The 110,255-nt window shown below is 48.8% G+C and overlaps 1 protein-coding gene, 4 long non-coding RNA genes, 2 other non-coding genes and 1 pseudogene across 9 annotated transcripts; 5 read left to right on the plus strand and 3 right to left on the minus strand.

The window, feature by feature from the left end:
• Positions 1-6,047: 6,047 nt before the first annotated feature.
• LOC140418554 (uncharacterized) lies at positions 6,048-12,290 on the minus strand. Its single transcript, XR_011945138.1, has 2 exons — positions 11,960-12,290; positions 6,048-7,159 (listed from the first exon to the last, which is right to left on the minus strand). It is a non-coding gene; the product is annotated as an uncharacterized lncRNA (long non-coding RNA).
• Positions 12,291-15,681: 3,391 nt separating this feature from the next.
• Positions 15,682-15,754, plus strand: trnav-cac (transfer RNA valine (anticodon CAC)). The gene has a single exon. It is a non-coding gene; the product is annotated as a tRNA-Val (tRNA).
• A 4,024-nt stretch (positions 15,755-19,778) lies between these two features.
• trnap-cgg (transfer RNA proline (anticodon CGG)) lies at positions 19,779-19,868 on the plus strand. The gene is given in 2 exon segments: positions 19,779-19,814; positions 19,833-19,868. It is a non-coding gene; the product is annotated as a tRNA-Pro (tRNA).
• Positions 19,869-20,661: 793 nt separating this feature from the next.
• LOC140422687 (uncharacterized) lies at positions 20,662-61,440 on the plus strand (annotated as a pseudogene).
• On the minus strand, positions 40,272-48,817 carry LOC140418582 (uncharacterized). 2 transcript variants are annotated; one of them, XR_011945150.1, is made up of 3 exons: positions 48,740-48,817; positions 46,294-46,400; positions 40,272-41,990 (listed from the first exon to the last, which is right to left on the minus strand). It is a non-coding gene; the product is annotated as an uncharacterized lncRNA (long non-coding RNA). The 2 variants fall into 2 exon arrangements; XR_011945151.1 differs by having other exon boundaries at positions 48,668-48,787.
• Positions 50,852-55,310, plus strand: LOC140418586 (uncharacterized). The gene is made up of 2 exons (XR_011945156.1): positions 50,852-50,930; positions 54,711-55,310. It is a non-coding gene; the product is annotated as an uncharacterized lncRNA (long non-coding RNA).
• Positions 61,441-64,863: 3,423 nt separating the features above from the next.
• LOC140418585 (uncharacterized) lies at positions 64,864-68,455 on the minus strand. Its single transcript, XR_011945155.1, has 3 exons — positions 68,404-68,455; positions 66,133-66,331; positions 64,864-64,968 (listed from the first exon to the last, which is right to left on the minus strand). It is a non-coding gene; the product is annotated as an uncharacterized lncRNA (long non-coding RNA).
• A 353-nt stretch (positions 68,456-68,808) lies between these two features.
• Positions 68,809-87,318, plus strand: LOC140418570 (uncharacterized). 2 transcript variants are annotated; one of them, XM_072502093.1, is made up of 2 exons: positions 68,809-68,999; positions 85,916-87,318. In XM_072502093.1, the coding sequence occupies exon 2, from the start codon at positions 86,009-86,011 to the stop codon at positions 86,960-86,962; it is 954 nt and encodes a 317-aa protein (XP_072358194.1). In that variant the 5' UTR covers positions 68,809-68,999; positions 85,916-86,008; the 3' UTR covers positions 86,963-87,318. The 2 variants fall into 2 exon arrangements, with proteins under 2 accessions (XP_072358194.1, XP_072358195.1); XM_072502094.1 differs by lacking the exon at positions 68,809-68,999 and adding an exon at positions 84,004-84,144.
• The last annotated feature ends 22,937 nt before the right edge of the window (positions 87,319-110,255 follow it).

A 110,255-nucleotide genomic window follows, 5' to 3' on the forward strand; every position in this document is an offset into this window, starting at 1 on the left:
AAAATGTCCCAGAGAAACTAGAATTGTCTGTTCAGAATTTCTATCCTGGACTGACAGTGATGGGTTTTATTAACGTCTTTTACAGGATATTGGAAGCAAAGGATTGGCCGACAGAAAATTCCAACCAAACATAAAGATCTGAAAGAGTCACTCAATTCTTTAGAACCTGAATATCTTTGAATGTGGAAGAAGTAATGTTTGTCTGTTCAGTTTGTGGGAAAAGATTTTAAACATCAGTGTGACTGGAAAAGCACAGAGACCCACACAGACAGTGAGTGTTCCAGTAAACTGAGTGTGGAAAGAGATTTAACCAGTTGCACAGACAGAAAAACCATCACACCATTCACAGTGGGGCGAAACCTTACATGTCATGTGTGTGGACGAGAGGTCAACTTGCCATTCATCCCGGAGAGACACAAGGACACCGGCACCATGGAGAAACCGTGGAAATGTGGGGACTGTGGGAAGGGATTCAGTTACACTTCTGAACTGGAAATGCATCGGCGCAGTCACACTGGGGAGAGGCCATTCACCTGCTCCACCGGTGGGAAGGGATTCACTCAGTCGTCCAGCCTGCTGACACACCAGTATGTTCACACTGATCAGACACCTTTCAAATGTTCTGACTGTGAGAAGAAATTTAAAAGCAAAAAGTATCTGTTGAGACACCAACACAATCACAGTGAGGAGAAGCTATTCACCTGCTCCTTGTGTGGAAAGGGATTCACTGCTACATCTAACCTGCAGAAACACCAGCGAGTTCACACTGATAAAAGACCTTTTAAATGTCCAGACTGTGGGAAGTGCTTTAAAACTTCCGGGGAAGTGACATATCATCAACGTGTTCACACTGACGAGAGACCATTCAGGTGCTCTCACTGCGGGACTGGCTTCAGGCGATCATCTGAGCTTACTGTACATCAGCGAATTCACACTGGGGAGAGACCGTTCACCTGCTCTGTGTGTGGGAAGGGATTCATTCAGTCTTATCACCTACTGAAACACCAACAAATTCACTCTGATATAAAACCTTTTAAATGTTTTGCCTGTGAGCAGAGCTTTAGAAGCAGCGATGGGCTGATGATTCACCAGCGAGTTCACACTGGAGAGAGATCGTTCACCTGCCCCGAGTGCGGGAATGGATTCACTGACTTACAACTTATGCTGAAACACCAGCGACTTCATGAGTGTCTCCAGGGATTGGATTCTGCTGTTTTCGCTGCTGTCAATCAGATCCAGAACTGAATGTGTGGGTTAACCCTGAGGTGTGTAAGAAATGTGCCTCAGTCGCTCCCTTCCATGGTTCAGAGCTCCGAGATACAGACAAGGCTCCTTTACAACTGTGTTTAGAGGCAACAAGATTAATGATGAATGCTGGAAACTGGAAGATTTTATTCCAGGAGTCAGTTTACCCAAAAAGGGGATCCAAGTCATTGGTGATTTTAAACCAGTTTATGAAAAAGCAACAGTTTAGATTTGGTACACCAGCTAAATCGGCAGAAAATACATGCGACCAACAACATGTGAGAATGGATCACTGGTCCTGGATCAGGGAGATGCTGATCTCCGAGGCTAGAGGTGACAGTCTCCTTGGAATGGTTTACTGATCCCGGATCAGACACTCGGACAGATGGAGCTGGAGGTGACAGTCTCCTCGGAATGGTTTACTGATCCCGGATCAGACACTCGGACAGATGGAGCTGATCTCCGGGGCTGGAGGTGACAGTCTCCTCGGAATAGTTTACTGATCCGGGTCAGACACTCGGACAGATGAAGCTGATCTCCGGGGCTGGAGGTGACAGTCTCCTCGGAATAGTTTACTGATCCCGGATCAGACACTCGGACAGATGGAGCTGATCTCCGGGGCTGGAGGTGACAGTCTCCTCGGAATAGTTTACTGATCCTGGGTCAGACACTCGGACAGATGGAGCTGATCTCCGGGGCTGGAGGTGACAGTCTCCTCGGAATAGTTTACTGATCCCGGGTCAGACACTCGGACAGATGGAGCTGATCTCCGGGGCTGGAGTCTCTTGTGTTCTCCTTCCTCTGGATCCAGTCAGTGTGTTTGGTGTTAGTCTGAATCCAGCATCGATCACTTTGAAAATCTTTCCTGTCCAAAGTGATTTTCCTGTCGAACCGTTTTAACCTTTACTCAGACAGTTGGTTTATATTTGGGTCGTCAGATCCAACCTTCTCCAATTTAGAAATCTGGTTTCAGGGTTTGTGACAGAGAGAACAGGCCCGAGCTGAGTGTGTCACCCAGCAAGCTGCTGTGGAAGCTTTGTTACTGAGAGCCAGAGAGAGCTCATTCTAGTCACAGTCAATTAATTTCTGACATTTAAGAACATTATTAGATGGTGATTTGTTTTACAAAATGTGCTGTCCAATCAGAGATGATGCAAAGCTGTGATCTGTTCCTGACTGAAGGTGAAGTTTCCAGCTGAGAATCTTCGGTCTGAAGTTTCCGAGTGTTTTTGTGACATTCCTGAGTTTTCCAATGTGAGGCAGCGACAACAACAACTGGCATTTACCCATCAACAGGTTAAAATGTCGGAGACCCTTCACAGAGGGACAGAAGCTGGGTGGAAAAGGTAAGGAGACCGGTTTAGTGAGGGGTTTCCAGCCCTTAGGACCTCGGTAGGAGAAGGTGCCTCTGCCAATGGTGGAGTGAAGCAAGTCGAGGAGCTGAAGGGGGTGACAATTTATATTCTGATTGTTTTATGGGATGTGGACATCACTAGAAAGGCCGGGATTTGTTACCCATCCCTAATTGCCCATCAACTGAGTGGCCAGCCCGGCACTAGAGTCAACCACATTGCTGTGGGTCTGGAGTCACATGTAGGCCAGACCAGGTAAGGAGGGCAGATTTCCTTCACTGAAGGACATTAGTGAACCAGATGGGTTTTTCCAACAATCCTTGATAGTTGTTACGGCCGCTGAGACTAACTTTAGAATTCCAGGTTTATTCATTGGATTTGGGATTTGAATCCGTGTCTCCAGAGCATTAGCCTGGGCCTCTGGATCACTAATCCAGTGACATTACCACGATGCCACCTTCTCCCCTAATAGGAGGAGTGAGGGAGCGTGGAGAGTTGTAGGGCTAGAGGAGGTTCCAGAGACTGTGTCATGGAGAGAGTGGCTACCTCCATGGAGCTTCAAGCACGGCTCTGAAATGGGTCGGTGTAGGTCATGACCTCGGCCGTGCAGGAGATGTCTGCTGCCTTGAACAGGATGACAGATACTGTCAACACGTCACTGATCTCCAGCAAAGGGCTCCCACCTTAGACCCATTGTCCCCAAACCCACAGGCAGTATCCAACACGCTGCCCCGTCTCCAGCTGAATCTGCCCGGCACAGGTACAGACGGGTCAGTCTGTCCCAGGACCCTCAGGGGCTCTGAAACCCAGAGGGTGGAGACCACAAGCCTCTGGGCAGTGAGAGCAGGGATGTGAGCAGCCTGTCTCTACCTCTGCTGAAACCACACAGGATGCACCAAGTAGAAGCAACAGGAAGGGTCTGGGCTCCAAATTGTAATTCACCAAGTGTCTGAAATGGGGATTTGACAAGATATGAAGTTTCTTTATTTAATAATGATGCACAAACTGTATTGACTGGAACCACTTCCAGCCCTTGTCCGTTCTTACATCCCGGGGCCAACTCAGCCTCTCACTGAGTTCATGCTGAATGTGAATCCAGGCTGGGGGCCATTGGGTGGATGTGCAATGGGAGGATGAGTGGGTGAAGGAATGTTCAGTGAACAGGGAGGGGGAGGGGGGTTGGTGCTGCTGGTGGGAAGTGTTCATTCTGAAGGAGTCCCCCTGAAACAGAGACCATTCATTTCTCACTTTGAAATGATTGAGCTGCTGTCTGTCCCCATTTCTGTTCAGTTTTTCAATATTTATATATTTAAATCTCGACTGAAATATATTCTTGATGTGACCCTGAGATTGAGAGGATTTTAAATCTGTTAAAGTCAGTCCCCATCGAGTGCACAGGACTCAACTGGTCCGAACTTTTTATGTTACAGATAAACCAAGATGTTACAAGATTTTTATCAGGGAATTATTTTTATCTGAGACCAGGAATGGTCAAACTGTCCCAAAAGTCTGGGCTTTGAGGCCCACATACATTTGGGGCAGCATGGTAGCATAGTGGTTAGCACAATTGCTTCACAGCTCCAGGGTCCCAGGTTCGATTCCCGGCTGGGTCACTGTCTGTGCGGAGTCTGCACGTTCTTCCCGTGTGTGTGGGTTTCCTCCGGGTGCTCCGGTTTCCTCCCACTGTCAAAAGATATGCAGGTTCGGTGGATTGGCCATTGCTAAATTGCCGTGAGTGTCCAAAATTGCCCTTAGTGTTGGTTGAGTGGGGTTACTGGGTTATGGGCATAGGGTGGTGTGGGCTTGGATCGGGTGCTCTTTCCAAGAGCCGGTGCAGACTCGATGGGCCGAATAGCCTCCTTCTGCACTGTGAATTCTAGGATAATCTATGACATGGAGCACCATTCCTGGATGTCCTTCATCCCTGATTTTAATCACATCCCAATTGGGGGCCGTGCTGTCAACTGCCTGGACCCCAGTCTCCGGAATTTCGTTGGTAAACTCCTCCACTTCATTTTCCACCTTTAAAACTCTCCTTATAACCAAACTCTTTGACCAACTCTTTGGTCATCTGACCCAATTTATCATAGAATTTGCAGTGCAGAAGGAGGCCATCCGGCCCATCGAGTCTGCACCGGCTCTTGGAAAGAGCACCCGACCCAAGGACAACACTTACACCCTATCCCCATAACCCAGTAACCCCACCCAACACTAAGGGCAATTTTGGACACTAAGGGCAATTTATCATGGCCAATCCACCTAACCTGCACATCTTTGGACTGTGGGAGGAAACCGGAGCACCCGGAGGAAACCCACGCACACACGGGGAGGATGTGCAGACTCCGCACAGACAGTGACCCAAGCCGGAATTGAATCTGGGATCCTGGAGCTGTGAAGCAATTGTGCTATCCACAATGCTACCGTGCTGCCCCAGTGCTGCTACCAATGTGTCCTCATATTCCAGTGAAACTGCTTGGCACATTTTAACATGTTTAAAACTCATTATAAATAGAGCTGTTGTTGTAGCTCATTGAGATCTGATCAGTAACTGAGTGAGTGAGTCTGTATAAATGTAACTCAGATACACACAGTTTGTGTCATAGTTCAGTGAGATCTGATCACTGAGTGAGTGAGTCTGCATAAATGTAACTCAGATACACACAGCTTGTTAAAACAGTCCTGGGGAGGAGGAAGTTCTGAGCTGCCCGCTGGATTTCTGTTCTCCACAATTGGGAAAAGGTGATTCTTCCCAAACATGAAAATTACCAATAATAACTCGGGGCTTTTCACAGTAACTTCATTAAAGCCTACTTGTGACAATAAGCAATTATTATTATTAATATAAAGTTGTTAAAGATGATTAGTTGTGAGCTGGGTTATTTGTTAGAATGAGAGTGAAGGAGTGGGATTGAGCCACAGTCTGAGTCACCAGTTTAAGGACAGGGGGAGAGAGAATCTGGAGAGGGGAAAAGAATCAGGAGGAAACTGGAGACTGAATCTGGAACAATGAGCAGAGAGGGAGGAGTGTGTGGGACTGAGATTCATAGATTTGGGGGAATGTACCAGAGAAACTGGAATGGTCTGTTCTGAATTTCTATCCTGCATTTCCACTGAAAACCTCTAAACTCCTCTTACTGCGAGTTAGAGAGAGGGGATTTGAAGACAGAAAATTCAGCGTCACAATCTTGACAAGATCTTTCAGAATGACTGGAGAAAGATGTGAATTCAGGGCTTGGGCAGTAGGAAGCTTTAGGGACAGTTTGGCCGGTGGGCTAGTTGGAGGGAGGGAAGCAGCAGAGGCAGCTGATCAGATTGTCTTAATCTCAGTGACAAAGAAGCTCCATCAGCTCCTCGCTTGTTGGAGGTGAGGATGGAGGAGACAGGAGAGGGAGAGCTCATCAAAAGGAACCAATTTGCATCAGAGATATTTAAAAGATTCAACACACTATATTTAACACAAAGCTGATTTATTTGGCTTTTAGCCAGAATACGAGTCCCTGTAAGTGGGCTGGGGTTTATTAACATCAGCCCAATGAACCTGGGTCAGTCCTGGTTGTGATTAACGGAAAATTCCAATCACTGTAGTTATTTATGAACTCGTTGATGTCTCAGCAGGCTGGATGAGGTTGTGAATCCCTTGCCACACCTGGAGCAGGTGAAAGGTCTTGTGCCAGTGTGAATTCGGCAGTGGTCGTGAGTTGTGATGATCGTCTGAACCCAGTCCCGCAGCGAGAGCATCTGAATGGCTTCTCGTCAGTGTGAACACGTTGATGGTACATCAGTTCCCAGGAACTTTTCCAGCCCTTCCCACAGTCTGAACATTTAAAAGGTCTCTTGGCTGTGTGAACTCGGTGGTGTCTCAGCAGGGTGGATGAGGTAGTGAATCCCTTCCCACACACGGAGCAGGTGAAGGGCTTCTCCCCAGTGTGAATTCTCTTGTGCGTCAGCAGGTCAGATGACTGAGTGAATCTCCTTCCGCACTTGGAGCAGATAGGTGGCCTCTCCCCGGTGTGAATCCTCTGGTGTACAGTGAGTTGGGACGATCGCCTGAACCCAGTCCCGCAGTGAGAGCACCTGAACGGTCTCTCGTCAGTGTGAACACGTTGATGCAGCATCGGTTCCTGGAAACTTTTACAGCATTTCCCACAGTCTGAGCATTGAAATGGTCTCTCCACAGTGTGAACTCGCTGGTGTCTCAGCAGGTTGGCCGAGATAGTAAAACTCTTCCCACACTTGGAGCAGGAGAACGGTTTCTCCCCAGTGTGACTGCGTCGATGTGTTTCCAGCTCTGATGGGGAAATGAAACCCCTCCCACAGTCCCCACATTTCCACGGATTCTCCCCAGAGTGACTCCGCTTGTGTCTCGACAGGCCTGATGTTTGGCTGAAGCCTCGTCCACACACACAACACGTGTACGGTTTCTCCCCACTGTGAATGGTGCTGTTTCCTTCCATGTTCAAAATCCGCTGATATTCAGGTTACGGTAAATGAGCAACTGGAGCTGATCCTGATCTGATGAAGTTTCCCGACTGCAAATCGTCTCCTTGGAACGCCCTGTGAAACTGATTTAAAACAGAAAATAGGGAGTGAGAGAGAACCCACAAAAACACAAAGGCAGGTTGTGAAATTGAGCTGAATTAATCTGGTCATTTGTGGGGCCGGCACTGGGAAAAAGTGACCATGAAACCTGCTGGATTGTTGTAAATACACAACTGGTTCATAGAATTTTATCATAGAATTTACAGTGTGGAAGGAGGCCATTCCGCCCATCGAGTCTCCACCGGCTCTTGGAAAGAGCACCCTACCCAAGGTCAACACCTCCACCCTATCCCCATAACTCAGTAACCCCACCCTACACTAAGGGCAATTTTGGACACTAAGGGCAATTTATCATGGCCAATCCACCTAACCTGCACATCTTTGGACTGTGGGAGGAAACCGGAGCACCCGGAGGAAACCCACGCACACACGGGGAGGATGTGCAGACTCCGCACAGACAGTGACCCAAGCCGGAATCGAACCTGGGACCCTGGAGCTGTGAAGCAATTGTGCTATCCACAATGCTACCGTGCTGCCCTAATGTCCTTCAGGGAAGGGAACCTGCCAACTGGTCTGGATCTAGAACCAAGAACAAAGAAAAGTACAGCACAGGAACAGGCCCTTCGACCCTCCAAGCCCGTGCCGACCATGCTGCCCGACTAAACTACAATCTTCTACACTTCCTGGGTCCGTATCCCTCTATTCCCATCCTATTCATGTATTTGTCAAGATGCCCCTTAAATGTCACTATCGTCCCTGCTTCCACCACCTCCTGCGGTAGCGAGTTCCAGGCACCCACTACCCTCTGCGTAAAAACTTTGCCTCGTACGTCTACTCTAAACCTTGCCCCTCTCACCTTAAACCTATGCCCCCTAGTAATTGACCCCTCTACCCTGGGGAAAAGCCTCTGACTATCCACTCTGTGTATGCCTCTCATAATTTTGTAGACCTCTATCAGGTCGCCCCTCAACCTCCGTTGTTCCAGTGAGAACAAACCGAGTTTATTCAACCGCTCCTCATAGCTAATGCCCTCCATACCAGGCAACATTCTGGTAAGTCTCTTCTGCACCCTCTCTGAAGCCTCCACATCCTTCTGGTAGTGTGGCGACCAGACTACACGAGACTCTGACACACTGCGAGAAGGAGAGAGAAAGGGAGTAGTAAAGGCTGAATAATTGAAAGAAGTATTTAAATATCTTCAGAACAAGCAGAACATTGACAGAATCTCCCAAACCATCGACCTCTACCACCTCGAAGGAGCAGGGTAGCAGGAATATGTGAACATCATTTCCAAGTTCCCCTCCAACTCGCACACCATCCTGACTTATCTGACATACACTACTGGATGGACAAAGCCATTGTCTTCATTCCCCATTACAAACTCCACTCCCTCACCGCCGACTCCATTTCTCTCCCTGGGAACTGTCTGAGACTGAATCACACTCTTCACAATCTCTGGTATATGAAAAATGAAATGAAATGAAAATCGCTTATTGTCACGAGTAGGCTTCAATGAAGTTCCTGTGAAAAGCCCCGAGTCGCCACACTCCGGCGCCTGTTCGAGGAGGCTGGTACGGGAATATTTCACCCCAAGCTGTGTTTCTGTCCACATATCACTGTCACTGCCTATTTCCACTCAGTAACATTGTCCAGTTATGTCCCTGTCTAAGTTCATGTGCTGCTGAAACTCATCCATTCCTTTGTTCCCTCTAAACTGGACTATTCTAATGTGGGTCTTGTCGATCTCCCAGATTCAACTTCACAGGAACTGGAGGTCATCCAAAGCTCATCTGCTCCTGCCCTCACTCACACCAGGTCTTGTTCACCATCACCTCTGTGCTCCCTCACCTACATCGTGGTAATCGCCAGTCCGATAATCGTCTGGGCTCATCTAATTGTGGTCCTCCCCCGGCTCCAGTTCCTCCCCTGTGCTCACAATCTCCTCCCTGAACTGCCTGATCCCCTTCAGTCTGTCTCCACCAGCCACACTGAGCATGCGCAGAACACAGTACAGCCCTGCGTCCTCACCCTGGGTTCCTTTAGTCACCGATACGGGACTTTCTGACCGATTGGGCATTCTGGGTAATCTCACCACCATCGAGATCAATCAGGCAAACCTTTTCCCCAATTGGTAAAACGGAAGATCCATGGATGAGGGGGGATAGTGGACAGGAAGCAGAATCAGAGGTTCAGACATTGTATTGAATACTCCCAGCATGAGCACATTAATCTGATAGGAGATCACTTCCACACGAGAAGACAGCAGTGTGAAGCCTCCTGAGATTCTGGTCCCTTCCCAATCCGTGATTACTGGAGCTGGGATACAGAAAAGAGTCGGAATAAATTCAGGGATTTATTTGTTCAGTTTTACAAATGGGTCTGGAGTCACATTCGAAGTTTGTGCAGACTGTGAGTACCTGGCTTTATTAACCCTCCCTTTCCAGAACTTGGGGGAAGGTGTCTGGTATTCAGGACAAATATTACAGGAACTATTTTAAAACTTGTGTCATCATTGATGCTTTATGAGTACGGGTCATGACCAAAGCATTCGTGGGATCTATTTCTTATAACAGGAGTTAGTTAATAAATCAGGGGTCTGAGCTGCATAAATAGAGGTGTTGAGCACTAAAACAAGAAATTATAAAGTCCTGGTTAGATCACAACATTATATCCAGCTCTGGTCACCAGTCCTTATGAAGGATATGAGGATCCTTACAAAGTGCTGAGGAGATTCAGGGTGGTTCCAGGAGGGAAGTTAGCGGCAAGGTTAGGTTGGAGAAACTGGGCTTGTTCTACACAGAGCAAATGAGATTGAGGGGAGATTGATGGAGGTGTACAAAATTAATACAGACATAGATCAGGTCGATAAAGAAAAGCTGTTCACATGAGAGAACCTGAGATGCAGCGGGGAATATGAAGATCTTTTTTTACACAGAGTGATAACCTGGATCTCACAGCCCTGGAGGGTGGTGGAAGTGGAAATGATTCATCACTTCACAAGAAGAAGGATGATATACTGTGCGACTTTTATCAAGGATTTGGCTGCACGCTGGACGATTGCTTCATATTTTAATTATCTGTCCCACTCCCACTCTGACCGCTCTGCCCTTGGCCTCCTGAACTGTTCCAATGAAGCTCAAAGGGAGCTCCGGGAACAGCAGCTCATCTTTCCATTCAACACTTTACAACCTTCAGAACTCAGCAGTGAGTTCAGCAGTTTCTGCAGCAACAGAGGTTTCAGGATCTGGAACTCTCTCCCTGAAAAGGTGCCAGAACCGGATTCTATGTTTAGAATGTGTCTGCTCGTCCGAGATTCCCCAACCAGTGGAATTAGTTCCTTTCTATCTACCTCGTCAGTTCCAATTAACATCCTGAAAACTTTGATCAATTCCCTTTTAATCTTCTAAATTCCAAAGATTACAACCCTCATAATCAGGTGGCAAAGGGGTTAGGGAGGGGAAAGATATAATTAATGGAATAGTGCTAAAGATTGTGCAGGGACACAGGGGACTGGGGTTTCTAAGTGCTTTTCTCTCTGAAGTGACATGATATATTCAGCGAGTAGTTAGCAAAGCAGTTCTGTAGAAAGATCATTTAGATCCGAAAATTAACTCTAATTCTCTCTTCACAGATGCTGCCAGATCTGCTGAGTTTATCCAGAATTTTCTGTTTTTATCTCAGATTTCAAGAACCCGCAGTATTTTGCTTTTATTAAATTGCCTCTTGAGCTGATAAACGGTGTTAATGAGCACAAAATAGAAGTTTTACTGCTTTATAAAGCTCTGATTAGGCCACAATTCGAGAATTGTCTATTTCTGGTCACCACTCTTCAGGAAGAATGCGAAGGTCCTTGAGAAGGTGCAGAAGAGATTTTGCAGAATGGTTCCGGCAGAGGGGGTTGAGGAGATTTAATTCAGGTGTAGAAAATTCTGATGGGTTTAGGTAAAATATACAAAGAAAATCTGTTCCCATTCACTGATCGTACGAGGACTCGGGGACACATACAGGTTTGGGGTAAAAGATATGGGAGATGTGAAGGGGACCGATTTTACAGTCAGTGGTAATGTCCCTAAAGTTACGGCTGAGGGGAGGGCAGAAATGGACACGATGAATATTTTCAAAAGGAAATTGGATAAATATTAAATGGAAACCTGCAAGGATAGAGGGATGGAACAGGGGAATTGGACTGACTGGATTGCTCTAGAGCTAGCATAGACTCACTGGGCCGAATAGCCTCCGCTGTGCCACAATGACTCTCTGACTATTTTTTATAATCACACCGTATAATTTAACTTTGGGATTCAGCAGTGGCACAGTGGTTAGCACTGCTGCCTCACAGCATCAGGGACCCGGGTTCAATTCCGGTCTCTGTGTGGGGTTTGTACATTCTCCCGTGTCTGCGTGGGTTTCCTCCGGGTGCTCCGGTTTCCTCCCACCATTCAAAGATGTGCAGGTTAGTGGATTGGCTATGCTAAATTGCTCCTTAATGTCCAAGGATGTGCAGGTTAAGTTCTAGGTTATGGGTATAAGGTGGGGTGGATGGAGGAAGCATAAATGGGTAGAGTGCTCATTTGAAGGGTTGGTGCAGACTTAATGGGCTGGATGGCCCCCCCTCTGAATTGGAGGGATTTGATGATCTTATGATCACTCAGGGAAATCTGTGCTCTACACTCCCTCTGAGGCCATTCTATTCTCCTAAGGTTTGTTGCCCGGAGCTGAGCTTTCAAGGTGTGGTCGAACCACGGTTTGTGAATCTTGGGGCTTTTCCAGTCACACTGAGACCTGGAATCTTCTCGCACAGACAGAACAGACAAACATTTTACCTTGCACACCCAGATGCTGCTGATATTCAGGTTCGGATGTATCGCTGACTCTGTCAGATCACAATGTGATGCTTGGTTTAAATTTCCCATCAATCAGTCCTCCACTTCGAACTTCCTGAAAAAGAAAATTACAAAGACCTTCAACTGCTAGTGTGAGATATAAATTGAGGAGACATAAAAATTGTCTTGGTTTGAGTTTGCTGTGTGTAAATCCTCCCCTTCTAACCCCGTAAAAGGAGTTTCCAGAATCCATCACTGTCAGTCACAACATTCTCTCCTCCTGCTGACAGGACAGGGAGCACTGCGCATGCGCCCTGCTGCAATATGGCTGCCGTTATTCTGGCTCTGTGATGCAGAGCAGCCCAACAACGTCCTTTGCAAACACAGGATCAGGAGCTTCTTATTCGGGCTTTGAGGCATTCATGCTGTGTTTACTGTGTTTATGAGGCCCCCCCCCCCCCTCCCAGGCACTCCGCTGTCTCTTCCCCCACACCTCGCGGCCCCGTGACTCAGTTCACCCGATCATTGGTCCCCTCACCGCCCAAGTCCAGACACGTACCACACTGCGCATGCCCCAGTCAGAGACCGCACTGCGCATGCTCTATTCAGAGACCGCGCTGCGCATTCTCCACTTACAGCTTGGTGGTGCGCCTGCGCAAGAAGCTCCTGTGGGCTGAATAGGACACAGTCGTTCACGTGGAGGATGCCGGGTATATATCCAACCATGAAGACATAATATTGCTCAATTGAAATTGTGGCTTTGTGGTCCGATTTCGATTGGGGCCATATGTCAAGATGTCATATGATTAAATTAATTGGTACAGCAACCAAAGTGCATGTGAAGTACATAGAACTATACAGCGCAGTACAGGGCCTTCGGCCCACGATGTTGCACCGAAACAAAAGCCATCTAACCTACACTATGCCATTATCATACATATGCTTATCCAATAAACTTTTAAATGCCCTCAATGTTGGCGAGCTGCGGCATAGTGGCTAGCACTGCTGCTTCACAGCGCCAGAAACCCGGGTTCAATTCCGGCCTCGGATAACTGGGAAGATTGCAGTTTCTCCCTGTGTCTGTGTGGGTTTCCTCCGGGTGCTCCGGTTTCCTCCCACAGTCCAAAGATGTAGAGGTTAGGTGGATTGGCTGTGATAAATTGCTGTACAAAAGATTAGGTGGGTCACCGGGATAGGGTGAAAGCGTGGGATTAACTGGGGTGCTCTTTCCAAGGGCTGGTGCAGACTCGAATGGCCTCCTGCTGCACTGTAGGTTCTATGATTCTTCCTCCAGTGTGGCTGAGCTGTTATGTCAGCAAATATGATAACCGAGTGAATTCATTTCCACATTCGCCTGAAGGCACATTCATTTTGGACCCAAGATGGCGCCGGAGCGTGGCGACTCTCTGTGAGCTCTACCAAACAGATCTTTTTACAACTTTATAATCATACTAATATTTTAAAACTAATTGAACACGAACATTATCACTAATCTTTACTCCTGTATGCTTCACCCGATGCCGGTGTCTATGTATTTACATTGTGGACCTTGTGGTTGCCCTTTCATGTATTTTCTTTTTATTTTATTTTCTTTAATGTACTAAATGATCTGTTTGAGCTGCTCTTAGAAAAATACTTTTCACTGTACCTCAGTACAGGTGACAATAAACAAATCCAAATCCAAGGAATTTTGTGGTGGGATTTTACACCTGAGATTGAAGCTCAGTCAGTGATTTTAAACCCTTCTGCTAATGAGTTCCACATTCTTAGCACTGTTCAGTTAAAGAAAAGCAAAAAAACTACAGATGATGGAAATCAAAATTAACAACAAAAATAATAATCTAATAATAATCTTTATTAGTGTCACAAGTAGGCTTACATTAACACTGCAATGAAGTTAATGTGAAAATCCCCTCGTCGCCACACTACGGTGCCTGTTTGGATACACCTAACAAGCACATCTTTCGGGACTTGTGGGAGGAAACCGGAGCACTCGGAGGACACCCACGCAGACACGGGGAGAACGTGCAGACTCTGCACAGACAGTGACCCAAGCCAGAATCGAAATACTCAGCAGATCTGGTAGTGTCTGTGGAGAGGGAGACATGGTTTACATTTCATGTCCAAGATCTTTCATCAGAACTACACTGCATCAGCACAGATCTGAAAGGTCAACTGTTTCTCAATCCCCAGATGTTGCCAGATATGCTGGGTATTTCCAGTATTTTCTATTTTAATGTCTAGTTAAAGAGAATTGCTCATTAGATGTATTACTAAGTTATATTTATTTTCATCCTGATACAAGTGACAACATCTTCCAATTGTCTACCCTGTAAAACACTTCTATATGTTTATATTCCTCAATCATTCACTTTTCCAATGGAAACGTCCATAGCCTGCTCAATCTATCATGATGGGTATAACCTATCACTATAGAATTGCTCCAATAAAACTTTGCATTTTGACAAAGTCCACATATTAGCCGTTCATTCAGTCCACAACAGAATTTAATAGGTTGACAGATGCAGGTTTAATCACCGTCTGAAACATGCACATAAAGACAGACACAAGCGATTCTGTGACTGAATTGGAGTAAATGGCAGAGATTTTAATAGAATAAAATTTTTAAAAATCTGTCTTCATGATAGCGAAATAGGAAAACCCACTCGGGGAGATGAGAAAAACGAGGCTCGGTACAGATCCCGTGACGTCCCTCTTTCTTCAACACGAACGGGATGAAGGCGTCAGAACGTTTCACACACAGAACAAAAAGGAATCAAATATAATGAAAATATCATTCTCAAATCTCTACCTGTAAAACTCTCCCATTTCATTTCAATGCTGACTGTGCTCAATTTCACATGAGCACAATGGGGTTTGTATTACCCAGTGACTCGAACTATTTTCTTTGTCAGTCATGTTTGCAAATCAATGTTGTATATTTCAGAGTCTCACTTTCAAATGAGAACATAAATGTCAGATAAGATTAAGTTTTGAGTAACGGAACAGATGCTGAGTAAATTGATTGACATTTTTTGAAGCAACATGAGAATGATGTTATTACTGAATGAGCAGAAATCATTCCACCCTGAGAACGCTTCTCCATTTGAAAATTCATTTGAAACCAAATAAAGTGGACTACTTAAGCAAAGTGTCTCAACAGGGCTTTGTGAAGTTCTAAAAATCATTTCCCTCTCTAATAGACAGACTGTGTGAACAGGCTGTAGATCAAATAAAATTAAATTCTGTATATCAACTCAGAAATAATGAAGAGATGCTTGATCAGGAAAAAACACCTTCATAAATTTGGTATGAAATCAATTGCATGATTACATGTTGTTTATATCGTAAACTGCATAATTTCCGTGTCCACATCGTCTGGTCCAGTGAAACTTGATCATTAAGTCAAACTGGGCATGGATTCGACAGAAATTCCTTTTTCAAAAGCGAATTGGACGATCAGCTGTAATGGAGAAAACTCAAGGCCGTTGAAAAACATTGAGACTAAACAAAAGATTGTTCTTTTGAAAAGCTGGTCGAGGTGATCGAGGTGCCACTTATTTCGTTTTGTTATTTTATGGTTACATTGATTTATTAGTCTCTCTGCAGCATTCCTAATGAGAACAGCCGAATTCTAAAAAACAAAGGCTCCAAAGTGTAACTGAGTGACAGAACAGTGGCAGCTTTCTACACAGGCCCATTGGAGCGAATATTAGCCAGCTGTTTCTGTAGTGTAGTGGTTATCACGTTTGCCTCACACGCGAAAGGTCCCCGGTTCGAAACCGGGCAGAAACATTATGGACGTTCCTCATTTGGCGATGAGTTGTATTCTTGCTGTTTTCTGTTTACTCATTAAGTGAATCCGTTACATTACACCCGTTTCAAATGATATCCTGCAAAATCCACCATTATGGGGACTGGGAGGAATTGGTCAGAGAGTTCACACGTGTTAAGTGTGAATGGTTTTCTAATGTGCTGCGACATTTTCTGATTCTATTAATAATCTTAAATCAATTTCTCTGCCGCTTGTCTAAGTTTACAGCCGAATTGGACTCCCTCAAAAGAAGGTTCTTCAGTGCAACAAGAATGCAGGTTTCCTGTTCTCGGTCGGAGGGTCAAACTCGGTGCCTGTTTCTGTGGTGTGGTGATTGTCTTGTTTACTTTACACTCAAAAAATCCTGGATTGGAAACCGCGTAAAAACATTGTCGAGGCCCATTCGTTTAAGTGTGTAGGAAAAGTTGCATAATTGACATTTTCATTGTTACTCATCCCGAATAACCCTTGAACTGAGTAAATCTGCCGCGTGGAACCCCGGTCCCCAGAGCTTCAGCCTGATTCTCTGCATTGCCAATTTAGTGACAATAACACAGCTCAACACCAACCACTCCCCCAGTGAATCCGCAATAACACAACTCAACACCAACCACTCCCCCAGTGAATCCGCAATAACACAACTCAACACCAACCACTCCCCCAGTGAATCCGCAATAACACAACTCAACACCAACCTCTCCCCCAGTGAATCCGCAATAACACAACTCAACACCAACCACTCCCCCAGTGAATCCGCAATAACACAACTCAACACCAACCACTCCCCCAGTGAATCCGCAATAACACAACTCAACACCAACCACTCCCCCAGTGAATCCGCAATAACACAACTCAACACCAACCAGTCCCCCAGTGAATCCGCAATAACACAACTCAACACCAACCACTCCCCCAATGAATCCGCAATAACACAACTCAACACCAACCACTCCCCCAGTGAATCCGCAATAACACAGCTCAACACCAACCACTCCCCCAGTGAATCCGCAATAACACAACTCAACACCAACCACTCCCCCAGTGAATCCGCAATAACACAACTCAACACCAACCAGTCCCCCAGTGAATCCGCAATAACACAACTCAACACCAACCACTCCCCCAGTGAATCCGCAATAACACAACTCAACACCAACCACTCCCCCAGTGAATCCGCAATAACACAACTCAACACCAACCACTCCCCCAGTGAATCCGCAATAACACAACTCAACACCAACCACTCCCCCAGTGAATCCGCAATAACACAGCTCAACACCAACCACTCCCCCAGTGAATCCGCAATAACTCAACACCAACCACTTCCCCAGTGAATCCGCTATCGATTATTACCTGAATATAATATCTTACAAAACAAATGTCATTTGCTCTCATATATGCCGGAAATGTATTCAGGAGAAGCAGACGTGCTGAAAATTGCCGGCACACTGAGCAGGAACAGAGATGCTCCTATTTTGACTTGGCACAAATATTAACAGTTCGTTCAATGGCGACAAATGCAGGTCAGAGGCTGGGAATGTCGCTGTTATTCTATTAAATTGATGAACACTAAAAGACCGGCTGGGAATCCTGCGGAGAGTAATTAACCCCCTTGCCCCCCCCCACCTCCCCACCTCCTCCCCCCCCCCCCCCCCCCCACCGCCTCTTCACCATCAACAGTCACAAGTCAGGAATTAAATGGCTTCAAAGGGCAAAGCTGGCTCGGTGGATTGGCCATGCGAAATGGCTGGGTTACGGGGGGTGGGCCTAGTTAGGGTGCTCTTTCCAAGGGTCGGTGGAGACTCGAAGGGCCGAATGGTGTCCTCCTGCACTCCAGGGATTGTATGATCCTACCAGTATTGATCTCCTTCAGTTCCTCCCTCTCACTAAGCCCTGCACCCCCAACAGTTCTGGCACCTGATTTGTGTCAGTTTCTGTCCCTTTAGAATACACTGGAATTTGTCAAAAAGACTACCAAAAGTAAATCTAATAAAATAAACGATCAACTGAATTGGGTTAAAGTTCCTGAAAATGCACTTTTTCATAGGCTTTGCAAACTGATATCGACAAGTTGACCACGAGCCAGGAGTCGAACCTGAAATCTTCTAATCTGTAGGCAGGCGCGTTATCCATTGCGCCTCTGGCCCACAGGGGAATGACGTCGTTGCATCTGGTCCAACACGTCACATAGACTATTTATCCCAAAGTGCTTCACAACTCTGGGGGGAATTCTCTCAGGATCCCCTCTGGCGGATTGGATCAGAGTCAGGGTTGGAATTGGCGGCAATGTAAAATACACTAATGCTGTTCCCAGCGTGGGAAGTCATTCCCGAAAAATATAAAGAATGAGCTGGGATTTCTGGGATCGTGTCCAGCATCTGTTTGTGGGGAAATGTAGTTGGTGAATGCCCAGGCTTGGACAATACTTACCAGGACTAAACCAATAAGTGATTGAATTTAAATTTGGAAATTCCCAGCTCCTTTCTGTCTGCAGGTATTTCCCGCCCTGAGCTGCACAATGAACAACAAACCACACCGATAAAACTAACTTTTATTTCCTGTCCGTTCAACTGGTGTCGGTGTCGGCGATATTTATGGTCAAACTGCAGCTTCTGTGTATGTTTCCCCCGCTGCATCTATTCCCCTGGAACTGACACTCTCATTTTCTGTGTCCATCAAATGTCCGAACGGTGTAAAGTTCCGATCATGTCCACCAGAGGGCGAAATGGTCACATGTTTCCTCCTTATCAAATACCCGCCACAATATTCTGACTCAATGGTTCCTCTCTGTTTTCAAACAAACGAACAGATGAAATAAAAGCAGAAGTTGGCCATTCGGCCCCTTCAGGCTGCTAAGCCATTCAATAAGATGTGGAGATGCCGGCGTTGGACAGTAAGAAGTCTGACAACACCAGGTTAAAGTCCAACAGGTTTATTTCGAATCACTAGCTTTCGGAGCACTGCTCCTTCCTCAGGTGAGTGAAGAGGTGGATTACACAACCATATATATAGACACAGTCAATGATACAAAGACTCGCATTCAAAATATCATCTTGCATTCTATTCAACAAGCTGGCTGACCTGTTTGTCTTTCGAATTCCACATTCCCATCATGCAAAGATACGAAATGTGATTCACTGATAGTAAATGGTCTGTTTTATAGAATGATACACACACGGGAGCACATACGAACAGATGAGATAGAAGCAGAAGTCGGCCATTCGGTCCCTTCAGCCTGTTCTGCTATTCGCTGAGACCACGGCTCATCTGTTTGTGTTTCGAATTCCACATTCCCATCGTGCAAACATATAAAATAAGCTTCTGTGATACTGAATATTCTGTTTTCTAGAATGATACAGCACATGTGCAGAGTTTGAAAGAAGCTCAGCGCACAGCGGGAAACAGCAGCGCCTCTTTCCACTGGGCTCAATACAGCTTTCACACTCAGAGTGTGTGCAACCGTCTCACACTGTAAATGCTGCCCCCATTCTGTGTGCCCTGACATCGCAGATTTGGGTTTGAATCTTGTTTCCACTTGTTCTTTGTGTCCGGGCGGCAGTTGTTGATCAATCTGCCATTGACAGCTCCTCCAGACACATCTTTTGTTTCTTTGTTTCTTCCATTGTTCTGACAGAGAGCTGGCACAGACACGGCAGCCCGAATGGCCTCATTCTGTGGTGTAATTATTCTCTGATTCGATGTTAACTTCACTCTGAGGCCGAGAACCGCAAAGTCTTTGTCAGTTAATCTCTCCTGACTTGCCCCCAATCAGAGCCCTTTCCTGTTGTTCTGTTTGCTCCCTCCGGGATTTCACTTGCTTCTAATTTTCTCCATTTCTAACCTGTCCCGGTTTCTATGAAAGGTCCTGGGGGTGAATGTGAATTTTGTTTCCGTGTCCACAAATGCTGCCTGACTTCCTGAGCTTTCCCAGCATTTTCCGCAGATACCTGATTGGCTGTGGATGGCAATGAAAGTATCTTTTGGTTCAATCAACTTACTCTTATTGGCTCGTTGGTCTAGGGGTAAGATTCTCGCTTCGGGGTTTGTGTTGTACGAAAATGTGAGAGGTCCCGGGTTCAAATCCCGGACGAGCCCTTTGATGTTGTTTCTTATTGTCCAAGCAACACGTTTTGTTCATTTCTTTCAGACCAGACGGCGGGATTGGTTCACATTGGGTTTGCTTTGAGAAGCTGAGCTCACACTGCAGGGAATCAATACGTTCCCGAGAAAATCGATACATTTCGAAAAGCTTGACTATGTGAGTGGACATTCACTTATCTCCATTCACTAATCCAGGTGACTCCATGGTGGTGGATTCAGGCAGCTCTCTGTCTGTTTCATTTTATCCATTCGGGGATGTGAACCTCGCTGGCTGCTCCAGCATTTCGCCCACAACTATTCGCTATTGAGAAGGTGGTGGTGAGCTGCTTCTTGAACCGCTGCAGTCCATTGGTGTAGGTACACCCACAGTGCTGTTAGGGAGGGAGTTCCAGGATTATGTCCCAATGACAGTGAAGGAACAGCCGATATATTTCCCAGTCAGGATGGGGAGTGGCTGGGAAGGGAACTTTCAGGGTGTCGGGGTCTTGGGCTTGGAAGGCGCTGTCTAAGATGCCGTTGGTGCGTTCCTGCACCCATCCAGACAAGTGGAGAGTATCCCATCACACTCCTGACTTGTGCCTTGTAGATGGTCGGCAGGTTTTGTGGAGTTAGGAGGTGAGTTACTCGCTGCAGGGTCCCAGCCTCTGAGTTGCATTTGACGCCATTGAACGAACTGTTAATATTTGTGCCGAGTCAAAATAGGAGCATCTGTGTTCCTGCTCAGTGTGCCGGCAATTTTCTGCTTCTCCTGAATGCATTTTGAGGTACCTGTCAGAGCAAATGACACATGCTTGAAAGTTGTTATATTCAGGTAATATTGGACAGTGGATTCACTGGGGGAGTGGCTGGTGGTTGAATAGTGTAATTGTCTCTGGACCAGTGAAGCAGAGAACCAGGCTGGAGCTCTGGGGACCGGGGTTCCACGCGGCAGATTAACTCAGCATCAATTCAAGGGCAATTCGGGATGGGTGTAAATGAATAATGAAAATGTCAATCATGTAACTTTTCCACACACGGAAATGAATGGGGTTTGACAATGTTTTTGTGCGGGTTTAAACCGAGGGCCTTTATGTGTGTAAAGCAAACATGATAATCACCGCACTGCAGAAACAGGGAACAGCGCTCAGCGCACTGACCGAGAATAGTAAACTGTGCGTCCTTATTGCACTGAAGAACCTTCTATTGTGGGAGTACAATTCGACTGAAAATTAGGCAATTGGTGGAGAAATTGATCTGACATGAGAATCATAAAATGCCACAGCACATTAGAAAACCATTCACAACTAACACGGGTGAACTCTGACTGCGATTCACAGAGTATTTTGCAGGGTACCATTTGGAACTTTGCGGGTGTAAGGTAATGCATTTGTTTAACTATTGAACAACAAATAACAATGATACAACTTATCTGCAAATTTAGATGAGTAACGTCAATAATGTTTTGAATAATAATAATATGGGACATTTGGTGTGTGAGGGGAACGTGATAACCAGTACACTGAAAAAACAGCTGATTGGCAATGAGCCCATTGGACTGGTGTTTGGAAAATATGTTGTGTTATCTGTAAAAATTATAAAAGTCGAATAAAAATATAGATTGAAAAAGAGCAAATCGATTCGTCTCAATGTCCTTCTCTTTTCTGTGATCTTGAAGTTTCTCTATTCCAATTATTCTTCCAATTTGCTTTTGAAAAAGGAGTTTCTGTAGAATCCTTGCTCAGTTTGATTTAATGAGAACGTTCCCCTGGTCCAATGACCAGAAGATTTGGACATGAAGATGGTGCAGCTTACGATATAAACATTATGTATTCATGCAATTGGTTTCATATTGAATTTACAAAAGTGTATCTTGTCATTATTTCTGAGTTGATAACAGAATCCAATTAATTTGATCTACATCCTATTTACAGAGTCTGTCTATTAGAGAGGGATTTGTGAAGCTTAACAAAGCCCTCTAGAGATCACTTTGCTGAAGTAGTTTACTTTATTAGTTTACAAATGAATTATGAAATGTAGAAATGTCCACCCAGCAAATATTTCCTCTCATTCAGTGATAACATCATTCTTATTTTCCTTCGAAAAACATCAAACAATTTTACTCAGTATTTGTTGCATTATTCAAAACTTGATATTATTTGATATTTATGTCCTCATCTGAAATTGAGACTCTCTGAAATATACAACATTGAATTGCAAACATGACTGACAAAGAAAATAAATCGAGTCACTGGGTAATATAAGTTCTGTTGAGTTCATTTGAGATTGGCCACGTCAGTTTTTAAACACAATCAAATATCTTCACAGGTAGGAGATTAAAGAAAGATAAGTTTATTACATTTGACCCTCTTTGTTCTGGGTGTGAAACATTCTGCAGCCTAAATCCCGTTCATGTTAATGAAAGGAGAGTTGACAGCAAATCCGCACTGAGCCTGGATTTCCTCATCTCCCTGAGTGGCTTTTCCTGTTTCTCTACCACAAAGCCCGATTTTCAAAAAGGTGTTTTAGTTAAATCTCTGCTATTTCCTCTAATTCAGTTAGAGTATCATTTGTCTCTGTCTGTGTGAGCACACATTACTATTAGATCTGTTTCAGATGGTGATTAAAAATGTTAATCTACATCCATAAATCCACTAAATTCTGTAATGGACTGAACAAACTGAGAATATCCGAACTGTGTCAAAATGCGATCATCTTTTTCTGATCTTTGCTTCTTCAATATTCACTACCTCCGCCTTCTCTGAATGAAGTTTGAGGCCGAGATGAGACCAAATATATATCTAATACATGGGATTCAGGTGACATGCAGAAACAAACGCATGTTATCCAAACTTCCCTCAAACTAAGCGAGAAGTATTCAATGTTCCTGCCCAGTTTTGAATGGAGGACCTTTTACGGCGTTAGATGAACATAACCACTACACTACAGAAACAGGCAGCAGCGGAGCAGCCAATGGACCTGTGCTATGTTCAACTGCAGTGTCTTGCTGCAGCTTCTGATGGTTAGGCTGAGAGGCCATGTCATTTATTACTCTCCTCTACCTTCCCCACGTGTTTATTTCTCGCAACTTATTTTCATTTCTTCCATCGATCTGTCCCCCCCCCCCCCCCCCCGCCCAACTTGGACAATCTACTCCCTGTTCCTAGTCTTCCTTTCACTCACTGCTCACTTTTATTCTGCCGTTCAGATTCTAATCTCTGAACGTGCCTCTCTCAGCACTGTTCTTAGCCTTTATTACCCATTTACATTCCCTTTTTCTTTCTGTCCAAGTCATTTTAGTCATTCTCCACCTATTGCTGGCCATCTATCCAGCCCCACTTCTCCACGAATCCCCTGCCCCCCTCCCGCCCCGCCCCAGCCACTGTCCGCCCACAATAGTCTGAATCTGACCCTATTTCCTGTTCTCCAGCTTTGACAAAGAGTCACCCAGACCCGGAACGACAGCTGCCTTGCGGATTTAACATTCAGTTCAACAACTTCAGACTGAACTCCCTCTTCCCCTTTCACCACATTTTAAGTTCTTCCATTGATCCGTTTTCCCTTAACAAGCCCCCCCCCCCCCACCCCACCCAACAGCTCCTGAGCAACCTGCTCCCTGTTCCTACTGTCCTTTGAAACACTGCTTACCTTTGTTCTGCCTTTAACACATTCTAATCTCTTCCCGCGCCACTATTAGCACCTTTTTAGCCTTGATCATCATTTAGATTCCCTTTGTCTTTCCTTCCAAGACATGTTAGTCATCCTCCACCTATCGCTGGCCCTCTATCCAGCCCCAATGTTCCCTGCCACCCTTTCCCACCCCAACTGTCTAAATCTGACCCTATTTCCTGTTCTCCAGCTTCAGAGAATCCCTTTCAGAGAATCGGTGCAGACTCGATGGGCCGAACAGCCTCCATCTGCACTGTAGGAATTCTGGGGGGGATCCTCCAATATGGAGGTCAAGTGTTCGCGCCTTCGTGAATGCCGTCGCGTTTCACGACGGCGCGAACAGGCCGGGCATGAATTACTCTGGCCCCCACAAGGGGCCAGCATGGATCTGGAGTGGTTCACGCCGCTCCAGCCTCGTTACGCAGCGCCAAATGGGCGCCACACCATCCCACGCATGCGCAGTTGGGCCGCGCCATCCTGCGCATGCGCGAGGAACTTCTTACGCGCGCCAGCCCCGACCCAACATGGGATCGGTGTTCAGGGGCCGGCTGTGCCGGAAAGTAGTCCCGGGGGGGGAGAGGCCGGCCCGCCGACCGCGGGCCAGACCAAATCGGAGCGTTCCCACAGAGTTCCCGCCGGCAGTGACCAGGGGTGAACGGCGCCGGCGGGTCTCTGTCGTATCGGGGCGGCCGCTCGGCCCATCCGGGTGGCCCCGCCGATTCCAGCGGCCCGCGGCTAGCGCAAATGGTGCCAATTCTCCGCACCTCGGAGAATCGCGCGCCGGCATCAGGGCGTCATGGCGCGGTTGCGGCGATTCTCCGGCCCAGCACGGGCTCGGGAAATCGCCCGCTCTATGGTTCTAATTTTATTCTATGAATCTTTCTAAAGCTCTGGTCACCACTCTTCAGGAAGGATGTGAAGGTTCTTGGAGAAGGTGCAGAGGAGATTTCCCAGAATGGTTCCAGCAAAGGAGGTTGAGGGGAGATTTGATTCAGGTCCACAAGATTATGCCAAGTTTCGATCAGGTGGACAAAGAAACTCTGTTTCCATTCACTGATCGTACAAGCAGTCGGGACACAGATTTAAAGTTTTGGGTAAAGCCTCGGCCCACACTCCTACCCAGACCCTGTAACCCCATAGCCCCACCCAACCTGCACATCCCTGGACACTAAGGGTAATTTATCAAGGCCAATCCACCTAACTTTCCCTTCTTTGGACTGTTGGAGGAAAACTGAGCACTGGGTGGAAACCCACGCAGACACGGGGAGAAAGTGCAAACTCCACACAGACAGTCACCAAGACCGGAATTAAACCTGGTCCCTGGGGCTGTGAGGCAGTAGTGCTAATCACTGTGCCACTGGAAGCATAGTTTCTGTATCAATATTACTGTTCATGAAGCTCAAGATTGAATTTGCTTTGCCAACTCCTCTCTTAATATGTCTTGTAGATATACAAAATCCCTCTTCACCTCCTTCTCTCTCCTCCCAAAGAGGCCAGTTAGGTTTTTTGTTTTTAAAATATCAATTTTAACAGATTTTCAACAAACCCCCCGCTCCTTTCAGAAAGAGAAAAGAAAAACAAACAAGAAAAACACCGTACGCCCAAATTGTGCAAAGGATTTCCCCAAAATACAACCCCCCCCCCATGAAACAATAATAAACACACAAAAAACCTACTCAACCTCGCCCCTGTCATATGCGCTCTGTGAAGAACTTTGAAACTTTGAACTGTATCAGGCTGAGCCTGGCGCACAAGGAGGAAGAGTTAACCCTGCTCAGGGCATCAACCCACAGACCCTCATCTATCCTCCCTGATCTCCTCCTCCCACTTGCCTTTTAGTTCCTCCACCGAGGCCTCCTCCTCTTCCTGCATCTCCTGATAGATCGCCGAGACCTTGCCTTCTCCAACCCATACACCCGAAATCACCCTGTCTTGAATCCTTCATGCTGGAAGCAGCCGGAATTCCCTCACCTGCCGTCTCTCAAATGCCCTCACCTGCACATACCTGAAGGCATTTCCGGGGGGCAGCCTAAATTTCTCCTCCAGCGCCCCAAGGCTCGCGAACATCCCATCTATAAACATGTCCCCCATTCTTTTAATTCCTGCCCGGTGCCAACCGGTACAGCCGAAAGTACTCCGACCTCCGCCGGTTCGTAGCCACACTCGCCACCGAGGCTTTATAAAGTAGCCTAAACCCAACTGATGAACCCCTCCCCGAACCCAAACCTCCGCAGCACTTCCCAAAGATACTCCCACTCCACCCTGTCGAAGGCCTTCTCCGCGTCCATAGCTGCCACTACCTCCGCTTCCCCCTCCACCGAAGGCATCATAATTACATTAAGCAGCCTCTGCACATTGATGTTCAGCTGCCTACCCTTCACAAATCCCGTCTGGACCTCGTGAATCACCCCCGGGACACAGTCCTCAATTCTCGTGGCCAGCACCTTCGCCAAAAACCTCGCGTCGACATTGAGGAGCGAGATCGGCCTATATGACCCACACTGCAATGGGTCCTTGTCCCGCTTCAAGATCAACGAGATCAGCGCCCTGGACATTGTCGGGGGCGGGGTCCCCTCCTCCCTCGTCTCATTGAAAGTCCTCACTAGCAGCGGGCCCAACAGGTCCATGCACTTCCGATGGAATTCAACCGGGAACCCATCCGGCCCCGGGGCCTTTCCCGCCTGCATGCTCCCCGATCCTTTAACCAGCTCCTCCAGCCCAATCGGTTCCCCCAGCACAACCGCCTGCTCCTCCTCCACCCTCGGGAACCACAGCCGATCTAAAAATCAGCGCATCCCTCCCTCCCCGTCGGGGGCTCAGACCTATACAGCTCCTCATAGAAGTCCCTGAACGTCCCGTTTATTCCCACCGCCCTCCGCACCGTGTTCCCCCTTTATCCCTAAGTCCACCAATCTCCCTCGCTGCCTCCCGCTTACGGAGCTGATGTGCCAGCATCCAACTCGCCTTCTCCCGATACTCATACACCGCCCCTTGCGCTTTCCTCCACTGCACCTCTGCTTTCTCGGTAGTCATCAAGTCGAATTCCGTCTGGAGGCTCCATCGCTCCCTAAGTAGCACCTCCGCGGGGGCCTCTGCATAGCTCCTGTCCACCCTTAATATCTCCCCCATCAGTCTCTCTCTCTCTCTCCTCTCTCTCTTCTCCCTATGGGACCTAATGGAGATTAGCTCTCCCTTGACCACCGCCTTCAATGCCTCCCAGACTACCCCCACCTGCACCATTGTCATTGGCCTCTAAATATCTTTCAATACACCCCCGGATCCGCCCGCACACCTCCTCATCCGCCAACAGCCCCATATCCAGACGCCACAGCAGGCACTGGTCCCTCTCCTCCCCCAACTCCAGCTTCACACAATGTGGGGCATGGTCAGAAATAGCTATGGCCGAACATTCCGTGCCCTCCACTCTCGGGATTAGCGCCCTACTCATGATGAAAAATATCCGGGAGTAGGCTTTATGGACATGGGAAAAGAAGGAAAATTCCCTGGCCCCCGGCCTGGCAAACCTCCATGGGTCCACTCCCCCCATCTGGTCCATAAACCCCCTGAGCACCTTGGCCGCAGCCGGCCTCTTACCCGTCCTGGACCTAGAACAGTCCAGTGCTGGGTCCAGCACAGTGTTGAAGTCCCCCCCCCCCATTATTAGGCTCCCTGCCGCCAGATCCGGAATCCGACCCAACATGCGCTTCATAAATCCGGCATCATCCCAATTCGGGGCATATACATTCACTAGTACCACCCGTACCCCCTGCAACCTACCATTCACCATCACGTACCGACCTCCATTTCTGCCACAATGTTCAGCGTATCAAACGACACCCGCTTCCCCACCAAAATCGCCACCCCTCTATTCTTCGCGTCTAACCCCGAGTGAAAGGCCTGCCCTACCCACCCCTTTCTCGGCCTAACCTGATCTGTCACCTTCAAATGCGTCTCCTGGAGCACAACCACATCTGCCTTGAGTCCCTTTAGGTGCGCGAACACCCGGGCCCTCTTGACCAGCCCGTTCAGGCCTCTCACAATCCAAGTTATCAGCCGGATCAGGGGGCTTCTCACCCCCGCCAACTAGCCATCTCCCTTTTTAGGCCAGCCACGCGCCCGCCCTTCCCGCACCCTCCATTCCCCCAGGAGGCGCCCCCCCCCCCCCCCCCCCCCCACCCCCCCACCCCCCGACTCTCTCTCTTAACTCCAGGTCCGCTTTGGCCAATGCAGCAGCAACCCAGTTCCCCCCTTCCCCCCCCTCCCCCAGCTAGATCATCCTCTAGCTGTATTGCTCCCCCCATGGCACACCCGTAAGTCAGCTGACTCCTGCTGACCCCGGCCTCTCCCGCCATTCCATCGACCTCCCAGTGTGAGAATCCCTCCACCTCCCCCTGGTAATCAGCGGGCGCTCCTCTCCAGCACTGCCCTTCCCCCGGCCCCGCCCCCTTCCTTCCCTAGCGTGGGAAAAAGCCTGCGCTTTCTATCCAAACTGGCCCCGCCCTCTCTGGCACAGCTCCCTTTCTGCGGCCTTGTCTCAACTCCCCATCCCCGAGCCTCCAACCCCCCCCCCCCACCCCCCCCCCCACCCCCCCGCGGGGCCGTGTCCTTCCAACACCAACGCCCACATCACACAGCCCTCACATTGAACCATTTCGCCCAACCCCACCCAGCCCCCAAGAAAACAGAACAGAACATCCCCTAAAACACAGTAACCCCCCTAGGCACCCCCTCCCAACAAACCCTCAGCTCGAGTCCAACTTTTCAGTTTGGATGAAGGTCCACACCTCCTCTGACGTCTCGAAGAAGTGGTGCCGATCCTGTAATGTGACCCACAATCGCGCTGGCTGCAGCATCCCGAATTTCACCCCCTTCCGATGCAGAACCGCCTTAGCCCGATTGAAGCCGGCCCTCTTCTTGGCCACATCCGCGCTCCAGTTGTGGTATATTCGGATCTCTGTGTTCTCCCACCTGCTGCTCCGCTCTTTTATGGCCCATCTCAGGACACAGTCCCTGTCCACAAAGCGGTGGAACCGCACCATCACTGCCCTTGGCGGCTCATTGGCCTTGGGCCTCCTCGCCAGGACTCGATGAGCCCAATCCAGCTCCAGGGGCCTTGGGAAAGCTCCCGTGCCCATCAGCGTATTAAGCATCGTGACCACATATGCCCCGGCATCGGACCCCGCCACTCCTTTAGGGAGACCCAGAAACCGGAGATTCTTCCTCCTCGACCTATTCTCCATGTCCTCAAATTTCTCTTGCCATTTCTTGTGCAGCGCATTGTGCGCCTCCACCTTCACCGCCAGGCCCAAGATCTCACCCTCGTTCTCCGAGGCTTTTTGCCACCCCTCCCGGATCGCCGCCCCTTGAGCCTTCTGGGTCTCCACCAGCTTGTCGATCGACGCCTTCATCGGCTCTAGCAGTTCTGCCTTCAGCTCCACAAAGCAGCGTTTGAGGAACTCCTGCTGCTCCTGCGACAAAAATGCCGATGCTGCTTGGTCTCCACCCACCTCCATCTTGCTTCTCCTCCCTCCCACATTTCGCTGCACCAAAATCACTTTTTTGACTGCTCCACTCCTGGTCCAATCCATACAGTGCCGGGGGAACCGTACTGTCACCTTCCCACACTGGGAACTGTCGAACAATTGCCATTGGGGCCCCTCAAAAGAGCCCAAAAGTCCGTTTCTGACGGGAGCTGCCGAACGTGCGACTTAGCTCAGTGTAGCTGCAACCGGAAGTCTTTATGGGACAGATTAGATATATTTGATTTATTAATGTCACATGTATTAGTATACATGTTGTTTATTACATGCTATACAGATAACACATACAGTACACAGGGAAGGAAGGAGAGACTAAAGAATGTAATGTTTCAGTCATAACTGGGATGCAGGGAAAAGATCAACTTAATACAACATAGGTCCATTCAAAAATATGATGGCAGTAGGGAAGAAGCTGTTCTTGAGTCGGTTGGCACTTGACCTCAAAGTTTTATATCTTTTTCCTGACGGAAGAAGGTGGAGGAGAGTATGTCCGGGGTGCGTGGGGTCCTTAATTATGCTGATTGCCTTTCCGAGGCAGCGAGAGTCAATGGATGGGAGGCTGGTTTGCGTAAAGGACTGGGCTACATTCACGACCTTTTGTAGTTTCCTGCGGTCTTGGGCAGAGCAGGCTCCATACCAAGCTGTGATACAACCAGAAAGAATGCATTCTATGGTGCATCTGTATTATTTACAGTTCTGTAATAAAGTAAATATATTATTATTTCTCGTGTTGTGATATAAGACTGTAGCTACGTTATAAATTTCCAGTCATCTCTTCCCTCAGAGCGTTGTTAGTCTTTGGATTTCTCTTCTACAGGGACCAGTTGTATCTGGGGGTCATTGAATATATTGAAGCACAAGTTTGTCAGATATTCTATTGACAATGGAGTTGAGGGTTATGGGGAACAGGTAGAAAAATAGAGAGAAAGCTGAGATGAGGAGGGATTTCTTCACTCGAGGATGTGGTGAAGTTTTGGAATTCTCTACCCCAGAGGAATGTGGAGCCTCAGTCATCAGGTATGTTCAAGACAAATGTTGACAGGTTTCTAGATATTGAAGATATCGAGGGATATGGGGACCGTGTGGGGAAAATGGTGCTGAGGTAGATTGGCCCTTGTGCTCCCCATAATCTATGAAAATTTGTGGGTCAGGTGAACTCCATGATATACTTTGGTGTTCTCTAAACCCTGGCCCATAACATTAAATATTGAAGATATTGGGAGCTAATGAGGATGGTGTGAGAAAATGGTGCTGAGGTAGATCGGCCAAGGATCGCATTGAATGGTTGAGCAGACTTGGTGGGCCGAATGGCCTACTCTTGCTCCTATTCTAATCTCTGTGTCCTGGTCAGGAAGCAGTGAGCTCAGCTCGGATCTGTCAATCAACATGAATCAGCACCTTCAGGAGAATTGGGAGGGTGAATATTAGATACAGCAGAGTGAGAATGGAGGGAGTGTGTGGGATGGTGATTTACAGCTTTTTGGAGAATGAGAGAGGAAATAATGTTCCATAGGAATTAGAATTGTCTGTTCTGAATTTCTATCCTGTACCAACAATGATGACTTTTGTAAATTGTATTTAAAGGATATCAGAAGAGGAGGAATTATAGACAGAAATCTCAAACGTCACGTCTCGATGTGACAAACTCACTCGATTCCTTCTGATCTGAATATCATCGGGCTCTGAATATCATCGGCGAGAAGGAGAAATGTTTGTCCGATCTGTCGGCTTCAAAAGATTTTAAACGTGAGTGTGACTGGAAAAGCACCAAGACCCACACAACACACACCCGAGTGAGGGTGTTCCAGTGAACTGACTGTGGAAACATCAGTGTGACTGGAAAAGCACCGAGACCCACACAGCACACACCCAAGTGAGAGTGTTCCAGTGAACTGACTGTGAAAAGGGCTTCAACAGGTTACACAAATTGAAAAAACATCACGCCATTCACAGTCAGGAGAGACAGTGCACATGTTCTGTGTGTAGACAAGACTCCCCTGATTGTCCAATCTGGAGAAACACGAGGAGACCCAAAACATGGAGAAACGATGGAAATGTGGGGCCTGTGGGAAGGGATACAGATTCCCATCTCAGCTGGAGGTTCATCGACGCACTCACACTGGGGAGAGGCCATTCACCTGCTCTCAGTGTGGGAAGGGATTCCGTGATTTATCCAACCTACGGATCTATCAGCGAGTTCACACTGGTGAGCGCCCGTTCACATGCTCTCAGTGTGGGGACGGATTCACTCAGTCATCCAGTCTGCAGACACATCAGCGAGTTCACACTGGGGAGAGGACATTCACCTGCTTTCAGCGTGGGAACAGATTCAGTGATTTATCCAGCCTGCAGCGACATCAGCGAATTCACACTGGGGAGAGGCCGTTCACCTGCTCTCAGTGTGGGGAGGGATTCATTGATTCATCCATCCTGCAGAGACATCAGCGAGTTCACACTGGGGAGAGGCCATTCACCTGCTCCAAGTGTGGGAAGGGATTCACACAGTTATCCAGTCTGCAGACACACCAGCGAGTCCACACTGGGGAGAGGCCGTTCACCTGCTCTCAGTGTGGGGAGGGATTCATTGATTCATCCATCCTGCAGAGACATCAGCGAGTTCACACTGGGGAGAGGCCATTCACCTGCTCCAAGTGTGGGAAGGGATTCACACAGTTATCCAGTCTGCAGACACACCAGCGAGTCCACACTGGGGAGAGGCCAGTCACCTGCTTTCAGTGTGGGAACGGATTCAGTGATTTATCCAGCCTGCAGACACACCAACAAATTCACACTGAGGAGAGGCCATTCTCCTGCTCTCTGTGTGGGAAGGGGTTACATAGAAACATAGAAAGTAGGAGCAGGAAGAAACCATTTGCCCCCTTTAAAAAAATGTTTTTATTCTCCATTTTCACATTTTCCCTCAAAATTTACACCCCACCCACAGACAGTAAATGGTAACAAATACAAAGTCAATCCCCTTAACAATAACAATGATCCCATCCTCCCACCACCCCAAACAATGGCCCACCTGTCAATGTAAGCATCCAATAAAACAAATCCTCCCACGGTGGAAACAAAAGACAAAGGAGAAAAAGAAAAAGGAGTCTGGGACCGCCCATGGTCACCATTAACCTATAGAGTCCATTCAACACCATCCAACCTCTGAAAGAGTACCGTACATGATACCCAAGTGTTGTAAATAACCCCCCCTCTCCAACTCCTCCCGTCCACTGCCTCTTGTAAAACTCCTCCCCCAACCTTGGTTCCTTCCCCCCAACTTTCCACCACGGCTAGACCACTCGGACCCTGTTCTGCCAGGCTCCGATGGCCGCAGTCCCTCCCCCACCTCACTCCCGTTCACTGACCGGCTTAAACCGGCCAGCGTGGAGGCCCCCGCCCGGGTCCCTTTCCCCCTTGCCCGGCCCCAGGAAAGCCCAGAAATCCCCTTTCAGCACACAAACCCCGCATATCCACCTACACCCCAAAGAGCCCTCATTTCGAGTGAAAGTCCCATCACTTCCCTTGTCCAAATATATACATCATTGGTTCCTTTAGCCCCTACACCCGCATGCAGTGAAACAAAAAAGAAGAAAATACAGTCATGAGGTTACATCGGCACATGGCCATTTCTCAATTTCTCAGTTCTGCCACAGTCCTCCTGCCTTCGCAAACTCCTCCGCTGCTTCCGCCGTTCCAAAATAAAAGTCCCTGAGCTTGTAAGTAACCCTCAGCTTCGCTGGATATACAATGCCGCACTGCACCTTGCTAATGTACAGTGCTCACTTCACCCGGTTGAAGGCAGCCCGCCTCCTCGCCAGATCCACCGTAAAGTCCTGGTATACACGTATATCAGCTCCAGCCCACTGCACCACCCGCTTCTGCTTGGCCCAGCTCAGGACCTTCTCCTTCACACTGTACCTACGGAAGCACAGAGTCACTACCCTTGACGGCTCATTCGCCTTGGTCCAGGCCTCCACGACCGATGAGCCCGATCCAGTTCATATCGGGAGGGATCCTCCCCCTCCTCCAATAGTTTCGCCAGCATCGCTGGCCATTTCTCAATTTCTCAGCAAAATACTCAGTCGGTCTCGGTCCTTCAACTCCTCCGGGCAGACCCCAATCCTCAAATTCTGTCGCCTGGATCTGTTTTCCAGTTCTTCCATTTTTCCTCGCAGATCCTTGTTAATCTCCATCACCTTCCGCATCTCCTTCCCCATCGAGGTAAATTAATCAGCGTGCTACAATAATGTCTCCTCCACTTCCTTCAGCGCCTCCCCTTGCTCCCGCACCTCCGCCACTGCACTCGCCACCGCCAGCGTCACCGGGGAAATCGCCTCCTCCACCAGCACACTCAAAACCTCCCTCATCTCCTTCCTCATTGTCTCCATGTATTTTGTAAACTGCCTTTCGAATTCCGCAGCCATCACCTTAGTTATTTCTTCAGCTGTAAGCAATGCGGCCTCCCCTGGTGCTCCAGCCTCCATTTTCCTTGGTGACCCCGTGGTGACCTTTCCACTTCCCGACGGACCTTCAGCTGTTATTTTACGGCTGTTTTTTTGCTCACCCTCGATATTTTCCTTTACTGTGCCTTCACTGTGCCTCCTCTGTGCCTTCTCCCTGCTTTTGCCGCCTCAATGGACCCTGGGACCGGGCTTAAAGCCCCGAAAATGCCGTTCCCAGACGGGAGACCTCCATTGTGCGGCTGCCTCCTGCCCGCCGTTATCGGAAGTCCCCATCATTTGCCCCTTTGCCCCTGGTCCGCCATTCATTATGATCATGGCTTATCATTCAACTCAACAGCCTAATCCCACTTTCCCCTCTATATCCTTTGATCCCCTTCACCCTAAGTTCTATATATAACTGCTTCTTAAAAATATATAATGTGGGCAGCATGGTAGCACAGGTGGATAGCACTGTGGCTTCACAGCGCCAGGGTCCCAGGTTCGATTCCCCGCTGGGTCACTGTCTGTGCGGAGTCTGCACGTTCTCCCCGTGTCTGCGTGGGTTTCCTCCGGGTGCTCCGGTTTCCTCCCACAGTCCAAAGATGTGCAGGTTAGGTGGATTGGCCACGCTAAATTGTCCTTAGTGACCAAAAAAAGGTTAGGAGGGGTCATTGGGTTACGGGGATAGGGTGGAAGTGAGGGCTTAAGTGGGTCGGTGCAGAGTCGATGGGCCGAATGGCCTCCTTCTGCACTGTATGTTCTATGTTCTAATGTATTGGCCTCAACTATTTCCTGTGGTAATAAATTCCAAAGGCTCACTACTCTCTGGTTGAAGAAATTTCTCCTCATCTCCGTCCTAAATGGTCTAGCCCGTATCCTCAGACTGCGACCTCTGGTTCTGTACACTCCCACCATCGGGAAAATCTTTCCTGCATCTACCCTGTCAAGCCCTGTTAGAATATTATAGGTTTCTATGAGATCCCCCATTCTTCTGAACTCCAGTGAATACAATCCTAACTGATTCAATATCTCATACGTCAGTCCCACCATCCCAGGAATCAGTCTGGTAAACCTGCTCTGCACTTCCTCTGGAGCAAGAACATCCTTCCTCAGATAAGGAGACCAAAACTGTACACAATATTCCAGATACGGCCTTGCCAGGGCCCAGTATAGAACAAAGAACAGGCCCTTCCGCCCTCCAAACCTGCACCGATCACGTGTCCTATCTAGACCAACCGCCTGTATCCTATACCCCGTCTGTTCATGTGCCTAGCCAGATAAGTCTTAAAGGTCGCTAACGTATCTGCCTCAACCACCTCACTTGGCAGAGCATTCCAGGCCACTACCACCCAATGTGTAACAAAACTTCCCCTGAACCTTTCCCACCTCACCTTGAACTTGTGCCCCCCTTGTAATTGTCATTTCCGCCCTGGGAAAAAGCCTCCAACTGTTCACCCTGTCTATACCCCTAATAATTTTATAAACTTCTATCAGGTCGCCCCTCAGTCTCTCTATGGGGAACAATCCCAGTTTATTAAATCTCTCCTCACAGCTAATACCCTCCATACCAGGCAACATCCTGGTGAACCTTTTCTATACTCTCTCCAAAGCCTCCTCATCCTCCTGGTAGTGCAGTGACCAAAATTGGAACACAGTATTCCAAATGTGGCCTAACCAACATTCTATGTAATTGGAACATAATTTTTGAGCTTTTATACTCAATACCCCGTCCTATGAAGGCAAGCATGCCATGTGCTTTCTTCACCACCATTTCCACCTGTGCTGCCACTTTTAAGTATCTGTGGACCTGCACGCCCAGATCTCTCTGTGTCTCTATGCTCCTGATGGTCGGCATCTCCACATCATGAGTGTTAAATGCTCTCAGTTCTGTCTATTATGAATCTTTGTTCCACCTTATCCAGTGCCGCTATTTCCTTTTTCTAAATGGAGATCACCAATGTTGTCAGTGCTCCCAGTGTAGTCTAACCCTGGTTCTAAACAAGTTGGACATTTCCTCCGTGCTTTTTAATTCTATCCCTCTGGAATGGAACCCTATATATGGGCCTCACACTTTAAGAAACATGTGAAGTTCTTAGAGAGGGTGCAGAGGACATTTACAATAATAACAATCTTTATTATTGTCACAAGTGGGCTTACATTAACACTGCAATGAAGTTACTGTGATAATCCCCTAGTCGCCACACTTCTGCGCCTGTTCGGGTGCACTGAGGGAGAATTCAGAATCTCCAATTCACCTGACAAGCACATCTTTCGGGACTTGTGGTAGGAAACTGGAGCACCCAGAGGAACCCACACAGACACGGGGAGAACATGCAGACTCCGCACAGACAGTGACCCAAACCGGGAATCGAATCTGGGACCCTGGTGCTGTGAAGAAACAGTGCTAACCATTGTGCTAGAATCGCATCAGGGATAAGGGACTCCAGTTAGTTGGAGTGACTGGAGTAGTTGAATTTCTCTCCTGAGATTACAGCTTCTGGAGGGTGGAGAATAGGGCCATTCAGCCCTCTGAGACTGTGTCGGCTCTCTGTGGAGCAAGCCAGTCTGTCCATTGCCTTTTTCTTTCCCCAAATTTGTGCAGGTTTATTTCTCTCAGTGCCTGTCCACTTTCCCATTGAAATCCTTCTGTCATCTCTGCATCTCCTACCCTCATAGGCAGTAGGTTCCAGGTCGTTACCACTCGCTTTACAGAGACACAAGGCTCCTAGAGCACGGATTAGTCTATTTAGCCCATTTTCCCTGTGCCAGACCCATTTAATCCCAGACTTTGACTATTTTGTTTTCTTTTTTGGAATATATCAAATGACAGTCCAATGAGGCTCGACCACCGTTTACAGACAGTGTATTACAAATCACAACAACTCGCTGTGTTTTACAACAAATAATTGTGCTTATGGTGTGTCTGGAGGTTCACAGAGTATTCAAACTGTGTCAATGCCGTGGTTATTACACAAAATTAAGACTCAGTCTTCATCAATGATTCTGGTGAGGACACCGAGTATAATATGTCTTAGTTTGCGGACAATTAGAATAAATATTTCTATAAAATCTCTCACTACCACTAGACCTCCTAAAGTGTTTTAAAGCCAATGGAGTACTTTTGAACCATATTCACTGTTGTAATGCAGGAAACTGTAAGTACGCGTGTATAATCACATTTAGTTTGAAAATTGTTATTTTCATAGTATATTCACTGTCATTAGTAACAAGGTCAAGGAAGCCCTTTTACACCTCTTAAAATGTGGCTTCCTGCAGCCATTACACCTTCTGTACCTTTTCTATATTAACTATGTATTGATTTCACATCAAAAAACAATAATTAAATTAATGATTATTCAGTTGGGAACATTTATTATCATTAGTGAATTGGTGTATTGGGTAATTATATTGTAAAGACTAGATCTTTATTTTAAAAAATAACATGATCAACCAAAATGTTTCCAGAAACTGCAGAGCTATCAGAATTTGTTTGAAAAAATAAATTACTCGATAATTTTGAGAAGTTACGAGATGTGGTGATAAGCCTGTAGATAATATTGCATGTACTCAGCAGTGTGACCTCCCACCAGTAGGTGGTGTCAGGCATCAATCAGGTGTCATCCGGCTACCAGCAGAAGGTTGTAAGGTATACATGAGGCCAGTCACACATAAGGATAGTTCCAAGGGAGTCTAATGCAACTCTGTGATAATTTGGTCTGTAAAGCATTCTGATCATGACCTTACCACGTGTACATTAATAAATCATCGTTCTGCCTAAGTCACACAGAACACAGCATTAGACATCATATTCTGTAAAGAATATGTAGGCTAGGCATTGGGTGTAATGGTATTGTTATTGGGCTGGTAATCCAGAGACCCAGGTTAATGTACCAGCCTCCCCGAACAGGCGCCGTAATGTGGTGACTAGGGGCTTTTCACAGTAACTTCATTTGAAGCCTACTTGTGACAATAAGCGATTTTCATTTTCATTTTATGCTCTGCGGATCTGGGATCGAATCTGCCTTTGACAGATGGTGAAATTGAATAAAGGTCTCGAATTAAAAGTCTGATAACACTGTTGATTGTTGTAAAAACCCATTCACTAATGTCTTTCAGGAAATCTGCACTTTTTACGTGGCCTGGCCTCCACATGCCTCCAGATCCACGGCAATGTTGTGGTTGATTTGGAAGTGCCCTCTGAAATAGCCTCACAAGGCACGCAGTTCAAGAGCAATTGGAATGAGCAGTAAGTGCTGGCCCAGCCAGTGACGCCCTTCTCCCATGAATGAATACATTTTAAGGCGGCTCATTGTTCAATCTGAAGACGAGTAAGAAACGGTCTCTTTGATCAGATTTGATTTATTATCGAGGTACAGTGAAAAGTATTGTTCTGCGTACAGTCCAGATAGTCTCCACCTTTTACCTGTTCATTTGGTTTGCAGATGAAGCAAAAATGATATAAACGAAGAACGAGAATTACACTCCAGAGAAGAATGTTTTAGACTGTATGGGGGGGGGGGGGGGGGGGGGGGGGGAGGAAACTAATGATACAACTGGCTACATATTTGAGGGAATTAAATGACAGAATTCGGAGGAAAAACCTCACGGGTTAGAAACAAATCAAAATATCAAATTATTACTGAATACTGAAACCTCCGGTCAGACATCTCTAACTGGACATCAGCTGATGGATGATCTGTCGTCTCCACGGGGTATGTACTACGCGGTGGAGTTATTAAGGGTCTCGGCAGACAGCAGCAACTGACGAGGAACTCCTGCATTTTAAATGACAATAGTTTAGGAATTTTGGCAGCTTGATGCCACGGCGGGAAATTTGTAACCAATGCAGCAAACAATATTGCAATGGAGAGTGTAATAGATATCACGGACAAAATGTCCTGTAAATTGTTAGGGACTGTTATGTATGGATTCAATTGGATTGTAACCCCAAAAGTTGACTGTATTAAATGTGCAAGTGGTGTTATTGCAAAGTAGAAAAACAAACAAACAAATAATGGCAAGTGTATGCTTCATGCTGTAAGGGAAATGATAACGGACAAAAGGGATTTGAAGAAAACGGAGTTATTGTCTCATGTAAGCCAGGGCTGGCAGACTACACGGTTCAGTCCAATGTTAGACGTTAGTGTGAGGAAGTCAGGAATAGAAACAGGATCGATTGAAGCTTCTGAAATTAATAAAGCAAGATAATCAGTGGATAGTTCATGATATCATAATTTACCATTCCAATGAGAAATGGAAAGCACTTTCTAAACAGCCAGTGATGGACAAACGACCCTTTTTGTTGCTGATGGACTGAGATGTGTGCTGTTTCTAGGGTACATGAAGCTTCTACGGTGCTGCTACCCCAAGGCAGGCAGATGCCTTGGAGGTAGTGGAACACACGGATATAGCTATTGCGTTGCCTCCCTGAGCAGCGACAGCTGTGGTTCACGGTGATTGGACTTGAGGATCTATCGACACTGGTCTGCGAGATGGATGAATTTACAATTGATTTCCGAGCACAAATGACAAGGATCAGGGATATCTGCTAGTCAGTACAACTAGAAGGGGGATATAAACCCTAAAACAGGATTCAGCTCAGAGTCAGCTCTCATAGCTCGGTCATTGGGTTTTACCTTATGCATGGATTGATAATACTTATTATAATTGTATACTGTATAATCATTGGATGCCTTAATATGTGTTGTAAGGTGACTATGGCTCGGATGATGCCAATAGACTCGGCCCATCACCAATCACCAAGATGACATCCCCTTACTGGCGACCATCAAACCAGAAGGAACCCGGACGGAGAGCCAGTGGCTGTAAAAATGTGATGAGGTGTTTTATGTACGGAATGTAATGAATTGTGGGACGGTCTTTCAGACAGACATTGATACAGGTTATTAACCCGGGGATGTTTATAACGGACACTGGAAGTTGTATGCCGAACCAAAATCCAAATTTGGACCGAGACAGCAACAGGACTATTGTTGGTCTGGCGAATTGTTAGCACACTTTTTGACCATCAGGGGGAATACCTACCCAAACATTTCTCTACCAATAGAGACCCCCGTGGCAGAGGTGAAAGAAAATATAACATGTCTGTTCTCCACCTGCACTGAACAGAGGTGTAGCGTAACCAGACATTACCCCAATGCATCGGCCACAACGCCACCGGTGTCCCGTTATCGGCAGGTAGCGAAAGGGAATGTTGGTTAGGAGGCGGAATAGTAGTTATCATAGAATGATAAAAGGAGGGAATGAGGAAATGGGTAGTTAGGAATAAAATTTTACTACAGTAGAATAAGGAGTTAGGTTAGCGGACTTTGTAAAGATCTCTAGTTTATGCTGGGGAAAATGTGCAGCCTGCAAGTGGGATTCAAGGCAGGAAGAGGGGGGCGGGATGGGCAGCCACTGGGACTATTTCTTTGTTGTAGGAGATACTGGTGAAAGGGGCCTCAGGGTTAAGGGATGTGGGGAAAGCCTATGGGAGCTTTGCATTTGCCACCGTTGCCTTATTTGGTTGTGTGTAATTTGGTCATGTGTATGTGAAACTTGATGCTACATGAATGTATATGAAAACGAGGTGCTTTGCCCCTTTGTCTCTCACTTGCTCTGGGAATCTCAGGGACTGTGTTGGTGTCCTGTGTTATCAGAGCGAGTCTAGCTTGCAAGCTGCTTGGAATAAAATAGATTTTTAACCTATAAATCTGACTTGGTAATTTTACTGATACCAGACTGAGAGCAAAAAGAACTCGAAATCGTCATTTTCAAGAATAATAATCTTTATTGTCACAAGGAGGCTTACATTGCATTGAAGTTACGGTTAAAATCTCCTTGCCGCCACGTTCCAGCACCTGTTCGGGTGCACGGAGGCAGAATTCAAAATATCCAAATTACCGAACAGCACATCTTTCGGGACGAGTCGGAGGAAACCCACGCAGACACGGGGAGAACATGCAGACTCCACAGTGACCCAGCCAGAAATTGAACCTGGGACCCAGGCACTGTGAAGCCACAGTGCTAATCACTGTGCTGCCATATGGCAGAAGCAGTTAGATATAGCACTTAGGGCGAAGGAGATCAAAGTTTATGGAAGGGAAAGCAGGATTAGGCTATTGAGTTGGATAATAAGCCATGATCACGATGAATGGTGGAGCAGGCTCGAAGGGCCAAATGGCCACTTCCTGCTTCTATATTCTATTTTTCCATGTAATCCCTTCCGCAGATTGGGTAACTGTATGAATCCATTCTGAAAGGGAGCAGATGAATGGCCTCTCCCCGGTGTGAATCCACTGATGTCTCTCCAGGATGGGAAAAAAAAATCACTGAATCGCAGGGTGGATGTATCAATAAATCTCTTCCCTCACTGAGAGCAGGTGAATGGCCTCTCCTCCGTGTGAACACACTGGTGTCTCTGCAGGGTGGAAAAATCACTGAATCCCTTCCCACACTGAGAGCAGATGAATGACGTCTCCCCAGTGTGAACTTGCTGATGTCTCCGCAGGGTGGATGAATCACCAAATCCCTTCCCACACTGAGAGCAGGTGAATGGCCTCTCCCCAGTGTGAACTCGTTGATGTCTCTGCAGGGTGGATGAATGACTGAATGCCTTCCCACACTGAGAGCAGGTGAATGGCTTCTCCCCAGTATGAATTCGCTGATGTCTCCGCAGAGGGAATGAAGCACGGAATCTCTGCCCACACTGAGAGCAGGTGAATGGCTTCTCCCCAGTGTGAATTCGTTGGTGTACCTGCAGGCTAGATAACTGTGTGAATCCATTCCCACACTGAGAGCAGGTAAATGGCTTCTCCCCAGTGTGAACTCGCTGGTGTCTCTGCAGAGTGGATGAATCAATGAATCCCTTCCCACACTGAGTGCAGGTGAATGGCCTCTCCCCAGTATGAACTCGCCGATGTGTCTGCAAGGTGGCTGACTGACTGAATCCCTTCCCACACTGAGAGCAGATGAATGGCCTCTCCCCAGTGTGGACTCGCTGATGTGTCTGCAGGCTGGATAACCGAGTGAATCCCTTCCTACACTGAGAGCAGGTGAACAGCCTCTCCCCAGTGTGACTGCGTCGATGAACCTCCAGCTCAGAGTCCACACCTTTCCATGGTTTCTCCATGTTTTGGGTCTCCTCATGTCTCTCCAGATTGGACAATCAGTGGAAGCCTTGTCAACACACAGAACATGTGCACTGTCTCTCCTCACTGTGAATGGCGTGATGTTTCTTTAGGCTGCGGAACTGGTCAAAGCTCTTTCCACAGTCAGTTCACTGGAACACTCTCACTCGGGTGTGTGTTGCGTGGGTCTCGGTGCTTTTCATGTCACACTCCCGTTTAAAACCTTTTGGAAGCCAACAGGTCGCACAAAAATTTCTCCTTTGCCCCGACGATATTCAGATCAGAAGGAATCGAGTGAGTTTGTCACATCGAGACGTGATGTTTGAGATTTCTGTCTGTAATTCCTCCTCTTCCAATATCCTTCAAAAACAATTGACAAAATTCATCATTGTTGGTATGAGTTAGGAATTCAGAGCAGACAATACTACTTCCTAAGGAACATTATTTCCTCTAGTTCTCCAAAAGCTGCGAATCTCCATCCCACACAATCTCCCTCCATTCTCACTCCGCTGTATCTAATATTTACCCTCCCAATTCTCCCGAAGGTGCGGATTCATGTTGATTGACAGATCGAAGCACAGCTCACTGCTTCCTGACCAGGGCACAGAGATTAGAATAGGAGCAAGAGTAGGCCAATTGGCCCACTTGAGTCTGCTCAACCATTCAATGCGATCCTTGGCTGATCTACCTCAGGACCATTTTCCCACAAGATCCCCATATCCCTCGATATCTTCAATATCGAGAAACCTATCATTATTTGTCTTGAACACATCTGATGACTGAGGATCCACATTCCTCTGGGGTACAGAATTCCAAAGCTTCACCACATCCTCGAGTGAAGAAATCCCTCCTCATCTCAGTTTTCTCTCTATTTTCCTGCCTGTTCCCCATAACCCTGAACTCCATCGACAATAAAATATCTGTCAAACGTGTGCTTCAATATATTCAATGACCCCCAGATACAACTGGTCCCTGTGGAAGAGAAATCCAAAGACTAACAACCCTCTGAGGGAAGAGATGACTGGAAATCTATAACGTAGCTACAGTCTTGTATTAGGAGAGAAATAATACTTTACTACAAACTGTAAATAATATATCTAGCAAATGCCATACAAGAACACGGGACATATCTCTGTCCATTATTAATTTACCGTCCACTGAAATGTCAGCCACCTCCTGGGGAACCCACCCCTTTAATTGTGAACATTAGGAAAGAGACCATTTAGAATAACTGATTATTTTTTTCCAATTAAAGGGCAATTTGCCATGGCCAATCCAGCTCCCCGGCACATCTCAAGGTTGTGGAGGTGAGACCCACGTAGACGTGGTGAGAATGTGAAACTCCTCATGGATAGTGACCCGGGGTTGGGATCGAACCCGGTGCTGTGAGGCAGCAGTGCTAACCGCTGCACCACTGTGCCACCAGTGACCATCCTTTTAGTCAGACAAATAAATGCGTCAACCTGTTCAGGAGAAGGGTGGGAGGAGTTGGAAACACTTTGTGGAGCCGCAAATCTGCATGAAATTGTCCCCCCCCCCTTGAATTATAATAATCTTTATTGTCACAAGGAGGCTTACATTAACACTGCAATGAAGTTACTGTGAAAAGCCCCTCGTCGCCACATTCCGGTGGTGCCTGTTCGGGTACACAGTGGGAGATTTCAGAATGTCCAATTCACCTAACAAGCATGACTTTTGGGGCTTGAGAGAGGAAATCGGAGCACCTGGAGGAAAACCCACGCATGAGGAGGATGTGCAGACCCCACACAGACAATGACCCAAGCCGTGAATAGAACCTGGGACCCTGGCGCTGTGATGAAATAGTGCTAACCGCTGTGCAATTTAGCTTGGTTCCAATTTGGGCTCAAGTCATCAATGAGGACTCTGATCTCTGGCAAGGAAGGAAACCCTGGCAGGTGGGCGGGGAGGATTCACAAACACCCGCTGGAGGCCCCAAGCCCCCAATAAGACCCATTGGTTTTATTGTCAGTCTGCAGACAGGAGCTGGAGAACTGAACCCAGGCAGAGGAGAATGAGGGAAAAAACTGGGAGTGGAGGAAAGAAATGGTGCAGATGGCGAGATGGATTTGGATTTCAGCCCAGGGAGGAGGGAGAGTGTGTGGGACGGGAAAAATGTTACAGCGAAACTAGAATGGTCTGTTCAAAATTTCTATCCTGGGCTGTCGGTGATGGCTTTTGTTTTTTCTTTAATTAAAAAATATGTATATTTGGAGTACCCAATTCATTTTTTCCCCAATTGAGGGGTTTACAGAATTTCCAGTGCAGAAGGAGTCATTCAACCCACCAAGTCAGCACTGGCCCTTGGAAAGAGAACCCTACCCAAGCCACACACCTCCACCCGTTCTCCCGTAACCCAGTAATTTTAGCGAGGCCAATTCACCTACCCTGCACATCTTTTTGGATTGTGGGGGTGAGTCCCACACAGACACGGGGAGATTGTGCAAACTCCATACGGACATTGATCCGGGGCCGGGATCTAACCCGGGTCCTCAGCTAACCACTGAGCCACCTTGCAGACTTTTGTAAACTCCTTTTACTGGAGGATTTAATAACAAGGGGAGGATTTACAGAAGGAAACTCAAATCAAACTTCACATCAAGATTTAACAGTCACTCCATTCATCAGGATCTGAATATCATTGGTTTGTGAATGTGGAAGCAAAAATGTTTGTCTGTTCTGTCTGTAGAAAAAGATTTTAAAGATCAGCGTGACTGAAAACCCCCCGAAACACACACTCGACTCGAGTGAGAGTGTTCCAGTCTGAAAAAAAACATCACACTGTTCAGAGCAGGGAGAGACCGTACACATGCTCTCTGTTGGGACACGACATTAACTGAGCGTCAAACATGGAGAGGGACAAGGACACCAGCAGCATGCTGAAACAGCGGAAATGTGGGGACTGTGGGAAGGGATTCAGATCCCCATGTGAGCTGGAGATTCATCACCGTAGTCACACCAGCGACAGACCATTCACCTGTTCTGAGTGTGGGAAGGGATTTACTCAGTTATCCCAGTGAGGATGTACCAAGATGTAGGAGCCGGGCTTGCAGGACATGGACTGGGGTCCAGTTATCTGTATTGGACAAGATCTACGTTTCCTGGGGGTGGGATGGGTGTTGTGATTTCCTGTATTTAGTCTTTGATATTGTCTGATAGAAACACGTGTTTCTGTGTGGGGATGAAGGGAGATTTTCTTTAGGTAGCACAAAGTAGATTTAAGGGGGGGGGGGGGACAGAGGGAGACACCTTTGGAAATGAAGGCTAATAAAGGGACTGCATTCTGAAATATGTTTATCCTCCAGGTGGGCAATATTGTTTTCATTTTATTTTTGTCCTGAGAGGAGCTGCCCCACCAGCAATAAGCTGGTGAATGGGAGTAAGATGGGGGGGGGGGGATCTGCAGCCAGTGTACCAGTTTTGACCAGAGACTGTGGGTGGGTTTTCATCCAATCTGGGTCTATGTGGAGCATTGGCGGGAAATGGGGAGGGAGGGGGGGGTTTAGCTCGCTGATGACGACTATAGAACTATTTTTGTTTTAATCTGAGGGTGTGTGTGGCGGCCATCTTGGGTGGAGCCTAGGCCTGTACTTTTTGAAGATTTAATGGATAGTCCCTCACGGTGGAAATTTCATACAGTGCAGAAGGAGGCCATTCGGCCCAACGAGTCTCCACCAGCCTCCAAAAGAGCACCCCATCCCGCACCTCACCCTATCCCCCTAAACCAGCAACCCCACCTAACCTTTCATCACTAAGGGGCAATTTAGCGTAACCAATCCACCTAGGCTGCACGTCTTTGAACTGTGGGAGGAAACCGGAGCACCCGGAGGAAACCCACGCAGACACATGCAGACTCCGCACAGTGACCCAAAACGAGAATCAAACCTGGGGGTCTTGAGCTGTGAAGCAACAGAGCTAACCACTGTGCTACGTGCTGCCCCAAATGGCTGATTCCCATGATGGGGAAGGGAGGTGGAAGACCCCTGATTTGGCTGGTCACCTGGAACTTAAAGGAATTGGGTGGACCAGTGAAGGTCAAGAGTTTTCGCTCGCTAATGAATCTGAATGCTGGTATGGTGTTCTTGCAGGAGACTCACTTGCAGGTTAGAGATCAGACCAGACTGCGGTGGGTGAGCCAAGTGTTTCACTCGGGCTTTGATGAAGGGCTCGAGATGCTGCAATTCTAATCAATAAAGGGGTCCCTCTTCCGGTCACTGCGGCCACGAATGGGAGATACGTGGTGGTCAGTGGGTCATTGGTGGTGCTGGTGAATGGCTATGCCCCTAACTGGGATAATGCGTCATTTGTAAAAAAATTGTTGGGATCCATCCCAGACCTCGATACACATCAATTGATTCTTGGAGGTGATTTCAATTGCGCTTTGGATCCAAAAATGGACTGGTCCAAGCCTATTCAACCGCTACAAATACTCAAAAAGGGAATGAAACCGGACGGACCACCCGGTACGACCCAAGCACCAGAAACGACAACAGCAAACCCGGCAAAAGATAAAGAAATCTGTTCCCATCAGCAGATTGTAAAAGGATTATGGGACACAGATTTAAGATTGTGAGCAAGATCTACAGGGAGATATGAGGAAGAAATTTTACACAGTGAGTGATAATGATCTGAACTCAATGCTTACACACAAAGGTCGATAACATCCAGATCCTGATAACCCGAATGGTGCTGTCAGAATTTGATGTGAGGATCGGTTGTGAGTTTCCTGTCTGCAAATCCTTTTCTAAGTCCCTGTGAAAGAAGTTTACAAAGGCATCACTGTCAGTCCAGAAATGAAATTCAGGAAAGATAAACATTCCTCCTGGTTTGAATTTGCTGTGTGCAAATCCTGCGCTTATAATCTGAACGAACACAGGACATCCTGAAGGGGGACGGTGAACAGCCAGAGGTCATAGTTAAATCAATAGCAAGGAGCGATATAGGATCAGAAGGCATAGAATCTCTGTGGGTAGAGTTCAAGAATTGCAAAGGTAAAAAGACCCTGATGGGAGTTATGTACAGGCCCCTTAGCAGGAGTCAGGATGTGGGGCAGAAAATAAATCAGGGGGTCCGTCAGTTTCAACCTTTTTTGTAGCGGTTGAATAGGCTTGGACCAGTTCATTTTAAAATACAGTACAGAATTGAGGTCTCCTCCAAACGGTGAGTGCAGTGGCATCACTAAGGAGAAGGTTCTGTGGAAACTGAAAGGTCTGAAGGTGGATAAACCACCTGGACCGGATGGACTACACCCCAGGGTTCTAAAACAGATAGCTGGAGGAGATTGTGGAGGCATTGGTGGTGATCTTTCAGAAATCACTGGAAGCAGGAAGGGTCCCAGAGGACTGGAAAGTGGCTAATGTAACACTGCTGTTTAAGAAGGGAGGGAGGCAGAAGATGGGAAATTTTAGGCCGGTTAGCCTGACTTCGGTCATTGATAAGATTTTAGAGTCCATTAAGGAGCAATTTAGCATGGCCAATCCACCCAACCTGCACATCTTTTGGGTTGTGGGGGTGAAACCCACACAGACAAGGGGAGAATGTGTAAACTCCACACGGACAGTGACCCAGGGCCAGGATTCGAACCCGGGACCTCAGCTCCGCAGTCCCAGTGCTAGCCACTGTGCTGCTCTCTAGAGTCCATTATTAAAGAGGCGATCGTGGAGTAGCTGGAAGTGCATGGTAAAATAGGACTGAGTTAGCACTGCTTTGTCAAAGGGAGGTTATGTCTGACAAATCTGTTAAGAGTTCTTTGAGAAGGTAACAAGGAAGTTAGACAAAGGAGAACCAGTGGACGTGATTTATTTAGATTTCCAGAAGGCTTTTGACAAGATGCTGCAGAAGAGACTGTTAAATAAGTTAAGAGCCCATGGTGTTAAGGGTAAGATCCTGGCATGGACAGAGGATTGGCTGACTGGCAGAAGGTAGAGAGGATAAAGGGGTCTTTATCAGAATGGCAGCCGGTGATTAATGGTGTGCCCCAGGGGTCTGTGCTGGGACCACAACTTTTCACAACATACATTAATGATTTGGAAGAAGGAACTGAAGGCACTGTTGCAAGTTTCAGATGATAGAAAGCTCTGTAGAGGAACAGGTAGTATTGAATAAGCAGAGGGGCTGCAGAAGGATTTGGACAGGCTAGGAGAGTGGGAAATGAAGTGGCAGATGGAATACAATGTGGAAAAGTATGAGGTAATGCACTTTGGAAGGAGGAATTTAGGCATAGACTATTTTCTAAATGGGGAAATGCTTAGGAAATCAGAAGCACAAAGGGACTGGAGAGTTCTCAATCACGATTCTCTTAAGGTTAACGTACAGGTTCAGTCGGCAGTTCAGAAGACAAATGCAATGTTAGCATGCCTGTCAAGAGGGCTAGAATACAAGACCAGGGATGTACTTCTGAAGCTGTAGAAGGCTCTGGTCAGACCCCGTTTGGAGTATTGTGAGCAGTTTTGGGCCCCATATCTAAGGAAGGGTTTGCTGGCCCTGGAAAGCGTCCAGAGGACAATCACAAGAAAGATCCCAAGTGGCCTAATTCTGCTCCTATGTCTTATGCTCTAATCCCCTGTGAAAGGAGTTTCCAAAATCCATCGCAGTCAGTCCTGCTGCTCCCTGGTCCAGGATGACCGCTCATGCTCCCTGCTGCACACTGAACTTTGTTGTCATCAGTTTCTGCCCTGGGTCTTCATGTGACTGAACCGAGCCGCAGAGCTTTGGACACGTGGGGCAGGATGTCCAATAAGACAGTTAAATCTGGAGACCAGCATTGGCTTCCTTTTCTTTCCACCTCTGCATCATCAATAACACATTGGGACTGAAAGACTAATGCAGTTTGATGGACAAGTTGTCTCCATTCTGAACAATGGGGAACAAGCTCCTCCCACTCATTGAACATCGCTGGACAAAGGAGATGCACATCCAATAAAGATGGCGGCCGTTAACCCGAGCTGAACAGGAGGAGCTGCAGTCCCGCTCGGTACAAACTATGACCCAGAAACTCATTTCCGAGGTTTACTACTTACAACAACTTCACACAATGTTTCCGCCCACCCGCGCGATCTGCCGCTTCCTTCATATTGTTAAACGCCTCTTACCGATTTCGCATCTGAAGACATAGACCTTCCCCTTCGCCATTACCCACAGTGCGCATGCTTGAATCAGAGCGGGTCCCGCCTTTTATTCACTCCGATTGGTTGGAGGACCAGCCGTTATCTGTCGGTCCTCCAGCCCCATCCCTCTCATTCTATTGGTCAGGACTGCCGTCAATCACATGCCATTGTGACGGTTACAGATGGTGAGTGGCCATAGGCTCAGGCTGACTCGCGATTGTCCAATAATCATTGAATCATGGAATTCGCAGTGCAAAAGGAGGCCATACGGCCCATCAAGTCTGCACCAGCCCTTGGAAAGAGCACCCTACCTGAGGCTATGCCCCCATCCCATCCCTAGACCTCCACCCTATCCTCGTAACCCCACCTAACCTTTTTTTGGACACTTGAGGGCAATTTGTCATGGCCAATCCACCTAACCTGCACATCTTTGGACTGTGGGAGGAAACCGGAGCATCCGGATCAAACCCACGCAGACACGGATAGAACGTGCAGACTCCGTACAGCCAGTGACCCAAGCCGGGAATCAAATCTGGGACAATGGCGCTGTGAAGGAATAGTGCTAACCACTGTGCTACCGTGCCACCCAAAGTGAACAATTGCTATTTAATCTAAAGAGTCTGTGCTGAGAAAAGTGACATCATAATTACTGAGTGAAAGTAAATCTTTAAGTATGAATTGCAATTTATTTGTACAATTGTAACAGGCAGTGAAAAGTCAGATTCTCTGAAGTTAAACTTGAGCCTTAACGTTCTGCATTGGATTTCACGAGCTTTTGGAAGCTCCATCCTCTTTAACCCTTTTTGGTCTAGGAAGGTTGAAGCTTTGGGTTACTTGTGAAAGCTCATCGTTTTACTTTTATTTTTCTTTTGTTTTATTTGAGTCAGTTAGAAAAGGGCCTGAAGAAAGAGGGGGGCAAAACAAATTTGGGCAAAGCTGAAAAAGTTGCCAAAAGAATTGAGAATACAAAGTTTAAAATGGTGTTTCATAGAATTTATAGAATTTACAGTGCAGAAGGAGTACACCTGGCCCATCGAGTCCACACTGGCCCCTGGAAAGAGCACCGCACCCAAACCCACACCTCCGCCCCATCCCCACACTTCCGCCCTATCCCCACACCTCCATCCTCACTTAATCTTTTTTGTACTCCAAGGGCAATTTAGCATAGCCAATCTACCTAACCATGCAGATCTTTGGACTGTGGGAGGAAACTGGAGCACCCGGAGAAAAACCACGCAGTCACAGGGAAAACATGCAAACTCCGCACAGCCAGTGACCCAAGCCGGGAATCGAACCTGGGACCCTGGCGCTGTGAAGCCATTGTGCTAACTCATTTCATATCTGAAAATAAAGTTACGTAAAGTCAACACAGTTGTGAACATTTGACAATGTTTGTTCCAACACCCTTCAGAGCAGAGAAGTTAATCATTTCCACTGAACAGCACAGTGATGATTTAAACAAAAGACATTGCCTTTTCAAGATTTGGCTTCTTTTAAGGCAAAGTGTTTTGGAATGAAAAAATCAGCATTATCTCCAAACTGATTGCAAATTGAATGACGTGCTGTTAGGTGGTTTGGACATTCTGAATTCTCTCTGTGTACCCGAACAGGCGCCGGAATGTGGTGACTAGGGGCTTTTCACAGTAACATCACTGAAGTGTTAATGTAAGCCTGCTTGTAACAATAAAGATTATTAATATTAAATTGGTCAGAAAGATTCCTCAGTTGTTCCTTCATAGTCTCTGTTGTTCTAACCCTTCTGCCTGTCCACCAACTGAATCCAGAGACTCCTTATTCTCATGGTGACATTCCCTGTCTGCCTAGTAAATCAGCCCTTCAATTTTTTGCGGATTATTTCAACTTGTTGCCACATTACAGTAACAAATGTTGAAATGTTTGCTCCACACCCACAGGGTTTCGGCTGCTTAAAGCCACAAACAGAAAGGTCCAGTTTTCTCCTGGGGTTTGAGAGAAACCAGCTTTCAAAATGATGCAGAGTTTCAGCCAATGAGGGAGATCCGGGCTCAGCCCCGCCCCTCATTCACTCCGATTGGTTGGAGGACCAGCCGCTCCCGCTCGGTTATCCAGTCCCGTCCCCTCTTACCATAGCAGCTGTCAATCACTCCCTGGTATGGTGATCGAGAGCATGCGCAGTGCCGATACTGGAGAGATGTTGGTGAGAAATTCTTCGCCGTTCAGAATTAGAAACTGCAGGCGAGCGGGGAGCGATAGTACTGGCGGCTGGTTGAGAGGCTTCATAAACACCCGGTGTAGGCCCAGAACCCCGAAAGCTAATGATCCGCGCTTGCAAACAACGGGCTGCAGTTGCGGTTCTCTGACAACAGGCCCAAGTTAGGGGCCGCCGTCTTGCTGAGGGCGATATGCTGCAGTGCGCGATCATTGGGTCAGGAAGTAATCTCCCAAGCCTGCACATCTTTGGGTGGTGGGGCTGAAACCCACGCAGACATGGGAAGAATGTGCAAACTTCACATGGACAGTGACCAGGGCCGGGATACAAACCCAGGTCGTCAGAGCCGCAGTCCTAGTGCTAACCACTGTGCCACATGCCACCCTACACCTCTATTTGTAGTCCTTTGCAGATTCCTTAAATCCACTTCACAAATTACGTCTCTACCTGAATGAGTCATACATTCAATCCCGTCAGGTGACATTCCGCTTGTCACATTTTACCAACCCAGAAATTACCCATTTATACCTGCTGGCTGCTTCCTGTTAGCTAACCAATTCTCTATCCATGCTGATATTTTGCCCCCACACCATGAGCTCTTATTTTGTGTAATAACCATGGCAAATATCTTCAGGAAATCCAGATAAAGCACATCTACAGGTTTTCCTTTATTGACATCCCTTGTTACTTCCTAAAGAACCTTGAAAAATAGTTCATCATGTTTGATTCCCTGAGCCTCATTTTCATTTTCAAACACTGTCAAAAGAAAAATCAAATCTCCTCGACCCCTCTGGCTCCTTTGCCATTTACCTTAGATGGACTCACTTTCTGTTAAAGAGCTTGTCAACCCGTCTCACCCACTTTCCCGAAAGTGAACATATTTAATCAGGAAAAGTCCTGCAAATTAAAATACTTTCTGGTTAAACATTTATTGACGAAACAGAACATGGTTAAAAAACTAACAGAAAATTACTTGAGGATCACAGACAACCAGAGTAACAGGATGTTCACAATGTTCTGGTTCCAAATGTTTTCCCTGCGGCTCTGCTGTACCCTGTTCCTGTGACTCCCCGCTTTGGACCCAGGGGCACTGAACCCTGGGGGTCGCAGCACCATCAACCCCGGTAACCCTCCACCCCTGCTTAGTTGGAGATCCATTTCCCAGTCAGGTCTCCAGCACCTTCCTGTCTCTATTAGTGAGCAGGCCTCTTTATTCTCAGCTAAATTCAGCCCCCAGCTCCATCACCGGGCTGTCATTGACAGAAGCAATAGAAACAGAAAGGTGCCCGAGGCTCAAATGGGAAGTCAGAATTTGTGGATTGGAACCTCCATAAAGGTCAGAAACTTTGAGAAAAAAAATCGAGTTCCCAGTCAACAAATTAAAGAATAACACAACTTTTCCCATTTATAATACTATTGATAATGTTTATTACTGTCACAAGTAGGCTGACATTAACACTGCAATGAAGTTACTGTGAAAATCTCCTAGTCGCCATACTCCAGCACCTGTTTGGGTACCCAGAGGGTCAATTCAGGATGTCCAATTCACCTAACAAGCACATTGTGGGCAGCACGGTAGCACAGTGGTTAGCACTGTTGCTTCACTGCTCCAGGGTCACGGGTTCGATTTCCAGTTTGGGTCATTGTCTGGAGTCTGCACGTTCTCTCCGTGTCTGCATGAGTTTCCTCCCACAAGTCCCAAAAGTTATGCTGTTAGGTGATTTGGACATTCTGAATTCTCCGTCTGTGTACCGGAACAGGCGCTGGAATGTGGTGACTAGGGGCTTTTCACAGTACCTTCATTGCAATGTTAATGAAAGCCTACTTGTGACAATAAAGATTATTATGAAGGAGACAGAACATAGGGTGGGAGAGAAAAAGAAATCGAGGGAGAATAGAATATGAATGTGAAGGAGCAAAATACACACAAATGGACTGCAGAAGTGTCTATAGGTACGTAAAAAGGAAACGTTTGTCATTCCAGATAGAGTCAGGAGAGTTTAGAATGAGGAATAGAGATCTCTACAGCCACCTCGTTCAACACTCTGGGATGTAGATCATCAGCTTTTGGGGATTTATTCACTTTCAACCCCATTAATTTCTCCAGTACCACTTCTCACGAATTCTCATCTCTCACTGTTCCTCATGCTCACGAATCCCTTGGTTCGCTTGTGTTTTGGGGAAATTGTTGCTTCTTCTGTGAAGACAGACACGCATTGCTTAGTTTGGCCTCTCCCCAGTGTGAACTCGCTGGTGTCGCTGCAGGGTGGACAATTGAATAAATCCCTTCCCACACTGAGAGCAGGTGAACGGCCTCTCCCCAGTGTGAACTCGCTGGTGTGTCTGCAGGATGGATAACCGAGTGAAGCCCTTCCCACACTGAGAGCAGGTGAATGGCCTCTCCCCACTGTGAACTCGCTGGTGTGTCCGCAGGATGGATAACCGAGTGAAGCCCTTCCCACAGTGAGAGCAGGTGAATGGCCTCTCCCCACTGTGAACTCGCTGGTGTGTCCGCAGGGTGGAGGTGAATGGCCTCTCCCCAATGTGAACTCGCTGGTGTCTCAGCAAGGTGGATGAATCACTGAATGCCTTCCCACACTGAGAGCAGGTGAATGGCCTCTCCCCAGTGTGAACTCGCTGATGTCTCCGCAGGGTGGATGAATCACTGAATCCCTTCCCACACTGAGAGCAGGTGAACGGCCTCTCCCCAGTGTGAACTCGCTGATGTGTCCACAGGGTGTATGAATGACTGAATCCCTTCCCACACTGAGAGCAGGTGAACGGCCTCTCCCCAGTGTGAACTCGCTGATGTCTCCGCAGGGTGGATAACTGTGTGAATCCTTTCCCACACAGAAAGCAGGTGAACGGCTTCTCCCCAGTGTGACTGCGTCGATGAATCTCCAGGTGCGATGGGGCTCCGAATCCCTTCCCACAGTCCCCACATTTCCACGGTTTTTCCATGTTTTGGGTCCCCTCCTGCCTGTCCAGGTTCCACAATCAGTTCAGAATAATAGCGTCTCTTCCACTGTGAATGGTGTGATGTTTTTTCAGGCTGTGTAATTGGTTAAAGCTCTTTCCACAGTCAGTTCACTGGAACTCTCACACTCGGGTGTGTGTTGTGTGGGTCTCGGTGCTTTTCCAGTCACACTGATGGTTGAAATCTTTAGCTGACAGTTCAGGCAAGCATTTCTCCTAGTTTCAAAGGCCGATGATATTCAGGTTCCAAGGAATCGCGTGACTCTGTCAGATCGAGACGTAACTTTTGAGATTTCATCTGAAATTCTTCCTCGTCTGTAAAAACAATTTACAAAATTCATCACCGTCAGTACAGGATAGAAACTCAGAACAGACAATTCCTAGGGGATGGGGTGGAGGTATGGGCTTAGGTAGGGTGCTATTTCCAAGAGCCGGTGCAGACTTGATGGGCCGAATGGACTCCTTCTGCACTTTAACTTCTATGATCTACAGGAGGGACATAGAGCACCTAGTGGAGTGATGGTACAACAGCAATCTCTCCCTCAATGTCAGCAAAACTAAAGAGCTGGTCATTGACCTCAGGAAGTAAAGTATCGTATACACCCCTGTCAGCATCAATGCTGCTGAGGTGGAGATGGTTAGCAGCTTCAAATTCCTCGAGGTACACATCACCAAAAATCTGTCCTGGTCCACCCACGTTGGCCCTACCACCAGGAAAGCACAACACCTATACTTCCTCAGGAATCTAAGGAAATTCAGCATGTCCACATTAACTCTCTCCAACTTTTACAGATGCACCATAGAAAGCATCCTATCTGGCTGCATCACAGCCTGGTATGGCAACTGCTCGGCCCAAGACCACAAGAAACATCAGAGTTGTGAACACAGCCCAGTCCATCACACAAACCTGCCTCCCATCCATCAACTCCATCTGCACCTCCCGCTGCCTGGGGAAAGCGGGCAGCATAATCAGAGATCCCTCCCACCCGGCTTACTCACTCTTCCAACTTCTTCCATCGGGCACAAGATACAAAAGTCAGAGAACATGCACGAACAGACTCAAAAACAGCTTCTTCCCCGTTACTTCTAGACTCCTAAACAAGCTTCTTATGGACTGACCTGATTAACACCATACCCCTGTAAGCTTCACCCGATGCCGGTGTCCATGTAGTTACATTGTGTACCCTGTGTTGCCGTATTATGTATTTTCTTTTAGTTTATTTTATTTTTATGTACTTAATGATCTGTTGAGATGCTCTCAGAAAAATACTTTTAACTGTACCTCGGTACACGTGACAATAAACAAACCCAATCCAATGTATGGAACTGTACACCGAACAATTCTTTTCATTGTACCTCAGTACATGTGTCAATAAATTTAATATAATATAATCCCCACTCTCTGCTGTCTGTTGGTTAGCCAATCCTCTATCCAAGCTAATATATTACCTCTCAACCCACTGGGATCTTACCTTCATCAAATGTATTCTGGAAATCCAAATATACCTACAGGACCCCCATTATCCATTTGGCTTGGTACATCTTCCAAGAACTTCAACAATTGAGTCAAACACGATTTACCCATCGCAAAACCACACCGACTCTGATGGATTGCGGTTTGACTTTCCACAATGTCCAGTTACTACTTCCTCAATAATGGATTGCAACAGTTTCCCAACAACAGGCTTTAAATTAACTAGTTTCCTACTTTCTTCCTTTTTGACCTAATCCAGTGACATTGGAGATTTTCTCAGTGGAGCCTCAGTCACCATCACTGACACTAACTTTACATTCCAGATTTTATTAATTTAATGGATTGGAGCCCATGTCCCCAGAACATTTTCCTGTCTCTCCGGATGATTGATGCAGTGACATTGTCACTGGGTCAGTGTCTCCCCCCTAGTCTCTGTGAGGTTGTTTGTGGAGAGAAGCCGGAAGCGGCGGATAGTGAGAGTGGAGAATGGTAATTGTTTCAAATTCGGCTCTCAAGAAGTTGTCAACCCCGCCCCCCGATACTGACCTCTCACCTGACACCTCACAATGCCCGAGCAATGATTGACGGCAGCACCGGACCAATAGGAGAACAGCGGGCGGGTCCGGAGGACCGGTCCTGAGTGACTGGTCCTCCAAGCAACCAGCAATAACGATGAGGCGGGGCTCGGCTGTGAAGCATGCGCAGTGTGATTAATTGTGAAGCAGAGAAGGTTCTTTCCCTGATGCAAAATCCGTATAGGTGGAAATACAACCGTAAAGGTGGGAACAGCGGGACGGAGGGAGAGATGGATCAGGCGGGTCCTTGGACATGCTTCGTGACCATGTTATATAAACCGAAAATCCGGAAAAACTAACCTACCGGTAGCCGAGGACCTGAGCTGGGACTGCAGCTTTCTCACACACAGGACCATGCGGCCGCCATCTTTATTTGGCACTGGCAGTGGTGCGTCTGCGCACCCACCATCTTTATTGGGTGACTCGCAGAAATGCGCATGCGAAATCGTCATCCCGTTTTGGATCACTAGCGGCAGTGCGCATTGCCACGTGCCATCTTTATTGGGGCAGGAGCAGCAGAGGGCAGGCTCCGTCGCCATCATTGTTGGGGGCAATTTATTTGAAGTGTTTAGAATGTCCATCAAACTGTTTCACTCTGAGTTACTAATTCTTATTTATGAGCCAGAGCGATGATATATGTCTCGGGCAGTGACAATAATTGGTACAAATATTGTGCTTTGAACAGAATAACACTTTTAAAACTTTCAGACAAACGTTACAAAGCAACAATTGACACTGAGCCACATGAGGATATATGAGATTATAAGGAGAATCTTAACAGAGGAAAGTGAGTTAGAGAGTCAGAGTTTTAAGGAGTAGATAGCAGAGATTAAGGCCTTGGCAACTCAGATGGAGAGATTAAAATCAGGAATGCTGAAGAGGCTGGAATTAAATGAGTGCAGAGATCTCAAAGGGGTGCGTGTGGAGGAGATTACAGTGATCAGGATGACCACTACCATGGAGTAAAAGAAGAATGAGAAATTTAAACTTTTTGTGCCTTTTAATAGAAAACATTTGTAGATCAGCGGACAGGGGCTGGGTAAAGAAGACTTGGTGTGAGTAAGCAGATGGGTAGTAGAGTTTTGGATGGGATGGAGGGGATTATTTAATGTTGGAGTCTGGCTGGGAGTGTATTGTAATAATTTGTTTGAGAGGTAACAGAAGAATGGATGATGGTTTCTGCAGCAGATGAACAGAGACTAACTAAGGTGGAGTCGAGCTGTGTTCCTGAGGTGGAAGTCGGCAATCTTGGTGATGATGTAGATCTGTGGTCAAGAGCTCATCTAGGGATTGTGAACAGTTTCCATCAGCCTCACCATTTGACAGCGATGGAATTGGTGACAAGGGAGTGGAGTTTGTAGAGGGGACAGTCTTCTGAATATTTTAATGGAGGAAAGTTCTGTTCATCCAGCACTGGATGTCAGACAAGATCGGACAGTGTGTGTCTTGGAAGGGAACTTGCAGGTGGTGATGTTCACACACATCTGCTGTCCTGTTTCATCCAGGTGGTGGAGGTTAAGGGTTTAGGAGATTCTGTCAAATTGTGGTGCAGTTGTCGGTCGAGAAAATGCCTCTCCATTGCCACCTGTTCCCGTCCCCCTCTGTTCTCGCTCTCTCTCCCTTTCCCTCATTATTTTTGGCTTTCTCTCTCTGTTTCTCGCATAAAATTCTCCTGACTAGAGGGTTGTGGATGATTCATGAATGAATATTTTGAAGGCTGAGATGGTGAGATTTTTGGTCTCTCAGGAAGTCAAAGGACATAGAGAGCTAACGGGAAAGTGGAATTGAAGACTGAGATCAGCCACAATCGTGTTCAATGGCAGAACAGGTTTGACGGGCCGAATGGTCTACTTCTGCTCCTATTTCTTGTGTTCTTGCAAAGGCCTGAGTCTTGTGTGGGCCCAGACCAGGTGACAGGTTCCCTTCCCTGAAGGACATTAACAAACTATTCACTTTTCACAAAAGATTCAACAGTTTTCATGGTCACTTTTTCCCAGTGTCGGCCCCACAAGTTACCAGATTCATTCAGCTCAGCTTCACAAGCTGCCTTTGTGTTTCTGTAGGATCTCTCTCAGTATCCTTTTTTCTGTTTTAAATCAATTTCAGAGTTAGAAGGGGAGGATTTGCAGTCAGGAAACTCAGATCAAACATCACATCAGGATCAGACAACGGCATTGAATTGATCGTAACCTGAATATTGGTGAATTTTGACCATGGAAGGAAAAAGCTCCGTACACAGTGAGGAGAAACCCTGGGAATGTGAGGAGGGATTCAGATCCACATCTCAACTGGAAATTCATCATCCCAGACACTCTGGGGAGAGGCCATTCACTTGCTCTGATTGTGGGAAGGGATTCTCTCGATCATCCAGCCACCTGCAACACCAGTGAGTGCACACCGGGGAGAAACCATTCAACTGCTCCGTGTGTGGGAAGGGATTCACTCAGTCATGCAACCTGCTGAGACACCAGCGAGTTCACACTGGGACGAGACCATTCAACTGCTCACAGTGTGGGAAAGGATTCGCTCAGTCAACTGACATGATGTCGCACCAGCGAGTTCACACGGCCGAGATACCATTTAAATGTCCAGACTGTGGGAATTGCTATTAAGGTTCCCGGGACCTGATACTCCATCAACGTGTTCACACCAACAAGCGACCATTCAGGTGCTCTCACTGTGGAACTGGGTTCAAGCAGTCATCTGAACTCAGTGAACATCAGCGCACTCACGCTGGGGAGAGGCCGTTCACCAGCTCCGTGTGTGGCAGTGGGTTCAGTCGGTTATCAAACATGCGGACACACCAACGGTTTCACACTGGGGAGAGACGTTTCACCTGCTCTGAGTGTGGGAAGGGTTTCACTCAGTTATCCACTCTGCTGAATCACCAGAGTATTCACAATGAGAAGAGACTATTTAAATGCCAAGACTGCAGGAAGTGCCATAAAAATCCTGGGAACTGGTCCACCATCAATGTGTTCACACTGATGAGAAACCTTTTAAATGCCCAGACTGTGAGAAGAGATTTAAAAGTTCCGGGGAACTTATCCGCCATCAACGTATTCACACTGACGACAAACCGTTCAGGTGCTCTCGCTGTGGGACTGGGTTCAAGACATCATCTGACCTCCATGTACACCAGTGCACTCGCACTGGGGAAAGGCCGTTCACCTGCTCCCAGTGTGGGAAGACATTCACTCAGTCATCCAGCCAGCTGACACATCAGCGAGTTCACAATTACAGTGAGTGGACAATCTGATCAGCTGCCTCTGCTGCTTACCTCCCTTCCACAAGCCCACCGGACCAAACTGTCACTAAAAATCCCCCTCGTCTGAGTGTGAACTCTTATCTATCTTCATTTTTCCAATGAATTTTCATTCATTTCTGTCCGATCTCATCTTGTTTATGAGACGTGACCTCTGCTCCCTTGACCCTATTCTCACGAAACCGCTGACCATCCAACTTCACCACATTAATTGATATCGTTAACAGTTCTCTCTTTCTTCTGGTTTTGCCCCTCTCACTTTTAAATACACTATCTTCACCCTTCCTGAGAAAACAACCTTTGACGCCCAACCTCCTTGCAAAGGGCCATCCGAACTCCAACCTCCCTTTCCTCTCCAACATGGTGTCCCACAAGGATCTATCCTTGTTCCTGGCGGAGTGTTAGGAGATGGTCAGCAGCAGCAGCAACCCGGGGGTGGGGGGGGGGGGGATGTTTGTGTTCGGTACGGGATTTATTATTGTTTATTTATGCACTTTTGTTCTTGTTGTTTTATTGTTTGTGTAAAGGGGGGGGGTGTTCTTTTATTTTTCTGTTGTTGATAACATGTTTTCTGTTGTTGATAAATTTTGAATAAAAATTATTTTTTTTAAAAAGGATTTATCCTTGGCCCCTCCTATTTCTCATCGACATGATGGAACTAGAATCCATAGAATCCTACACTTTCCGTTGGTGATTTGGCCAACGTGCAGGCGCTTTGCCGGCCTGTTTGACTTGAACTGACTGAGCACGCGTGGCTCTGACGTGTGCTCGGCATATTTAAAGGGTCACTGTCCCTTTGCTGTTGCAATTTAAAGGGTCAGATGTTGCAAGATACCTCATTTGAACACAGATATGGGAGAACAGGTTCTGGGGCTTTCAAAATAATGTTAAGTTAGAAAACTATCCGCCCTCAATTTCTGCATTTTTTTCTTTGCAGGAATTACTGATATAAATTATTAAACAAGGAGGGGATTCGCAGACAGGAAGCTCTGACTCCCAGACACCACATCAATCTAACCAAGTCACTTATTAATCAGGACTCAGTAATATTGGCCAAATGGAAGGGGAGAGCAGCATTCACAGTGCAATATGTACACGTCTTCAGCATGTGGACCTGGATTTAACCATTCGACCAATATGGAAAGGCACAAGTGTGGCCGAAAAAGGGAAGGTCTGTCTGGACAAAGTGGGGGTGTCGGGAAGGGATTCAGTTGTTATCCGTCTGATCAGGATATTTATCGATACAGTCATACCGGGACAAGGCCATTCACCTGCCCACAGTGTGACAAGGGATTCACTCGATATTCAAATATGTTGCGACACCAGCAGGTTCACACTGGGGAGAAACCCTTCAATTGCTCCCAGTGCGGAAAGCGATTCACTCAGTCATCCCACTTGCTGACACATCAATGAGTCCACACTGGAGAGAGACCATTCACCTGCTCAGTGTGTGAAAAGAGATTCACAGAGTCATCGGCCCTGCTGAGACACCAGCGAGTTCACACTGGGGAGAGGCCATTCCCCTGCTCTGTGTGTGGGAAGCAATTTGCTGAGTCATCAATCTTGCTGAGACACCAGAGGTTCATACTGGGGAGAGGCCATTCACCTGCTCTGTGTGTGGGAGGGGGTTCACTCAATCATCCAACCTTGTGAGACACCAGCGAGTTCACAAGTGACTGCAATGTTCCAATTCTGCAGTTATTGCTGCTGTTAATCAGATTCAGGAGTAAAACTTGTTCATTATGAAACAGGGGAGTGTTTCTGCTGTTGCTGATAGCCACAGTAACCGGGTTGCAGTTGGAAGAATTTGCATTGATAATAATAATCTTTATTGTCACACGTAGGCTTACATTAACACTGCAATGATGTTACTATGAAAATCCCCTAGTCGCCACATTCCAGCACCTGTTTGGGTACACGGAGGGAGAATTCAGAATGTCCAAATTACCTGACAGCATGTCTTTCGGGATTTGTGGGAGAAAACTTGAACTCCCAGAGGAAAAGAATGCAGAGACAGGGAGAACTCTGCACTGACAGTGCCCTGAGCAGGGAATCGAACCTGGGACTCTGGCGCTGTGAAGCAACAGTGCTAACCACTGTGCTACCGTGCTGCACATGGTATTATAGTGCCTTTGTAGTATATCGTGCCTTTTGCAACTTTGGATGTCTCTGTGTACAGTAAGCCTCCAAAAACAGCAATGCGATAATGACCAGATATGTTTTAGTGAGGGGGGGGGTGGGGGGTGGGAGGGGGGAGGGGGGTGGGAGGGGGGAGGGGGGGGGGGAGGGGGGAGGGGGGGGTGGGGGGGGGTGGGAGGGTGAGGGGTGGGTGGGTGGGGGAGGGGGGGTGGGTGGGGTGGGGGAGGGGGGGTGGGTGGGGTGGGGGAGGGGGGTGGGTGGGGTGGGGGAGGGGGTGGGGGAGGGGGGTGGGTGGGGTGGGGGAGGGGGGTGGGTGGGGTGGGAGGGGGGGTGGTGGTGGTGGGGGGGTGGTGGTGGGGGGGTGGGGGGTGGTGGTGGGGGGGTGGGGGGTGGGGTGGGGTGGGGTGGGGGGGGTGGGGGGTGGGGGGGGGTGGGGGGTGGGGTGGGGGGTGGGGGGGGTGGGGTTGGTGGGGGTGGGGTGGGGGGGTGGGGCATGGAAGCTGCTTGCTGGCTTTCTGGCAAGTGGCTTAGCACGGTTGTTACAAGTTTTGACTGAGAACCCTTTGGGTAACAGGGGGTGATTACACACCTTTCTGGGTGGTTTCTTGTGTTTAGTGGGTGTTTTCGACATGATACTGGTTATTGTTGTATGACTGTACTGTTGTTGTTGAATTGTTTTAGTGTCGTAAGACTCGGTTGGTTTACTATTGTTTGCTCTGATTGTGTAGTTGGACCGCCCAGCCTAACAACGGCCCCTTGCCGGTTGAGTGGGTTTCCACGGTCCCATGATTGAGAGCGCCTCTCTCCTCTACCACGCCCGGATGTGACTCTTCCTGTGGTCTGTGCTCCTTGCGGAGGGAGCCTTTCATCCGATGTGTAGTCTGCCGGGCGGGGTGGGGGCAGCAGAGGTAGGGGTTGAACGAAGCAGCCACTTGCTGGACCTTTCTGGCGGGCGGGTTGGGGCCGTTGTTTGCGTTGAACTGGAGAATCCTTCCTTGGGGGGTGACTAACGGGGGGTGGTTGAGTAAGGACATGGGCGGTAAATGTTTCTTTTCTGTTGATTTTGTTTGTACTGTCTGTGCGTGGATGGACTTCTGGCGGTGTTTTCGTATCTTGTAATGGTTTTCCTTGTTCTATCATGGTTGAAATGTGTCACATTTTGTGTTCGGTGATCGGTTTTACCCTGTTAATATTTTAAAGGTGAATTAAGGCCTGGTGATTGGTTTTGATATGTCACTGTTAAGATGTATTGAAGCCTTGTGCCCTGTGGGTCATATTTGTTCTAAAACGGCCGTATTGCATCGGGGCCTTGCGCCCCACGACTGCTTGTGTTCTGTGTTTAGAGGTTGTTACCTCGAAATGTACTTGTGTCTTGTGGTTTTTTCTTTGATTTGAAATGGTTTGGAACGGTCGTATTGTATCGAGGCCTCGTGCCTCGTGACTGTTCGTGTTTTGACTGTTAAATCGTTACCTTGAAATGTAATTAGGCCCTGTGCCTTGCAGCTGGTTGTGTTAAGCGACTGTTTGATTGTCAATTTGAAGTGTAATGAGGCCTGGAGCCTTGTAAATTGTCTTTGTCATAACTGTGACCACAATAAAATATTCACAGGCTCAGGCTGACTCGCTGATTGTCCAATAATAACAGTGAGAGTCTCAGTGGGACAGTCAGACAATAATAGTGAAAATGGGGCCCAGAGGATAAACAGCAAAAGGATTCACTCACTTTGAGAGGAACAAACAGTGTCTCTCCCCATAATAAGTCAGACTGCAGTGTGTGAGTGAACATATCGTTGGATTCAATGTAGAATCATAGAATCCCTACAGTGCTGAAGGAGGCCATTCGGCCCATCGAATCTGCACCGACCCTGTGAAATATCATCTGGGCCAATCTCGGGCGGCATGGGAGCACAGTGGGTAGCACTGTTGCTTCCAAGATCCAGGGTCGCAGATAATAACTCTGTCACTTATTATTAGACAACCTGCCTGTTATTCCAATTCTGGTGTGTGTTACTCTGTTGCTGTTATCATTAGACAATAGTAGGAGGGCAAGATGCAAGGTAGCAATGATAATATGATGTTCCTGTGTTATAGTCAACGTCACTGGGAGACGTGTGATAAAATAGGAATGGAAACATCATGACAGAGGCACGTGTGACTGACTCCACCTGATTCAGAGCTGTTCTACCCAAGGTGAGAGCAATGATGACATGGGGAACTCCAGAGATTTCTGGTATCTGAGGGGGATCTGTAGAGGAACCGAAATCATTCTAGTGGTTCTCGATTTGCACAATCACACAGGAAATATATATGACAGCTAAAACCAAAGTTTCAGTCTTCTCTTTGAAACATAGTGATTGAAAAGATCAAATGTTAAAACATCATGAGAGGAAATTTGAGACTGTCGCAAAGGGCATCATTGCTACCTCTTGGCACCATGGACCCTGGTTCAATTCCACCCTTGGGTGACTATCTGTGTGGGGTTTGCACTTTCTCCCAGTGTCTGCATGGGTTTCCTACCAGCATTCAAAGATTTGCAGCTTAAGTGGATTGGCCATGATCAACTTCCCCTCAGTGTCCAAAAATGTGTGGGTTAGGTGGGGTTACAGGGATAGGATGGGGGATTGCGCCTTGGTATAGTGCAAACTCAATGGGCCGAATGGCCTCCTTTTGCACTGTAGAGATTCTGAGTGAACTGTTGAATTCATCTGATTCACCATAACACTGCCAATTTAGCCTCTACAAGTGTAACTCCCTTTGAAAGTTACTGTAAATCTGCTTCCAGTAGCCTGTCAGTGTCAATTCCACATTACATCACGGTAAAAAAAACATTCTCCACATCAACCCCTTGGGTTCTGTTGTCAAATATCTTAAATCTGTGTCCTCTGGTTACAAACCTTCCTGCTCTTGGGAAACCGTTTTGCCCCATCGACACCATCACAAAATCTTCCTCATTTTAAACACCTCTATTAAATCTCCTCTTCACCTTCCCTGATCTCAGAGGGACAATCCCTGTTTCTCCTGCTCTGAGTCACAGGGACACGAAATGTGTACTCTTTTTCTCTCAATACCGATGCTGCCAGAACTGCTGAGTTTTTCCACCACTTACTGTTTTTCTCCTGTCTTTCTTTAATCTATTACAACACCTTCATGAAATTCTACACCTCTATTAAATAGGAACATACAGACACCGAGAGAGAGAGATACAGAGGAAAGGAGAGACAAAACTGAGATTTTAAACGGCAGAAAGATGAGGTGGCGAGAAATAAAAGCTGAGAAATGGAGGAAACAAGTAACACAGAAAGAATGATATAAAATATAAGGGAGCAGGTTATCAGTTCCCAGCTACACAGAGTAGAGGGAACTCAGTGACTGAGCCACAGACCCAGCCGGTTCTGTCCGGAAATGGAGACTCTGAACGGAAATAACCGGCTCATTTGTAAATGTCACCACAATGTGATCTGTGTGACTCTGCCCTGACTCTGGACAGATAGAGGCCGCACTGACGGATGTTCTCACCAGATTGTGGTCCCTGGATTTATTTTCTGCTCAGAAGTGAGATGTGCGGTTTGGAACCGGCAGCACAGGAAGTTGTGTTACCTGAGAATGAAACAGCAGGCGTCAGTTTCATGTTATCACCGTGAACAGTCTTCCTGCCTGTGAGGGTGAACTCACTCTGGCAGCATCAAGAACACCCACACACATTGCTGCCGGTCTCAGCATTACATTCACCTCCATTCCCATTTTAAACATTAAAATGTGAGGTTATTAGATTTTTAACATATTAACTGAACAGGAAGATGGACTGAGGATATCACTGGGAGAAATGAGGGGACATTATACAAAATTAAATTTTCCTCAATGAGGGTTATTAGAAAATTGGAGAGTTAAAGTTAGTCTGAGCCAATCAGAGAGAGAGAAAGTGAAAGGTAGAGAGAGAAAAGATTCAGTCTCCATAAATGAGATGTTGGAGAGGTTCAGTGTGTTCTGTGCTTCTTCAGAGCGAGAAATTAAGTGAGTTTAGGCGCTCTTGTGAAATAGAAAGGTTAAAGGAGTGTGTCTGAGAGAAAGATAGAGAGGTAGGCGGTCTGTGGAATGAGTGAGTGTGAGAGTGGAGAGAGGTTAAGTGAGAATCTGAGAGAGAACAGAGATATTCAGTGAATGAGAGACAGGAGAGCAGGTTCACACCCGAGGATCACTGAGAATGCTCAGAAAAAGGAGACCACCCAGAACACGGCCAATAGGGATCTTCAGCTGAACACATCACTTATTCTTAAAGGGGCAGTCAGGGCTCTGACACTGCTCAGCTCCCAGTTAAAGGGGCAGGCACAGCTTCGCCCTTTGCTCTGTTATATTTATGATTGTTAAAGGCCCGTAGGGCTGAGGTTTATTTAAAAGGACAGAATGTGGGAAGCACACCTAAATAAAACTGGGAATTCTTGGACACACACTGGAGCTCCTTCTTTATCCAGGAATGAAACTGTTGTCCAATTATCCCAGCAGTTAACAGCTGCTATTTTAAAGCTGACTTCAATCAATCTATTTTAAGTAGGATTCTATTCTATTAATTCATTGTGACTGTCACACAAACACGTTTTCAGTCTGAAACTTAAACCAGCTGCTTTACATTCAATCAGGATCAGATTTGACAGCACATTTCCAGCATTCACCATTGTTCTTCCTGACTCTGAACACAGTTGTAAAGGAGCTTCTGTTCCAGGAGCTCTGAAACATGGAAGAGAGCGGTTGGGACACATTTCTTACACGCCTCAGGATTAACCCACACGGGGACTTTGCTGTCAGTGAAGTGGGATGAGAAAGACCAAAGTGTTGTTTGTCCCTCTCAGCGTGACCCTGAAAGACTGTATCCAGGCTGAAGTTCTGTTCCTGCCGTATGATCCTTCCACAGATTGTCCTTTCTGAGCTCCAGACAGGTGATGTTAAACACTCAGGTGAGAAAGATCTGCAACAACGTTTCAAACAAAGTTGATTTATTTCACATTTATAAACCTCATCAGCAGATTAAGACAGAGTGAACATTATTCAGTCCTGGACATGATTAACAGCATCAATAAGGGTATAATCTAAACCTCGTGGTCGCTTGTGAATTCGCTGGTGTGTTACCAGGTGGGATGAGTGAGTAAACCCCCTTTCCACAGACATTGCAGTTGAATGGCCACTCCCAGTGTGAACTTGATGTTTCAGAAGATAAGATAAATGAGAAAATTCCTTCCCACACACCGAGCAGGTGAATGGCCTTTCCCCAGTGTGAACTCGCTGGTGATTCAATAGGTAGGAAGAACAAATGAATACCTTCCCACACACTCAGCATGTGAACGGTCTCCTCACTGTGAACCTGCTGATGTGTCAGAAGGTTGTATGAACGTGTGAATCCCTTCCCACATTCAGAGCAGGTGAACAGTCTGTCCCCTGTATGAAGTTGCTGGTGTATCAGAAGGTTGGATGAATTAATGAATCCTTTCCCACAATCCGAGCAGGTGAATGGTCTCTCCCCAGTGTGAGCATATTGGTGTGTTAGTAAATCCTTTTTGTTAAAGCTCTTCTCACAGTCAGGATAGTTAAAATGTTTGTTATCAGAGTGAACAAGTTGATGTGTCTGCAGGTGGGATGACTGAATGAATCGTTTCCCACACAGGGAGCAGGAGAACGGTCTATCCCCAGTGTGAAGACGTTGATATGTCAGCAGATCCTTTTTACATTTAAAACTCATCTCACAGTTAGGACATGTAAATGGTCTCTTATCAGTGTGAACAAGTTGATGAGTCATAATGCGGGATGACCGAGTGAATCCCTTCCCACAAACAGGGCAGGTGAATGGCCTCTCCTCAATGTGAACTCGCTGGTGTGTGTGAAGGTTGTATGATGGGTGAATCCCTTCCCACAAATGGAGCAGGTGAACAGTCTCTCCCCAGTGTGACTGTGCCGATGAACCTCCAGTTGTGATGGTAACTGAAACCCCTCCCACAGTCCGCACATTTCCAGAGTTTCTCCATTGTGAGGGGTCTTTATGTCTCGCCCACTTAAAGCCTTGTCAACACACGGCCCACTTAAAGCCTTGTCAACACACGCAACAGGAGTATAGTTTTTCCCTGCTGTGAATGGTGTGATTTTCTTTCAGGCTGTGTAACTAGTTCAAGCTCTTTCCACAGTCAGTGCAATGAAACACACTCATTCGAGTGTGTGTTGTGTGTGTCTCGGTGCTTTTCCAGTCACACTGATCTTTGACATTTTTTTCCTTAAACGGAAGAGACAAACATTTCTCCTTCCAGTTTCAAAGCCTGATGATATTCAGCTCCTGATGAATCGAGTGGCTGTCAGATTTCGATGTGATGTTTGGTTTTGAGTTTTCTGTCAGCCAATCATTACATTACATAGAACATACAGTGCAGAAGGAGGCCATTCGGCCCATCGAGTCTGCACCGACCCACATTAATCCCTCACTTCCACCTTATCCCCGCAACCCAATAACCCCTCCCAACCCTTATGGGCACTACGGGTAATTTAGCATGGCCAATCCACCTAACCTGCACGTCTTTGGACTGTGGGAGGAAACCGGAGCACCCGGAGGAAACCCACGCACACACGGGGAGAACGTGCAAACTCCGCACAGACAGTGACCCAGCGGGGAATCGAACCTGGGACCCTGGCGCTGTGAAGCCACAGTGCTAATCACTTGTGCTACCGTGCTGCCCCTTCACATCCAATATCCTGTAAAAGTAGTTTGCAAAAGTCATCACTGTCAGTCCAGGATAGAAATTCTGAACAGCGAATTCTAGTTTCTCTGGAACATTTTTCCCTTTCTTGTTCCCCCAAAGCTGTAAATCCCCGTCCCACACACACTCCCTCCTCCCAGGGCTAAAATCCAATCCCATCTCACCATTTCTTTCCTCCACTCCCAGTTTTCTCCCTCCCTCTCCTCTGCCTGGGTTCAGTTCTCCAGCTCCTGTCTGCAGACTGACAATAAAACCAATGGGTCTTATTTGGGGGGGGGGGGGCGAGCGGTTGGCTTCTCACCATTGTCCCCGCTCGCGGCGGCTCTCATTCATCCTCTGGGAGCCGCACTCGCTCTCACTGCGGCTGCGCTCAGCCAGGAGCAGCACCGCGCATGCTCCGCAGAGAGGCGACTTCCGGGGGCGGGACATTCTGACGCCTGCGCGTTCTGACTCCTGTGACGAACATAAGGCGTATTGATCCGCGCCTGGCATTCTGGGTAGCCTTATCCGCCATTATTTCATTACGTTCCTCAGGGTGATATATTGGTTCCGGCACTTTTGATACAATTCGGTGTCTGTCCCGAATGGGGAGGCCGCATCAGTGTTTTTCTCTCTGATAGGCCCCTGTTGACGGCTGTCATCTGTTTTGTGGGCGTTTTGCCGCAGGGCGCCTGCGCGGCCGCCATCTTTCTCAGGTGCAACAGGGCGCATGCGCGGCCGTCCAGGACCCGGAAGCCGGAAGTGAGAATCTTGAGAATTTCTCTCCTGGACTGAGTGAAATTCCTTTGGAAACTCCTTTAGAAAGAGGAGGATTTACTAACGGGAACTTCAAACCAAACATCACATCATCGTCTGACTGAGTTACTCGAATCATCTGGACCTGAATATCATTGGGAGGTAAAATGGTTTGTCTGTTCTGTCCGTGGATAAAGATTTCAGATATCAGAGTGACGGGGAAACTTTTTATGACCATTCCGGGTTAAATTTGAGACTAATTACACCGATCATATTGGGGAAGTTAAATAATTTGCTGTTGTACTTGATGCGCGATCAATTGCACAAAGACTCAGATTGGATACAACTGTGGCCCTTTTGCAGTCAGATGCGTGGCCTCCTACTGCAGCTGGCAAAATGGCAGATCAATGGAGGACACGCATATTTATACAGCTCCTCGTGGGCGGAGCCAGTCGGCAGTGGCTACCGGCGAACCAGTAGTGCAGGTCCTACCTTACATCCCCTAATACAGATGTACACAGTGGTTCACCACATTCACCCCCTTTAAAAATTAGTCCAGCGGGGGTGGTGTGGAACTATATACAACGTTGCAAATTATGTACAGTGTCTTACAATATGAGTGGGAAAGGAAAAAAATGTCCATTTTGACGGTCCGGAGCCGTCCGAGGTTCAGTCGATACGGTGCTTTGATGATTCGCTGGGAGCGACGTCATGGTGGCGGCGATGGCGGTGCTGGTGTCACCGATGTCGGTGCTGGTGTTGGCCAGTAGTCGGATGACCCCGGGAGCGTGCCAAAATCTTCTTCGTCCTCTTGTGTGGGCAGCGGGGGGGGGAGGGATGGGCCTGGTGGGGTTAATGTTGGTAGCGCCGGGGGAGGGGAGGCAGGCGCATGGGTAGGGGAGTGTGCTGGGGTGGAACCTGACGGTGCCAGGTCCCTGAGGGAGACAGTATCTTGGCGGCCGTCGGGGAACTCCACGTAGGCATACTTGAGGGTTGGTGTGGAGCAAGTGTACCCTGTCCACCAAGGGGTCCGCCTTGTGGAGTCGGACGTGCGTACGGAGCAGGACCTGTCCTGGAGCTGCGAGCCAAGTCGGGAGCGTCACCCCAGATGTGGACTTCCTGGGGAAGGTAAAAACACGTTCATGGGGTGTGCTATTTGTGGCGGTGCACAATAGTGACCGGATGGAGTGTAGTGCGTCAGGGAGGACCTCCTGCCAGCGAGAGGCTGGGAAGTTCCTGGACCGTAGGGCCAGCTGGACGGCCCTCCAAACCGTCCCATTCTCCTTTCTACTTGCCCGTTACCCCGGGGGTTGTAGCTGCTCGTCCTGCCGGAGGCGATACCCCTGCTGAGCAGGAACTGACGCAGCTCATCACTCATGAATGAGGATCCCCTGTCACTGTGGATGTAGGCGGGGAAACCGAACAGAGCGAAGATGGTGTTGAGGGCCTTGATGATGGTGGCAGAAGTCATATCGGGGCATGGGATGGCGAAGGTGAACCTGGACTATTAATCGACCACACTGAGAATGTACGTGTTATGGTCGGTGGAGGGGAGGGGCCCTATGAAATCCACACTGAGGCGTTCAAAGGGGCGGGAAGGCTTCATCAGGCGAGCACGTTCCAGCTGGTAGAAGTGCGGCTTGCACTCCGCACAGACCTGGCAATCCCTGGTGACTGTCCGTACTTCCTCGACGGAGTAGGGCAGATTGCGGGCCTTGACGAGGTGGTACAGCCATGTGACCCCCCAAGGTGACAATGGCTGTCATGCAGGGCCCGGAGTTGGTCTAGTTGTGCGCTGGCACATCTACCTCGGGAGAGGGTGCTGGGGGCTCGTTGAGTTTGCCGGGGCGATACAAAATCTCGTAATTATAGGTGGAGAGCTCTATTCTCCACTGTAAGATTTTATCATTTTTGATCTTGCCCTGCAGCGTGTTGTTAAACATGAAGGCTACCGACCGTTGGTCAGTGAGACGAGTGAATCTCCTGCCGGCCAGGTAATGCCTCCAATGGCGCACAGCTTCAACGATAGCTTGGGCCTCTTTTCCGATGGATGAATGACTAATTTCAGAGGCGTGAAGGGTGCAGGAAAAGAATGCCACGGGTCGGCCCGCCTGATTTAGAGTGGGGCAAGGGCGACATCTGAAGCGTCGCTTTCTACTTGAAAGGGCAGTGCCCCGTCCACTGCGTGCATCCCGGCCGTGGCTATGTCAGCTTTGATACGGGCGAAGGCATGTTGTGCCTCGGCCGCGAGGGGAAATTGAGTGGACTGTATGAATGGGCGGGCCTTGTCTGCATAGTTTGGGACCCACTGGATGTAGTAGGAAAAGAGCACCAGGCAGCGTTTGAGTGCCTTGGAGCAGTGGGGGAGCTCCGTGAGGGGGCGCATGCGTTCGGGGTCAGGCCCCAGAAGTCCGTTTTGGACTACATAGCCGAGGATGGCTAAGCGGGTCGTGCTTTATTATACGTAATGTTGAGAAGAGTGGCGGTGCGGAGGAATTTAGCGAGGTTGGCATCGTGGTCCTGCTGATCATGGCCGCAGCTGGTGACATTATCTAAGTACGGAAATGTGGCCCGCAAACCGTACTGGTCGACCATTCGGTCCATCTCCCTTTGGAAGACCGAGACCCCGTTAGTGACGCCGAAAGGAACCCTAAAGTGATAAAGCTGACCGTCCACCTCGAAGGCAGTATACGTACAGTCCGATTTCAGGATGGGGAGCTGGTGGTAGGCGGATTTCAGGTCAATTGTTGAGAAGACCTGGTACTGCGCAATCTGATTGACCAGATCAGATATGCGTGGAAGGGGGTACGCATTGAGCTGCGTGTACCGATTTGATGGTCTGGCTGTAGTCCACAACCATTCTGTGTTTCTCCCCAGTTTTTACTACTACCACTTGGGCTCTCCAGGGGCTGTTGCTGGCCTCGATCATGCCTTCCCAAAGCAGCCGCTGGACCTTGGACCTGATGAAGGCCTTGTCCTGAGCGCTGTACCATCTGCGCCTGGTAGCAACGGGCTTGCAATCTGCAGTTAGATTGGCAAAGAGGGAGGGGGGGGTCAACCTTGAGGGTCGCGAGACCGCAAACGGTGCGTGGAGGTAGGGGCCTGCTGAATGTAAAGGTGAGGCTCTGGCGATTGGACTGAAAATCCAGGCCCAGCAATAGTGCAGCGCAGAGATTAGGAAGGACGTAGAGAATGAAACCACTGAATTCTATGCTCTGGACAGTGAGAGTGACCATACAGAACTCTCTGATCGGGACGGAGTGGTATCCGGAGGCCAGGGAGATCCTTTGATTGGCGGGTTGGACCGCGAGGAAGCAGCGCCTTTCTGTATCTGGGTGTATGAAGCTTTCGGTGCTCCCGAAGTCGAGCAGGCAAGTGGTCACGTGGCCGTTGATTTTCACCGTTGTCGAAGCGGTGGCCAGGTTGTGTGGACGAGATTGGTCCAGCGTCATCGGGTGATCATCCGAGGTTTCGGATGGAGAGTGTCGGCGACCCAGATTGTGGGATGTCCGGAGGTCCTGTGGGGAACAAAATAGCGGCGCCCATGCGGCGCACTTTTCAGGACGGGACAAAATGGCGGCGCCCATGGGACGCACGTTGATGGTGCTGGGCAGGATGGCGGCGCCCATGGCCGCACATGGACTGAGTGGGGGGAAGATGCCGGCGCCGACTGGCCGCAAATGGCCCCGGGAGGAGAAGATGGCAGCGCCCATTGTGCGTTTGGCAGGGAGAGGGGGCGATGGCGGGCACCATAGCGGTGACTGCGTGGGCCTGGCACACAGCTGTGACGTGGCCCTTTTTACTACAGTTGGAGTTTCAGCGGGAGCGGAGTGCAGAGGCTGCTGGTGGGTGAGTACTGAAATTTTAAAGTAACTTACCTTACAGGAGCAGATCTTGGAGTTTCAGCGGGAGCGGAGCACAGAGGCAGCTGGTGGGTGAGTATTTAAGTAAACACTTACCTGGTCCCGTTTTCGGTCCCTCTTTGCTGTTGTTTTTAAAAAAAATTATTGTTTAAGGCGGGAACCGGAAGTTCGACCTGCGGACTTCTGGGAAGTCCCTCACCAATAAATTCTGGTGGAGAGGAAACCCGAGACACTACATGTGTAGTGTCTCCCACCCGCCGCCCTCCTCTAACCTAATAATAAAACCCATTGGTGTGAGGTAAGTACCATATTATATTATTATTATTTTTTTTTAAATTTAATTTCGTTGTTAGCCAGATCTTGGTAGAAAGTTAGAGGGATGGCAGGGAAGGGAGTGCAATGTTCCTCCTGCAGGATGTTTGAGGTGAGGGATGCCGTTAGTGTCCCTGCTGATTTTACCTGCAGGAAGTGCTGCCATCTCCAGCTCCTCCAAGACCGAGTTAGGGAACTGGAGCTGGAGTTGGAAGAACTTTGGATCATTCGGGAGGCAGAGGGGGTCATAGATAGCAGCTTTAGGGAATTAGTTACACCAAAGATTGGAGATAGATGGGTAACTGTAAGAGGGACTGGGAAGAAGCAGTCAGTGCAGGGATCCCCTGCGGTCGTTCCCCTGAGAAACAAGTATACCGCTTTGGATACTTGTGGCGGGGGGGACTTACCAGGGGTAAGCCATGGGGTACGGGCCTCTGGCACGGAGTCTGTCCCTGTTGCTCAGAAGGGAAGGGGGGAGAGGAGCAGAGCATTAGTAATTGGGGACTCGATAGTCAGGGGCACAGACAGGAGATTTTGTGGGAGCATGAGAGACTCGCGTTTGGTATGTTGCCTCCCAGGTGCAAGGGTTCGTGAAGTCTCGGATCGTGTTTTCCGGGTCCTTAGGGGGGAGGGGGAGCAGCCCCAAGTCGTGGTCCACATTGGCACTAACGACATAGGTAGGAAAGGGGATAAGGATGTCAGGCAGGCTTTCAGGGAGCTAGGATGGAAGCTCAGAACTAGAACAAACAGAGTTGTTATCTCTGGGTTGTTGCCCGTGCCACGTGATAGTGAGATGAGGAATAGGGAGAGAGAGCAATTAAACACGTGGCTACAGGGATGGTGCAGGTGGGAGGGATTCAGATTTCTGGATAACTGGGGCTCTTTCTGGGGAAGGTGGGACCTCTACAGACAGGATGGTCTACATCTGAACCTGAGGGGCACAAATATCCTGGGGGGTAGATTTGTTAGTGCTCTTTGGGGGGGTTTAAACTAATGCAGCAGGGGCATGGGAACCTGGATTGTAGTTTTAGGGTAAGGGAGAATGAGAGTATAGAGGTCAGGAGCACAGATTTGACGTCGCAGGAGGGGGGCAGTGTTCAGGTAGGTGGTTTGAAGTGTGTCTACTTCAATGCCAGGAGTATACGAAATAAGGTAGGGGAACTGGCAGCATGGGTTGGTACCTGGGACTTCGATGTTGTGGCCATTTCGGAGACATGGATAGAGCAGGGACAGGAATGGATGTTGCAGGTTCCGGGGTTTAGGTGTTTTAGTAAGTTCAAAGAAGGAGGCAAAAGAGGGGGGAGGTGTGGCGCTGCTAGTCAAGAGCATTATTACGGTGGCGGAGAGGATGCTAGATGGGGACTCATCTTCTGAGGTAGTATGGGCTGAGGTTAGAAACAGGAAAGGAGAGGTCACCCTGTTGGGAGTTTTCTATAGGCCTCCAAATAGTTCTAGGGATGTGGAGGAAAGGATGGCGAGGATGATCCTGGAGAAGAGCGAAAGTAACAGGGTAGTTATTATGGGAGACTTTAACTTTCCAAATATTGACTGGAAAAGATATAGTTCGAGTACATTAGATGGGTCGTTTTTTGTACAGTGTGTGCAGGAGGTTTCCTGACACAATATGTTGACAGGCCAACAAGAGGCGAGGCCACGTTGGATTTGGTTTTGGGTAATGAACCAGGCCAGGTGTTGGATTTGGAGGTAGGAGAGCACTTTGGGGACACTGACCACAATTCGGTGATGTTTACGTTAATGATGGAACGGGATAAGTATACACCGCAGGGCAAGAGTTATAGCTGGGGAAAGGGCAATTATGATGCCATTAGACGTGACTTGGGGGGGGGGGGGGGCGGGGGGGGGTTGGGTTGGGTGAAGAAGTAGGCTGCAAGTGTTGGGCACACTGGATAAGTGGAGCTTGTTCAAGGATCAGCTACTGCGTGTTCTTGATAAGTATGTACCGGTCAGGCAGGGAGGAGGGCGTAGAGCGAGGGAACCGTGGTTTACCAAAGAAGTGGAATCTCTTGTTAAGAGGAAGAAGGAGGCCTATGTGAAGATGAGGTGTGAAGTTTCAGTTGGGGCGATGGATAGTTACAAGGTAGCGAGGAAGGATCTAAAGAGAGAGCTAAGGCGAGCAAGGAGGGGACATGAGAAGTATTTGGCAGGTATGATCAAGGAAAACCCAAAAGCTTTCTATAGGTATGTCAGGAATAAGCGAATGACTAGGGAAAGAGTAGGACCAGTCAAGAACAGGGATGGGAAGTTGTGTGTGGAGTCTGAAGAGATAGGCGAGATACTAAATGAATATTTTTCGTCAGTATTCACTCAGGAAAAAGATAATGTTGTGGAGGAGAATGCTGAGACCCAGGCTATTAGAATAGATGGCATTGAGGTACGTAGGGAAGAGGTGTTGGCAATTCTGGACAGGCTGAAAATAGATAGGTCCCCGGGGCCTGATGGGATTTATCCTTGGATTCTCTGGGAGGCCAGGGAAGAGATTGCTGGACCTTTGGCTTTGATTTTTATGTCGTCATTGGCTACAGGAATAGTGCCAAAGGACTGGAGGATAGCAAATGTGGTCCTTTTGTTCAAAAAGGGGAGCAGAGACAACCCCGGCAACTATAGACCGGTGAGCCTCACGTCTGTAGTGGGTAAAGTCTTGGAGGGGATTATAAGAGACCAGATTTATAATCATCTAGATAGGAATAATATGATCAGGGATAGTCAGCATGGCTTTGTGAAGGGTAGGTCATGCCTCACAAACCTTATCGAGTTCTTTGAGAAGGTGACTGATCAGGTAGACGAGGGTAGAGCAGTTGATGTGGTGTATATGGATTTCAGTAAAGCGTTTGATAAGGTTCCCCATGGTAGGCTATTGCAGAAAATACGGAGGCTGGGGATTGAGGGTGATTTAGAGATGTGGATCAGAAATTGGCTAGCTGAAAGAAGACAAAAGGTGGTGGTTGATGGGAAATGTTCAGAATGGAGTTCAGTTACAAGTGGCGTACCACAAGGATCTGTTCTGGGGCCGTTGCTGTTTGTCATTTTTATCAATGACCTAGAGGAAGGCGCAGAAGGGTGGGTGAGTAAATTTGCAGACGATACTAAAGTCGGTGGTGTTGTCGACAGTGTGGAAGGATGTAGCAGGTTACAGAGGGATATAGATAAGCTGCAGAGCTGGGCTGAGAGGTGGCAAATGGAGTTTAATGTAGAGAAGTTTGAGGTGATTCACTTTGGAAGGAATAACAGCAATGCGGAATATTTGGCTAATGGTAAAGTTCTTGGAAGTGTGGATGAGCAGAGGGATCTAGGTGTCCATGTACATAGATCCCTGAAAGCTGCCACCCAGGTTGATAGGGTTGTGAAGAAGGCCTATGGAGTGTTGGCCTTTATTGGTAGAGGGATTGAGTTCCGGAGTCAGGAGGTCATGTTGCAGCTGTACAAAACTCTGGTACGGCCGCATTTGGAGTATTGCGTACAGTTCTGGTCACCGCATTATAGGAAGGACGTGGAGGCTTTGGAGCAGGTGCAAAGGAGATTTACCAGGATGTTGCCTGGTATGGAGGGAAAATCTTATGAGGAAAGGCTGATGGACTTGAGGTTGTTTTCGTTGGAGAGAAGAAGGTTAAGAGGAGACTTAATAGAGGCATACAAAATGATCGGGGGGTTCGATATGGTGGACAGTGAGAGCCTTCTCCCACGGATGGAAATGGCTGGCACGAGGGGACATAGCTTTGAACTGAGGGGTAATAGATATAGGACAGAGGTCAGAGGTAGGTTCTTTACGCAAAGAGTAGTGAGGCCGTGGAATGCCCTACCTGCAACAGTAGTGAACTCGCCAACATTGAGGGCATTTGGGTTTATTGGATAAACATATGGATGATAATGGCATAGTGTAGGTTAGATGGCTTTTGTTTCGGTGCAACATCGTGGGCCGAAGGGCCTGTACTGCGCTGTATCGTTCTATGTAGTACTTGCAAGTGGAGGTGGGGGCCCGGCAGAGTTGGCGGGGGGGCTTCTGTTGACCGCAGAAGTAGCAGCGGGGACCCCCTGGGTGTGTGGATCGTCGTGCGGCGCAGGCGTATTGGCTAGGCTGGGCCCCAGCTGGGGGGGTTGTTTGTGGGGTCCAGGAGGGGTAGGACGGTAGGCCGCGCGGCGAGGGGGGTACGCCTAGACATTACGGGATGCTGACCGTCATGGAGAGCGCCAACGTTTTCATCTCCGCTAGGTCGAGTGGCCCCTTCCAGTAGTCGTTCTCGGATGCGGTCCGACGCAATCCCTGTTATGAAAGTATCACGCATGAGGGGATTAGCATGTTCAGCGGCCGTAACAGCCTGACAGTCACAGTCCTGGACGAGTGGGATTAGGGCCCGCCAGAAGTCTTCGATGGACGCACCAGGAGTTGAGAACGAGTGGGGAGTACGTGCCTGGCAAAGAGCGTGTTTGTTTTCTGCGCATAGTGTTCTTTTAGGAGCGCCATCGCTTCCGCATAACCCGAGGCGTCCTGGATCAACGGGAACACGCTGGAGCTCAACCTAGAATACAAGACCTTTATCTTCTGAGCCTCCGTTGGCGTCGGGATCACAGCGTTGATGTAAGCCTCAAAACAAGCTAGCCAGTGAGTAAAGTCCTTTCTGGCGTCGGGTGAGTGCAGATCCAGCTGCAGGCGATCTGGTTTGATTTTGATATCCATTTTGTTGAAAACCTGACTGCAATAAATTGATGCGTGATCAATTGCACAAAGACTCAGATTGGGTACAACTGTGGCTTTATTGCAGTCAGATGTGTGGCCTCCTACTGCAGCTGGCAAAATGGCAGATCAATGGAGGACACGCATATTTATACAGCTCCTAGTGGATGGAGCCAGCCGGCAGAGGCTACCGGCGAACCTGTAGTGCAGGTCCTACCTTACATCCCCTAATATAGGTGTACACAGTGGTTCACCACAGTACTCTTACGTATGCAGGTAAATTTTAAAACTACCGCATTAGCATACTTGGCAGGTAAACTGGGCAAACTGCTGACCTTGTTTGCAGTGAGAGTTACTATCCCAGATTTTGTTAAAGTTTGTTGTTTCTGTTGCATTTCATTCAGCTCATCGTGGCTACAAAGTAGGTATTCAGCCTAATCTCAATTTCCAGATTGTGGTCTGTAGCTTTTTAAGTTACATCAATTCAAATGTCTGTCTGAATACTTTTTAAATGTTATGAGGGTTTCTGCCATCATTTCAGGCAGCATTGTCCTAATGATTTCCGAGCTTTGACGCTCACTAAGGCAGAAGGTAATATTTGAATTCAATACTTTGCAGACCTAATGGGGCCAATGGCCTCCTTCAGCACCGTAAATTCTATGATCATTGTCGATTATTGTAACGACCCATGAATCTCACCAAGGCAGAAGGTGAAATTTGAACTCGTTGAAAGTTTACTGATGACCATGAAACAATTGCCGATTGTTGCAAAGACCCATCTGGTTCACTCCTGTCCTTCAGTGAAGGAAACCTATCCTTACCTGGTCGGCCTACATGTGATTCCAGATCCAGATCCAGTCAGCCGGTTGACTCTTAATATGCTCTCTGAGATGCACTCAGTTCAAGGGCAATTAGGGATGGGCAGTGAATGCTGGCCCAGCCAGCGACACCCACATCCCGTGAATTAATAGAAAAGAAAATCTGCCATCCTTACCTGATCTGCCCGACACGATTCCAAACCACAGCAATGTGGTCGACTCTTTTAATGCCCTCCGAGATGGCCGAGCAAGCCACTCGGTTTAAGGAACATTAGGGATGGGCAATAAATGTTGGCCCAGCCAGTGACTCCCACAAATGAATCAAATCAAATCCTGGAGACTCCATTCAGTCAATCCAGGAGAGTGAAAACAGCGCGGGAGCAGAGCGAGCCGGGACAGCAAAACAGTGCTGGAGGGGAGAGCCGGGAGATTTAAAAAGTGTGGGAGGAGAGAGCCGGGACAGTGCTGGGAGAGGTGAGTGCACAAAAGGTGTGGCAGGAGTGCCTTTAGTCACGGAGTGCTGATTGGAACAGAGTGCATCTGAGTTTAGGTGAGTGACTGAGTTCGGGTGAGTGGCGAGAGAGGGCTGTGTTTTGGTTGGTGTTCTTGTTTATCCTTGAGGTTCTATAAAGAAAATTTTAAAAATATATATTTAAATTAATTAACTAGTTGAATGTGGCTGGACAGGTGATGTGCTGTTGCTGTATGATGATGGAACTGGTGGATCCCATTGAGACCGTCAGTGACCACATCTGCAGCAAGTGTTGGCTGCTCGAGGAATTTTGGCTCAGAATTGATGAGCTGGAGACCGAGCTGCACACACTGCGGCACATCAGGGAGGGGGAACATTACCTGGACGCTTTGTTTCAGGAGGCAGTCACACCCGGTAGAATAAGTACTGTTAATTCGGACAGTGGTCAGGGACAGAGTGGTGTGACTGCAAGGGAGGCAGGTAGGGGGATCCTGAGTTTAGGAGTTGAGGAGCCTCAGCCCTTGACCTTGTCCAACAGGTATGAGGTACTTGCTCCCTGTGTGGATGAGGAAGAGGGCTGTAGGGAGGATGCGTTGACTGACCACTGCACCGTGGTACAGGAAGCCATTCAAGAGTGGTGAGCAAAAAGACAAGTGGTAGTTGTAGGGGATTCTATAATTAGGGGGATTGATGGCATCCTTTGTAAGCCAGATCGAGAGTCCCGCATGGTATGTTGCCTGCCCGGTGCCAGGGTGAGGGACATCTCTGATCGGCTTGAAAGGATTTTGGAGAGGGAGGTGGAGGATTCAGTTGTTGTGGTCCACGTTGGGACTAACAACATAGGTAAGACTAGGAAAGAGGACCTGTTTGGGGATTATCAAACACTAGGGACTACATTAAAGAGCAGGTCCTCCAGGGTTATAATCTCTGGATTACTACCCGTGCCACGTGCCAATTGGCATAGGGTTGAGAAAATTAGAGAAGTTAACACGTGGCTAAAGGAGTGGTGCGGGAAAGAGGGATTCCATTTCATGGGGCATTGGCATCAGTACTGGGGCAGGAGGGACCTGTACCGTTGGGACGGTCTTCACCTGAACCATTCTGGGACCAGTGTTCTAGCGAATAGGATAAATAGGTTGGTCACAAGGACTTTAAACTAGCAAGTTGGGGGGGGGAAGGGAAGTGTAAAGCTATGAACAGTATAATGGTTAATGGAGATCAAGGCAGCAGGTTATGTGACAGGTTATTATGTAGAGATATGGGTTCAAAGACAAGGAAAATTAGGAGAAAGGGTAAGAGGAAAAATAAATTGCGAAAAGTTACTGATCAAGGTGTTAGGATTCATAACAAAGACATAAAAAACAGCATAAGTGTACTTTACCTGAATGCTGGTAGTATAGGAAATAAGGTAAATGAGTTGATGGCGCAAATCATAGTGAATGACTATGATTTAGTGGCCATTACTGAAATATGGTTAAAAGATGGTCACGACTGGGAGTTAAATATCCAAGGGTATCAGACTATACGAAAGGATAGAATGGACGGTAAGGGCGGTGGTGTAGCTTTGTTTTTTAAGGATGGCATCCGGGCAATAGTAAGGGATGATATTGGTGCTATGGAGGACAAGGTTGAATCAATTTGGGTGGAAATCAGGAATAGTAAGGCGAAAAGGTCACTGATAGGAGTAGTCTATAGGCCACCAAATAGTAACAGGATGGTAGGGCAGGCAATAAGCAAAGAAATAACGGATGCATGTAGAAATGGTACAGCGGTTATCATGGGAGATGTTAATCTGCATATCGATTGGTTTAACCAGGTTGGTAAAGGCAGCCTTGAGGAGGAGTTTATAGAATGTGCCCAGGATAATTTCCTGGAACAGTATGTAATGGAACCTACAAGGGAACAAGCAGTCCTAGATCTGGTCCTGTGTAATGAGGCAAGATTGATTAATGATCTTATAGTTCGGCATCCTCTTGGGAGGAGCGACCACAATATGGTGGACTTTAAAATACAGTTGGAGGATGACAAGGTAAAATCAAACACTAGTGTTTTGTGCTTAAACAAATGCGTTGCAATAGGATGAGAGAAGAACTAGCTAAGGTAGACTGGGAGCAAAGACTTCATGGTGAAGCAGTTGAGGAACAGTGGAGAACCTTCCGAGCGATCTTTCACAGTGTTCAGAAAAGGTTCATACCGACAAAAAAAAGAAAGACGGTAGAAAGGGGAAAAATCGACCGTGGATATCTAAGGAGATGAGGGAGAGTATCAAATTGAAGGAAAAAACATACAAAGTGGCAAAAATTAGTGGGAGACTAGAGGACTGGGAAGTCTTTAGGGGACAACAGAAAGCTACTAAAAAAGCCATAAAGAAGAGTAAGGTAGACTATGAAAGTAAATTGTCTCAGAACATAAAAGCAGATAGTAAAAGCTTCTCCAAATATATAAGACAAAAAAGAGTGGCTAAGGTAAATATTGGTCCTTTGGAAGATGAGAAGGGAGATTTAATAATAGGAGACGGGGAAATGGCTGAGGAGCTGAACAGGTTTTTTGGGTCAGTCTTCACAGTGGAGGACACAAATAACATGCCAGTGACTGATGGAAATAAGGATATGATAGGTGAGGACCTTGAGATGATTGTAATCACTCGGGAGGCAGTATTGGGCAAGCTAATGGGGCTAAAGGTAGATAAGTCTCCTGGCCCTGATGGGATGCATCCCAGAGTGTTAAAAGAGATGGCTAGGGAAATTGTAAACGCACTAGTGATAATTTATCAAAATTCACTGGGACCACCCCAGAGTCTAGAGGATTGGAAAGTAGCAAACGTGACACCACTGTTTAAAAAAGGAGGTCGGCAGAAAGCGGGTAATTATAGGCCGGTAAGCTTAACTTCGGTTGTAGGGAAAATGCTGGAATCTATTATTAAGGGGGAAATAGTGGGGCACCTGGAGGGAAACTGTCCCATTGGACAGACGCAGCATGGGTTCACAAAGGGTAGGTCATGTCTGACTAATTTGGTAGAGTTTTTTGAGGACGTTACCAGTGCAGGAGATAACGGGGAGCCAATGGATGTGGTATATCTGGATTTGCAGAAAGCTTTTGACAAGGTGCCACACAAAAGGTTGCTGCATAAACTAAAGATGCATGGCATTGAGGGTAAAGTGGTAGCATGGGTAGAGGATTGGTTAACTAACAGAAAGCAGAGAGTGGGGATAAATGGGTGTTTCTCTGGTTGGCAACCTGTAACTAGTGGGGTCCCTCAAGGATCAGTGTTGGGCCCGCAGTTGTTCACAATTTACATAGACGATTTGGAGTTGGGGACCAAGTGCAATGTGTCAAAGTTTGCAGACTACACTAAGATGAGTGGTAAAGCAAAAAGGGCAGAGGATACCGGAAGTCTGCAGAATGATTTGGATAGTTTAGGTGAATGGGCTAGGGTCTGGCAGATGGAATTCAATGTTGCCAAGTGTGAGGCTATCCATTTTGGGAGGAATACAGCAGAATGGATTATTATTTAAACGGTAAGATGTTAAAACATGCTGCTGTGCAGAGGGACCTGGGTGTGCTGGTGCACGAGTCGCAAAAAGTTGGTGTGCAGGTGCAACAGGTGATTAAGAAGGCTAATCGAGTTTTGTCTTTCATTGCTAGAGGGATGGAGTTCAAGACTAGTGAGGTTATGCTGCAATTGTATAGGGTGTTGGTGAGGCCGCATCTGGAGTATTGTGTTCAGTTTTGGTCTCCTTACCTGAGAAAGGACATATTGGCACTGGAGGGAGTGCAGAGGAGTTTCACTAGGTTGATCCCAGAGTTGAGGGGATTAGATTATGACGAGAGGTTGAGTAGACTGGGACTGTACTCATTGGAGTTTCGAAGAATGCGGGGGGATCTTATTGAGACATATAAAATTATGAAGGGAATAGATAGGATAGATGCGGGCAGGTTGTTTCCACTGGTCGGGGAAAGCAAAACTAGGGGGCACAGCCTCAAAATAAGGGGAGGTAGATTTAGGACGGAGTGTAGGAGGAACTTCTTCACCCAAAGGGTTGTGAATCTCTGGAATTCCTTGCCCAGTGAAGCAGTTGAGGCTCCTTCTTTAAACGTTTTTAAGAAAAAGATAGATGCCTTTCTAAAGAATAAAGGGATTCGGGGATATGGTGTATGGGCCGGACAGTGGAGCTGAGTCCACAAAGATCAGCCATGATCTCATTAAATGGCGGAGCAGGCTCGAGGGGCCAGATGGCCTACTCCTGCTCCTAGTTCTTATGTTCTTATGTAGTTGGCATCCGGTCCAGGCTGGCAGCGCATGTGCCTGCGGCACCGTGTCCTCTGTAAAGATGGCGGCCGGTAACCCGGGCCTGTCACCGCTCAGCTCTCACTCTGTTCGGTGCTGTTTAAGACGGGACCATTAACATTTTCCTCGGGAGTTGAAGCCTCCACGGGGTATTTATGAAGCCTCCCGGCTCACTCCGCAGCTTCTATTGCTCGCTGGCTACCCACTGGCTCCGATCCTGAAAGTCGCTCGATTGTTTCTTTCCCGCTCCTCGCACCGTCAGCGCATGCACCAGTCACAGCCGGGCTCTGTGCATGTGCGAGGACCATCTGTAATGTGGATAGAGCACATTCTCAGCTGCTATGCATGATGAGTAATACCCCAGCCATTGAAATCGATATTGCAGATAGAAACTATGCTTTGCCAACCGATTACGATTGGTACCATTTGGCCAAGGTAAGAAATTTATTACATAAATTAATAAAGCAACTAAATAGTACAGGCCGTCCACCACAGGTCTGTCCTGGGTGTGATTGACAACAGACCAAACACGAACAGGGAGATGTTAACGTGTTGGGGTCTGAGAAGGTTCAGGTAAACAGTGATTTTTGTCTCCCTGGACTGAATAGTTAAACTGCCCCTCGCCAATAACAATGTGCTGAAATCGGATCAAATGGTTTGGGACTTTTAAAGTTGGAGTGTTAGCCAGTGGGAAAACTGAGGAAATCCCTTTGCACACGTGAAATGTATGAGTGATCTCCGTCTGAACTGCTCCTGAACTGCACATTCGATTAACTAATGACTAACTCATATTTATTCTTATCCAGTGGAAACATCTTCCAATTGTCGATCATATCAAACCTGTTCATAATCTTACAGGATCAGGTCATCCTTCATTCCCTTTTCCAGTCCAAAAGGTTTTTTTGTAATTTTCTTGAAATGAAAATTGAAAATCACTTATTTGTCACGAGTAGGCTTCAATTAAGTTACTGTGAAAAGCCCCTATTCGCCACTTCCGACGCCTGTTCGGGGAGGCTGGTATGGGAATTGAACCGTGCTGCTGGCCTGCCTTGGTCTGCTTTAAAAGCCAGCGATTTAGCCCAGTGAGCTAAACCAGCCCCTTTGAACATTTCTCTTCAGCGGATATAAAAATATTGAAAATGGGATAAAGGTTGTTTGGCTGACGGTCAATCACTGTCCTGCTAGCTCGCTGGAGCAATCCAGTCAGTGCCATTCTCCTGCTCTATCCCTGTATCCTCGTAGGTTTATTTCCCTCAGACGTCTATCCAATTTCCTTTTGAAATCAAATCATTCATTGTATCTATTTTCAAACTCCCTCATAGGCAGCAAGTTTCAGGTCATTCCACACGCTTTGTAAAACCATACATCTCATATCACCTCATATCTCCTGTACCTTTTACATACAAACTAGGAACAGGCCACTCGGCCCCTCGAGCCTGCTCAGCATTCAATAAGGTTGCGGCTGATCTCATTCTAACCTCAACTCCACGTTCCTGCCTACCCCTGATGACCTTTCACCTCCTTGCTCATCAAGAATCTATCCCGCTCTGCTTAAAAATATTCAAGGACTCTGCTTCCACTGCCTTTTAAGGGCGTGAGTTCCAAAGTCTTACAACCCTCAAGAGAATAAAAAATCCTCATCTCCATCTGAAATGAGTGATCCCTCACTTTGGAACAGTGATGCCTGCGTTCTCGATTCTCCCATAAGAAGAAACATCCTCTCCACATCCACCTGTCAAGACCCCTCAGGATCTTATATAGTTCAATCCAGGTTTTACCCCAAACTTTAAATCTGTGTCCCTAGTGCTTGTACGATCAGTGAACGGAAGCAGAGTTTCTTTGTCCACCTGATGGAAATCTGGCATAATGTTGTGGCCCTCGATCAAATCTCCCCTCAACCTCCTTTGCAGGAACCATTCTGGTAAATCTCCTCTGCACCTTCTCCAAGAACCTTCACATTCTTCCTGAAGAGTGGTGACCAGAGCTTTAGAAAGATTCATAGAATAGAATTAGAACCATAGAGTTCCAACAGTGCAGAAGGAGGCCATTCGCCCCATCAAGTCTGCAACGATTCTCTGAAAGGGCACCTTGCCTAGGCCCACACCCCTACACTATCTCTGTAGCCCCATAGCCCCACCTAACCTGCCCATCCCTGGACACTAAGCGGCAATTTATCAAGGCCAATCCACCTAACTTGCCCGTCTTTGGACTGTGGGAGGAAACCCACGCAGACACTGGGAGAAAGTGCAAACTCCACACAGCCAGTCACCAAGGCCGGAATTGAACCCAGGTCCCTGGAGTTGTGAGGCAGCAGTGCTAATCCATGTGCCACCAGAAGCATAGTTTCAGTATCAATATTACTCTTGATGATGCTCAGATCGAATTTGCTTTGCCAACTGCTCTCTTAATATGTCTTGTAGATATACAAAATCCCTCTTCACCTCTTTCTCGCTCCTCCCAAAGAGGTCAATTGGATTTTATAACAATTCAACCATTTTCATGGTCACATGGTCACTTTTTCCAAGTGTCGGCCCCACAATAACCAGATTCATTCAGCTCAATTTCACAACCTGCCTTTATGTTTTTGTGGGTTCTCTCTCACTCCCTATTTTCTGTTTTTAAATCCGTTTCATAGGGTGTTTGAAGGGGAGGCTTCAAAGTCTGGAAACTCAAACCAAGCACCAGACTCCTCAGTTTATCGTATCCTGAATATCATCGTACTTTGAACATGGAAGGAAAAAGCATCGTTCACAGTGGGGAGAAACCGTACTCGTGTTGTGTGTGTGGACAAGGATTTGCTCGATCATCAGGCCTCACGAGACACAAATGCAGTCACACTGAGGAGAAACTGTGGAAATGTGGGGACTGTGGGAAAGGATTCACTTCCCCATCCCAGCTGGAAACTCATCGACGCAGTCACACTGGGGAGAGACCATTCACCTGCGCTGAGTGTGGGAAGGGATTTATTCAGTTCACGGCCCTGCGGAGTCACCAGCGAGTTCACACTGGGGAGAGACCGTTCACCTGCTCCAAGTGTGGGAAGGGATTTATTCAGTTAGCGGCCCTGCGGAGACACCAGCGGGTTCACACTGGGGAGAGACCATTCACCTGCTCTCAGTGTGGGAAGGGATTCACTCAGTTATCCCACCTGCTGAGACACCAGCGAGTTCACACTGAGGAGAGACCGTTTCAGTGTCCAGACTGCGGGAAGTGCTACAAAAGTTCTGGGAATCTGATGTACCATCAACGTATTCACACTGACGAGAAACCGTTCAGGTGCTCTGATTGCGGGACTGGGTTCAGACACTCCTCTCACCTCACTGTACATCAGCGAATTCACACTGGGGAGAGGCCATTCGCCTGCGCCAAGTGTGGGAAGGCATTCACTGAGTCATCCAACCTGCAGAAGCACCAGCGAGTTCACACTGATGAGAGACCGTTTCAATGTCCAGACTGCGGGAAGTGCTGTAAAAGTTCTTGGGAACTGATGTACCATCAACGTGTTCACACTGACGAGAGACCGTTCAGGTGCTCTCACTGCGGGACTGGGTTCAGACGATCATCTGACCTCACTGTACATCAGCGAACTCACACTGGGGGGAGACCATTCACCTGCTCCGAGTGTGGGAAGGGATTCACTACTTCATCCCACCTGCTGAAACACCAACGAGGCCACAAGTAACGACAGTGATTGGATTTTGCTGTTTCTCACATTCAGGACTGAACCATGTTCATTTGGGTCTCTTTCTGCTGATGACAAACTCCAGCCCATTTACAGGGGCTAACATACTGGCTAAAAGTCAAATAAATTAGATTAGTGTTAAATATGCAGTGTGTTAATGGTAAAACGTGCGATTTATGAGCATGGGGAGAAGGCCAGTAGAATGCTTGCGCAGCAACTGAGGAAGAGGGAAGCGGCCATGGAAGTAGGGAGGGTTGTGGATGGGGAAGGTAATCTAGTGGGTGACCCGGCAGGGCTGAACAAGGTCTTTAGGGACTTTTATAGGAAGCTGTACACTTCGGAACCACCCGGGGGACTGGGGGGGATGAGGCGATTCCTGGACGGACTGACCTTATCAAGAGTGGGGAGGGGGTTGGTGGATGGACTGGAGGCCCTGGTCAGGATTGAAGAGGTATTGGGGGGCCTGAGGGTCATGCAGCCGGGTAAAGCCCCGGTGCTGGACGGGTATCCGGTGGAGTTTTACAAAAGATTTGCCGGGATAGTGGGGCCGGTGCTGGTCAGGGTCTTTAACGAGGCAAGAGACAGAGGGAGTTTACCCCCGACGATGTCGCAGGCCACCATCTCGCTCATTCTGAAACGGGATAAGGACCCGGAGGCTTGTGGGTCACACAGGCCGACCTCTCTGATCGACGTAGATGCCAAGTTACTGGCCAAGAGTTTGGCGACCAGAATTGAGGACTGTGTACCGGATGTAATTGTGGAGACCAAACCGGGTTTGTAAAGGGGAGGCAGCTGGTGGCCAACCTAAGAAAGCTGCTCAACGTGATTATGATGCCCCCGGAGAGTAGGGAGGTAGAGATAGTGGTAGCCATGAATGCTGAAAAGGCTTTTGACCGGGTCGAGTGGGATTATCTGTGGGAGGTAGTAGGACGGTTCGGGTTCGGGACGGGGTTCATCGACTGGGTTAGGCTATTGTATCAGGCCCCGGAGACGAGTGTAAGGATGAACAGGACGACATCGGATTACTTTCGACTGCAACGTGGGACAAGACTGGGCTGCCCTCTCTCCCCACTGCTGTTTGCACTGGCCATAGAGCCGCTGGCAATTGCACTGTGAGCTTCTAGGGGCTGGAAAGGGCTGGTCCGGGGGAGAGTGGAACCAGATTCTCGTTATACATGGATGATCTGCTGTTATATGTATCAGACCCAATGGTGGGATGAACGGTATTATGGCAACCGTTCAGGGTGGTGGGGGAGAGTTTCTGATATTTGGGGATTCAGTTGGCACGGGACTGGGGTTGGTTGCATAAGCTCAACCTGTCCCGACTGGTGGAACGGGTGAGGGAGGAGGTCCAGAGGTGGGATGCGCTCCCGCTGTCATTGGCGGGGAGGGTGCAGACTGTTAAAATGACGATTCTCCCGCGGTTCTTGTTTGTTTTTCAGTGTCTCCCCATCTTTATCCCGCGGTTCTTCTTTAAGAAGCTGAATAAAATTATTCTGGGATTTGTATGGGCAGGGATGTCCCTGTGGGTGAAGAGGGCGATGCTTGAAAGGAGCAGAGGAGAAGGGGGGCTGGCGTTGCCGAACTTCAACTATTACTGGGCGGCCAACATAGTGATGATAAGGAAATGGAAGGTGGGTGCGGGGCCGGTTTGGGAGCAGATGGAGGCTGCTTCGTGCAGGGGCACTAGCTTAGCAGCCCTGGTCACGGCACCTCTGCCACTTCCGCCGGCACGGTACTCCACCAGCCTGATAGTGGTGGCGACTCTTCAGATCTGGGGCCAGTGGAGGAGGCATGTATGGGAGGTAAGAGCATTGGTGTGGACCCCAATCTGCGGCAACCACCGATTTGCCCCAGAGAACATGAACGGGGGGATATCGACTGTGAAGGAGGGCGGGGATTGTGAGGATGGGGATGTGTTCCTGGAAGGGAGCTTTCCGAGCATGAGGGCGCTGGAGGAGAAGTTTGGCCTGGCGAGAGGAAACAACTTTAGATACTTGCAGGTGAGGGATTTTGTACGCAGCCTGGTGCCGCCCTTCCCATGTCTCCCGCCAAACGGAAGGCAGGACAGGGTAGTTTCTAGGGGAGAGGTTGGAGAGGGTAGAGTTTCAGACGTCTGCAAGGAACTAATGGGAGCTGAGGATATGCAGACCGAGGACCTGAAACTTAAGTGGGAGGAGGAGCTCGGGGAGGGAGCTGGAGGACGGTATTTGGGCAGATGCCCTGAGCAGAGTAAACACGACCGCAACATGCGCCAGGCTCAGCCTGATCCGGTTTAAGGTCGTGCACCGGGCCCACATGACGGTGGCCCGGATGAGCAGATTCTACGGGCTGGAGGACAAGTGTGCTAGATGCGCCGGAGGGCTGGCTAACCATGTACACATGTTCTGGACATGCCCTAAACTTGGGGTATTGGCAGGGATTCGCAGATGTCATGTCCCGGGTATTGAAAACTGGGGTGGTAATGAGCCCAGAGGTGGCAATCTTTGGGGTTTCGGAGGACCCGGGAGTCCAGGAAGAGAGGGAGGCCGACGTTCTGGCCTTTGCTTCCCTGGTAGCCCGGCGACGAATACTGTTAGCATTGAGGGAGTCAAGGCCCCCGAGGACTGAGGTATGGCTATCGGACATGAATAGCTTTCTTCGCCTAGAGAAAGTCAAGTTCACCTTGAGAGGTTCGCTATTAGGGTTCGCCCGAAGGTGGCAGCCATTTATTGACTTCTTCGCAGAGGAGTAAGTGTCAGCAGGAGGGGGTGGTGGGGGGGTGGCTAGGGTAGAGTAGAGTAGGGGGATATTGAGGCAGGCCCGTGCGTGAACAGAGCCGTGGTTTGCACTATGTTTAATTTGTAATTTGTGTCTTGACTTTTTTTCTGTACTGTACAATGTCACTTTTTCTATATGCCTAAAATACCTTAATAAAAATTGTTTTTTTTTTAAAAAAGCAGTGTGATGAAACTTTTTTTAACAAACAATTTTAATGAGGTATTTTTCGGCCTTGTAAACAGAGGAATTCCAGATCGAGAAAACAAAAGGGCTGTACAGTAAACAAAGTACATAGTGCAATTGCCGTAGCCCACCCCACCCAGAGCTGCCTAAATGACCCCCTATACCACATTCCCCTAACCCCCACGCCGCCCCTGCTGATGATTAATTCTCTGCAAAGAAGTCAATGAATGGTTGCCACCTCCGGGCGAACCCTAACAACGACCCTCCCAAGGCGAACTTGATTTTCTCCAAGCCCAGGAAACTCGCCATGTCTGACAGCCAGGTGTCCCTCCAAGCTAGAAGTATCCGTCTCCGGGCGACCAGGGAAGCAAAGGCCAAGACGTCGGCCTCTTTCTCCCCCTGGACTTCCGGGGCCACTGAAACCCCAAAAATCACCACCTCTGGACTAATTGCCACCCTCATGTTCAATACTCTAGACATGACGTCCTCGAACCCCTGATATCTCCTAAGTTTTGGACACGCCCAAAGCATGTGGACATGGTCTGCCAGTCCTCTCAGACACTTTACACACCTGTCCTCCACGCCGAAGAATCTGCTCATCCGGGACACTGTCATGTGGGCCCGGTGGACGACCTGAAATTGAATCAGGCCAAGCCTGGCACATGTTGCAGTCCCATTAATCCTGCTCAGCGCGTCCACCACAGGCCTTCCTCAATCTCCCCTCCCAACTCCTCATCCCATTTATGCCTCAGCTCCTCGGTCTGCGTCTCCTCTGCTCCCATGAGCTCCTTGTAAATTATCCGAGACACTTCCCTCCCCCATTAGACACTACCCTATCTTGGATCCCGCTTAGTGGCAAGAGTGGAAAAGATGGATCTGGCTGTGACAATATTGAATTCTTTACCCGTCAGTCTGGCCTCAATAAAACTCGAGATGGATTTGTAGGCATAGTATTATTTATTTTTAACCAACTTGCAAGTCTGACTCGCTTCATAATGACCCTCAGAACACACAAGGTTTCTTCTGAAACCCTAGGAGCCGAGTGCTATCGGAGACAAAGGAATCTCTACAAATATATTCAAATGGCATCACGTTTCACATACAAGATTCCTATAGGCCATCCTATACACCTCCTGACCTGGCCATATATCCTGATTGGCTCACTTCTCATTCCTTAACCCTGGGCCTCTTGTTACCCAGCATCCTTTTCCCATCCTCCACCAGACACCCCTCCCTCCTTCCTTGCCATGCTTTCTGAAATCCTTTGTCTGTGAACTCAGTACTATTAGACTGATCACATCCACATTACGGTAACTAATATTTGAACTATCTATTTTATATCACATTCGTTTGTTCAATTCGTCAATCCCTCCTTTTATCATTTCATGATGACCTATCTGTCCAACCCGTAGCTATGGCCCCTCATCTAAGAAGATTCGTCGCTGCATTTCCAATTCCTGTTGCAGCACTCCGTCATCCGCTGCACCCTCGTGGATCCTAACAGCCAAGACTCTAGGGGTGTTTGTCCGTTCCAGTGCACCCTGCATTTTACCCATCACGCATTTAAGGATGGCCAGGCCCACAAAGATGCAGCCGAGTGCCACTGCTAAATGCATGGCCATATTTATCAACCAGTCCTTCCAACCTCCGAATCTCCAGTTACCCAACGAGCCAGGGTCCTGCATTCCACCCAGGTGATCCCGTATGCGATCCATAAACTTAGTGATGTTAGCGGTTAGGTCTTGAACTCCCATGATACACTTGCCCTGCACTTATGGCGCATACCCCACCCTCACGGGCCAGAAGATAGTCAAGAGCATACCGGTTCTCTTTTGGGAAGTCTCATTCCAGGTGTGATTCTGGTGTACCCCATCCATACCTTTATCCAGGACTTGACATTTACTTTTTCAGCTTGCTTTGCCAACTGCTTGGCCCAAGATCGCAAGAAAGTGCAAAGTGTGATGAACTCAGCTCAACGCATTACACAAGCTTGCCACATGCATATTGATTTTGTATACAACTCCCGCTGCCTCAGGAAGGCAGACAGCATTATCAGAGACTCCTCCCACCCAGGCAGTGCCTTCTTCCAGATCCTTCCATCAGGCAGAAGGTACAGAAGTCTGAAGACCCGAACATCCAGACATATGAACAGCTTCTTCCCCACAGCTACTAGACTCCTCAACGACTCCCTCTCGGACTGATCCGTTCCCTGTAAGAACACTATTCACGACGTCCTGTGCTGCTCTTGCTCATGTATTTGCTTTGTTTGGCCCCATGTTCCACACTGTAACCAATCACTGTTTGTCAATATACCATTTGTCAATGTTCTCTGTCGATTATTCACTTTGTCTGCTATGTCCGGACTGTGTACGTTCCCTCAGCCGCAGAAAAATACTTTTCACTGTACTTCAGAACATGTGACAAGAAATCAAATCAATCAATTATTGTTTTCCTGATGTATAACCGCTGACGTATTAACATCGTTTTCCAGGATAAATGTCAAGAAAAAACAAGATTGCGTTTGTCACCTTCAATTTAGGTTTCTGGGAGAGAATATTTAACATTGGTGTTTCGATGAGTATTTCAATAAACCCACTCAGTAGTTCTAAATTGGAGTGAACAGAATCCGTCAGCAGGGGGCGGCAAGCAGCAGTTTGCTAATTAGAAAGTCACGTGAGATCAATGCCAAAGCCAATAGGGATGGTATCCTGAGTGATGTCACAATGGGCCTGGCCCCTGCAGTGTGTGGGTGGAACAATGAGCGGAACAGAGCCCGGGTTCCCGCTCTCCTCTCAATCTCTGGCTCATCCCATTCACATTCACTCAGAGATTCAGTCAGACATGTCTGTTAATACTGGCGACGCTGTGGGACAGTAAGTATACGATTAGGTTCATCATGACAGTTTAGCATATTGATTGCAAAGTGTTTGCACTAAACTTTAATATCGTTAACGATAAGATATATACATATTATGTGCAGCTTGGCAAATGAGAGTTTACACACTCAGGTCTAGATAGACACACGTTTCGCTTTATTCTCTTTAATTTTGTGCTCTTTTGTTCATCTACTTTCACAGGCGGATTATGTGCAGCGAATCAGTCTCCAGTGACATTAACTGTATTAGAAGGACGTTCAGCGCAGTTAATTTGCGAGTTTACAGATCAGGTTATAAGCACTATGCAATGGTATCGGCAGAAACAGGCACAGCCTCCAATTTGCATAATTTACAAAGTAGCAGGACTGAAGAAAGATGAAATCTTAGGACGATATCTGGCGACTGATGATGAGTCGACAAAGTCTGGTTACCTGAATATAAGCGCCCTGAATGTGGAGGGCGGAGAGGTTTATTACTATACAGGGAGGCACAGTGTCAGATAAAAGACAAAAACTCGTACAACAACCTCCGCGACTATTTTTTTCTCGGCTGAGTGTTTTTGATGCCTCTCACTGTGAAATGAGTTCGTTACCGTGCTCTCAGTGAACAAAACTAACAGGTTTATATAAGACACATTTGAATTCTGTCTTTATCCTTGGCCACATGAACAGAAAGCCGGTATAGGACATGCTGAGAATTATCTCCATGATCCGAGTTATATCACCTCGGTAATTATTTCGGAGCTTACCTTGAATATTGATGTTCCAACAGAGGCGATCCAGGAGTAGTGAGTCTATTACTTGTTGCGGCAACAGAACACAGGCTGTGTCAAAGTCTGGGATGGATTCTAACACATGGAAAGACAATGTCCCTTTGAACATAGACTTACCATTATCAGAAACGGCCGTGGAGAGAACACGGTGTCTAATGTAGACTTAAGTAGAAAAAGAACCCTTGTTAATAAACGGAGATCAGAAACAGATTTCACTTCGGGCGACTGAGGGACGTTTTCCAGCGACAGTGTTACAAAAAGGTCCGTCTCAGCAGCTTTTTGCAGAGCTAACCGTTGTTCCACCGCAGCCCAATGGTGTTTTAGCATCTGAACCTGGGGAACTGGCTGTCAGTGAATCTAAACAACCCGAACAGAGATCTAGTCAGTATCCTGATAAGAATACAGGTTTCATTGTTAGGCACGGGGTAGGAATGGCCCCGGTCATCTGGTTATTGTCAGGGGGAAGAATTGGACTGTGAATTGTGTCAGAAAACATTCAACCAGAAGGTAAATAAACATTGAGGTAATTCTGAGCTCCCGGCTTGTTACCAGCAAAATACTCTAGCCAAATAGACACCATGTGTCGGCTGTGGTCTGAGAGACCTAGAAACTGAGAGTGTAAATGGAGAAAGGATTTCATATTGCTTTCGAAAGACATGACAAGATCACAAAACGGCAAAACGTGAGTGAAAGCACCATAAATTGATTTGTGAAATTGATTTACGGTATAGCTGCAAGTTAAAAAAAACTAACTAATAACATTCCTCAGCTGCTGCTCACCTGTTATTGTTGGGTGTTGTGTTTTTGGATTGGATTGGATTTGTTTCTTGTCACGTGTACCGAGGTACAGTGAAAAGTATTTTTCTGCAAGCAGCTCAACAGATCATTGTGGTGGTATGTATTAGGGGTCATGTGGGACCTGTGAAGCCGAGATGCTATTGGCTGACAGATCCCGGGTCCTGGTTGGATCTGCCGACTTCTGGCTCCGCCCTGAAGGCGGAGTATAAGAACCCGAGCTTCTCCCCGCAGCTTCATTCTGTTGCTGAGCTGCTGGGAACAAGCATCGCTTAATAAAGCCTGGATCGACTTCATCACTTCTTGTCTCTCGTAAGTCATTGTGCGCTACAATTTATTAAGCGAGCTTAAAACACTATGGAGCTCCGGATCGCCCCGGAATGCCTGCGGATCAGCCCCCACGCAGCGAACTCGGCAGCAGTATTCAAACACTGGCAAGCATGCTTTGAAGGCTACCTCCGAACGGACCCCGGCCGGATCACAGAAGACCAGAAAATGCAGGTCCTGCATTCGAGGGTAAGCCTGGAAATTTACCCTCTCATAGAAGACGCAGAGGATTTCCCGACGGCGCTCGCATTGCTGGAGGGCATCTACGTTCGGCCCGTTAACCAGGTCTACGCGCGCCACCAACTCGCGACGAGACGGCAAAGTCCCGGAGAATCGCTAGAGGAATTCTACGCCGCGCTGCTAATTTTGGGACGAGGCTGCAGCTGCCCGCCGGTGAACGCGATGGAACACACGGACCTGCTAATTCGTGATGCATTTGTGGCAGGTATGAACTCTCCCCAAATCCACCAAAGACTTTTGGAAAGAGAGTTGCTAGGACTCTCAGAGGCACGGGCCCATGCAGCCTCCCTTGATGTGGCCTCGCAAAACGCCCGCGCCTACGGCCCCGACCGCGCGGCAGCCCCTTGGGCTCCGTGGACCCCCGTCGCGACAAACCCCCCCCCCTCATAAGCTTGCGCGGTTAAAGTGCCAGACCATCCCGGGGGGGCCCGCTGCTATTTCTGTGGACAAGCGAAACACCCCCGGCAGCGCTGCCCGGCCCGCGCAGCTATTTGTAAAAGCTGCGGCAAAAAGGGCCATTACGCGGCAGTGTGCCGGTCCCGGGGGGTCGCCGCAATCCCCGGCGAAGAACGAGCCCAGCACATCCCAAACACCCCCCAACCCCCCCCCCCAGCGCCCCATGTGCGACCCGCGGGCACCGCCATTTTGGGTCCCGGGCACCACGAGGGGAGGATGGGCGCCGCCATCTTGTGACCCCCCCCAGCCACGTGCGATCCATGGGGGCGACCATTTTGTCCGCCCCCGGCCGCGTGCGATTCATGGACACCACCATCTTGGTTGACATAAAAGGACCCCAGCATCGACGGTTCCACGGGGTCCGAAGAAGACGCCGCGACACTACTACCACGACTGGCTTCGGTGACACTGGATCAATCGCGGCCCCCGGACGCTCCAGACGACGACAACAACGGTGTTGGTCAACGGATACGAGACGCCATGCCTGATCGACTCCGGGAGCACTGAAAGTTTTATTCACCCAGACACGGTAAGACGCTGTTTTCTGACCATCCATCCAAGCACGCAAAAGATTTCCCTAGCTGCAGGATCCCACTCCGTAGAGATCAAAGGGCTCTGCATCGCAAACCTAACGGTGCAAGGGAGGGAGTTTAAGAACTACAGGCTCTACATCCTTCCCCAAATCTGCGCGCCCACATTACTGGGATTAGATTTCCAGTGTAACCTGCAGAGCCTAACATTCCAATTCGGCGGCCCAATACCCCCACTCACTATCTGCGGCCTCGCAACCCTCAAGGTTGAAACGCCGTCCTTGTTTGCAAACCTCACCCCGGATTGCAAACCCGTCGCCACTAGGAGAAGACGGTACAGCGCCCAGGACCGGATGTTTATTCGGTCTGAAGTCCAGCGGTTGCTGAAGGAAGGCATAATCCAGGCCAGCAATAGTCCCTGGAGAGCCCAGGTGGTAGTAGTAAAGACCGGGGAGAAGCAAAGGATGGTCATAGACTATAGTCAGACCATCAACAGGTACACGCAGCTAGATGCGTACCCTCTCCTCCGCATATCCGACATGGTCAATCGGATTGCCCAGTATAAGGTCTTTTCCACCGTGGACCTCAAGTCCGCCTACCACCAGCTCCCCATCCACCCAGGTGACCGCAGGTACACCGCCTTCGAGGCAGACGGGCGTCTATACCACTTCCTAAGGGTCCCATTTGGCGTCACGAACGGGGTCTCGGTCTTCCAACGGGAGATGGACCGAATGGTTCACCAGCACGGGTTGCAGGCCACGTTCCCATATCTCAACAACGTAACCATCTGCGGCCACGATCAGCAGGACCATGACGCCAACCTACAAATGTTCCTCCAGACCGCTAACGCCCTGAACCTCACATATAACGAGGAAAAATGAGTCTTTAGCACAAACCGGTTGGCCATCCTGGGATACGTAGTGCGCAATGGGATAATAGGCCCCGACCCCGTACGCATGCGCCCCCTCATGGAATTCCCCCTCCCCCCACTGCTCCAAAGCCCTGAAACGTTGCCTGGGTTTCTTTTCATATTACTCCCAGTGGGTCCCCCAGTACGCAGACAAAGCCCGCCCGCTAATACAGTCCACTACCTTCCCCCTGTCGACAGAGGCTCGCCAGGCCTTCCGCCGCATCAAAGCGGATATCGCAAAGGCCACGATGCACGCCATCGACGAGTCCCTCCCCTTCCAGGTCGAGAGCGACGCATCCGACGTAGCTCTGGTGGCCACCCTTAGCCAAGTGGGTAGACCCGTGGCCTTTTTCTCCCGGACCCTCCAAGCCTCAGAAATCCGCCACTCCTCAGTGGAAAAGGAAGCCCAAGCCATAGTGGAAGCTGTGCGACATTGGAGGCATTACCTGGCCGGCAGGAGATTCACTCTCCTCACCGACCAACGGTCGGTAGCCTTCATGTTCGATAATGCACAGCGGGGCAAAATTAAGAATGACAAGATCCTAAGGTGGAGGATCGAGCTCTCCACCTTAAACTATGAGATCTTGTATCATCCCGGAAAGCTGAACGAGCCGTCCGATGCCCTATCCCTCGGCACGTGCCAACGCACAAATAGACCGCCTCCAAGCCCTCCACGAGGACCTCTGCCGCCCGGGGGGTCACTCGATTCTACCATTTCGTAAAGTCCTGCAACCTCCCCTACTCTGTGGAGGAGGTCCGTACAGTCACCAGGAACTGCCACATCTGCGCAGAGTGCAAACCGCACTTTTTCAGGCCGGATAGAGCGCACCTGATCAAGGCTTCCCGCCCCTTTGAACGCCTCAGTTTGGATTTCCCCTCCCCTCCACCGACCGCAACGCCTACTTCCCGAACGTGGTGGACGAGTACTCTCGTTTCCCCTTCGCCATCCCCTGCCCCGACATGACAGCGGCCACAGTCATTAAAGCCCTTGGCACCATATTCACACTGTTCGGTTGCCCCACGTATATCCATAGCGACAGGGGGTCCTCCTTCATGAGTGACGAGCTGCGCCAGTTCCTGCTCAGCAAGGGCATAGCCTCGAGCAGGACCACCAGCTACAACCCCCGGGGCAACGGGCAAGTAGAGAGGGAGAACGGCACGGTCTGGAAAACCGTCCTACTGGCCCTACGGTCCAGGGATCTCCCAGTTTCCCAGTGGCAGGAGGTCCTCCCGGACGCTCTCCACTCCATCCGGTCGCTGCTGTGTACCACCACTAACCAAACGCCTCATGAGCGCCTCCTTGTCTTCCCCAGGAAGTCCTCCTCCGGAACGTCGCTGCCGACCTGGCTGGCGGCCCAAGGACCCATCTTGCTTGGAAACATGTGCGGGTGCACAAATCGGACCCGTTGGTCGAGAGAGGTTCAGCTTCTCCACGCGGGTCCTGGTTGGATCTGCCAACTTCTGGCTCCGCCCTGAAGGCGGAGTATAAGAAGCCGAGCTTCTCCCCGCAGCTTCATTCTGTTGCTGAGCTGCTGGGGACAAGCATCGCTTAATAAAGCCTGGATCGACTTCATCACTTCTCGTCTCTCGTAAGTCATTGTGCGCTACAATCATTATTTTAAAATATATATTTTATTAAAGTTTTTCGATCAAAAAGAATTTTCCATTTTTACAACTTTGTAACAAATGTACATTGACCGTTATTTAAACAATATATCAAACTAACAACAAGTGCAGAAAAAGAACAAGAAAAGAGAAATAATAATACTGAAAAAATAAATATAAACAAGTAGCATGGAAAGAAAGAAAAGAACAAAAAACCCAAACACTGAATACTCTCTCCCCCCCCCCCCCCCCCCGCCCCCATCCCCCCCCCCCCCCCCCCCCCCCCCCCCCACCCTCCCTGGGTTGCTGCTGCTGTCTTTCCTGTTTTCCCTTATCGCTCTGCGAGATAGTCAAGGAACGGTTGCCACCGCCTGGTGAACCCTTGAGCCGAACCTCTTAGTGCGTATTTTATTCGCTCCAATTTTATAAACCCTGCCATGTCGTTTATCCAGGCCTCAACGCCCGGGGGTCTGGCTTCTTTCCACATAAGTAGAATCCTTCGCCGGGCTACTAGGGACGCAAAGGCCAAAACATCGGCCTCTCTCGCCTCCTGCACTCCCGGCTCTTCTGCAACCCCAAATATAGCTAACCCCCAGCTCGGTTCGACCCGGACCCCCACCACCTTTGAGATCACTCTTGCCACACCCACCCAGAACCCATGCAATACCGGACATGACCAAAACATGTGTGTGTGGTTCGCCACCACTACTGGGTTTGTGGTGTATTTTTTCGGGGGGAACGGTAACGGCGCCGTCGCCAGTGCTTTTAAACTTGTTCCCTTACAGGACGCCATCTCCAGCCTTTTCCACGCCGCCCCTTCTTCTTCCCTCATCCACTTACATATCTTAGACACATTGGCGGCCCAATAATAGTCACTCAGACTCGGCAGTGCCAGTCCCCCTCTGTCCCTACTGCGCTGCAGGAACCCCCTCTTTACCCTCGGGGTCTTTCCAGCCCACACAAAGCTCATAATACTCCTGTCCACTTTCTTGAAAAAGGCCTTTGTAATCAGTATGGGGAGGCAGTGAAACACGAAAAGAAACCTCGGGAGGACCAACATTTTAACCGCCTGTCCTCTGCCCGCCAGTGACAGGGGCACCATGTCCCACCTCTTAAAGTCCTCCTCCATCTGCTCTACCAGTCGCGTCAAGTTAAGTTTATGCAAGGTTCCCCAGTTCCTGGCCACCTGGATCCCTAGATATCGAAAATCCCTTGCTGCTCTCCTCAGCGGCAGATCGTATATCCCCCTGCCCTGTTCCCCGGGGTGCATCACAAAAAGTTCACTCTTTCCCATATTCAATTTATATCCCGAGAACTCTCCAAACTCCCTGAGTGTCTGCATTATCTCTGGCATCCCCTCCACTGGGTCCGCCACATATAGCAGCAAGTCATCCGCATATAATGACACCTGATGTTCCTCTCCTCCTCTGAGCACCCCCCCTCCACTTCTTAGAGCCCCTCAGTGCTATGGCCAATGGCTCGATTGCCAACGCGAACAGTAACGGGGACAAGGGACACCCCTGTCTTGTGCCCCTATGTAATCGGAAATAGTCGGATCGTTGCCTGTTTGTAACCACGCTTGCCACCGGGGCCCCGTACAGGAGCTGAACCCATCTGATGAACCCCTCTCCAAATCCAAATCTCTTCAGTACCTCCCACAGGTAGTTCCACTCCACTCTATCAAATGCCTTCTCTGCATCCATCGCCACCACTATCTCCACCTCCCCCTCCGGTGGGGGCATCAGCATCATCCCCAGTAACCTTCGCATATTGGTATTCAATTGCCTCCCTTTAACAAACCCTGTCTGGTCGTCATGTACCACCCCTGGGACACAGTCCTCTATCCTTGTCGCCATCACTTTGGCCAGTAACTTGGCATCGACATTTAGGAGGGAGATGGGCCTGTATGACCCGCACTGCAGCGGGTCTTTGTCTCATTTCAGGATCAACGATATCGTCGCCTCCGACATTGTCGGGGGTAGTGTCCCCCTCATTGAAGGTTCTCGTCAGGAGTGGGGCCAGTAGGTCCACATATTTCCTGTAAAATTCCACCGGGAACCCATCTGGTCCCAGGGCCTTTCCTGCCTGCATGTTCCCAATTCCTTTAATCACCTCCTCCACATCAATCTGCGCTCCCAAACCTGCCACCTCCTCCTCCTCAACCCTCGGGAACTCCAGCTGTTTCAGGAAGTGTATCATTCCCTCTTTCCCCTCCGGGGGTTGGGACTTATACAGCCTCTCATAAAATGACTTAAACACCCCGTTCACCCTCCCCGCTCTCTGCTCCATCCTTCCCTCCCCGTCCCTAACTCCTCCGATCTCTCTCGCCGCCCCCCTCTTCCTAAGTTGTTGGGCCAGCAGTCGGCTCGCCTTTTCCCCATATTCGTATTGTATTCCCTGTGCCTTCCTCCACTGCGTCTCTGCCTTACCCGTGGTCAGCAGGCCAAACTCCGTCTGTAGTCTCCGTCTTTCCCTGTATAGCCCTTCATCCGGGGCCTCCGCATATTGCCTATCCACCCTCAGAGTCTCCCCAATCAGTCTCTCCCTTTCTTTACCCTCTTGTTTCCCCCTGTGGGCTCTTATGGAAATCAACTCCCCCCTAACCACCGCCTTCAGCGCCTCCCATACTACTCCCACATGGACCGCTCCATCATCATTGACCTCTAGGTATCTTTCAATACATCCCCTCACCCTTCCACATAACTCCTCGTCCGCCAACAGTCCCATGTCTAATCTCCAAAGTGGGCGCTGCTCCTTCTCCTCTCCTAGATCCAGATCCACCCAATGTGGGGCATGATCTGAAATGGCTGTAGCGCACAAAGACTTACGAGAGACGAATAGAGATGAAGTTGATGAGGCTTTATTAAGCGTGACTTGTTCTCCGCAGTTCAGCAACAGACTGGAGCTGCGGGGAGAACTCCTGGTTCTCCAACCAGGACCCGGGATCTGTCAGCCAATGACATCACGGCTTCACAGTCCCACATGACCCCTAATGCATACTACCACATTCACCCCTTGTTAAAAATGAACCCGGCGGGGTGGTGCTTCGCATGGTGGTAGGGGTTTACAAGGCTGGTCCTGGGAGGAAAAAAAATTTTTTTTGCATGTCGTTACAGTGCCCTACACTGGGCTATGTACAAGGTTTGTGAACTATTTATAATATTCGTAAGAGGAACAGAACATTCTCGTTATAGTCCCACAACATTCTTGTGTTATACCGATGCCAGGAGTCGAGCGGGCGGTCTGGTCTTCCTTGTCGATCGCCTCAGCCCCGGTGGTGGTGCAGGTGCTTGTTCCAGCGTTGTCGTCTCTGGGAGCTTTTCGGTGTCTGCTTCTGTTTCACTCCTGGTTGGACATGGGAGGAGGACCGATCCTCCCGGGAAGGGGGCGGTCGCGGGGTGCGCCGGTGGCAGGGAGGGGATGATCGGTGTCGGGGGGGTGTGCGTGTTGCCGGCGGGCGCCAGGTCTCGCAGGGAGACCGTGTCCTGTCGGCCGTCGGGGTACGCCACGTAGGCATACTGCGGGTTTGCGTGGAGGAGGTGAACCCTCTCGACCAACGGGTCCGACTTGTGCGCCCGCACATGTTTCCGGAGCAAGATGGGTCCTGGGGCCGCCAGCCAGGTCGGCAGCGACGTTCCGGAGGAGGACTTCCTGGGGAAGACAAGGAGGCGCTCATGAGGCGTTTGGTTAGTGGTGGTACACAGCAGCGACCGGATGGAGTGGAGAGCGTCCAGGAGGACCTCCTGCCACCGTGAAACTGGGAGATCCCTGGACCGTAGGGCCAGTAGGACGGTCTTCCCGACCGTGCCATTCTCCCTCTCTACTTGCCCGTTGCCCCGGGGGTTGTAGCTGGTCGTCCTGCTCGAGGCTATACCCTTGCTGAGCAGGAACTGGCGCAGCTCGTCACTCATGAAGGAGGACCCCCTGTCGCTATGGATATATGCGGGGCAACCGAACAGTGTGAATATGGTGCTAAGGGCTTTAATAACTGTGGCCGCTGTCATGTCGGGGCAGGGGATGGCGAAAGGGAAACGAGAGTACTCGTCCACCACGTTCAGGAAGTATGTGTTGCGGTCGGTGGAGTGGAGGGGCCCTTTGAAATCCAGACTGAGGCGTTCAAAGGGGCGGGAAGCCTTGATCAGGTGCGCTCTATCCGGCCTGAAAAAGTGCGGTTTGCACTCTGCGCAGATGTGGCAGTTCCTGGTGACTGTACGGACCTCCTCCATGGAGTAAGGGAGGTTGCGGGACTTTATAAAATGGTAGAACCGAGTGACCCCCGTGTGGCAGAGGTCCTCGTGGAGGGTTTGGAGACGGTCTATTTGTGCATTGGCACATGTGCCGCGGGATAGGGCATCGGACGGCTCGTTCAGCTTTCCGGGACGGTACAAGATCTCGTAGTTGAAGGTGGAGAGCTCGATCCTCCACCTTAAGATCTTGTCATTTTTAATGTTGCCCCGCTGTGCATTATCGAACATGAAAGCTACCGACCGTTGGTCAGTGAGGAGAGTGAATCTCCTGCCGGCCAGGTAATGCCTCCAATGTCGCACAGCTTCCACTATGGCTTGGGCTTCCTTTTCCACTGAGGAGTGGCGGATTTCTGAGGCGTGGTGGGTTCGGGAGAAAAAGGCCACGGGTCTGCCCGCTTGGTAAGGGTGGTCGCCAGAGCTACGTCGGAGGCGTCGCTCTCGACCTGGAAGGGGAGGGGCTCGTCGATGGCGCGCATCGTGGCCTTTGCGATATCCGCTTTGATGCGGCTGAAGGCCTGGCGAGCCTCTGTCGACAAGGGGAAGGCAGTGGTCTGTATTAGGGGGCGGGCCTTGTCTGTGTACTGGGGGACCCACTGGGCGTAATATGAAAAGAACCCCAGGCGGCGTTTCAGGGCTTTGGAGCAGTGGGGGAGGGGGAATTCCATGAGGGGGCGCATGCGTTCGGGGTCGGGGCCTATTATCCCATTGCGCACTACATACCCCAAGATGGCTAGCCGGTTTGTGCTAAACACGCTCTTGTCCTCGTTGTATGTGAGGTTCAAGGCTTTAGCGGTCTGGAGGAATTTTTGGAGGTTGGCGTCGTGGTCCTGCTGATCGTGGCCGCAGATGGTTACGTTGTCAAGATACGGGAACGTGGCCTGCAACCTGTGTTGATCAACCATTCGGTCCATCTCCCGTTGGAAGACCGAGACCCCGTTTGTGACGCCAAATGGGACCCTTACGAAGTGGTATAGTCGCCCGTCTGCCTCGAAGGCTGTGTACTTGCGGTCACTTGGGCGGATGGGGAGCTGGTGGTAGGCGGACTTGAGGTCCACGGTGGAGAAGACCTTATATTGGGCAATCCGATTGACCATGTCGGATATGCGTGGGAGAGGGTACGCATCTAGCTGTGTGTACCTGTTGATGGTCTGGCTATAGTCTATGACCATCCTTTGCTTCTCCCCTGTCTTTACTACTACCACCTGTGCTCTCCAGGGACTATTGCTGGCCTGGATTATGCCTTCCTTCAGCAACCGCTGGACCTCGGACCGAATAAATGTCCGGTCCTGGGCGCCGTACCGTCTGCTCCTAGTGGCGACGGGTTTGCAATCCGGGGTGAGGTTTGCAAACAAGGATGGGGGTTCAACTTTGAGGGTTGCGAGGCCGCAGATAGTGAGTGGGGGTATTGGGCCGCCGAATTGGAATGTTAGGCTCTGCAGGTTGTACTGGAAGTCTAATCCCAGTAATGTGGGCGCGCAGAGTTGGGGAAGGACGTAGAGCCTGTAGTTTTTAAACTCCCTCCCTTGCACCGTTAGGGTCACTATGCAGAACCCTTTGATCTGTACGGAGTGGGATCCTGCAGCTAGGGAAATCTTTTCCATACTTGGGCGGATGGTCAAGAAACAGCGTCTTACCGTGTCGGGGTGGATGAAACTTTCGGTGCTCCCGGAGTCGATCAGGCATGGTGTCTCGTGTCCGTTGATCAGCACCGTTGTTGTCGTTGTCTGGAGCGTCCGGGGCCATGCTTGGTCCAGCGTCACCGAGGCCAGATGTGGTCGCAGTGTCTCAGCGTCTTCTTCGAACCCCGTGGACCCGTCGATGCTGGGGTCCTTTGTTGTCGTCCAAGATGGCGGCGGGGGTGGACAAAATGGCCGCCCCCATGCATCGCACATGGTTGGGGGTCCCAGGATGGCGGCGGGGGTGGACAAAATGGCCGCCCCCATGCATTGCACATGGTTGGGGGGTCACATGATGGTGGCGCCCCTCCTCCCCTCGTGGTGGCCGGGACCCAAAATGGCGGCGCCTGCGGGTCGCACATGGGGCGCTGGGGGGGGGGGGGGGGGTTGGGGCGCGTTTGGGATGCGCTGGACTCTTTCTTCTCCGGGGACAGCGGCGACCCCCCGGGACCGGCACACAGCCGCGAAATGGCCCTTTTTCCCGCAGCTCTTGCAAGTTGCTGCGCGGGCCGGGCAGCGCTGCCGGGGGTGTTTCGCCTGCCCGCAGAAATAGCAGCGGGCCCCCCCGGGATGACCTGGTGTCTGAACCGTGCAAGCCTGTGAGGGGGGGGGGTTTGTCGCGACAAGGGTCCATGGAGCCCAAGGGGCTGCCGCGCGGACGGGGCCGTACGCGCGGGCGTTTTGCGCGGCCACATCTAGGGAAACTGCAAGGGCCCGTGCCTCTGAGAGTCCTAGCGACTCTTTTTCTAACAGTCTTTGGCGGATTTGGTGAGAGTTCATACCTGCCACAAATGCATCGCGAATTAACATGTCCGTGTGTTCAGCCGTGTTTATGGGCGGGCAGCTGCAGGCCGGTCCCAAAATTAGCAGCGCGGCGTAGAATTCGTCTAGCGATTCTCCGGGACTTTGCCGTCTCGTTGCGAGTTGGTGGCGTGCGTAGACCTGGTTCACTGGGCGAACGTAGACGCTCTTTAGTGCTGCGAACGCCGTCGGGAAATCCTCTGCGTCTTCTATGAGAGGGTAAATTTCCGGGCTTACCCTCGAATGCAGGACCTGCAGTTTCTGGTCTTCTGTGATCCGGCCGGGGGCCGTTCGGAGGTAGCCTTCGAAACAAGCTTGCCAGTGTTTAAAAACTGCTGCTGAGTTCACTGCGTGGGGGCTGATCCGCAGGCATTCCGGTGCGATCCTGAGCTCCATAGTCCTTTAATCACGCTTAATAAATTGTAGCGCACAAAGACTTACGAGAGACGAATAGAGATGAAGTCGATGAGGCTTTATTAAGCGTGACTTGTTCCCCGCAGTTCAGCAACAGACTGGAGCTGCGGGGAGAACTCCTGGTTCTTATACTCCGCCTTCAGGGCGGAGCTAGAGATCAACAGCCAACCAGGACCCGGGATCTGTCAGCCAATGACATCACGGCTTCACAGTCCCACATGACCCCTAATGCATACTACCACAATGGCTATAGCCGAATATTCCGTTCCTACCACTTTCGGGATCAGCGCCCTTCCTCAGACAAAATAGTCTAGCCGGGAGTATACTTTATGGACGTGGGAGAAGAAGGAAAACTCTTTACTCCTTGGTCTAGCAAATCTCCAGGGATCTACTCCTCCCATCTGCTCCATAAACCCCTTAAGCACCTTGGCCGCTGCCGGCCTCCTCCCGGTCCTAGATCTGGAGCGGTCCAGCCCTGGGTCCAGCACCGTGTTGAAGTCCCCCCCCCCCCCCCCCCCCATTACCAAATTTCCCATCTCTAGGTCCGGGATGCGCCCCAACATACACTTCATAAAACCCGCGTCATCCCAGTTCGGGGCATATACGTTCACCAGCACCACCGCCTCACCTTGCAATCTGCCACCCACCATCACGTACCTGCCCCCACTGTCCACCACGATGGTCTTAGCCTCAAACGATACCCGTTTCCCCACCAGTATTGCCACCCCTCTATTTTTTGTATCTAAGCCTGAGTGGAATACCTGTCCCACCCATCCTTTCCTTAATACGACCTGATCCGCCAATTTCAGGTGCGTCTCCTGAAGCATAACCACATCCGCCTTCAGCCTCTTTAGGTGCGCAAATACCCTTGCCCTCTTAATCGGCCCATTCAGCCCTCTCACGTTCCACGTGATCAACCGGGTTGGGGGGCCCTTTACCCCCACTCTCCCCATCGTCGACTAGCCATCCCCTTTTTTAAACCAGCTCCTCACCCGGGTCCCACGCACCCGTTTGTCCCCCAGACGGCGCCCTCCCGTCCCGACCATCCCATCCCGTATCAGCTCCCCCTTACCCTCAGCAGCAGCAAACCAGTTAATCTACCCCCCCCCCCCGATAAATTCCCTTCTAGCTTGATTGCTCCCCCCATATTGCTTCCTGGAATCAGAAAACTCTGGCTGACCTTGGCTTCCCCCGTTTACCCTTGGCCTCCCTGCGTGTGAGGCCCCCTTCCTTCCTGCGCCCACTTTTCCCGCCGCAATTTCCATAGCGCGGGAAAAAAAACGCGCTTCCCTCTCGGCCCCGCCCCTAGTGGCGCAGCTCCCTCTCCCCCTCCCTGTCCCCTTCCCCACCGGCGCCCCCATGTCTTTGTGTGCCCCCCCTCGGGGGGGGGAGGGGGGCAGAAAAATTCTCCCGTCTAACATTTTTCCAGATAAACCCTCCTCCTCTCCCCCCTTTGCATTTTTTTGCTACCTCCTTGCTACTTCTTTCCAAACATCAATTCCTCAAATCTAGTCCAACTTGTCTTCTTGAATAAATGTCCACGCCTCCTCTGCCGTCTCGAAGTAGTGGTGTTTGCCCTGGTGTGTAACCCACAGTCTTGCCGGCTGCAGCATTCCAAATTTTACCTTCTTCCTGTGGAGCACCGCCTTGGCCCGATTGAAACTCGCCCTCCTTCTCGCCACCTCCGCACTCCAATCTTGATACACGCGGATCACCGCGTTCTCACACCTGCTACTCCGTGTCTTCTTAGCCCATCTCAGGACCATCTCACTGTCCTTGTAGCGGTGGAACCTCACCACTATTGCTCGCGGTATTTCCCCTGCCTTTGGTCTTCTCACAAGGACCTGGTATGCTCCCTCCACTTCCAGGGGGCCCGTAGGGGCCTCAGCTCCCATTAAAGTATGGAGCATCGTACTCACATACGCCCCAACATCAGTTCCCTCTGTCCCTTCGGGAAGACCCAAAATCCTTAGATTCTTCCTCCTCCAGCTATTTTCCAGGGCTTCCAGCCTTTCTATGCACCTCTTATGTAGTGCCTCGTGCGTCTCTGTCTTCACCACCAAACCCTGTATCTTGTCTTTGTTCTCGGCTGCCTTTGCCTTCACTCCACAGAGCTCCATCGCCTGGGTCTTTTGCGTCTCCTTCAATCCCTCAATCGCCAGCAACATCGGCGCCAGCACCTCCTTCTTGAGCTCCTCCACACATCGTCGGAGGAACTTCTGCTGTTCCGGGCCCCATACCATCTGGGCTCCCTCAGCCGCCATCTTGCTTCTCCCTTCTCTTCTCTGCCACTGCTCCAGAGGATCCTCCGCAATCTGGCCACTACTATCGCTTCTTTCCATCCACACCCAGGGGGACTCCTTCCTTTGTCGCCTCACACTGGGTTTGGCCGTAAAAAATTTCCGTTGGGGCTCCCGATAAGAGCCCAAAAGTCCGTTGAAATGGGAGGTGCCGAAACGTGCGGCTTAGCTGGTCATCGCCGCAACCGGAAGTCAGCTCAACAGATCATTAAGTGCATGAGAAGAAAAGGGAATAAAAGAAAATACATAATAGGGCAACATAAGCACTGGCATCGGATGAAGCATACAGGGTGCAGTGTTAATGAGGTCAGTCCATAAGAGGGTCATTTAGGAGTCTGGTGACAGTGGGTAAGAAGCTGTTTTTGAGTCTGTTCGTGTGTGTTCTCAGACTTCTGTATCTCCTGCCCGATGGAAGAAGTTGGAAGTGTGAGTAAGCCGGGTGGGAGGGATCTTTGATTATGCTGCCCGCTTTCCCCAGGCAGCGGGAGGTGTAGATGGAGTCAATGGATGGGAGGCAGGTTCGTGTGATGGACTGGGCGGTGTTCACGACTCTCTGAAGTTTCTTGCGGTCCTGGGCCGAGCAGTTGCCATACCAGGCTGTGATGCAGCTCGATAGGATGCTTTCTATGGTGCATCTGTAAAAATTGGTAAGGGTCAATGTGGACATGCTGAATTTCCTTAGTTTCCTGAGGAAGTATAGGCGCTGTTGTGCTTTCTTGGTGGTAGCGTCGACGTGGGTGGACCAGGACAGATTTTTGGAGATGTGCACCCCTAGGAATTTGAAACTGCTAACCATCTCTGCCTCGGCCCCGTTGACGCTGACAGGGGTGTGTACAGTACATTGCTTCCTGCAGTCAATTACCAGCTCTTTAGTTTTGCTGGCTTTGAGGAAGAGATTGTTCTCACATCTTAATAATGATCCTCACAGGCTCAGTTATAGTTTATGTTTTCAGTGCGAGTGCCCCCTCTGCTGACAATAACTGGAACTGGTTTTTGTACGGGCTCCACTCTATCTCTGCAGCAGTGTGGGCTCCATGGCACAGAAATACACAGCGGTGTCGGAGAGAAGCGCCGCGGCGATATTTAAAGGAACCGTTTTGTTTTCTTTGTTCAAAACAGCCGAGAACCTGGTTGGCAAATCTTGAGACGTAGCTCCTGAGCTATATATCTTGAATAAATATTTAGGAGCTTCCCCGGGAGACTGGATGTACCAGAACAGAGTTGGAGCACCAGTTGTCGAGTAGCTGCAGTCCAGTATTATTGTCTGTCCTTCCAGAACTGTTAATTCAGAGGAATCCTGGGACACTTCATCTTTGCCATTGGTTCCTGCAACAAATTACAGAATCTATTAAATACCTGGGAGTGAATGCTGGGAACAGACAGTGACCATTTGAACATAGACTCACAGGGCATCAAGACCAACAGTATTAGTAAAGAACATCGAGAGAACATGGTTGCTGCGTTAGGATTTCACAGAAGTCACAGAATTCTAAAAACATGATAACTCTTATAGTCTCACATGAAAAAGGGTAGTGGGTGCCTGGAACTCGCTACCGGAGGAGGTGGTGGAAGCAGGGGCGATAGTGACATTTAAGGGGCATCTTGACAAATACATGAATAGGATGGGAATAGAGAGATACGGACCCAGGAAGTGTAGAAGATTGTAGTTTAGTCGGGCAGCATGGTCGGCACGGGCTTGGAGGGCCGAAGGGCCTGTTCCTGTGCTGTACATTTCTTTGTTCTTTGTTCTCACTCACTTTCCCTCACCCACCCTGAGTCATTCACCCTCAGTGACACACCCTCACCCATTCACCCTCACTCAGTCATTCAACCTTTCTCTCCCACTCATCCATACTCTTGTATCCTCAGTCATCCAATTCAATGACCTGGACTCACTCTCCTCCCCTCACTCCGTTACTCACTCATTCTCTCATGCACGGTCCCTAAATCAGCTTCGCAATGTCTGCAATGAGAGAGAAAGAGAGAACTGGAGCAAGGCATGAACACGACTGGCGCCCGAATGTATTGTGTGGCCCGAGATTGGGGCGAGCTGGAGGATAGTTCAGAGAGCCGGGAGAAAGCGCCGAAGCCGGGCGAAAGCGCCGAAGCCGGGCGAAAACGCCAGAGCCGGGAGAAAGCGCCGGAGCCGGGAGTAACTTCCAGGGCCAGGGAAAGAATAAGGAGGCGGGGAACAGGGCAGAAATGGGGAGGGAAATGTGGTGGAAAGGGCAGAGGTGCTGGGGAGAGCACAGGGAGCCGCAGCAAAGGGCAGAGAGCTGGTAGAAAGCATAGGAAAGGGACAGAGAGCCGGGGGTAGTACACAGAGCCAGTTGAAGGCGCAGAGAGCTGAGAGAATTGCAGCTATCCGGAATAAAGTCCATGGAGTGGGCGATCAGCGATA

The sequence above is a fragment of the Scyliorhinus torazame genome, chromosome 5 (genome assembly GCF_047496885.1).
Source record: "Scyliorhinus torazame isolate Kashiwa2021f chromosome 5, sScyTor2.1, whole genome shotgun sequence".
Classification (NCBI taxonomy): Eukaryota; Metazoa; Chordata; class Chondrichthyes; order Carcharhiniformes; family Scyliorhinidae; genus Scyliorhinus; species Scyliorhinus torazame.

Coding starts and splice junctions, on each gene's coding strand:
- LOC140418570 (XM_072502093.1), top strand. CDS start 86,009: ATGGAAGGAAAAAGCATCGTTCACAGTGGGGAGAAACCGTACTCGTGT.